At 47.2% G+C, this 121,896-nt stretch overlaps 4 protein-coding genes and 1 non-coding gene across 6 annotated transcripts in view; 2 read left to right on the top strand and 3 right to left on the bottom strand.

The window, feature by feature from the left end:
- Window positions 1–4,025: 4,025 nt before the first annotated feature.
- Window positions 4,026–85,279, bottom strand: AP2B1 (adaptor related protein complex 2 subunit beta 1). 2 transcript variants are annotated; one of them, XM_075720079.1, is made up of 22 exons: window positions 85,243–85,279; window positions 80,966–81,023; window positions 78,760–78,865; window positions 77,353–77,488; window positions 75,348–75,593; window positions 62,688–62,878; window positions 60,311–60,532; window positions 59,289–59,409; window positions 56,972–57,067; window positions 52,226–52,341; window positions 50,614–50,779; window positions 49,996–50,094; window positions 46,733–46,992; window positions 42,177–42,369; window positions 31,907–31,948; window positions 29,874–30,020; window positions 28,440–28,585; window positions 25,743–25,872; window positions 16,573–16,657; window positions 15,769–15,855; window positions 7,365–7,519; window positions 4,026–6,271 (listed from the first exon to the last, which is right to left on the bottom strand). In XM_075720079.1, the coding sequence occupies exons 2-22, from the start codon at window positions 81,000–81,002 to the stop codon at window positions 6,197–6,199; spliced, it is 2,856 nt and encodes a 951-aa protein (XP_075576194.1). In that variant the 5' UTR covers window positions 81,003–81,023; window positions 85,243–85,279; the 3' UTR covers window positions 4,026–6,196. The 2 variants fall into 2 exon arrangements, with proteins under 2 accessions (XP_075576194.1, XP_075576195.1); XM_075720080.1 differs by lacking the exon at window positions 31,907–31,948.
- A 225-nt stretch (window positions 85,280–85,504) lies between these two features.
- Window positions 85,505–88,017, top strand: PEX12 (peroxisomal biogenesis factor 12). Its single transcript, XM_075719995.1, has 3 exons — window positions 85,505–85,630; window positions 85,978–86,522; window positions 87,203–88,017. The coding sequence occupies exons 1-3, from the start codon at window positions 85,505–85,507 to the stop codon at window positions 87,600–87,602; spliced, it is 1,071 nt and encodes a 356-aa protein (XP_075576110.1). The 3' UTR covers window positions 87,603–88,017.
- A 3,204-nt stretch (window positions 88,018–91,221) lies between these two features.
- On the bottom strand, window positions 91,222–91,319 carry LOC142594766 (Z30 small nucleolar RNA). Its single transcript, XR_012831573.1, has one exon. It is a non-coding gene; the product is annotated as a Z30 small nucleolar RNA (small nucleolar RNA).
- Window positions 91,320–99,066: 7,747 nt separating this feature from the next.
- On the bottom strand, window positions 99,067–110,610 carry UNC45B (unc-45 myosin chaperone B). Its single transcript, XM_075719729.1, has 19 exons — window positions 110,449–110,610; window positions 109,618–109,654; window positions 109,105–109,280; window positions 108,456–108,545; window positions 107,789–107,956; window positions 106,478–106,646; window positions 106,031–106,201; window positions 105,024–105,195; window positions 104,383–104,683; window positions 103,911–104,005; window positions 103,102–103,243; window positions 102,521–102,661; window positions 102,200–102,327; window positions 101,682–101,748; window positions 101,196–101,309; window positions 100,973–101,088; window positions 100,505–100,622; window positions 100,242–100,397; window positions 99,067–99,333 (listed from the first exon to the last, which is right to left on the bottom strand). Exons 1-19 carry the CDS (start codon window positions 110,608–110,610, stop codon window positions 99,067–99,069), a joined length of 2,790 nt encoding a protein of 929 aa, XP_075575844.1.
- A 4,013-nt stretch (window positions 110,611–114,623) lies between these two features.
- The window catches only part of RAD51D (RAD51 paralog D), a 7,321-nt gene continuing 48 nt past the window's right edge, over window positions 114,624–121,896 (top strand). The window contains exons 1-10 of the mRNA XM_075720060.1: window positions 114,624–114,705; window positions 117,048–117,109; window positions 117,268–117,386; window positions 118,139–118,220; window positions 118,337–118,471; window positions 118,912–119,007; window positions 119,192–119,282; window positions 120,143–120,213; window positions 121,134–121,301; window positions 121,815–121,896. The exon at window positions 121,815–121,896 is cut by the window's right edge and continues 48 nt beyond it. Of these exons, the coding sequence (XP_075576175.1) occupies window positions 114,624–114,705; window positions 117,048–117,109; window positions 117,268–117,386; window positions 118,139–118,220; window positions 118,337–118,471; window positions 118,912–119,007; window positions 119,192–119,282; window positions 120,143–120,213; window positions 121,134–121,301; window positions 121,815–121,896 (988 nt within the window). The remainder of the gene's footprint in view (window positions 114,706–117,047; window positions 117,110–117,267; window positions 117,387–118,138; window positions 118,221–118,336; window positions 118,472–118,911; window positions 119,008–119,191; window positions 119,283–120,142; window positions 120,214–121,133; window positions 121,302–121,814) is intronic.

Below are 121,896 nucleotides of genomic sequence, written 5' to 3'. Positions count from 1 at the left end.
GAGGAGGTCGGGGGGCGCCGGGGGGGACACACGCACCCCCAGGCCGGCGGGGCGCGGCGGAGCGGGGAGCACCGGCGCTCAACTTTCGCTGGGGACCCCCCCCGGCCCTGCCCAGCGGCAACTTTGCCCCCCGTCCCCCCTCTTCCCGGCGCCCCCCCCCCCCCCTACCTGGCAGCGGCGGCCCGGGCCGGCGGCGCCCCGGCGGGCGGCGGAGCCATGCGGCGAGCCCGGTGCGGGGCGGGCGGCCCCGCTGCAGAGCCCCGGCCCGGCCCGGCCCGGCCCGGCCCCCGCCCGGCGCGGCGCTACCGAGGGGCCGGGCGGCGGCGGGGGGCGCCGGGCGGGGAGCGCGGCCGCCGCTGGGTCGCAAAGCCCGGCCGGGGCACGGCGGGGGGCGGGCGGGGGCCGGGGATGGGGGCAGGCGGGGGCCGGGGAGGCAGCAGCGCCCGGGGGGATGGAGGCAGCGCCCGGGGGGGATGCGGGGAATGCCCAGGCGGGGAGGCAGGCAGCGCCCGGGGAGGGATGGAGGCAGCGCCCGGGGAGGGAGGCAGGCGCTGCCCAGGCGGGGATGCAGGCGCTGGTGCCCGGGAGCGATGCAGGCAGTGCCCGGGGAGGGATGCAGGCAGTGCCCGGGGAGGGATGCAGGCAGTGCCCGGGGAGGGAAGGAGGATCTGCCCAGGCGGGGATGCAGGCGCTGGTGCCCGGGAGCGATGCAGGCAGTGCCCGGGAGCGATGCAGGCAGTGCCCGGGGAGGGATGCAGGCAGTGCCCAGGCGGGGATGCAGGCAGTGCCCGGGAGCGATGCAGGCAGTGCCCGCGGAGGGAAGGAGGCTCTGCCCAGGCGGGGATGCAGGGGATGCCCGGGGAGGGATGCGGGCAGTGCCCAGGCAGGGAAGGAGGCAGCGCCCGGGAAAGGAGGCAGGGAATGCCCAGACCGAGTCGCAGGAAGCCAGGAGAGACACCGGCTTCTCCCGGGGCTCTGGGGAGGTGCCGATGGGAAAAGACCCTCCCATGTCCCCCCTGCAGCGTGTTGGGTGCAACACCGTCACCCCCTCCCTCCCCGGCGCCCGGCAGCATCTGTGCACTCGTGCCCACCCCGTGGGAGCTCCCTGAGGCCGGAGTCCTTTGGGGGAGGTGGGTGGGACCCCTCCCAGGGAGCCTTTCCCTCCTCTGACACTGCTGCTCGGCACACTCTTGGGCACATCGCTTCGGTCCTTGCTGTGCCAGCCCCTGCTCCAGCTGGCAGGGCTGGGGGTTTCTCTGCGCCCGCTGTCACCGAGGGGTGCTCTCAGGCCAGGGTGGTGCCAGGCCCCACCAAGGGAGGGACATTTCTGTTGCAGTGTCTGCATTTTTGGGACACCCTGCACCCAGCATTTACCTGTGCGCTGGATAGCGAGGAAGATGCTGGTCGCACCTCTGGGGAGTGTGGTCCAGGCCCCTGCGACACGCTGCCGACGGACTCCCCGCAATTCACTGCTCCTCGAAGCAGACCCTGAACCCTGCTCCAGCTCACCGTGACACCAGCGAGCACCGGGGTGTCTCTGTGGGTCTGGCTGCGATCACGCAGGCTTGGCTGAGTCCAAACACCAGCCACAGCACGGCCGGGCTCCCCTGAGCCTCGTCAGCACCTTTGGCCAGGAAAAACATCATCTCCAGGGGCTCCTCTCCAGGGTGGGGAGAGGGTATAAGTGGAAACACATTGCCATATCCTTCCTGGGGGAAAAGGGGACAGCAGACACAGCCCCACGGCTTGGGGGGACGAGGGCAGCTGGCAAAATGCGGGACAGCCTTTGTGCCACCTGCGCCAAGGCTGGGGCTGAGATCGGTGCCAGGCAAAGGGAGTCCGAGCCCCTTTCCCGTGTCTCACATCACACCCAGGCTTTCAGAGATTTGGGGCTTATTTCCCTGCAGAGCTGCCTGATGCTGGCAGCTAGGGAAATATTTAGGTGTCCCTGGGGGTTATTACCAGCCCTAGATGCTGCTCTTCATCCACAGCCCCCAGCTCCCCTTCCCTGCATCGCCACAAAGCAGTCCTGAGCCCTGGATTATTTCTGGGAGAGGGCAGGGATCGTGGCTGCACATGAACTCTCCTGCACAATTCAGGCTCCAGCCTCGGGGCTATTTTTAGCAGTTCCCTCTGAGATGCTCTTCACTTGCAGTTTTATTTGTGAAATTTAATATACGAGGGAGGGGGGAGGGGAGCGGGGCTGGATCCTGGCACGTCCCCACTGGCTGGGAGGCTTATCCCAGCCTCAGCAACAGGAGATCGACGCAAACCTAAAATCATCCATCAAAGAGCTCCCGTGTCCTGGCACGCAGGCGGCAGCAGGGGACAGGCAGAGCTGATGGCTCAGGGGGCTGCAGTCAGTCCTCACCTCTGCCATAGCCTCCAAATCCTTGGGCGAGCCCCTGCCTCTCCCCATGCTGCACTACGGGCTCAGGGACCTGCTGTCACCCGATGCTGGCCCTTAGCGCACGCACTGGCACGGAGCAGGATGCATGTGAGGCCGGCAGGAGCAGCAGGGATTTTGGGGAGCCCACCCAGCACAGCAGGACTGGCCCCATCTCCAGCTGGAGCAGCAAGGAGCAACCCAGGAGGTCCCTGCCCCACAGTGCGGGCTTCAGGAATAGGGAAGGCTGTGGGGACCACCCACCCCCGTGGCAGCTCCCAGCCCAGGAAGGAATCTGTGTCCCCTGAGCTCCCAGCAGTGGAGGCTAACGATGCTAATGAAGCAAACCCAGTTTGCAAGGTACAGCATGGCCCGGGGGTGGCGTGTCCCCATTTACAGGGCATGAGTGTGCCTGCAAATCCAGAGCAGCAGGAAAGACCAATCTCTCCCTGAGGAGCCCCTGGCAGAATGGGAGGGAGGGAGAAACCTTTCCCTTTACCATGGGACATGAAAGGGACAGCAGCCGACATGGCAGAGCCCTGAGCGTTTTGCAGCAGCTTTTGTTCCTGTTGGGCCAAATGCTGCACCAGGCTCACCCCCAGCACCACAGCAGGAGCAGAGCCACAGCAGGGAACCACCATCCCATCCTATCCCCAACAGCTGGGCATGGAGCCCATCCCAGGCACACCAGGGATGCATGAAGGCACACAACAGCGACATCACCAACCCCAAACCAGCCTGTCACTGTTGCTACTAGGCACATGCACCAGCTCCTAACACAAAAACATCCCAGTGCAGAGCACCCTGGGCTGATACAGTACCTGCCACCCCAGGTCCTCGGAGTGGCCATTACCTAATCTCCAAGTGCTGCTAAGCCAAGGCTGGGCAGGGGTGAGGGAAAGAGTTGCTCTGCTCGAGAGCAGCACCTCCCTGCTTCTTGTATTGTTGCATTTCTGGCCACTCCAAGGGCTGAGTTTGGGGCTGCCTGAGCTTGGCTCTGGCCCGGTACAGAGGTTTTGCAGCCCAACCCATCCTGCCCGAGACAGGACCAGTGATGGCAAAGCCCTCTTGAAAATTCCAGCACCAGTCCAGAGCAATCCAAATGCATTACTGACTCACACGATTTTATCATTTCACCACAGGGAAAGCAGGTCACATCACACACAGCCCATCTGGGGGCTAGAAAGGGCTAAATGGGTACATCCATCTTCCACTCCTCAGCAGAGGCTGTCCGTGCCAAGGTGCCAGTGACCCCTGCAAGCCAGGGCCCTTCTCCTGCTGCCCTTCGAGATGAGAAGAGAGCAGCAGCCAGAGGACCGAGGAAGCTTGCTACCTCCTCACCCTGCAGCCCCTATTTTGGGGGGGGTGGGGTGGGTGGGGTGTCTCTGCTGTAGAAGTGGCTGGCAAAAAGAGGAGAAAGGCTCCAGGTGAGCAGACAGCCTCCTTCCCACCAAATCCAGCCTTCAGCCTTGCCTGCTCCCATGGGCAGGGCCAAAAGCAGGGGAATCGTATCCTCTCCCCAGCCCCACAGAGCCACGCACAGCCACAGCATCATGGAAATGAGTTTATTGACACAGATGGCAGGTAAAGCCTGAAGAGCAACACAACTACGCGACTCGAACGAGCGGCGCGGCAGGAGAGGAGGGCGAAACGCCACCAACCGAGCCCAGGCTCTACCCTGCAGCGCAGGGACACCCACGCGCCCAAAAAGCTGGGAAGAAATTTGGCAAGAGAAGGGGGTGCTCAGCAACCCCTCCCCACATCGAAGCTACACTGGCTGTTTAGTGGAGGAGGCTTAAGTGTTTGTTCCTGACCCTCTACCATCTCTTCCCTGCCCTGACACAGCATCACATGCAGTGCCACTGCTGCTTCCTTAATTGCTCTATTAATGATTTTTGCAGTGCACCCACAGGGCTTGGAGCAAATCACCTCCCGGCACACGTGGGCAGGGCTCAAGGGCTGGATTGCTCCAGCTCTGCCCCACTTTTTCCCAGCTAGAGCACAGGGGTTCCTACACAGGGACACCACCGTCCTCAGGGTCCTGCAGCTCCTGTGCCCTGCTGGAGTCTCTTCCAGGGCATTGTGACCTTTTCCCAGCACTGGCTTCTTGGTTGCAGACAGTGCCGAAGCCCTGATGAACCATCTCCCACCGTAAAACACTGATTGAATTTGAATGTGGCATCTAAAAAGACAACATGGGGGTTGCTATGCATAAGAGCTTTGCTCGCTGGGGAGGAGATGGCGTCAAAGCATGCTGGGGAGGGCGAAGCCGTTCTGGTTAGTGACTTGGTTTAAGCAGGACAAGCTATGGATGGAGCAAGGACATGCAAGAGGCTTTGCTTTCACTGCTGTTGCTGCAGCACTTAGTGGTTGCAATGTGGCGAGTCCACAGCCACGGACTGGAAAGGAAAGCAGTCCCGGCCCTAAGGACAGGTTGGAAAAAATAGGCCAGGGCATGGGGCTGCTCAGGACAGGGGGTGAGAGCATGAACCCGACTGGCCCTTGTTATCGTGTGCCCCTGGGCACAAAAAGCCAAGCTGCAAATGGAAGAAACACTTCCACGGTCTGCTTGACTTTCAGCCCAGCCGGGACCCGAAGCCCCCAGGCAGGCAGGGTACAAACATGGCCATGCCCAAACCATCTCCCATCACGCCACAGCCTGGGTTTTGGGGGACAGCACAGGAATAGGAACAGCTGCTCCACTCCCCACGGCACCCTGGGACACTGCCAGCAGCAGCCCCTCTCCGTAGGGGCACGGCTGATGCCTGTAGCCCCGGCAGGGAAGCAGCACTGCCACGTTTGGATTTACCACTGCGAGCCTCGGGGATTGCCGGGGGTTAGCGCAGCACCGGGTGAAGGTGGCACAATTCAGGGGATGGCCGAGAAGGCAGTTAGCCCATAGCAGGCACGAAAAGAACAAGAAGAGGGGCTGCGGACAGGTGAGGATGTAGAGACCATACCTGGAGCTCTGGCAAGAGCCTTTTGCTCTAAGAGCAGGCTCGTTTCCTTCATTTCATCCACCGTTGTCCCATTATCAATTTAGGTCTGCAGCTCCTCCCCACGCAAAAGCAGCCTCACTTCTCAAATCAGCAGCTAATGAGCCAGGGAGATGGTTGGAGTGAAAACACACCATCAAAAGCAGAGCTGAGTCTGCCAGCACAAGTGTAATAAAAAACCCCCTCTCTTTAGGGCTCCATCCGCCTCCACGGACCGAACTGATGGCTCTGTTCCTAGTTCCCCGAGGCTGTGCTCACCCTGCTAGAGCCTGACGTCCCTGCAGGGCTCCCAATACTTCCTTGGAATCACCTTCCCTTTAAGCCAATTACAATAGAAAAACTCAAAAAAAATGTATAAAAATATAAAGTGCAGTGTTATGTTTTCAACACTTTTGCCTTGTTTTAATGAGCCGACGTGTGGTTTTTGCTTATTTTTTTCAATGAGCGGTATTTTACAAAATCGTAACTACGCCTAAAGCCATTTAGAAAACACTGAACATTGGCACAAAATGGAGAAGCCCACGAGAACGGACAATGAGTGAGGGGTGAGGGGGACGTGGGAGTAGTCGAAGCAGTGGTTACAAACTCCATGGACGCTAAAAATATCAAAGGGGTTTGTTCCCTATCATCATTAGCACGTGGATACTAATTGCTACCTTGTTTAATCAGTGCCTTTGACTGAAATCCTACACATGAATAGAGCTGCTTCCAGTTAAGAGTGCTTTTCCCTGCGCCAGTGGTGAAGGAGGATCTGGGGACCCCTTTTCTCTTCTCCCCCCTCCTTCTGCAGGGTGAGGCACAGGCTGATCTCCTGTTAGTTTTTCAAGATGGCATCGTAGGCCTGGTAGATGTACTGGGACACTTCAGGAGCTCGGCATTTCAGGGAGAGCTGTGGAGAGGAGAGGAGAGGTTAGCAGTAATGCAAAGGAAGGCAGGAGCTTTCTACCATCTCCATGAAGGCAAATGGAAATGTCTGACCTGCAGCATGGGTTGGACAGATCTCGGACATGGCTGATGACAGTCACCCAGAATATTTCTCCTGGGTACTGCTTTCATCATCACCAACACCAAAGTGCCTTTTCAGAGCTTGCTACAAGCAGGAGGAGGTACATGAAAGCAAACTCCCACTGTGGGGTTCCCAAATTCCTTAACAAGTGTAGGTGCCTCTGCAGGCATGAAGGAAAGGAACACTGCCCCAAACTCTGAGACAAGGGACTTGCTTGCCCTCATGTTGTAAATCACAGCATTAAACCTGGGGGTTTCTAACGATTTGCTGCTCAGTCCTGATGGACACAAACTTGGCTGTCACCTCTCTCTAAAGCATGGATCAGGCCAAGACGAGGCTTACAGCATCAATCATCATCCAAACACTTTAAATCACCTTCCAATGCTCGCTCGCACCCCACGGGTCCCCAGGCCATTTTTCTTGAAACTCCTGGAACAGCTTCCAACAGGAGATAAATCCTCTAATACCAGGATGCTCAGACACACAGGTCCTCAGAAGGGGAGCAAAGTCAAAGAGAACAGCTATAGGAGTGCATGATGCAGGACAAAGCGCACCTTCCCACCAGCCATAGGCTGACGCCAGCACCAGGCCAAAGAGCCTCTGACGTCCAGACAGCCGGTCTCCATTGCAGGAACGCGGCAAGGCATAAATTTCTCCTTGTTTATGAGAGGGGGAAGGGCATCCTGGCAATGCTTTCTCGCTAATGTCTCTTGGCTTTATCTCTGGGTAACCTTGGCAAGTAACCACTCATTGCTGAGTGGGCATTATCCCAGCTCACTGGTAACAGAGCAGTGTAATTCTGCTGTTTCTCACTTTTTTTCCAGTTCAGTGGGCATTCCTAACCCCCCAGTCAAATTAACAGGATCTTCCCCAAAACAAGCACGTTAGGCAAAGCAGGGAGAAATCGCTCTGCATGCGAGGAGAGTTAGAAGGATCCCAGCCTGCGCCACGTGCCCTCCACAGTCCGACACCTCACCGTGTAGTTCGGGTTCCCCGGCTGAATGCGAAGCTCGGCCAAGATCCAGATGCCATTGGTGAGTTTCAGAGACTGGTAGAGCATGTCCTGGCCCTCCACATTCCTCTTGGCAATGGTGTAGACGTTGTTGTTCTGCAGTTTGCTGGAAACGGTGTCTTCAGAGAGAAGGAAGAAAAACACATCTGTTAATTCAGATTCATCATCTGCAGAGACAGCAGAGCCCAGAGGAGCGTTCCCAGGATGCAAGCGCACAAGGAAATGCTGACTTCTGTCCCAAAGTTTTCCCTGGGGACAGGAGCAGACATGACGCAAGAATTAAAAATTCCTATTTGCTTCCATGGAACCACCTCATTCCTTTCAGGCTGTGATCCCTTGCGAAGTATTTGCCCATCTTGCAGGGCTTTCACTTACTGCTCACTGCCCTGGGTCACTCAGTACTTGCTGTCTTTATCAAGGCGAGAGTCTGCAGCTCAGAGGGTAAGAGGACTCTGCTCTGTCTATAACCCCCAACAAGCTAATCTGGAGGCAGCCAAAAGTCAGAAGATGAAGGTGGAAAAGAACAAAGACCTGTGCCCTGAGGCTCACTCGGGTGCCTGGTTCTGAGGTCCCATCCCAACCACGACAGCTCCCTCCTGCTTCCCCCCAACTCACGCACAGACACCTCTGGCCAAACCAATGTCCTACAAGACAGTAAAAATCCTTTTTTTTTTTTTTAAAAAAAAAAAAAAGCAATCACTTAAAAGGGTAAAAACCCACAGGCATCTGTTTCTAGACATCATAGGGCTGTGATACAGTTTCAACACACTGTATGACCTCAGCACTCGCAGAAGATGTGAGATTTCACCTGGAGATCTGTATGGATGTAACCATGACACATGTTATTTCTAAGGGACCTTTCAAAGAAACAAGAACAGAGGCAAACATGCAGAATACAAAGACCCAAAACAGTGGCCTCTGAAAGGGGTTTCTCAGCACAGAGCAGAGCAAACCTCAGTCTTTGGATGCCAGTAAAAGGGGCACATTCACACTTTGGGTGGAAGGCTCAGGGAGGAGGACTCCACACCTGATAAGCATAACTGGCAAATTCCCATTCCTGGTGCCCAACAGGAGAAATCTAACTCCTTCAAGCTCTCTGCCAGGCAGGGTGGAACACCCTGTCTATGCTGGGCCATTATCAGCAGGTTGGGCACTTTCAACAGAAAGCAAGGCAGAGAAGTGGCCTTAAACAGATTTGCACTGAAAGCCAAGAGACTGGAAATGTGGGATCTACTTCAAGGAGCACGAGGAGCAGGACAGCAGCAGAGAAGCAGCCCAAAGTGACTGTACAGCTCTAATCCATCCCTGCACCTACAAACACCAAGATCTGCCGGCATCAGTACTGGATTTGAGAATGGACACAAGTCTGTGCTGGTGGACGGAGGGATTAGAGAGGGGACAGCAGAGTCTGTTCATGCACCAGGGAATGGTAGAAGCAGGAAAGAAAGGGCCCCACAAATCCATACACTGATGATGCAGATACTTGGACCTGCTGCCACTCCCCAGAGCAGCACTGATAACCAGAGCTGTGGAGCAGCTCCACAGGCAGCCTGGACCCTTCAGCCATGGCTGGGCTGAACCCCTTTGCTCCCCAGGCTTCAGAGCGGCTGCGTGCAGGTTGAGGAGGGTTCAAGACATCCAGCTACCCAGACACACTCAGATTTAGGTTTCCTCTCTTCCCCAGTTACTATGGAAACTGGCAGATATAAGTAACTAATGAGATCCTTTCCTTAAAAATCCTCATTCCCTCCATCTCCTCCTCCCACCTCTACTCAACAAACCTCTATACAACAAACTCATCCAGATTAGGGAAATGGGCAATGCAGAGCAGTCCCCTGCTCACAGGGAGCGTGGCTGGGAGAGACCTGCGCTGGAGAGACATCACCCGCTAGGGATGAAGCTCACACTCCCATCTCCTCATGCCATCCCAGCCAGCAAGAGCAGCCTCCAGGGCTTTGCGAAAGCATGGTGTTTGACACAAGTGCCAGCTCAGAGAGCGCATCCTTGTTTGCAAGGGACATTGGTATTAAATGTGATTTTGTTTGCCCAATTTTAACAGGCTGTGGTTAAACCTCACCGGTCTGAAGCCTCTCTGGACATGTATCCTGGATGTGGAACTGCTGGCAAGGGTTTGAGACTCTCTCCAGCAATCTTCATACCTGACAGCAGCAGCCTCCCCCTCTGCCGGGGGATGCTGTCAGAGCAAAGGCACTCCCCTGGCAGTGTAGGTGCAGGGTCAGAAGCAAGGCTGCAGGCAGGAAGCTGTAATTTTGGCAGCTGTGGGGCTGCTATCCCATCACACAGCATGATGGAAGAGGAGGGGAGCACTCCTGCTGCCCGGGAAGCTGTGCTTTGGGAGCACAGTGGACTAGATAGGGCCGCAGAGCAGCTGCTCTTACGCCAAAGCCTTCAACCGTTCGATGGCACCTCTTGCAATTTAAACAGCCACTGCCTCTGCTGGGGGGCAGACTTCCGAGCAGGGACATGCTTGTAGGGGGGTACAGGGAGGGAAACTGAGGCAGAACAACTCCTAGGAAAGCTCATTTTCCACCTCCCTGTCTGACCTCAGTTACCCTCTGAAGGGTGCAAGAAACCCTACCAAAACATACCCTGTCTCAGCCAGACACCCAGAGCAATCGTGAGCAGGCTGGAGTGCTGATGCTTGGCTCGCCTGACTCCTCCTGCCCCCTCTCTCAACACAGATTTGGGGACTGGTGAGAGCCTACTCCCTCTCCCCAGAGGTAGCAGCTCCCATCCCTCCTGTGCTCCCCAGTGTCAGAATTTTGGATTTTGGAGATCGGGCAGAGTTGCTAAGCAACAGTGCCAGGCTGTGGCTGGCTGAAGGCAGGACCACTAATGCCATGTGACAACACAGCCTTTTAAGAAAATAAAAAAAGAAAAAGGCAGATATTTGCTGGGAGCAGAGAGCTGAGCCCAGCTCTGAACAGGGCTGCCAGTTTCTGAGCGAGAGCGCAGCACCCACCGAAGCCCTGGTTAGTGCCCAGCACAGGCAGGAGGAGGGCTGAGCCGTGCTGCCTGGGCACACGTCTCCCTGCACACGTGGGGTCTGGTGACTCTGCAAACCAGAGCCACACAAGTCCTTCTGCAAGACGGCACAGTCTACATCTGACCTTGCTAAGCAACTTTCCGCAGGGCTTTTTCTTTTGGCTCAATGCTTATTCTCAAAACCCTCTTGAAGCACAATGTAAGGATACAGAAAGATTTCCCTATCGCCAAGGCTGGGGACCCATCTTTCAGGGTTAATGTTTTTTATTGTTTGTGGATTTTTTTGTTTGTTTTCCTTTTCTTTTGCTTTTTAAACAGAATTCTTTACCCTACCTCAGTCCAACAACCAAATAGCACACATGGAAAGACAGGCACGCAGGGAGGAACAGCTGGACAAGGTCTCCTCCCTTGCACTGAAGTAATCCAATTGCTTTTCAACAGCACTTTCCTTCTAGGTAAAGCAAAGGACATGCTTAAATCTTCTACCCATACAGCTTAAGAATTTCACTTCCCAACTCAAACAGCCAAGATGAACAATCAGCAACAACGGGAGTTTTCACAAAGGACACGCACAACTCAGAATCAACATCAACAATATTTCTAGCAACACCTGAATGGTTCTGAGCATCCAGCCAAGAACTGCATTCAAATACCAAACGCATCTGCAGACTCTGATCCAGTGGGGAGGCACTTTGGTCCATATGATAATAGTACATTCATTTCCAAGACATGTAATATGCACAAGTTCTGTAATTTATTAAACAATCAGGTTACCAGATTTGCACATACAGGAAAAACACACATACCAGGGAAGCTTGCCTATAATTGTCCCCCAGGTTGTTCCAGGAAGAAAATCCGATTTTTCTTTGTTCTAGCATTAGCAAATTACTCGCAGCGGGGGGGAACGAAGTGACCACTACATACCAATAAAGCCATATTCAACTCCAAAAACTAAAGCTGTTGTTTCACACCAAATTGTGGACCAGTAATAAGCAAGCAAACCCAAAGTTCCTAGAACTGCTGAACAGCACAGCAACTAATTGCCTCCTGTTTACTGGCATTCAATCTCCATGTGCAAGTCAGCTTGTCCTCTTTCACTCTGTGGGTTTTGGTAAGCAGAATTTAAAAAAAGAAAAACATTTAGCTAACCTGATCTGCATATCTTAGCTTAATGTAGTGGTCCTTTAAAATTTAATCAAACTTAGCATGTTGAAAAAACAGTGTAAACAAGGCAAACTGAGCTTTAGCACATGCTCAGTTGCAGAGGAAACCTCGGTAGTTGCACCAACAGCACCCAGATTATCTAAGCTATAACAGTCTAGGAATCTATCTTCACACACTAAATTCTTATATTTTCATTAAAAATCTCAAAAATCAATTAATTTAGCACTGGATTCATAAGAGAAGAGAATGCTGGGGTATAACCATGACTTTGTGTTTTCATTCCAAGTTGTATTTCTGAATATCATAACCTCTTCCTAAGAGGCAGATGCATGAAACAACTCTAATGAATTCAAGATGTGCAGCGCATCCTAAGTACACCTTGGCCCCATGATACAACTCCAGAGGGACTCTCTTCTCCACGGCCATATGGATCCATCCCTAAAGAACAGGCTCAGGCCAGCGCCAGTTCTCACCGCTGGGAACCTGAGCCCCAAATCCCTCATCCAGAGTTTAAGCACTCACCTCTCACCGAGTCACTGGGAACTGTGGGAATACCTTCAAGGGTCCAGGATTTGCTTTTTTTGGAAACAAAGATGCTGGAGACAGGGATCAGAGTGGCAAGCTCTGACCATTTAAGCGTACCTGCTCCTCACCCCACAGCCTGGCACCTTATCCTAGGCTTCAGCTTGTGGTGCTGTGGGCTACCTGCAGCAGCCAAAATTTTCTGGTTGTTCTGTGCCCTGTTATGGAGTGAGCTGCCAGGGACAGGAGCTTTTTCTGCCATCCCCATTGCAAACCATCAAAGCTTGAGTCAATCCTATTTGGCTTGCCTCGTGGGCACAGGATGGATCTTTTACCTACAAAGGCCTGGGAGCACAGACTCACAAAGAAGCATCTCCACTGATGGACTGTGTTTATCTCCTTTTTGTTTGAAGGAGCAAAAATAACCCAGGGAAAAGCCTGCACTTTACACAGGAGGTGGTATAAGGTGACTGTTGCACAGTTACAGAGAGCCAGCCCTGGATGTACAAGAAATGGACAAGCTGCTTTCTTGACAGATAAAATCCCAGCCCCCTAAAAATCCCTGTTCAAAGCCCGTTTCATTTTGGTTTAAAGAAAAAGAAATTAAAATTTCAGTTTTTCCAATGAAGAAAATCAGCATCCCTTGTTTAGCTGCTTGGTAGGGCCTCTTGCATGTCTGCACATAACTTCAGCCCCACTTCTCACGCGCTACAGAAACGGCACAGATCTGAGTGCTCAGGAAAGTGAAGGCTCTTTGCAGCTAGGAGAATAAAAGCCGGGCACCAAGGGTGCAGGGACCATGCTTCTGATCAGCCTTCTGCCCAGCAGCAGCCGTGCACTGTTCGGCACGCTCTGCTCCATCTGTCCGACGCCTGCTGCAGCCGTGTGGCTCTATTTAGGTGGCTGGTAGTGCTGTGATTAGGGCACATCAGCTGGGAGCAGAGGTATTTTTAGCTCACAGCTAAATTCGCGTCACTGGGCTGGAATCAGTTAGACCGAAGCATGAATGGTGCGGTGCGTCCCTGAGCCTCGACAGCAACTCGCCACCAAGTGGGTGGGCTCACTGTAGGCATGAATTACTTACCCGAGCGGATGCGAGAGGAGGGATAACAATTCACACAGCGGCTGCACACCTCTGCGGAGCTGGTGGCGCTTAGAAGCTTTTCGTCTGTGCCGAAGGGTTACAAAAACCCAGCACCTCCTAAGTTTTAGTTAGGAACGGTTGAAATCTGCAGACTTTGTTCTGCACAGCTCTGCCACCACAGCTGTTACATACCTTATTTTATGCAGTGATATGAGAGCTGCAAGCGGCGGTATTTCATCAGTGAACAATAGAACCACTGACAGCCCAAGTTGAAAGCTTTATTCTGGTTAGGCATCTCCTACAAGAAAGTCTTTTGAAAATGAACCAGTCTTTCCTCCACAAGGATCAAGTTCCAAAAGATTTTAAACCCAGAGTTGTTAATTCTTGGAAGAAAGGAGGTGTCTTAAAACAAGGCTATTTTCACTGGATTTAAATGATCAAGATTGTGAGTCTTGGAAGACTATCGCCCTACTGTGGCACATGGCCAGACACGCACCCATGCTCTGGTATAAACTAGTAGCAAGATGGATTCAGCTGTCATCAGAGCACACTCAGTTTATTTCGCCTCTGCCCTGGTGTGCATCACCAGCCACTTGCCACACTGCGAGAAGTCTCCACCCCTGAGGATGCTGGAAGCCCAGCCCTCCATGGGCTGATCCTTGTACAGACAGGTTTGATGCTCTTAGGATGGTCTGTACTAGAGGAGGTTACTGCTTAGATGAAATCAAGGTGAGCAGCAGACTGAGTCAGGGTTGCATTGGTAGTTAAAATACCAGGGACTAAGACAAGCACACAAAATTTCCCTAGTCTTCCCTCCTGCAAGCTATTGGCCTGCTCCTTACCAAAGCCCAGGTGGTCAAGGAAGGAAACGGCCGGTATAATCGCAAGAGGGAGGAGGTGTCGGCAGCGGAAATACAAAACCAGAAGCTTCTGTGGATGGAAGTGTTTGAAATCTGTTTATGAGACATGACCCACTTTCTCCCGTACATAGCCAAAGAGGCTGGCAGATCCTGCACACCCCTGAGCATCCCAAGTGATGGATCATGCTCAGGAGAGGCATTGCGCCCAGGGCTCTTGCTAAAGCACCAAGAGAAGCCTCTTCTTGTCTGAGCCCTGGCAATGGCTGTGGATACCACTGCAGAGAAACCACCCGGCATTCCCATGCTCTCTCTGTGACCTAGTAACATGTGCTCCACTGAGTATCACCAATTCAGGCAGGCCTGGGCAAGCAGTCTGGTCCAAAATGGCAAACCCTTCCTGAATGGAGAGCATTGCCTGTAACTCCACATTTTCTAACATTTTCTTCCAGAGGGAGAAGGAAGCACGGACCACTCTGCAGGATCACGAGTGCTCACCTTCCCGGCCACACACGCCCCCTCTCTCCCTCCCAGCTGCACCCTCTGCTAACCCGCACCGCAACACCCCAGCGCCAAACATGAGAAGTTACCAGTGTTTCTCATTTGAGATGCAAAGAGCTCTGGGCAGCGTGGTTAGGGCACAGCCGGGGCAGACGGCATTACCAGCAGCAGCACTGCAGTGCAGGGGGAGAGGCTATGCCAAGCTCGGTCGGGAGCAGAGGGAGGGCTGGGAGAGACGTAGAGGTTGTTCTCATTTGAAACCCCACAGTGAAATCAAGTAATAAGGTCCAACAGCTGCTATTTTTTCCCCTCTTGTGTGCTCCTTCTTTTATATTCCAAAATAGTAATAATTATGAGTACAAAGAGACCCATGGTTTCTGTCTGCAATTGAAGCAAGAGGGTGTTCATTGTGTAAGAACAGACACAAGAGAATAAAAAGGTTAAAGGGTTTGTAATCAATAGGGACAATTTTTTCCTCTATGAAGCATAGCAGCTTTTGGTAGAATCACTTGGCTCCTGTCCAGAACCTCTTGAACAGGAGCAAAGCTGCTACACTGGCCCCATTCCACTTTTTTTTACATTCCCTCATCCTTCAGCAGTAGTAAGGTCATACATACAAGTAGGATGCTCTCAGAGGCACCTAGATGGCTAAACACAGAGCTGAACGGGACAGAGTATGATCAAAATGCATCAATATAGCAGCTAACAACACCAGACTAAAACTATTCTCACATGGCCTGTCCTCCATAGATGTCAAAACATTTTATAGTGGTATGTAGGGTTACTCTTTCACAACAGAAAGAAAAAAGCAGATGCTGAAGGGTGAAGTGACTGGCCCAGGATTACACAGTACGTTAAAGTCAGGCCTGGAACACCTTGCCTGAAACACACAGTAGCAGGACAGGATTGCTGAACAGCCCCAACACCATATTCAGCTCTATTTAATAGAGCAACTTTGCAGAGAAGTGAAGTATAAGAGAGTAAACAAGAATACAAGGTCCAGAATGAAAGGAAGAAACAGATAGGTAAAATTTAAGATCTGGGATTTTAAATGTGCTTTTATGGGGACCCAGCTAAAGTTTTTTGACTGAAACAAGCCCTAGGATCCAAGACTGTTCTGTCCGTAAGTGCAACACCCATCTATCCGTTAGCCATAGACAATGCTATTAATTAGGTGATGTCTAGTGACCATACATCCAAAGTGCTCTCAGCATGGTAGAATTAAGCTACTCACCAGCATTCAGGTGACAGTCTTTAATTTGGAACTGAAGCTCATTTTCATTTGGAATATCCTTCCATGTTGCAAGGAAGACCTGGCGCTCTAGAAATGAAAAAGACGATCAGCGCTCCTGGATCCTCACAGGACCGTAGCATTAATTAATTCACCACAGAATGATACAAGGTAGACACACAAAATATCTTTTGGTCACATTTTGCCCTGCCGTGGACAGATCCAGGATTTGCTCCTATAACAACCTCAGTCTCACTGTAAAAGCAGCAAAGCTTTGATGGATTTTTGGAACCCCCAAACCAGAGACAGTGTTTACCATATGAGCTGTTTACAAACCAAGAACAGGCAGGATTTGACAAGAAAGAAGGAGATTCACACATTTAGGATTACGTTAGTGAAAGCTGCTTTTCAAGCAACTTCCCAGCCAATTCAAACAACAATTTAATAAAGGTGACCAGGAATACGTTTATTACAGTGAAAATGGTATGAGGGCAAATCCTAGACCCATTTGAGTGAACCAAACCCTCCAAAAAAAACCCCAAAAATGAGCTTCAAAGAAAACAGATCCACCCCTTGTGTGGCAGAGAGAATCAGAGCAGAAGACTTGGGTTCTGGTAACTATTAGAGTTGCGGGACAACAGGGACAGGCTACCAAACCACTACAGATCAATTCAGGCTGCTGAGATGCACTTGCATGAAGATTGTGGCCAAGCCCATGTGAATCTCAGCCAGGGGACAACTGCACCCAGCTGGGTGCTGCGAGGAGTCTGGCTGAGGGAGGCTGACCACAGACCTAAAAGCACTCACCCATTTTGCCATCCTCTACGAAAAGCACGTTGAGAGGAATTAGGCAGCTGAAGTAAAAGACATCAATGTTGTTTTTCACAGCCACCTGTTACAGAAGAAACAGGGGTGGTTAAAGTTTCTCTGTCAGCTGGAAGTCCAAAAGGTGCCCATGCACCCTGGAGTGCTCTCTCCAAGCACAGGTCAGCTCTGAACATGAGACTACCTGGAGAGATGTTGCTGAGCTTCTAGGTAGTTTCAGGCAAGGATCAGTCCCACCCCTCTGTGCTCACTCCATTTTCACTAAAAGCTGCTCTATCTTCTCCTGTGAGCATTTCACCATGCTGCTTCAGAGCCAATTGCACTGATGGGGTCACAGCCAGCATCCTTGCTCTTTTCTGCTCTCATTCAGTCTCTCCCGCCCCTCACTTCTTCCACCTCCAACGTACATTCATCTCTCTTGGCTGCACACAGCTACTATCATGTCTGTCATATTGCACACGAGCTTCTTCATCACCCCTCTTTGCCATCTCACTCTTGTAATTACCCAGCTCCAAACTGCTGCGTATTCTTTATCTTCACCCCCAGCTCTCAGTCATGCCCGAACATGCGGACTCCTTGACTAGTCGTATCTCAGCCCAGACACTTTCTAGAAAGCCTGAAGCTGGTCCACTGCCTGCACCTTCCTTGCAGCATCTCCCAAGTCTCCTGCCTTTACCTTTGTGAAAGCTATATAGTGAACATGTGCTGGGTGTTGATTCTGGAAGAAGAAAGCCCTGCTACAGAGCAATCAGGGCAGGTAATAAAAAAAAAAAAAAAAAGATCACTTGACAAAAGACTTAATTCTCAGTGTCATTAAACTCCGCCAGCCAGGGAGATGCACTGGATTGCCTTTTATCACACATGCTTGCCACATTACCGACTAATCTCTGCTAACACAGACAGCAACCTCACTTTCAGTTTTCCCCAGGCTGAGAGCCGACGGTACAGCAGGAGCAAACTGGAGGTCTGAGAAACTGCACTGTCATAATATAGCACAGAAAAAGGTAGCTCTGGGCTTTATTTCTATGCCTCTCACGCTCTCCTCACATCATCCCACATAGCAATAGCCTGTCACAGGAGTACTGTTCAGCAGGCACCTGCCATTGCTTGCAATGAAGGAAACTTAGCCTGTAAGAGAGACCTAGAATTGAGGTCGTGTGGGGAGCCCTGAATTTCAGGAGCTGTTTGAGCTCCTATTTCCTTTGATAAATCCCAGAAGGAGTTCTCCAATTTGTCACCCAGCTGAAACACAAACCAGACCATGCTAAAAGCTGAGCCAAAGAAATAAATTTGCCGCTACAAAGATTCATGCCAAGACAAACTCCATTCACATTAATAATTACATACATTAGTGTTCTGCTGAGAAAATCTATTGTCCTGTAGTGGCAAGTTTAGAAAGACACCCCCAAATGTCAGTAGAAACAGCTGCAGACAGACAAGGGAGGGGAATAAACCAGAGAATTCAAACACAAGTCAGCTGATTAGACATGCATGCAAGCCCGAGAACAAGTGGTAGGAGATCAGGCTCCCAGATGAACTCTTCTAGCAATCGGGAAGGTCCCAGAAGTGCAAAGAACAGCAGAAAGGTAGATGCGACAGCCTGTGGGGTTTCTACTTTCAGTCATCACTAAAGGTAGCAGCTTATGTTTCATTCCCACAGTGCAAACCGGCTTAAGAAGGGATTAGTTTAAAGCCCACTAAAACCATGTAAATGATGGTGCAACCTAGAAAAAAAATGGAAATGGTCCTCTGTAACAGGAAGCTGTCAGATCGTTTGATTGCCAGCGTCATACTTGGGAGTTGGAGTGTCTAATGTTTGAGCTAGAGGCACCAAAGCCAGAGGGGCAAAAGCAGATTGGTGGATGGACTTAAGTGATTCACCTCTGCAAAATGTGATTGAACAGACAGGGTGAGCAGCCAAAAGCTCCTCTAAATCTGAGAGGGGAGAGCTGGGGAAGGGACAGCAGTGTAGCCATTCCAGATGCTATGCTTGGATATAAGTCATGGAGATGAGCCAAAAGAGGGAAAATTTAGGCTAAACGTCTGGGAAAATTTGATAGTGAGAATTACTAAGCAGCACAAAATTCTCCTGAGGAAAAGAGAAGCTCCAGTGCTTGGAGTATTTAAAATCAGCCTTGACAATGCTCTCAAGAACTGTAGCAAAACAACAAAGCATAGCAGGAACTACACTATGCGACCTAAGATCTTTCCCAACTCTGATTTAATGATTAATTGCCTTGCCTTAGAACAGCAGAGATTACTTAGCTTTTGTAGCTAATTGTTGTTGCCATACAACAGCAGTTTCTTACAAGAAGGGCTGGAAAGCAGTGCCTTCTCTCCAGTCACAGTTCTAGAGGCACACTCCACATTAATATGCTAACCCTGTCCCTGCAGTTATAAGAATGCTATAAAAAGGTATCTGCTGACCTGCTTCTCAACTCTGCAGAAACATACTGAGTAAGCTGCTTTGGCTATACTCTGGAGAGCTACCCAATTAAGATGCTCTGAAGCGCAATTTCTTCCCAGCAAAGAAAAGCAAGCCACATGCCAGCCTTCCTCCTAAACTGCATCACTGGGTTCAGTAATGACATCACATGTCACCTTGCAAGTATCTGTAATGATGCAGAAGCCAGCTGTTACAAATAAGTTTTGCAAACAGGAAAGGGAAAAGCTACGGTCCCCTTAAACCTATAGCACTAAGACAAGACTGGTAAGCTTTTCAAGACTAGCTTCCACCATTCAACACCACATACTTCCCTCAAACAGCCAGGCATGCACTGTTAGTGCTGTGGTCCCCAAGAGCTGGTCCATGGAAAGATACCTGCAGATACCTGGATGGGGAAACTCGCACCAAGAAGAGGCTAAGAGGCTCTACCAGTTGATAACAGCTTTCCAAGGTCATGCTTCAACCTTTGCACTGCCAAATCAGGAGCATCCAATGTCATCTGGCAGGTTACAAAAGCAACTGCAGGCAGAAAGCAGATTCACAGCAGTGCCTGTGAGAAACTGAGTAGCTAATAAGAGCGACTTGCCAAAAAATTCCAGTGCTCTTCAGGTGGGAACATCAGCCTGAGATAATCAATGACATCTGAAGTGATACCAGTAGCAGAGAAGTCTCTCCAGGTTTGACATGCTTGAAAGGCACCTCCACTTGCATTCAATAAATCCTCCAGTCCAGACTAACTTTGCCTGTGGCTCTGCAGCTTTAACCTGCCGACCTGGACATGAACTATTAAATCTTTAATCAGACCTTCAGCTTCAGACATTTGAAGTTGAAACAGAAGCATTTTAAATAAAAATGGCTTTCCATCTACAACCTTTTTGAAAGGCGGAAAAAAAAAAAATATTACTACCTTGTGAATTTAGTCAAGCAGACTACAAAGCTTCTGAGGGATGAAAGTCAAAAGGTGCCAGATTTTCATGTGATGCTTCACTGCTGAAAAGGTGTGAGCCCACTAAAAATTGGCACAGGGTTCCCAATCACTTACATCTTGTTCATGATCTGACTAGAGGAAGCAGAACCTCTAGAAATAACCCCTGGAACATATTCGCTCACCTTGCAGCATGAGCACACTTCTGTTGTCCTTTCTTGCAGTGCAACCCTCCGATAGCCAACACATGGTATTTTCATAGAATCACAGAATGCTTTGGGTTGGAAGGGACCTTTAGAGGTCATCTAGCCCAACCCCCCTGCAGTGAGCAGGGACAGCTTTAACCAGATCAGGTTGCTCACAGCCCCATCCAACCTGACCTTGAATGTTGCCAGGGATGAGGCCTCCACTGCCTCTCTTGGGCAACCTGTTCCAGTGCCTCACCACCCTCATTGTAAAAAAATTTCTTTCTTATGTCTAGTCTAAATCTATTCTTCTTTATTTTAAATCCACTGTTCCTTGTCCTGTCACAACAGGCCTTGCTAAAAAGGTTGTCCCCATCCTTCCTACAGGCCCCCTTTAAGTAGTGAAAGGCCGCAGTAAGGTCTCCCCGCAGCCTTCTCTTCTCCAGGCTGAACGACCCCAGCTCCCTAAGCCTGTCCTCATAGGAGAGGAGAGGTGCTCCAGCCCTCGCATCGTTTTTGTGGCCCTCCTCTGGACCCGCTCCGACGGTTCCATGTCCTTGTGGCGCTGAGGGCTCCAGAGCTGGACGCGGTACTCCAGGTGAGGTGCCACCAGAGCAGAGCAGAGCAGAGGGGCAGAATCCCCTCCCTCGACCTGCTGGCCACGCTGCTTTTGATGCAGCCCAGGATTCAGTTGGCTTTCTGGGCTGCAAGTGCACACTGCCAGCTCGTGTCCAGCTTTTCATCTACCAGTACCCCCAAGTCCTTCTCCGCAGGGCTGCTCTCAATCCCTTAATTTTGGGGAAGAGGTACCTCATAAGAACATGCTAAGTTATTTTCTTCAATAGTGTAGGTTTCTGATGCTTTAAATCCCAGACTTGAGCATAAGAACTGACTTTCAAAGTCAAGTCTGAAAGCAACACAGATGCTTTCCATCAGCAGCAAGTACACAACATACCCACTTGGAATCCCATTAGCACCTACACTAAATTAAGGATTTGCTTCAAGTTGGGTTTTGCTTTAGAGCCTGGTAACAGCCAAACTGTTAAGGCGAGAAGAACTCTCCTCTGCAGAGTCTTTTTTACCTCTGCCAGCACAAGGTCATGGTTTATTCTGTGACAGTCTGCTGCTCTGGCTGTCAGATGCCCCCAGGGAGTGCCAGCTACTTCACTTCATTTTGTTTGACAGGTAGGGTTCTCAGGATCCTACGGGTACTTGACAGCCGCTGCCAGCCGGATGCTCTACCTACAGGCACAAGTCTCAAGCCCGGGCAGCGGAGTTGTGTGCAGACAGCGAGGCTGGGTGCTGCGCCCCTGGCTGCGGCTGTCATCTGCAGGCACGCCACTTACGTCAATGGTCAGGGAACAGCGAGTTACTGGGAGGGTTATGCTCTCATGTGTGCCTGGCTGTACTTGGAAGTTCAAAAACGTACATTTTATCAAATGTGCTGTACCATGTGGCAGACCTGCCCTTAATCGGCAAGCCAACAGCTTTCCACAGCTGAGCTAGGAACTGGCCGCAGATGCCAAGCTGTGATCTGAGTCCTTAATTCAGGGAGCTCCCAGGAGGGTTCTCTTTGCTAGAATAAGACCCTCACTAATAGAGGCTGTTAAAAAAAAATAAGCCAGGCAACAAACCCAAGAAACCACCTTCCACATCGAGACACCCAAACCTCTTCTGTGGTGGTTGGTCCAGTAATTTTGACACAGCTCACACACAGGCAGACATTGTGCCATTTATCAAGCAGGCTCTGAAGGGAGAACATCTGCTGGCTGGACTTGCCGCTCACGCTGATTCTCAGCCTTGTTTTTATGGAGAGTTGAATGTGTGAAATTTGTTTCCAAGTACCAAGAGCTCTGCATTTGTGACCCGAGATACATTAACACTTCTGATGAATGAGCGCTACAGCAGTTCTGCACTGGAAGTGAGACACTGAAGAGTGGAGGAACACAGGTGATGAGTTACAGTAGAACTGAGTGTGGAAGGATAAGTATGATCTAGTGCATTAGCAAGACCAATCTTTTCTCAATGAGGAAGCTGCACCTTCATCTGCCTTTATAGAAATGTTTTGCCAAACTCTTTGGAAGAAACAAAAGTGTTCCGCACCTCACGCTGCTTAGCAGCAAGGAAGAGGTCTGTGTTTCCAAGTGTCACTTTTCAGGAAGAAACGCAGCTGGCAGATCCTTCCTTTTCAATACTCGCCAGATCATTTTACTGTATTTTGGAAAACTCAAGCTATGCTTCTTTCAGTTGCATGCTCAGTAGCTGCACAAACAGCCCTGGCAGTTGACAGCAGGTAACGCTGTGGAATGCAATACACTGATTGTCAATTTTGAATGTGGATCCCAAGAGAATGGCAATGCTCCAGACTCAGGCAGACTCGCTACTGCTCCAGGAGTCCCTGCAGCTTGTTTTCGATTGTATTATTCTCCTGCAAGTGGTTACCGTCTCACAGAAGAGATTATCATATTTGTGCTATGACAAGGCCAGGCCTGAGCTCCAAAACTCTCACAGCAGGCTGGCTCCACTTCACCTCTTTCCAGGGTTAGACGAGCAATTCTCATGCACCCAAATGAAAAAATTGAGTATTCTGATTTCACAGCATTTCATAATTTCATAGGTCTTGAAAGGCCATCTATCAGGAACAGTGGTTCTCTTTAGCATAGAAAGGCTCTCATCCCAGGCATTTTCTTATTTCAAATTTGACTTGAAGCCAAAGACGTATCTTGAAAGACGATTCTTCACCAATGCAAATCCTTATTTCAGAACCTGTTTTCCTCTTTGAGAGCTCAAGGTCTCACACATGGTGGCAAAGATACCCCATCCGCTTGAGCATTTCTAGCAGGTACAACCCTGACAGCCTATGTGTAATCAGAGGGGTTTCACTGCTTTGACTGTGAAAAGGCAGCTACAGGACCCAAAGAAGCCTGTATAACAACTGGAGCCATCTCCCTGGCTGGCAAACAAGCCACGGCTATCAAATACTTGTGAAGCTCAACACAGCCTCTCGCACACCTTTGGGCAAGAGCTTGTTATGTCTTACAAGTGCTGTGTTCTCCACAGGTCAAGAAGATTATCATGACTACTTTTGGATGGGAGGGAGAAGCCTGCTATTCATTATCACAAGATGCAAGGTGACTGGCAAACAGAAGACTCTTCAGTTGGGATCCATAGTTACATTTTACCTAAGTAAGCCTCTGAAAATATTTCAGCCTTCCTCATCTCCTTGTAAAAATGGCTTTTTTGTTAACTTGTCAAAAATTTTAGTTTCTTTCCATGATTATAAATGTTAAGATTAAACCAGCTGTATTGGGCAAAAGATTAGAAACGGTAATAAAAATAACCTGAACAAGACTTGAATTCATTACTTCTGAAATAGTTGCCTAAGGAATGTACAACTATTCTTTGAAGTTTCTAATTAACATGACAAAAAGTTGAAAGCTATCAGTTTGGTTACTCCAGGACTTATTTTTCTTGTTACTAAAACAAAAAAAAACCCCACCAGAACAGGAGATGAACATAAGGTCCTCAGGTTCAAACCAGCTCTGCATCTACTTCAATGTTCTCCAGCTCAGAAAAACCGCATTAAGCAAATTCAACCTGATGAGTGTTTTGGTTCTTCAATGAATACAGGAACATTTGTATTCTCTACTCCTATATTATGCTATAAATTGTTCCCTAAGTAGGTCACCAAAACAATTTCTGAATGTTTCAAGACAGATAATTTCTGCATGAACTCACAAAACAAAACCAGAGCCTTGGCTGTCAGGGCAATGACAGATCTCCATCAAACCCACTGCTGTCAAAAAAGTAAGGGGAGTGCTCTTTTTAACTTGGCATCTGCTACCATGATTCAACTCTTTGCAGAGAAATATACTATTACTCCATATGGCAGCTTCCCCAATTGTGAAAGGGCAGCCAACTTCTACGGCAATGAGAGAGCTAGCAAATTAGCAACTAAGTCTGGCACTAATGAATGCTCCACTGTCTCAATATAAGGTAGCTGGAGGTTTCCTCGCATGTTTTCTCTTTGCTTTATTCTAGCAGAAGATGCTACAAGAATCAAACTGTGTTCCGATTCCTTTAGAGATTTAATAACCCAAATACTTTACTTCCTTCCTGATCAAAGGAAGCAGCAACTTGAGAATGCCTCGTTGAGAGAGTCCTGAAGTGTTATGGAGGCAGATCAGGACCATCACCTCCTAGAGACTTCCAAATTTCCTTCAGAGCAGGAGGTAGATTTTTCCACAGCTGACCCAAATGAAGTGATGCAACCACATCCTCGTGACGTGGACGCAGAGGGAATCCAGCTTTTCCATAAGCTGGAAGGGCCCTCTGTGGAAGACAAGCACATGTAATTCATTCACTGTCCGCATGCTCCCCCATCGCATGACTGAGCTCAGAGCCGGCGTGTAGGACTGCTCGTTTGAGTGCCAGAGAAGCTATTTCGAGCTGTTTGCCCAAAGACTCATCAATAAGTCATAAGCCCCAGAATGGAAGTCAAAAGAAGGGAAAAAACAGTTGCTCAGGCAGAATAAATAGTAACTTCCATTGCATTCTCTTAATCTAAAAAGAGGATGAGCTGCTTCAAAACATTCCCCTCTATGGGCTGCTATGCTACAGGAACCCAATCTAGTTCCATCTCCTGGAGGTGAGACAGACATGCTACAGTGCAAGTTAACTGCACTTTTGGGATACTGGGAAAATCATCCTCAAGGACCCAGCTACACAGAGCAGAGAGGAGTCACTCGCTGAGCTGCGCTCCACAGAGTGGCTGCTCACGGCAACAATAGGGAAGAGCCTCCTTCCAGGGAGAACTGTCTGCCTGATGAGCATTTCAAGACCAGTTCCCCCGAGACACACCAGGACTGATGGAGCCAGTCTCCTGTCCAAGCCATAGGGGAACATCTCCCTGGATCTATCATGCCTTTAATCAGATTGGCAGCCCAATCTGATAAAAACCTCTTCTAGGGAATGCTGTCCCTGACACGCACCAACAGCCTCATTAATGAAACATTGGCTGCTTACGTCACTTCTCCCCTGCCTTTCCTGGAACACGTCTTGTTTGCATTGGATTAAGCTATCTGGGGCAAGGATGTGCCGATGCCTTTGTAAAGCACTCTGGAAGTTAAGAGCACTAGAGAAATATTAATCACTCAGCAGTTGCCATCTTTCCTGCAATTCCTTTAATTGCCTCAATTCTTGCTGACAGCTCTCGCTGCCTGCTCCACCACAGGCATGCACTGTCTCTGTTCAGACCAGCTCCAGCTCATAAGCCCTACCAAACCTTGAGCCCAGTTTACAGAAGAGGGTTACTGGAGCAGCCAAAGACCTTAATCTACACAGATGCAAACAGCAGGTTTGAGGTGTTTGAAGAGGCAAATTCACAAAATTCAGGAAGTGTCTGCTTCAGTCCTCATGGAAGAGACTAGAAAAAGGAAGTTTTGGCCAGACTCATGGCCCACATCCATGAGGTCTGCCTGCTTACCCTATACACACGGTATTTTGTTACTAGAGTCTTACCACATTGTGCTGAGCCAAACAAACTGGGCTGAGCACCTGCTGATCTCCCCACTGCCCAGAACGAGACAATCCTTACCTGGAGGTTGTTCAGAGGCTCCATTTTCATGACTGGTCCCAGAGTGTTGAGGGGCAGGGAGACATCAATACTTTGGTTTGGCATCAGAGGTGTGTGAATGGCCAATGGGGTGCTCGGGATGACCCCAAAGCTGGGCAAGAAAAAAACAGATGTGATGAGAGCAACACTGTATTGCGCAACACCTATTCCCTTTTTACCAAGCACAAGCTGGCTCATCTTCCCATTACTCCTGAGCTGCCCCTGCTCTTACTCTAGGGGAGGAACACAGCTCAAAATGTGCACCACAGAAGACACTCAAAGTAGGACAAGACACAGGAAACAAAAGTAGGACAAGACACAGGAAACAATCAGGTTGGTCTCCCTGACAACATGCACCACCCTGCCCAGAGGACCAGCATCTGGGAACTCCTCCATTACCCTCATGGCACTGGTCTATGTGCTGAGCAGCAGCCTGCCCAGCAAGAAGCGGCACCTGGACTCAGACTCAGGCCTCTCAGGGCTCTCTCTTACAGAGCTGCAGAGCACTAGAAGTAGAGTATATCACACACTGCATGGCTGTTACATCATTGGAAGCCATGGAAGAAGGAACTGGAGCCAACGCAGAACAAACACATAGCCAAGGAGGAGTACGTGGTTTGTAACAGAGCACTGTAGAACAAATGAATCAATGCAGCCAGCTGTCTGGTCCCAAATGACAGCGTCTGGCTCCGTTGCTTGGTTTGAGGCTCCTTCAGCTGGGGATGTATACCACCATAGCAAACCAAATGTTTACTTGCTCCTTCAGTCCAAGATGCATTTAATTCCACAGTCACCTCTACTTAGTGTGGAGAAGAGGAAAAGCAGCTAACATTTAACATAACACTTCTGTACTATGTACCGGCTTCTTTTCGAAAGTAGTTGGAAGTTCAGATGCATAAGACAGTTTTGGTATCCACTTGTGACTGCATTTCTCTTTAGTGCAACTCATATTAGCTCAGAGGCGACAGAGCATTTACAGGAACAAAGACGTATGGTGTGTATTTTTATTTTATGCACTAAAAAACTGATACTGTCTCTGCACAGGGTCAGCCACATGTGTACTGAGTATGTCACTCTTTCAGAAACCAGCGGATGCCCCATTCTTTGTTCTCCATTGACTTCAGCTCTAGGGAGCTGAAATAAGAATATTCTCAGCAAGGGCCTATGCATGTGATTTGCCTTCTGCAGCCATTTCACCTTGGGGAACATAAGCCCTAGTGTTTTCCCTTAGACTCAGAGGGAAAAGAAAGTTGCATTTTGCTACTAAGTGGCTGTGGTATTACAGCACACTAGAGCTCTAGCTTTTTTTTTTTTTTTTTTAATGCTTTATCCCAAGACTGCAGTGAATGCGATTAGTAGCAGCAGGAGAGGGGGAAAGCAATAGAAACTTCCCAATCACAAACCTTAATATTTAAACCTAAAGAGCCAGCCCACTGCAGCTCTTTCCAATGCACCAGCCACAGTGGAAAGCAGTGACAGGAGAATAGTATTTATAGAAGAGTAAATAGTAGTAGATGGTATACAGAGCATGTGCTGATATACTGCAAAAGCAGAAACTGATGTTTTACTGTACAGTATTTAAACTTCTTACATCCTTGACAAGTACCACGTAGGTGTGGCTAGAACACAGCTTGATGTATGGGGAAAAATCACAAGCAAAACGGCTTTTTTTCAGGCCAATTTGCATGAAACATTTGCATATAGCAGATTAGAAAAACTCTCCAGAAAATACAGCAGTCCAGGGAGAACATTTACTAAGACTTACTTAGCATAATGTCTTTTGTAAGTAAATATTATTTGTCCCAAGAAATCCCAAATTTGCAAGGCTAACAGTGATATTAAAGAGATGGTTTCAGTGGATCTTTACTATAGAGAACCCTCTTCCAGTGAAAGGATATTAAGAAATACGGGGAACATTTCAGTCACAAGATATTCTTTACAGTCTTGATAAGAACTAGCCCGGTCCTTGCTCAAGATAACGTACAGCAAACCACACAATAAGCTCTCTGACCAAGAAGGGTATCTGTGGGAAGACACCGTGGCTGTACTGCCATGTCATGTCTTTTGGCTGAGATGGGTTTCTGAGAACAATCTGTATGCTCTAAACATTCAAGTGGCTCCTCCTTCTGAAAAAATTGTTCTGCTGCCAATTACAGGGAAAACATGTGCTGTAGGCTCTTACCTTGCAACTTCTTCATTGACAAATAGCTTTACTAATGAGACCCGTGCTTTCAGACAGTCTGAGGGGCAGCACAGCAATTAAGTCAGGAGGTAGAGGCATTATGGATTGATACTTGTGCAGCTCAAATGCTTGCCTGTTTATGCTCTTGCTTTCCTTGGGGCGCTTACTGGCTATAAAACCACTAACCTGCCTAACAACTCATGAGGCTGCTTTAAAACTCTGCAGAGATTAAACGGAGCAGAAGCTGTTTCAGAGCTAGGAGAACAACAGGACCGTCTGCTGCCTGTTTCCTCCCAGATTTATCAGTCTGTATTTTCAGCCCTTTCACACAACTGTGGTGTGATGGAGAGTTCAGGCTGTATCATCCAGCTATTTCCATGACTGCATTATATGCCTACATAAAAGTCCTCCCTATAGCTACCTGTGTAGGCACAGACTCCTTTTATAGGAGCACGCAATCTTTTTAACATAGTGGACAAAATATATTGATTTCTTACCTGTTCTTATTGAACTGAATGGCAAAGTCGGTCATGTGCTGCAAAGCCTTATTGGTAAAGTTCATCTCCATGTAGATGTGTCCCTGCCTGTGACTGAATGTGCCTGAGATCTCCAATCCTTTAGCCTTCACTGCAGGCAACCAAACCTTGAACACAAGAGATGTCATTCAGCATGAGAAGTCTGGCCTGAAGATAACAAGCACAGTTTTCCAAACAACAGGAAAGTCCTGAGCTCAGAAATGCAGCTACATTGGCACATTAAGCCCACAAATGCTAACGAAACACTACAGGGAAGATACAACATGGGGTGTTGAAAGGATCAGGCTCACCAATAAGAAATAAGCTTGCCACTCCTAATCTGTATTTGTTCACAGCACTCACATAAGCTTTCACTGTTTCTTGTGCGCATTAATGTTACAGTATATTTGAATTCTTGTGTCCATCATGCTAATGTGAGATTTACCAAGTCTGCTGATGGACAGGCTTCCCCAAAGATCTGTTGGGCTATTAGAGGCAGGACAATACTAAAGTTTGAACCAAATAAAGTCACAGGGCTGATACTATTAGCTGTTTGGGTTCTGGATTCCCAAATCATCTTTGTGGGGAAAAACCCAGACTCAAATTTGGAGGGTGCAAAATGAAGTACTTAGCTCAAAATTACTGGGTTCTTTCGTACATGGTCTTATATATGGTGTAATACTTGCAAGCAGCTAAGGACCAAAAGCTTTGAGCATGCTCTGCAGTACCTTGAGATCCCAGATTTCATAGGATGACTTCAGTTTATTCATCCTATTTAATAAGAGTGCTAATCTTTGTTTATTCCCTTTCGGGCATGAAAGGCTAACCCTGAGCTCCCTGTGGCTGCTCCACAGCCGGTTACCAGAACCATATTCTGCATCTCATGAGTCCTTCAGAATAAGCATGCTTCAGTCAGCGTGTCTGTGATCTCTGTCACTAACAGAGCATTTATCCGCATTACATTGCGGCATGCTCATCCCAATCACGTGATTTTATCTTCACTGTCACATTGAATTCCTCCAAATAAACGAATCTTCTATGAAAAAGTTGCAGCAAATTGTATCCTGCCCTCAGTTTTCTGGGGAGACTTGCTAAGAAGTAGGTCTCCAGGAAAGCTGCTCTGACAAAATTGAAATTCTCATATCTTATATAAGCCATTCTTTAGAGAAATATTGTTACAGGCAAAATGAGGGAACTGCTAAAAAACCAGAAGTCTGTAACTAACAACTAACATGGCCTCCAACTTACTGTTACTCTGCCTGGGAAAAACACAGGGCATCCCTAATGGGACTGAGTTGAACTAAGGTGCCCCGATAGCACCAGAGATGAACAACAAAGGGGACAAGTGAGCAATCTCAGACTTCTTGTAGCCTAAGGTAAGGCAACATACTGAGGATGTTCTTTTTCCTTACGTACAGACTTCGGAGCCACATATCCTCCAGGAGCCATGCCTATACCAGATGAGAGCTCGAAGAGATCGTTGAGTCCACTGCTCACCACTGCTGGGGTGGGTGAAGGGGCAAAGGTGGCTGGCACAGAAGAGGGAATGTAGGTCTGCCCCACCTGGAGAAGTTAGAAAGAGCAGGCACTGATTAACATCACGTATGAAGAACACTACTTATTAAATAAAGCATGAACTCGGGCAATATCCTAAATATTTTAAAGCCATTTGCAGCTTCCCCGTTGAATTATCAATAGTACTAAATAATGCATTTGAATTCCAAAGCTCTTGGCAAGTAATCCCCACACTCGGCTGTCACCTCAACCATGCAATAGCTTTCACATCATTTTTTATAGCTCCAGTTATCTATTCCCACTGTAGAGGAATCTTTCTTCTCCATCTCTCCTTCTCATAAAGACTACATGCTTTGTGGATCTACCCTACATAAACCCAGGGAAAAGAAAAAAATGCTTCAAATCTTCCCCCAACTATGACAGCCTTCAGGAATCTGCAAGATTTTGTATATCCAGAGACAGCAAGGGAGTCATGACCTTATTGGGTATTCCCACCCAAAGCCAGAGCTCTGCATTCTCAGCACTGTGGTCCAAAAGGTTCATTACCTGAAGCAGAACTAGTTGTCTCTGTCTGCCCTTCTGCAGGAAGGGCAATCCTTCCCTCTCATGACTTAAATGAGGGCACCAAACCTGGAATATTAACCTTTAGGTGCCCAGCTCCAGGTGGGACAGTCACACTCAAGTTAGAATCCCAATTTCTTTTCTTTACTGTGAACAGGAAGAATTACATGCTTGAGAATAGGATTCACCAGTCAGCAGCCCAGAAACAGGCAGAATGACTAAGGCAGGCAACAGAAAATACTGATGACAGGTCTGGGTCTGAAGTCTCACTGCTGTTCTGTGTTCAGGAACCCACCTGAGATGTGGCGTTTCAGTCAACCCTTTGGACAGGGAGGACTGGTGGTTTTACAGAACTGCTTGGTGGATTTATGCTGGCCCAGGGAGGCAGAGACTCGGCTTTGTAGGTAGGATCTCTACAGAGTAAGTATCTCCCATGTCCAGCTTGGGGGCTACAGGTATACTGTACTATCAGCTCTCCTCTGCCCTCATGCTGAAGTTAGAAAGGAATGCAAGATTCACAGGGAAAGAAGGAGAGAGAATGACTGCAGCCATAACAAGGGTTTCTGCAAAGCCCTCACTCCAGAACTGAGTATGCTTTCCTCACTGAATTACTGGCTACACAGTCCTGGGAAGAGGGACTGGAGCTTTCTCCAGGAGACTGCTTTTGGTTGTGCGTTGGAGGCACACTCCCTCCTGCCCACCGTGTCTCCAAGTCATCTTGCATCCTTTTCCCATGCTTTCCTGGAAGAAGCTGGTATGCATTTGAAGCCAAGGGTGCTTTGGAAGCAGCCTGAAAGTCTCTCATGTCCAGGCAAGCGCTCTAGGCAGTAGGACACTCACAAAGCACAGGCACAGAGAAGGAGGCTGGTGGCAGGCAGAGTTCAGCACTGACCACATGTAGTAGGAAAGCTCAGAGCACTTGACCCTGATGTCCAGGAAAAAGTCTTACATGGCATCTGGGAGGAGAAAAGCACTGAGTTCAGCCTGTGGTGATGCTGGGTTAGGGTTACAACAAAACAGGCTTTCCAAGTACAAAGGTAAGCATCCTTGGCCTTTTGGCTGCCAAAGCAGTTGCACGAGGACTGGGGTACTGCCAACATTAATGCTGGTGCTCGAACTAAAAGCTCTGAGAAAGAAGAGCTAAGCAGATCAAGTCAACAGCTCCGGCCCTGGCTGCTCTTAGGAAAGCCCAGGTGACAGCTGGACTCAAAGCAACATAGGTGGGGACCTGTGTGTTTCAGCTGCAGTTGTCCATTTTCAAACATCTTCAGGGATTTAAGCATCTTCCAGCACATAATAGGTGAGGCTGTATTTAAAAATCCTGAGCTTTGAGCAGCTTTTTAAATTGGGGAAAAAAATGGAATGGCACTTACTGCCGGGCTTCCTCCAATGCCCCCGCCAAGGTCACTGCCAAGCTGAAAGAGAGAAGGAGAAAGAGGAGAGAAAGACCGAGTTCATTTAAGCCAAGTGTCAGATAGCCGGAGTGGAGCTCAGTTGACCACACTGCTGCGAGCATGTCTCGCTTGCTGTGTACAGGACAGACAGAAACGCAATGACGGGAAAGCACAGGGAACAGAGGGGCTTTTTTGCTGTTGTATGAGCAGAGCTATTCAGAGAACTACCCCACACACCTACTGCAGACAGGAGCATTTTGCAGGTTAATTAAGAGCAAAAACTCATCCCCTCTTGCTCCTGTCATCTTTACCACAAACTGCGCAATTCTTCATGTTTCATGCATCAGTGCTTTCCCTTCAACCCACCACGCTGGCTGCCAGCAGTCCTGAGCAGCTCTACAAAACCCAGTGGGGTAACTGTGAAATGGAATAAAAATAAAACTGACAGGAAGCTCACTTCCTGAAAGCTTTAGTTTTCTAGGGAACAGCTACGAACTATGAGAAAACACAATGCATCTTGGCTACATTCCTGACATGCGGCTCTCTTCAATAACCAGGAAGAAAGAGGACGGGATGTGTGCCGGCTATTATAACAGCTCAGATAGGTGGGCTTTGTCCTCCCTTTCAGGATGCTCCCCTCCCTTAGAAAGGACAAAACCAGCTTCATGATCTAATGGGCCACTCAAATAGTAAAGAGACCTTATGGTGCACTGGAATATTTCAGTAATGATCTCTGCCAAGCTACACATCTACAGTTTGAAGTGACCGAAATAGCCATGGTACACCACCCGTACAACCTTCCATAAACATGAAATCCTCCCTGGAGCCCTTCTGCCAAACAATCCTGCAGCCCACCTAGAAGCTGTCCTACCATGCATTCCCTTTACAAAGCATCCAGACCACTTTCTCTGTGATAAAGCCCATTTTTTAAACATCCACACCATTCTACATGCTTGAGAGAATTCAGCAATCAGGACAAACTCCAAAGCTGGCTACAAGTGCTGTTGGTGAGTACATCACTCCTGTGAATATTTATAAAGCACTCGACAGATGACTGATATCCAGGAGGAAACAAGCACAGATCTGCAGTGGTTATTCACTACAGAGACATCTCTAGGCTTATCCGTGTCCTAGGCTTCTGTTCAGAAGACCATGGTAGTTTTTTTGTGTAGTACAGGGTTTTTGTGTGTCCCATTCAGACAAGGATCATGCCCTGACAACGTGCATGGAGGATGAAGCAAGTGCAGGGGCAAGGTAGGAGCTAGCCCTATGGGGTGGCTGGACTGGCAGACCAGAACAGCAGAGCTTGCCTCATAGATGGCTTTGCTCTTCCATTTGATCAGAGTTTGGGGGTTTGGTTTGCTTTAAAAAGAGCATTTGACAAACTGGGTCAACAAAGGTTCTAGGTATGTTATTCAAATATATGCTGATGTGATAACGTATTGAAAAAACACACCATATAGCTAAAGCAGAAGCTTCTGGGAATGCACGTGCTTAAAGCCAAAAAGGCTCCAAGCCTTTCCCTCTGCACAAAAGACCTGGAAATTCAACTTTGTTCTGGTCCCCGCTAGCCTGCTCCCTGGGACATCTCAAGGCAAATATATTTTACACTGGTCAAGAGACACCATAAAGCTTCATACTTCTCTCCCTCAGAGCACAGATAAAAAGGATAAAATGCCTTGAAAACAGCAGCAAAGTTGCAAGACAGCGACTTACTAGATGATAGCTAGCCTCCAAAAAAACCTGTAAAATTTGACAGATCCGTGTGCTGTTCTGGATCCCCCTTCTATCCCCTGGCATCTCTCCTTCCCCTAGTCCCCACAGGAGCCAGCTGATGCTATATTAGCTACTATAAGTAGGTGTTAGATGAGTACAAATCACACACAATTTGCCTTTTGTTAAGAAGCCTTACGAGCTTTTTTTCCTGTGTGAGCCTCAGTTTATCCCTACTTGAAGTCATGGTAGAAATTCACAGGAGGTCCCTTGTCTTCTGCAACAGCCACCTTGTCATACAGCAACCATCCTCTTGCTGCCCATGGCAGTGCAGTGCACTAGTCCAGTTTTTCTTAGCTTACTTAAGAGATAATAGATAAGAGTGAGTGATTCCAAAGTCAAAAGAAGGATCAGTCACAGACCAAAGTAAGCCAGCCAGAGGATGCAAATCCAATTAATATTGAGCTTATAAAATCAGGCTTATTACACTGTCAGGTCTCCCCCACTGAAACAGCCTGGCAGAGCAGAGGTTTGTTCTACAGACTGCTCTTTAAGCCAAGCCATGTTTTAGATTAGTATATCAGATCATTTACAACTTGTTACTGGCTCGCTGAGGAGGAATAAATGCAACTATTACACCCCATCCCTATTCATAGTCTTGCATGGAGATGAACTTCACACTCTATACTGACAGGCAGCAAAGTCCAGAGGAAAAGAAAAAAGGTAAAGAATCCACTTCATTTCCAGATATTATTGTATGCATGGAGGATTTCCAGTACTGTTGTCTGAAGCAGGAGAAAGACTGGTTTATCAAGCAGCAAGCATTTTACAAAGGGTATTATGGAAATGACTGAATAATTCTGCATAATCAAGCCAGACGTTCAGCTATTCTACCATTTTCTACTACTCATCATAAGAAGCTGCAGGCTAGGAATCCAACCTCGAAGAAACCCGTACACTGGTATCTGCATGCACTCACTGTGAAGGAGGAAAGGAATGACATACTGGGGTTCCTCAAGCTATTCACAAGTCTTCCATTTTCCCTAGCTGTCATGCCTTGAGGGAAAAGTAGTATTGGATTTATTGCTTGTCTTAAGTCGAGACTCCAGCTCTCACCCCCTACAAGGCAGAAAAAACAAACCTCACTGGCTCGGAGAATTTACCATGAGCCTCCTTGCATTTCTAGATTGCACCCAACATCTCTGCTTTAGGGTAGAAAAGATCTCGTTCCAATACCCAAAGGCTCTGACCTGCTCCTCCTGAAGCCCCACTTTATGCATAGGAGGGGTCTGCACACAGCAGCCGGCCACTCTCTTGACTCTTACGCTTGGGACCAAGCACTGCAGATGTGTACTAGCACAAAGCTACAGAGCAAGCTCCAAGGAGCTGGCAGCTTCACCAACTCCCTACAGGCAGAGCAGGCTCTACCCATATAGTGAAAAGAGAAGTGGCAACATATGTACTTCAACAGAAATTAAAGGTGAGAAAAGTTAACAAAGAACTAATACAATCAATTCCACATCAGATCCGCAGTGCACTACCCATTGTAGCAGCACAAAAGTCCCTTTCTCTGTTTTTCTTGCTTGTCACCCTCCCATATCACCAACGCTTTCCCCATTCAGAAACTACAGGTCTGGTTTACCCAATCCTCCTGCGAGATGCCCAAAATCTAACTTTATTCCAAACTCAAATGATGGAAGAGACCGTAACAGCGACGTGTGTGAGTAAGAGGGAAGGAGGAAGACAGAGGGAACAGGAACCAATTACCCACGGAGTGTCCTCTCCCATCTGGAGTGACAGGCAGAGTGCAGAAGGAAAGAAGCAGATATTAGTCAGGCATGAAGTGCTGCTTAACCAATTCCCCAGGGCTGGCAGCTCTAGTTAACCGTTTCCATTCAACTCACGGGCGGGAAGACACTCCTGTCAGAAGGACAACATGAACCTGCCTTACATGGGAGCAGGCAACAGCCCCGCGGAGGAGAGGACCACGTTAACACAGCTTCCAGCCCTACCCAGGCTGAAACACTCACTATGAAGGTGGGGTGGATGAGGGCTGCCACTTGGTCTCAGGATGGCCAAGGGGAACTTTTGCCTGGGAACTTGCAGCACTGCAAAGCCCTGATCCTGAGCCCAAAGTTGGCAGGCTTGCCTCTTGCTGAAGAGCACAAAGCCTCTGTCCAGGTTGAAGAGCTGCCAGCTTCAGGAGATGAGCAGGGGATAAACAGGGAGCCTTGGCCACCAAATGCACAAAGTTCTTCAAGCAGGAATTCTCTTTATTCTCTCCAAACCCATCCTGCCACAACAGCACTCAAGCAGCCACATGGGTTTAAAGAAGAGGCTGGACTCGACCCTCTGTCAACAAAAACAGTACTTGCACCTCTTCCCAAACTGCATCGGCATCTTTACTTTGTATTAGTTGGTTCGGATGGCATTGCAGCTGCTCTGCAGTTGAAGAGCATTTGTACTGTAATTTCAGCTCCGTGTAAGCAGTTATGCTGACTTACGAAGTGCAGCAGTGCTGGAGTTACTGCATTAGGAGGGTTTATTTGCATCTTAACGGCAGCTTGTAATGAAGTGACTCTGCTGAAGTGTTCATGTGATCTGGAGGGGTTACAATCACTTCTGCAACATGACGTGAGGCATTTGGAGCTCCAAAAAATAACAGGGAGGGTGGAGCCAGGGACAGAAGCTGCAACAACCACTGCTCAGCAACTGCTTTGCCTTGCATCCATAGCACAGCCAGGGCTTTCAGAGCAGGTATGCATTTCATGGAGCTGTAATTCATGGGTTAACAGAGGACAATTGCTGACTCCTCCCTCCCTTGCACCCCAAACCAAGAATTAAGCATCACAGCTCACAGAGCTAGGTGAGAGCATGCACTCAGTAACACAGCAGCAAGGAACACAAGGCATTTACCTAACAAGAATCAGGTGATGGGGCCAACAGAAAAGCTGAGAGCAGTTGCTAGCAGGCCACTTGATCTGGGCTAATCCTGTTAGAGACATCTGAACTGCAGGACAGACCACATATGGTCTGCATCTTCTGACCTCCTGATGGGCTGTAGATATCTCATTGCAGACTCTGCTGTGGCTCATACAGAGGCATTTTCAGTACCTCATTTGCTGCTATTTTATGTGTCTGTTTTCATGCTGCCAAGCCAGGTTTGCAGAGCAGAAGGGCTACTGTCCAAACCAAGGACAGCTGTGTCAAAGGCGGTGGAGGACAGGTCATGCTGCCAATACCACAGCCACCAGTTTCAGTAGCATTTACTGCTAATGTTTTACTTTGCTGAATGATTTCCATCGGCAAATGAAACTAAGTACTAACCATTTTCATTTTCTAAAGCGTAAAAAAAGCAGCTCTACGAAGCTCTAGCAGTCCTATTACTGTTACAGCAACAAGAGCCTTAAATCAGACATGAACGAGTGACCCACCAAAAGAGCTCCTTTTCCATATCAGCACTGCTCCAGCAATGCACACACGCCCTTTGTCAGAAATCCTAACAGACATGCTTTGTAGCTCATCAAACCAGAGCAGTCTAGATGAAAGGAGATGCTCAGCTCCTTGTTGGAGGCTGGAGGAGCACCCTGGGGAAGCATCACATCTACTGCATAAATGGATGTTGGGGCTGACCTAGCATAGCCACTCTCACACTGCAGAGTTCCAGGAAAAGGTAAATGAAGTAGCCTTTTGGATCAGGCAGGCACTCAGGACTGCTGGAGCAGGCGTTTCTTCCCAGGCTGCCAAGCCTAGAGGTGCCCAGAGCCCAGGACACCCCGCAGGTGTGCCAGAGGGTGTGCCAGTGCTCAGGTCCCAGCCCTCCATCCCACTTCAGAGCAAGCACAGTGGGGGGACACAGCCCTGAACCACGCAGAAGAGACCCCTGCAGACAGACCCCCCCTATATCCAACCTGATTACATAGAGGGGCACAGCTCTACCTGGAACAACCCAAACCAGTCCAGATTATTACAGAAAACTGTGGATAGCCACTGATTATCAAACAACTTTACAATTCAGGACATAAATCAGTCTGACCAGCTGCCAGCCTTGAATCAATAATATTCTTGTAGATGAGAGGCTAGAGTATTAAATAAAATCCTTACATAACAGACAATCCAAGCCTGTCCATTCCTACAGATTTACTGCTCTGCCCCGGGGTTTAAAGCCAGCCTCCTTGGCTCCCGGCCACAGTGCCCTGCTCCCGTTAAACGCATGGGCTCACAGTGAGCTGCACAATGAGCCAGGCAACATGGAGCTCTCATGCCCAATGGATTTTCAGAGCAAATGAACACACAAAAAGGTTTAAAGGCAAAATGACCCTGGCTCATTACAGCACAGAGTTGGAGGGCTGCCTATAATCTGCATGAAGTTTAGACACTTAAGAGCTGGCTTTAAGGGGATAAAGCATCAAACTCCAGCTCTCAGCATGCACAACTCTTCATCCAGCAATCTGCTGTCCAAGCAAGTTTTGCTTCTCCCACATTAGTGACTGGTATCACTACTTTACCCTGTGGAGCTGGAGATCTCAAACAGCTTTGTAACAGTGGCCTTGGTCACCATTTTACAGAAAGGAAAGGAAAGCAAAGCAAAGAAGAACAAGATCTGCCCAGGGTGGCAGAGGCACAACCTGGAACAGACTCAGTGCTGGCTCTGTTCACTAGAGAACAGCTCTCCGTAAGTCTTATAGCGAGTCTGCTCTGGTTATAAGCAAAGCATATCTTGTTCTTGTACTAAAGGCCCTTTTTCTCCTTTTTTTTTTTTAAATTGTTAACACATGCTCAGCATCTGTGCACGCACAATATGCATGTTACATTTAATACCAATTACAGGACTCACTATGGAGATAAGAGTTACTCACTAAAGAAATTAACCTATCAAGCAGCTGGAGTCTCACTGGTCATGGGGATAAGTATCTAGCAAGGCTGAGGAAAATTCAAATGAACAATATTAATTTGGTGTTTATCCAGTTTTACACCATGCAGTCTCTACTTAAATGCCTGGAAGAAAAAAAACCCCACAGTTTAAGAAATGGAAATGCAGAATGACATTTGCCATGGAAGTTAATGCTGCTGTTGATCTTTCTGGGTTAGTCCTGTTGGGACTTGCCCTGCAAGAGCATCCCTCTGAAGACAGACATCCCCTCCAAAGAAAAGGAGGCATTATCAAATCCACAAAAGCTGCAACAAGTATCCGAGGGGAATCAATGCATGACACTCAGTGAATGTGACAAACTGGCTGAGATCCTGTCAGCAGCCTCTTCCAGACCTTCAGCTGCCTTTGAGACACTCACAGTACTGACACAATCTCACCATCACAGTAACAGACCATGATTTCATGCATCAGCTCAAGCACATCCCAAACCATTTTCTTCCACTATTACAGAGAGGCTTATTTAGGCTTTTTTTACATATCAAACAGTTCCTTGGAAAATGGAAGCGGGGCTTGGGGTTGCTCTACTCTGGCAGTACAGCAACTTATGCCCCTGCTCAGGCTGACATAATGCCAGACGCACAATGCAGAGAATATATTGCATTTGAATACCTCATGTTCCCCTGTCTCCTCTCAGGTGACCTGAGATCCAAAAGGGATCTGCTAGTGATGAACAGAAAACAGCAATCAACAGTAGAGGTGGTACAAACTCCATCACTGGGAGCCTTAAAAAAATTCCACTAGACAAATTTCTGTTGGAAAAAACACATTTCAATCCTTCCTTAGATCAGACTCCAACCATGCTTGGCTCCAGTACTCTTACTTAGACTCTTAAGACAACGGGAGGGATGGGGAAAGAAAGACCAAAGCGGCGCACACAGAGAAAGACAGTTACCTTGGCATTCACAACCAAACAGGGTTACTTTCTGGTAGCACAGGGGCCCAAAGTGAAGTAAACTCTGTCTGGTTTGAGGAGGAGAGACTGCTCACACCTATCCATGCTTCATGCAAGGGTATGGGAGCCTCAGTCTTCCCAACAAAGCAGGGGAAAAAATGCATTAAAAAAGACTTTAGGAGTAATGGAGCGGGAAGCTTCAAAGTGGAACGAATCAGGCAGCAATATAACATAAAGAAAGTGTGTGTACAAGGTATCTGGAGGACAAAGAGGAAGAGATTGCTACACTTACAGCCAGAATGCCTACTGAAACACCGATAGGCAGAACACTGATAAGGACAGAGGAAGAAGATTTTATTTCAGTCTCCAAACCCACTGACTGCACAAGCAGCCCAAGTGACCACCATCCCTGGCTCCCAGCCATTTTTGATCCCTGGTGAAGGGTGAACAGCTCAGCCCTTCTTCAAGGGGGCACCTTGGGACGTATCTCACCCCCTCACCACATAGAGAAATCAGGCATGTGTGTACCTGCAGTTTGAGACTGTGTTTTTGGCACTGCACAAATGTGGCTTAATATTAGCCTAAGATCCAAATGCCAATCCCCTTGGCTAGCCACGCAGCCAAGAGACACTGCCTAGCAATTTAGCTAATACCAGGTTAGGGTTAACTCAGCTTGATACTTGTTAAACACACGCCCACAACAATAAACAAAGACACAGACCACATTTACTCACATACTAATTACACTTACTAGGGAAGGAAAAGCCAGAGAAATATAGAGATTTACCAGGAAAAGATTCACTTATACATGTGAGGGATCAGGAAAAGATAGGACATTTGATGCAACAGGACTTTAATAGAAAGCATTCCAGGGGGAAAAAATACCACCACCATTCAGGTTTTTTTTTGTTTTGTTTTTTTTTTTTTTTTTTAGTGCTCACCCCATCTAGTAACTTAGCTGAGACAGTGCTGGCCTGAGGCACAGCTACTCCCTGTCCAGACGTGATCACTTTGTTAGATCACACTCTGCAGCCCCATGGATTTACTTAAGGCTTGAGAAAAATATTAAGTAAAAGCCTAGCACCATATCAACTAACAGCTCTACTGCCAAAGTGGGTCACTAAATTAAGCCCATTAATGCCAAATGAAAGACAATTCTTTTCCCAAAACCAAGTTTTAGTCCTCCTGCTGTGTCCATTTATTTGTCTCTGACACTAATGAGAAACAAAGGGTTACTACAGATGGCCTGGAAGACAGTATAGACAGAGGAATTTAACCATTTTGAGCCACCATGGATAGCACAATTTTCTGCAATGCCTTAACACAATTAAAAATCCCAGTTTCTTAGTGGCACATCTTGCAATGCAGGGCAAAGGCTGCAAAGGTCACTGCTCTGGGCTCACCGTCTGCTTTCCCATCAACTCCAGCTTAAACCATTTCCCTAATCCCCTATCTCCCCAGCATAAAAGCAGTCTCCCTGCTAAATAAGCAAACTGCTGTTTAGATAGCACAGAGGCTAAAGCACATCTGACCTCTGTGAATAACAATGCCATTAAGGGTTAGATTGTTTCCAGTTCATTAGCTCATGAAGCACTGGAGTTGGAAATGTGTTTAATGTCTCCTTTAATAAGATTATGGCATCTTAGGAAAAAAAAAAAGTCTTTGATAAATAAGGATTTGTTGCATTGGGGTTCATCCAGCCGCCTCCTACCTCTATTATTCAGAGCTTGACTCAGAACCGAAAGCACACCTAAACCAGGCACACAGATAACCCAACCCAGCTCACTACAAGCCAAACCTCAAACCAAAGCAAGACAAATCTACTGTAGGTCTGAAAACCACCCAACTATGTTCACTGAGGTATTCTTACTCAGGTTACATGGTGCAAATATACCTAGACTGCTTCTTACCCCCATAGGAAAGTCACCAGGGTGTTAGGGATCTGTGCGCTGGGCTCCACCCCATGGGAACAACTCCCAGGCTCATGATTACATTCCCCGCTTCTCAATGCCTGGCTGCCACCAGTGTTAAGACCACAGCACCGAGCTCCTCTCCACTGCCACAGTCTCCTTTGCTAAGTGAATCTCTCATTACAGCTCATGCCCAGCTCACACCCCAGAGCAGAAGCAATGTGTGATTACTGATACACAGGAGCCTGACCCTGTTAAGTACTAGAATACCTCCTTGTCAGCAGCTGCGGCATGGAGAGGACTACGCAGAATGCTTCCCTCTTGACCTAACTGCAATTAAAATGTCACCGATATTAAACTGTGACATATTCTGGAAAATATACAAATAGGATGACACGGGGCTACAGCCTGCAGTCCTGAGAGTTTTGCACTGAAATTCAGTAGGGTTGGGAACCAGGTGGAACAAATGTCTTCTTGAAAGGGAGCCTGAATCAATTACAAAACAGTGGGACACTTCACATCCTTAAAACAACTTTTTGTTTTTCTTCTACAGACAGAAAAAGCATGGAACAAATATATCTGCTGACCATGGGGATTCTACAGCGTGCATTCATTTTATGGCAGGAAAAACCTGCTGAAAGTTGGTACAATAGCACTGGTTAAATCCTCTTTGAGTTTTAGGGCTCAGCACTGTGAGCTCAGTGATCCAAGCATTATAAGCACAAATGATCAAGGCTTTGCAGAGATAAGCACAGCTCCAATGATTTCTCATCAGCTGAAGCTAAAGAGGATGTCACTTACCAAGCTGTCCAGCCCTCCTCCCAGGAGGTCCACAGCACCCATCTGCATGGAGGACACTTGGGGAACATTCACTGGGGGTCCCAGGTCCAGGTTGAGAAGGTCACCCAGAAGGTCACCCTGTGATGGGATGACCTGCGGCTGCTCCAGGTTTGTAGTGGCTGTTGTGCCCACGGGGCTATCGCCTGCATCAGTGCTATAGGGGGGAGGAACAAGAAGCAGAAGAGAGAAACATAAGCCACCTTCGATCTTCAGATTCCCAGCATGGGGAAACACAGCAAGAGGTGGCTCATGAGCAGAAGCTAGGTAAAAGCTTATCCTAGCAGCTGATCTGACCACTGCCAGGTGCAAGGCAGTGTGTTATGGCAAGTGGTTCTTCAACACATGATTTTCAGTTCGGAAAAGGGAATCTTCGGGTGTGAAATCTGCCCACCTTGAGAACTGCAGATCCCTCCAAAACCATAAGCCGTGAGTACTACATGGACTACAGCACTGAAAATAACTGTTTCCCAGCTCAGAAGAAACCTATAGAGATGATTTTCAGCCCACTGGGCCTGGAGAACTACATGTAGACATGGGGGAGGGCGGGAGACCTAACACTGATAAACCCCTTGAGCCCTCACTCTAACCAATGCAAACTCAACCACCCCCTACAGATCTGGATTAACCACCTTCTACTGACCAGAGCCAAGCTCTAATTAAAGACCTCAATCTAAAATTGATTCCTCCCTTCCATCAGTAATTTCCTTTTCTCTGAGTTAGCAGGCATGCTAATTACTAGTCTAGAAATGCTCATTATACAGCTTCCAAAATTTCTCATCATATGCAGTCTGGCTACCTTTTATACTCATTTGCCACTGAATTTTAGAACAAGGAGGGCGGGGGGTGGCGGGGAGAAGTAAGACTGACTGTAGCTCCTGGAAATCTCATTACAATGTATTTATTCTTTAAATCCAGAGATGCTAATATTTAGTTAACTTAAAATCTATTTTGTATCCTGTTGCCAGCAGTAACTGACAAAATTATTTCTAGCTCATATTACTGCAGATACAGCCAACAGGTAATTGCACACAAATGCCATGGGAATTAGCGTCCTGACAAGGTGTTTAACACTGGGGCTCTTTCATAAGGATTGCGGCTTCTGACTTCCATGACTCTTCCTTATCCTTTTTCTGTTACTGAGAGGAAAGCTTCAGCAACAGAGTATAAGCTGCTCCCAACTTCAGCACCAAGAGGAAAAGATGTCGGACTGCAGAGTGAATTAGTTACTAGGCAGCGACAGAAAGGGTTGAAAGCTTCTTTGCATTAAAATCTTTAGACCCCTAATAGTACTAACATTAGTTGTCCTTTCTGCTTCTGCCTTCCGCAGGAAGACTTCTGAGTATGCTGAACAGTTAACTAAAACATTTTTGAAGAGCAAGTGGTTACTGTGATCCACTCCCACCCCCAGCCTGAGAACAGGGAAGAACAGCATGTATGAGCAGAGGCACATTACAAGCCAGTAGTGCACACAGTTGGTTCATTCCCAGTATACAATCCCTTTAACACTACACCTCTTCAGCACTTACTCATCCTTCTTCTGATAGAGATAAAGCAATCCTTCAAGGTCTTGTGTAACTGCAGTTGTCCCAAAGTCCAAGAAGAAATTAGGAAAAGACAAAGCTAAGTCAGCTTGTATCAAGAGACAAAACACCAGGCCTTCCGTTTCCTGTACAGAATGGGCCTCTTTAAAGAGATTTGTATAAACAACTTTGCACTTTCTTTGAAATAAAAAAATGAATAAAGAATATGTGTGTGATAAAGGGCAAAAAGACTTGATATAAGCTTTCTCCCTTATACTCTTGGGCAGTGGCTAGCAGCTGGGTATGTGAATTGGAGATTTGGCCCTCCTGAGTTCAGCCTCCAGTGGTTCCCAGATGTTGGGTGTCATAAGGGATGCACAGCCCGAAACAGAATCAAAAATTTCCTGCAGCCACCTGTGTGGGAATGGGGACTCCTGCCAGAGTCTAACCAGACTCCTCCTCTCCCAGGAGCCCTGTAAACATCTCCTCAAATTTCCCATCTGCATTACAGCTGAGCAGGGGTGGTGGGAGCCACCACATAAGGAAACACTGCCAAGCAATCAGGAGATTTCTCCCCCACCTTTAGGATTCATCTGCAACTCTATGACACTTGGACTCACTGAAGAGGCAGGAACATCTCACCATCTGTGAGCTGTTCAATGGGTCTTCCCATCAGCTGACAGCTGAAAGGAACCTGTCCTACACTGCTTGGAATGAAAATTAAATGAATCAAAATGCAGTGTAGTGTATTCTGCCAACCAGAGCTAACTCCTCCTTGGTTTATACCCAGAAAAGCACCACTCATCTAGCTACTTCTGCCCATCTACTCAAGGCAATGCTATCTTGACTCTCTTAAGCCACATTCATTGTGGACATCTCTACACTTCCGTGTTTCCACCTCTATCTCACTGTGCATGCAATCTGAAGGAAAACCTCAGTCTCTAGTGGATAGGTCAGCCACCAGAATGGTCATCACCAGAGTGCAGAAGTAATGAAGATAACTCCAAATAGCTAGGTGAGGAGGTTATCTTTCACTGGACACCCTTAACTTGCCTTAAACTGACAGATTTTCATTTATCTTTTCATGTACACTTAGCACTAGAAAGAGGGAAACCAATTTCTTAGTAATCAGTAATATCACACTGGATGCACAAATTCAGGCTCCCCACAACCCTGCTCCTGTGGAGCTGCTCACTGTAATTCTTGTGGCTGAAACTGGCAATTTGGTATGCTGTGACATGGTACAAGGAGGCCTTGGCATCAGCTTGTAAGGTTTTACTGTCCTTTTGCTAACAGTAAAGTAGAAAACTGCAATAACGGGGCCTCTTAATGCGGTGAGCTCACATTGGAGAGGCCTGGTATGCCATTAAGTAACACCACTCATTTTTTTAATTTACCAAATGGGTTAGAGCACTGCGTCAGTATGCAGCATGCTCTGCTGAGCACCCTTCAGACCTTCCCCCAGCTCTGGCTTCCTCTGCTTGCCACTGCTGATTGAGGCCTGAAGGTTTTACATTGAAGTAATGGGTAATTTAGTAGTAAACACCACCAGGGCAATGTACAATACTGCTATAGTCAGAAAAGATTTGAGGTCAGCAGACTGTCTGAGCATAAGCCACAAGACTCAAGATGTACACCGTATATGCAAGAAGCTAGTAAAAAGACCGTTCCTTGCAAAAGCTGAATTTCTTGAGCTGACTAAAACCCCCTAAAATGTTAGTTTCTGTAGTGACGTGAAACAACATTGTACAGGAAAGCTGGTAATACTGGAGACCAAACCTATCTCCACTCCAACTCATTTTGCTATTAAGGCAAATTTTTGACTAGGAGAGGTGGCTGCAGAAAGCAGCCACTGCTTTTCTTGTTGGACTGGTAGACTTGTGCTTGCTGGTCCTGGGTCAATGCAGCCAGACTTGATTTCATTGGCAGGGAGAAAACAACTCAGTTTCCAAAAGCTAGTCATTACAGAAATAGCTTTAGTTGCTAAGAATAGCAGAGAAGTGGTGTCAGAAAATAGAAAAGGAGCAGCACTGCACACTGATTTACCAGTGCAACAGCAAAAAGATAGCACTCCAAATGTCACTTTGGGAGTATTATTAAGAGGTAAGCCTGGATACTCTGCCTCCTGCTGTAAAGCACACTTACATTTGTAATTAATACCATTAGTGCAAATAGCACTGCTTACCTGAATGAGGAACCATGGGAACAGGCTCAACACAACACCGCCGCAGCCCAGGACTACTGTACTGCCTGCTCTTGCAGATCTAACCCATTTCCAGGACTGTGATGACGGGGAAGCATTAAAGCTCCAGACGATAAGCCAAAGCATTTTCCCCCCACTCCCCAAAGTTTAGACAGAACCATATCAGTCTAACTATCTAAAAAAGATTTAAGCCCAAACAGTTTTCAGCAATGGGGCTTAGATGGCTTTTACACTCCCCTTGCTTTATAGGCACCACATGAGAAAGGTAGTTTTACCAGTACTTCCCCATTTCATATTCAAACAGCAAAGGATCCCTGTACTTGCCAGTTCCAGGAAGCTGGTATTATTCTACACAAATGAGGCTTGTAAAGCTGCACTGTTGCTGAAGCAAAAGCTCTTAAAAATCAAAGAAATGTATCCTTCTGTAAAATGCTTGTTTTTACCACAGTTCTCCTCCTCCTGGGAGTATGCCCTTGCACCAGTTACCCAAAGCTTCTGCTTTTTTATTCAAACTCTTACATCAAGAGGGCTTATAGCCAGTATCTTTCCAAAAAACATTATAGCTTCTCCTCACACAAGAGCTTTGGTACTTCCTCTGTCTTCTGACTCAGGAACTCAGAAACTACATACCCAGGATTAAATCCTACAATGAAATGGCTCCTTGAATGACCTGCAAGCCCCTACACAATCGATAAAAAAACCACTAGAGATAGAAGATTCTTGCATCTTTTGGACTGTTTGCTAGAAAGAAACAACCAATCCTGTCCATTGTCACCACAGTTGCCCCAGCTTACCTTCCATGGTGAATTGGCAAGTGTTTGCGGTGGATCCCATGGCTCCCCTCCACAAAAGCGTTGGGTGGTTTGTGGTACACAGAAGCCAGAGACCCAATATGGCAGATCAACTCATCTAGTAGAGTCGGTTCAATCAGATCAGTCTCTTCAGAAATAAGTGGCTTTTCTGAGAGGACCACTTCTTTGGCAGTCACCGGATCCGTGGAAAGAAGGCGCCAGTAGATGTAGCCACGATCCCGCAGGTCTGGGTTGTCAGAATCCTGAGACAAAGCAATACATCAGTCACAGGTTTGAAGGGGACTAACACCTGTAATCACTTAATTTTTCTAGCAGTGATTCTGCCGGATTAAAAGACCCCAACCATCCAGTAGCGACACAGTCACCAATTTCAGAATGGTGTTACAAACTGCTTGTTGTGATGAACATCCCAAAATTAAAAATGAGAACCAAAGTATTAATGCCTAGCTTCCTGCTCAGCTGGTCAGGGAGCAAAAAGCCCAGGATTTACATCCCACAATTGCCCCAACCCACAGAGATATCAACTACTGTCCAAACTCTCCTGCCACTTAACAGTAAGTATTAGGAGAACTCCAAGGGGGCGTAGACAGGGGAAAAGAATATGAGTTGAAATGACTCTGTTGCATACTAAGAGCAGACGTGCAATACCGCATATCGTAACAGAATGATCCAAGATTCCTGGAAATATATGACCTACCCAAGGGCACTGCTGGACAAAAAGACCCCGCAGAGCTACAGGATGGATCTCAATAAGCTATATTCTTCATACCAAGAGATACCTTATTTATCCTCCCTTTTAGTTACCTAATGAAGTATGGAAAGATGCTAATGATACACAGTTAGGATACTTCATCAGTTCTCCAGCTGTCAATAATACCCTTGTTTTACTGCAGATACTTCTGCTTCTGCATGAAGCGCTAATTATTTCTCTCCTTTTTGAACAGCTCTGCCCAGAGGAGCGAAGTGAGTGGTGATAGTTTGCAGCTAATGTTCTAGGTAGAGAGAGGTGGTGAGGTTTTATGTTGTAGTGCAACATGTTTGAACTGTTCATGGAAACAAGAGCTGAGATTTTTAATCCCCGTATCAGCAGAACAACACGGTGCACATTTCTGAGTTTTTTTCCCCATAAAATTCTGGCAACATACTGTACGCCTCATTAGCCTTCCTCCTTGGCATTTCTTTTCTTCTTCTGTGATCTCATTCATGCTGCTGCTGACCTGCTATAACCTACCTCTCTGCCCTCTGACTCAAGACATTCTCAGGCACACAGCAAAATGTCTATTTGTAATGAGACTGAGCATGCGAAGCTCATTTTACTCGTAAGAACCTAGATACAATGTCTGGGTCAACTGATAGATTTCTCTGCAACGCTGTTTTTCAGTTTGATGGTGAAGTCGTGGACTCTTTACACCCTTCACCCTTAACAATTCCTACAAGAATCTCTGCATCCTGCCTGCAGCAGGCAGTTCAAGATCAGGCAGGGCTTCTGCAAGGGCAGACATGAAAGACCACATGCTCCTATCTACTTGCAGGCACATACACATTCCAGACTGACTGTTCCTTCTCACAGCCAGATAAACAGACTTGAAACTTTAGTAAATCTACTGGAACAAGAGGCTCGGATCTTCCCTTTCCACATTTCTCCCAATTCTCCACTCTCCAGGGTCTGCATGCACCCCTGTGGTGCATACCAACAAATCCATGCTAGCTTAGCTACCCACCATGACAGACAGACAACAGCAATGGAGATGTAGAGGCTCTGTGCCATCCATTAGGTTACAGGCTTGCCAGGGACCTTGATCACTGCTACACATCTGTGTCCCTCCCATCCCCAGCTGCTTCACTGCTATTTTTACCAGTGTTGGCTGGATTAAGCTGGCTTCTGCTACAATCACACCTGCTGTTTGCTTGTGCAGACATACCCTAAGAGACACTCAAAGTGCAACAATACTTAAGCTGGGGAAAGAAACACACGTGTAATTACTCTCCCACTCAAGTGAAAAACAGTGTCTCTACCTAGAAATGAGACCTTGAAGCATAAGGCTTTTTAGTGTTTTACAGCCAGTTATCCTACATTGACTTATTATTCATATAAAATACAAGAAGCCAGACTGAATCAACATTTGTGACAAACAGAGAAAAAACAGACGCCTATTATATTCCTAGGGTGCCATTAAGTGTTTTGTGACTCAGCATAGTGGGTTTTAACACTTAGTACCTTTCTTCTGTTGGCTTAGACAAATGATATAGTGTGCCCTTGGCCCACCCCTCTCTAAAGAGGAGCTGAGAGCCTACCTAATAGCAGGTTTTGAAGCAAGAAAAGCAGGCCACAGATTTCTTGCCACTGACCAATGCAACACCCCCAAAGGGATGACTAAAAGTTTTAAGTACTAATAAGTCCACAGCCATGACTTCTTGCAGCAAAGAGGACCAAAAAGACCAGCTGATGATTGACTCCAGGTTTTCTGCTCAGAAACAATCGCAGCCCATTCAGAAGAGCTGGGAGACTATTTTCATCACTTGACACAGCAGGTCTGGAGAGGAGCTGCTCTTTTTGGACTATGCCATCACATATTCACCCCAGTCATTACAGCCAAGGAGCGTAGGAGGATCGGCTGAGGTCTTACCCACTCCTGCCACCAGGACATCTCCACTTCTGTCCTGCAGAACTACAGCACTTCTTTCTGCCAGCTGAAGCCCAGCCCCGCCTGCAGTGATCCGAGCTCATAACTCAGCACCTAATGCATAATGAATCCAGGATCTTAACCCACTGTTACAGCCTCCAGCAAAGCTGCCACATTGGCTGACAGCATCCAAGTACAAAGGAAAAAAACCCAAACCTCAGTTCAGCCTTTTTCATAGCACTGCTTAAACTTTGCTGTTCACAAAACAAAGTCTTTGCCAGGCCCTTTTCCTCTGTCATAGCTCCAGATGTTTTAACTGCAAGCTACCTTCAAGGAGAAAGCATTTTTAGTTTCTTCATAACTCTACCCTGTCCCTAACTTTTCATTTGGTGGGAAACAGGGAAGGAATTAGGATGAAGCGAGAGCTAAGGAGAGAGCAGATGCCAGATGGCATGGTAACAGGCACAGAGCAGCTATTAAATGGAGTCTTTTTGGGAGAGAGTGGAACACGCTTGAATCCTATGTACTGCAAAGCCGATTGGCCTGGCAGATGGGAGACACCACACAGCAGGCCAGCACAGCATCTGAAGGGCTCTGGTTCAACTGGATATCTTGGCTTACCTGCGTGGCCAGGCTGAGGACCTGTTGAACCAGCTCCTGTGTCTCGGAAGGCTTTTTTAAGAACAGCTTCACTATAGCAGTCAGTAGGGTGAGCTGTACCTAAGAGAAAGGGACACAGTAAAGATTAGAAAATTCATCCATGCTTTAGCAATATCTCCCAAGTCTCAACATCCTTTACCAATACAAAACTCAAGTCCTATGCTTTATAACACCATTACACTATTCTTTGCCAGTGAAACCCAGTACAATGAGACTCAGAGTCTTGCCTGTTGCAAAACACTTTGACAGACAAGTCCCTGATCAGCACACTGAGATTTATGTCATACTTTTATGCATCTCATCCCTATTCTTCTGTATGTTCTGGTCCCTAGTAGGGCTATTCCCCACGAAATATGCAACGTCTAGAAACCCCTCTTGTTCTGCCTTATTGTTCCAAGAAGAGAAGTTTGGGAGACACAGACAACAAAGCAAGTCTACAGACTCCCAAGAGTTTTATTTTAGCCAAATGCTGAAGTTTTCGTTGGGAGGTATTTTCTGACCACTGCAATAATATTTACCATCCTTCCCGCACATACACTGCATGAAACACTACAGATAAGATGCACAACACAATTTTACCTGAGTACTTTCATCATGGAAGCCCTCCAGAAAACTCTCCAACAGCTCATCTGCATTGTCAATTCTTTCTGCATATTCACCCACTATCCAGATCATGGCAGCTCTGGCATCTGGTTCATCCAGGGAATCTAGGTTCTCGCACAGCGTGGCAATGATGCTTTCATACCTGATTTGTCAGAGTACAGGTGGATTACTGGGGTGAATTCAACTTGTGTTTCTCCATCTCTGCCCACATCATTCTGCAGAGAATCCTGCACCGAATTACAATGTCTTGTATTTCTATGCAACAAGCAGCATTTTCACTGAACTACAGAATATACTCCTAGGCTTTTTCTTTTTCCAAGCTGAGCGCTAAGATCTCACAGGGTCCTCAAGAGCTTTGCAGTTTTGTTAATCAGCAAGACCACCCAGATGTGGAATTCAAGACAAAGCTGCCTCCCTCTCTGTTTTGCTAAAGGGAATATTTGATCCAACAGTTCAAACCATGAGTCTGTATCAGATCCTGCAGCCTCGCTGGCATCTTCAGACTGGTAGTTCTAAACTGGATATTACACGTCCCGAAAGGCTTTGCTGTAAAACAGACAATACCCCACACTAATTATTTAGCTTCCCCTATTCCCATGCGTGGGTATCCCTGTCATAAGCAGGCAATCTATCTTGTAACTGACAGCGGAAATTGCCAGAGAGGCCTGCAGATGTCCCATATTACTTTTTAGGTGATCATGAAGTCTCTGCTGAAAGACGTTGCTGCTGTTCTGTAGCTGAAGAGACAAAACCTTATTGCAGAAACAGCTTAGAAGAAGCTGAGTACTGCCCAAGCCAGAGAGAACACTCGATGGAGAAAGCCAGCAGCATTTTGGTCTCTTCTCCCAAGTAGCTAGCGATAGGACAAGAGGAAATGGGCTTAAGCTGCGCCAGGGGAGGTTTAGACTGGAAATTAGGAAAAATTTCTTTACGGAAAGGGTGGTCAGGCATTGGAACAGGCTGCCCAGAGAGGTGGTGGAGTCACCATCCCTGGAGGCGTTTAAAAAACGGGTAGATGTGGCACTTCGGGATATGGTTTAGTCTGGTCTACCCTTGATTAGTCTAGAGTGGGCTTGGTAGTGTAGGTTAATGGTTGGACTGGATGATCTTAAAGGTCTTTTCCAACCTAGATGATTCTATGATTCTATGATTTTGTTCAGCACAATCTGACTGGGATCTCAGACCATGAGAGCCATGAACTTTCATGGCCTTGTATATAAGCCTTCTAGAGGAGATGAGCAAAACCAGAAGCCTGATACTGTAAAACTTGGTCAAATTTTCCTTCTGGCATTCTCTGCAAGAGCTTTACTAGCTTTTGATTAAGGCCTATACTTAGCATCAATATGGAGCGGTGGGGAAGGAAAAGCTTTCAATTCAAACTAATAATGTGTCAGGCTGATACCCCATCTAGAGCCAACATCTGAATCCTACTGTACTATGAGCCAGAAACAGAACAGGCACCGCTTTTCAGAAAGACAGCCACCTTCGTTTCAGAGCCCTGGTAAGCTATGCTGAGTGAGTTTTACATTGCTGTACTCTGATGCTAGCAGACAAGGGCTTCCAAAAACTTTATACTACTTTCACGTACTTGTTGGGGTACTTGCGGAAGATGTCTCTGATGACAACAATGGCCTCCTGGACAACATAGTTGACCTTGGTCTGGATGAGGTCTAGCAGTGTGCTCACACAGCGCTCTGCAGATTGCTAGAGAGAAGAACAGACCAATACAATTAAAACAAGCCAAAGAAACACTCCTTCCCAGCCCACAGCACACGTTGAGGATCAAGGCATGCGTATGAGTAAAGGCTCAGAGGGGGAAAACAAAAGGATGACAGCTACCAACTCAATATGCACGTCCAGAAAAAAACTACAGGTTGACAAGTGCTTGTGTATTACCGTGGAGATACCAGCTGACTCCACCTCCTGCAAAAAGTAATGGTTAAAGCAACCATGCCAGTAGATAGCTGAATCACCACACAAGAGACCTTAAGAACATTGCCTGCATTACTACTTATATCACTCTCTTGCTGGCTAGCAGTTGAAACAGGCTACCGAGTGAGGTCTCTTGGACTTGCCCAAGCTGTGGCAACCAGAGTTGGGAGGGTTTTGACAGGGAGTGCTGGAAGGTGTCTGGGAAGGCTAGAAGGCAGGAGAAAACCATGCTGTCAATCACGCTGCAAGAACAGCAGCAAAAAGCAGCTCACACCAGCAAGAGTTCAGTATTTTTGGGGTGAGCTCACTAGCAACATGCGAAGATACAGCTATAAACAGAAATCCAGCTGTTGCTAATGCTGCTTTCACATTAATCAGTTCAAAGTTCCCAGCCACAGGCACTGTAAGACAACAAGGACTGGATACTGGCGTGCTCTAGAAACCAGAACTGGAGTTAGAGGCAAATAGTTCAGGGAGGTCTATTCCCAAATAGCACAGTGAGGCAGGACATCACAGGAGCAACCAACTCCAGCACTGGAGAGTCTCAAATAAGGACAGCGATTTGGCTATTAGCAGAGCACATATGAAGCCTCATTACACAGCTGGTGATTAATGTGAGAAGCAGACTGCTCACAACACTGCCTAGGCAGTCCCCATCAGAACATTCATAAAGCACTCAGGATCGAGACAAACATCGTAGGGCATAAACAACAGCAATGTAGGTGGATCTTTCAATTCAAGTGAGCTAATAGTCCCCTTCGCTTTCAGAGCACTTGAAGGCTGGGCAAGAGGAGGAGGAGGAGGACTGAAATGGCATTTAAGTCACAGGAACCAGGTTTTTGAGAATGGGCAAAAATCTCAAGGACAAACCTCAAGACTTATAGAGCTGAATTTGGGACAAGCAGAGACCAAAACATCTTGGTGATTTCTTGCCCTCATGACTCTAGCTGTGGTATCTTACAAACACAGCCTACAAGCGCAAACAGTGACAATGCTGGCATGGGGATCAGCCAAGAGAGGAAACACTATAAACCAGCATTTGCTCTGTCTTTGCAAACTGGCACTAAAGACTGTAAGACTCTCCCCTAAAATTCACACCAAACAGAAAAAAATCCAATACAATCAGTATCAGACTAAGGAGAGGTATCATAAAATTGTATGATTGGTATAATATTTTTTTATGATACCTCTCCCTCCTTAGCACAGCTTTACAGGCACTAAGCCACTACAGAGGCAGTGAAATGGCAATCTGACAGTGACCTACTCTGATCTGTTCTCCTGCTCAAGAAGAGATTTGAGACCTGTGACCTGGAAGACTCTTCCATTTCATGGAGACTAACCACCAACCTGGCTCCACATAGATGGACGCTGCTCACAGTGGAAACCCCACTCAAAGTCCTTGCAAGATAGATGCTTCGGAGCTTGCAATTTCATTTTTTACCGGTTTCTCAACAACCTTCCCTAGATGTTTTAACAAGTGGCCTTAAGGGGCACTTGGGATAAATCTGTCCTAAGCCAACTCTACAGAACGTACAGCACCAGTCACTGTTTGCAACAAGCAGCCCAGCCCTGTCAGAGCCTACAAATAGAAAAGCTTTAGGAGCTGCAGAATTCAAGGAAAAGCAAATTAAGGTTTATTTTTCTTTTCTTTAGACTCTTCGAAGCGTGATTTTTCCAGGAAGAGCACAACATCCACTTTGAAATATGCAGTATTGATTTTTAGCCCAAGAGTCTCTTGGAAAGTAAGCAGTCACGTGGGCACATGCACAGTAGAGCAGTCCCTCTAACAAAATTTCCCTGTAACAAAATACATCTCAGCTCACCCCATCCCTTGTAAACACATTGCTATTTGAAGGTGGACATCCCTGGGGACTGCAGTGCTCTGCAAACTGATGAAAGAGTGCCCCAACCAGAACAGCTCTCTCAAGTTGGAGTGAGGAAGGACAACCAACTAATGTCAAAATTGCTTTGTTTTTCTGTAGAAACCAAATGAAAGCCCACAAGATTACTAAGTAGCACATACCATGCTCACAGCCATAAGCCTCAATGATTTCTAAGAATGGGGCTGCTGGCAGAATCTCCTGGAACCGAGACAAATCCCCCTCTAATATGGCTCCTTCTGTTTCTCCTTTGCTCCAGAGGAATCACTATTCTTACTGCATCCACTTAACTTCCTTTTCCTATAGGAGTGGTGCTTTGTTTCCTTACAATCAAAGCATCAGATGACTTCATCTAGTGCTGTCAAGTGGAGCAAACTGATGCACAGGCCAGATACCTCCACCTCATGCTGTCAAATCTAGCTACACCACACCATTTGCTGTAGACACACTCAAGTTAACTCTGAGCCCAGCTAGTCTATCCATGCAAAATTATGTTGTTCTGACATCCCCCAAACCAAAACGACTACTTAAGCCTGGGCAAAATCCATCAGCCTTGCTATTCAGCACGGGTATTGCTTACATTTCCAAAACGAGCACTACCTCTGCTGTTAGCACCATGCACTGCTCCGCAGCAAAGGTAATGCCACACTTGCTCTACGGCGCACATCACAGTACACAAATTTATTTACTGTCTTACTCTTCTAGGAGAGACAATCAGACAAAACATAGGATCTTTGAAGGCAGAGCTGAGGTTCCCCATGAATACTCATTCATCAACAGCTCCTGCCAGCTGTGCCCTATGTCAAAAAGCAGATTTCTAAGCCTTAGGAACTTGGAACACTGATGGCTGAGAGAATGCTCTTCCATTAGTCATAACCCACAGTGCAAACAGCCTCTAGTAAACACAGATGCACTGGGGACAGGGATTAACCTAGAGATGAGGACACTGTAATGAGTTGTTCTATATTTGCCCTCTTTAAATCTTGCTCTCATCAGAGCAGTAAACAGACTTCATCTTTAGCAGCAGTGTCTTCAAAGGAGTGTTGCTAAAAAATCAAGGTTAACACTACTTATTGAGAAAGACAACTACACTGTTAGAGGGTCATTGCAAATTTGCTGGGACATTATTATTAGTCCCTTGCATACTGAATATGACTGTCATGGTATCAGGGATGGGAAGAAAGAATATAGGGGATGAGGGCAGGAAAGGGTAAAAACTTCTAAAAACACCTTGATACTGCAGGAATACACCACCTTTCATGTGAAACTAGGACAGACACGTGGCCAAATTCTAGTTAAAAAGTCCCTACTGAGAACTAAAGCAAACTTCCACCCCCAGCACAAACACCACTACAAAAAGGGCTGCCACCAGCTTCTTTTAACTTCTCAGTAGCCCTCTTCCATGCTCAAGAGCATTTTTTACTGTCACTGCTGTGGCTCCATCCAGACAGCCTCCTGCCTGCAGGCAACATGGAAGGAGCATTCTGGTATTTTGAACTGCAGACATGAAATAGAGGCAGCGATCGCTGGCTCTATTGGGCCAAGCTTAAAAGAAAGCCCATGGGAGTGATAAGCCTTTAAGAGCTGAAGAAAGGAAGAGAAGGCTGCATAGGCAGTCAATTCTCTCAAGAGGACAGAAGTTGGTGTCCTCTTTACACAGACTTACAGTAGTTTAGCTGAAGCAAGGGAAACCTGTGCACTGACACTATACTCAGCCAGGCGTGATTAGGTTTTTATTTAAATCTGCTGTCAGGCAATGCTCATGGGAACACACTTTAGCAAAAGCTAAATGAGCTCAGCTGAAATTAGACTACTTATGTGACATTTTGCACTTGGTTATCAGTTTACTGGAAAGTACCACTACCACAGCATAAGTCTTCTCTCTCTTCATAGGCTTTTTGAGCTCCTGTCAGGCATACCAGATTCATTTACAGGGATATTAACAGGGACATCACTAAAAAAAAAAAAAAAAAAAAATATTCTGTTATGAGCATTTTGGTGGATGTTCAACTGGCAGAGGACATTTCAAGACTGTTGTTTTGGATAACTGCAGGCGTTCTTCGGAACTTATTTGCATAAGCATCTAGGCTAAAGAGAGCACACTCCAAATGAAGCTACAGGCTATACAGACCTTTAACACCAGATAAGCAGATAGGGTCACTCTATGCTCTCTTCCTCCCCCTTCAAAAGGTCAGGCCACAGCTATTAAAGAAGGTCCTCATGGATAAGTGGTCATTGTTCCATTGAAGCCAGTACAGTAAAATACTCCATCAAGGAAGATTCAGCTGCCTTGCTCTGCCTGCAAGCTGAGGTCTGAGAGGAGCACACAGCCTCCTGTGACGTACACACCTGCAGCTCACAAGCCCTACTGTTCAGCTGGGGCTTTGCCCATGAGTATCCAGGTCACTTGATTGCCAACAAAGGAGCAAAGAAAATTTGTGTAACATGGGAACAAGATGGGAAGCCCATCGTTGTTTTTGAAAATAGAGAGCCACAGAAACCCTCAAGTTTCAGATACTTGCCTCAACCTTGATGGCACAGCGACCTATTGCTCGGACAGCCTTGCGCACAAAGTCAACGTCCACCTCAGTAGCGTATTCCTTGAGCTCTGCCAGGACCTGCAGAGAAAGCGCACCAATGTGAGTCCCTGGGGTCACATAGAGAGAACATCCCACTCTGACAAGTGATGCTACTTGAATACCAGAACACGATCAGGATGTATTCTTCTACAGCTAGCCACACACATTCAAAGCTAACACAGTCAAACTCTGCAATCAGTCTCTATCTCTGAAACCCACTGGCTTGGATTAGGCAGCAAGACTTCATTTAAGCTGGCCAAAGAAAAAGATGGCTTGGTCTAGATTATTTTCAAATTCCCCTGAACAAAAGCTGGGGGCAAAGTAAGCCCTGCCAAACTTAAATCCTGCTATTCCTTCTTACACTGAAAATACAGTGAAGTAGGGGTCACATACATGCACATAAATTTTATGTACAGTTTATTGTACTTATTGTTCTACATTCACTGTATGCAAAGCTCTCAGCAACAACCATTTTTGGTCTGTCCTTTTCTGCGCTGAGACGAACCTCTGGATCCCTACTGGATCCAAAAGGAGGACGTAGATGAGATCTGAGGACACCTTGGAACACCTATACAGAGATTAACAACAGTGTGAAGATATTGCCTCTCTTAGGAATAGGATTTACTGTTTTGTCTCAGGTTTTTTGCTAATGGAAACTGAACAAGTGCTTAAACCAGGACCTGCTGGGATCTTGCAGACCACTAACTAAAAAGCTACTTTGTCTTAAATGAATCACTTAGCTTACAAAAAATGTTTTTAAAAAAAGACCCTACACAATTGATATTCCATCAAACTCTCATTTGTTTCGGTTTTTCATGTCAAACATGACATCAGGGATTTCATTGTGATGTCACAAATAGATTGCAAGGGAGAGGTGAACAGCACAAAGCGAGACAGTTGTTTGAAAAATCTCTAGTTGATGCCAATTGCTCAGAAAAATGACAAGATAAAGAGGCCCTGAAGGGCCAGACTGCAGACAAATAAATCTGCAAGGAGTAGACAGAACATGTGTTTTGAAGTTTTAGTATTTCCTTGGATGATCTATGTTGCACAGTACTTAGAGCACCCTGGTTTAGTAGCTTATGCTTTTCAAATACTGCCCGAGTCCAAGTGCCTTGTATTCAACTAGTCTGCTGACTTGGTCTAGAACAGGCATGGAGGTGAAGAATCTCAACAAGCTGCACAGGGAGGATGTGGGTAAAGCCTGCTCTCCTTGGGTCTCATTTCAGGGAGTATTTCTGATGAAGCTTGGGTTGTTTTTAGGAATGCCTCTTTAGAACCAGGAAGAGATTCATTCATTAGTCTGCAGATCCCAGTCCCAGACTCTGCCCTCCAGACAGCACTGCCTTTCATCCAAACAACCTGCATTGTCTAAAGATTATGCATTAAAATTGGCATGGAGCCTATCAAGAGTAAATAGAAAATTCTGAATACATTCTCATGGAAACTGATTTTTAAAATGTTTTCTGTGTTCCCAGCACAAAAGGGGCATGAATTACCTTGCTCTGCTCCAAAAAAAGCATCAGAGGAGAGAGCTGAAGAGAGCTGCTTAAAAATGTCACATTAAATGGAATTGCTTTGTAACAATTAGGATAGGACAATAATAGCACTAACCAGAGGCATTAATCATTCTGCATTAGTGTCAGGACTTGTGGCCAGGGTGGCACTCAAGAACACTTCCTTTAAGAAAGGAATTTGGATTAAAACTACATCAAATCCAAGGAGAATCTACACTGTAAAGCAATCTCAATTCAGTTTAGCTTTGGCTTTGTGCAATTTCCACTGTGGAAGCAAGATAAGCAAAATAAAGGTTATTTTAGCTCTGAAGAGTGCCTGTGCAAGGGTTTAGCAATCTAACTAATACACTTGAAATTCACACTTCAGTAATGTTTGGCCTTTCTGAATGCCTCCATTACAGGCACACCTCTCTCACTTGAAACAAGCCTCTCATTCGAACCTCAGCACTAGCAGTGACTCATTTGACAGGAGACATCAGCTCTCCTCCTGGAATTGTAATCTGTAAAACAAGATCTACCTAACGGTCACGATGCAAGACATACCATGCTATTAACATTTAAATTATAGAGAAAACTCCAACACCTCCCATTAAGTAGCTGCAAAGAGCACTATACCAGGGACAGCGATGCCTAAAAGCCAGGACAACACTAGCAGTAGTTGCATACATCCTCATGCAAGGACCATGAGAGGGTTTTCCATCCCCAGAACACATGCAGAACACATCAGAAGTTCCTCAGCTGACCTGGGCAATGTTTGCTTGAGAAGCTAGGCGGATCATGATGTCCAGCTTCTCCAGTTTGACATAGATGGGGTCGTTGTACTTCACAAAAAACACCTTGATTTCCTGCTTCAGGATTTCAGGCCTGGAGGGAACATAATGATGTTTCACTCAAGACTAGTAAAAACAATGGGCTCTATCCTAACCAAAGATATCTTTTGTTTAGAAATCTACCCAAACATTCACTGAGAAACAGAATGGTGTCATTTTGTGTCCAGAACATGCAAACAAACATATAAGAACAACAATTTTAAGAAAGTTAGAAGGCTGGAGAAAAAGATTGTTTAACTACAAAATGCAGAATTCAAGTCTCTCTACCTATGCCTACATCTCTGCCTCCTCCATTTGAACTGCTGAGCCAACCACTGCAGACAGTCAGTGGACATCAGTGTTTTCAGTGAAAGAATAACATCCTCATCTCAATGCAAAACCCACCTACAAACTCATTTTCTGCTTTCACTTGCAAGATGCCAGTGCACAGTAACTCTGCCCTGAGTACGATCACAAACTGCTATCCAACCTACCCCACCTTTCCAGCAAGGAACAGTATTTAAATACGCACGTGGGAGTAAACTGGTGAAAAAAAACCACCCACTGTACATCAGTATGGCACCAGCCTGGTTCTTCTGTGCTGAAGATAATAGCATAGGCACACTGAGTTTCTACAGGTCACTATGAACTGTACAGTTACACCCTCCTTCCTATTTGCAATCTGATTTATAGTCTAATGAGAAGGCAGTTCTTACTGCTCTTGAAAAGGCAGTGAAGAGAGAGGCAGGTAAAGAGATACTGTATGATACTGGTATCACAAGTATGCTGTAAAGAAAATTAATTCAGGCTACCAGAGTCATGATTCTGTTTAATCCATCCCTTGAGGGATCTGAACCTGGATTAAATGAAGTTCTGTGCATGTGGAAGTATCTGAAGGTCTGAGACAGCCAGATGCTCTTCGACAACCCAGGAATAACAACCCCCTGAAGCTTTACCTTTTCTGCACAATCAAGTTGATGTTCCTCAGGGCAACATACTGAACCTCGGGCTCTCCAGACAGCAAGGTCACCAGTGGAGGGGCAAGTTTCTTCAGCAGCATGTTGTAATAGTCAGAGTCCTTGGGAAGAAGTTCCAGGAACTTCATCAAGACCTTCACCGCTGACAGCACCACTGCCGAGTTGGCATGAGACAGCCGAGGGGTCACCCGTTCACAAATACTGGAGAGAGAGGAGCAAGAAAGGGTTCACATTTATTTTGGAATGTCAAATATTTCAGATCTTATCTGACTGAATTTAGGAGATTTAGCTGAGAACAGCTTCCTCGGACACTCCTTCGATTTGTTTTTTTCACAAAGAACAGGCAAAGTCCTGCTTTCCCGAACACAGCAGGAAGCAAACAAGAACAACTTCTTTCACAGCTTCCAGTTTCTCTCCTGCCACAGTCAGCTCAGGAACTCTTCCAGCTTTCAGCATTACAGTCCCAACGCGTGTTCACTTATTAGCTTTTTCTGCCTTTGCCCGGTGGTATTCTCTATTTTTGTAATCTCGTCTGTCACTTACAAACACAACTTTAACAAAACAGCTATCAGAAAAACACTTTAGCCCCCATATAATCATTTGGAGGTGATACATGCTTCTGCCTTGCTTGGGGGGTTTGCTGCCATTGCCACCATTTGCTTCTGCAAAAAAAGGCTTCTGCTACTCTGAAGATATAGGGAAAGAGTGACCTAAATACCCTCCCAAGTCTCAGCTTCACCACTTGCCTCAGTGGATCCTATAATCAACAGCATCCTAAACAACCCATCCCAAGCAGAAAGGAAGTCTGGGTTCATACGTTCGTTCTTACAGCATCTGTCAAGTTTCTTCCCACCCCCTCCTGCATATTGCTAACCCAGAACAATCTTATTCCCATCTGTGCCTCAAAGTTTCTTTCCCTGAAAGATTTGCTTTCAGCCACCCTGGAAGGGAAGCAGCATGGCTAAGTGAAGAGCAGAAGAGTCTGTAAGTCAAAGCCGGGGGCAGTCCCCACCTGCTGCTGCCCAAGGTCATCTGGTGTGCCAAAGCTGCTTCATCTCTCTGTGCCTCAGTTTCTCCCTGCACAGGGGTAATGGCACCAGCCTTGCTGTGAAGGAGGACGCTATAAAGAACTAGGTGCTGTCATGCTCCTATCTGAAATAAGGCAGGCTCCAAGAGTTAAACTCCATACAAAAGAGTAGAAGTAGTTACTGCCCATCCAGTTTTATACACCACTCTTAAGAGGAATTACGGACAAGGAACTGGGACATGTTCACAGTTGTTCAAACTAGCGATCCCTTTCTGACAAAGCTAGGATAATACTGGCCTGACACCCTGGAGATCTCTGCAGGTTTCTAGCACTCATTAATAGCTGTTTCTGGCACAGAAACAGAGCACAAGGGGGAAGGAGGTGGACAAAAAAGAAAATAAATCAGCAAGACTACTGGCAGGCTTTTTTAAAAAAGTGGAATATGTGTTGTGCCTCAAAACGTTCAATAAAGAAACCCATCAAATTCGAAAAGGCCTGCCTAGGATTTTGCATGTGGGCTTGTGCCCCTTCCTCCCGCTCCACCCTCCACATCATCTACATGAAACATATCAAGCCTGAGAATTCCCCTGTCCAAGTAATTTTCCTTGCTGGTTCCTTGTTCTCTTGGGTACAAAATCTGATTTTTTGTGATTCTGGACACAGATGAGGAGGAGGCTTGAAGTGCACAAATTAACATTCCACGAGCTAAACCCTAATGTCTTTGTATTTAGGTTTAGTCATTGCAGCTAAAGGTAAAAGCACAAGGGTGAATTTGGAATGATAAGAAAAAGAATTTATTACCTTTATTTTCAGATCTATCATATCACAGACTAGTTTTTAGTCGGAAAAAATATTCCGGTGTCAGACCTGCAGTACTTTGAAAGCCCCCAAACCTGTAAGGGCTTCTTGCCTCTCAAAGTAGCAAACCCAGATTTGAAAACTCTGCTTTAAAACAGAAAATCCTCCAAACAATGCTTCCAGATGGGTCAACCATTGTTATAGGTTTGGTCTTGGGTTGATCCCTTCTCAGCAGTGCCAGTTCCTGTAAGAACTAGCCTTTTAAATTGGGGGGGGGGGGAGCGAACTATAAACAGAGAAAGTGGTTCTGCAAAGGGAAGGGGCAGGTTTCCAGCATCAGCCCAAACCACCAAAAGTTGCTTCCCTTTCAAAGTTCTTTTACTTCAAGGCTTATTTGTGCTGTTACAGACCTGAACAGAGACCCCTGTTATTACAAGCCCTTTTCAGAGTTGCAACCCTGCCAGAAGCCTGCAAGTGCGCTGCTACCTAATAACCTTAAATGGCCCGTGCAAGGAGCAGGAACAAGCATACCTCTGAGCTTCACGATCATCCTTGGGGTTGTAGTTGGACAGACAGTCAAGTATGAAGATCTGGCCCCACTCCGTGCACTCATTTAAAGCTGTCAGCAGCTTGTTAATGTTCTGAGGGTTCAAATCCAGCAGGTTGCTATTGGGGTGCGATTCACTGATTTCCGACAAGGCAGCCACAGCATTCGCTACCACCTGGGAGAAGAGACAAGAAGATGCATTCTTTGCTAGCATGCCATCAGTGGCTTGGCAGGGATTAACTTGGGTGTAGCATAGGTTACACATGGGAAACAAACACGGAGATCCTGGTGCATGCTATCAGCTGCTCAGCAGCAGCCGCCATGTCTGTCATCCGAGCGTTCATGGACCTAATACAACCTCACAAACAACCTGGAGAGCCCAAAGTTTGACTGTAACCTTGCTCTTTGCCAAAATTGGAAGAGTCTCTTGGGGAGGAAGCAGCACAGCAAGAGGGGTCTGCTGACACACACAGGAAACATGAAAAGCCAGCATGGGTGCAACAAGCATTTTGCTAGAGAAATTACAACTCGAAAGTATTTTTTTTGAAGATAAACAAAAGTTAAAGTCGGCTCTGGATAGAAGGACCGCACAAGAGACTTTACTCTGGAGGGATCTAGAAATGGCATCAGAGAGTGTCCACATAGAACAAGGAATCTCACCTTCCTGCAGGCTCCAGACTTCCACCCTGGCTTGCTTCAAGTAGGCATCATCCCCCGCTACTTCCAGGAGATGCTCAACTGATATAGTCAAGGTCTCAAAACCTCTAATTGCCCTACTCATTCAGGAATGGATGCCTCTTGCCTAATTTCCCCTTGGCAATCCCATGGCACACTGCTTAACGCAATCCAAGAAATGAGAAGAACCTCTCTTCAGGAAGAGGAGTTGTGAGGTGCCAGGCAGCCTTCAGCTCTGTAGCAATTCTGTCAGGTCACCCAGTTTGAAAGCAAACACACAATTTCCCTAAAATGTACAACTCCTACTAAATTTTTAATAACACATATTTCAATTCCAAATAGTCTCCATAGCATCCATTTGTCTGCTTTACAGAGTCCTCTTAAAGCAAGCACTCCAGCACAACTCATCACTGAAAATATTCTTGCTACATTTAAGCCTATATAAGGTCTTCTCTTTTTTAAGCATGGATGAAAGGAAACAGAGAAGAGGTCCAGGGTCCAGCTTGACAAGAGTGAGAAGTGGGAGTGCAACACAAATTTCTAATTCTTAGCTCCATACTCAAGTTCAACAGTTATTCTAACAGATGCCATGTGAAGATTTTTAAAATAGAAGAGTTGCAGAATATATAGACAAAAATAGAAAATTTGCAGACGAAAGTATTTTATTTTTTTAACTAACTAGAAAAGGGATTTAAGCCTGAGTTTGACACACAAAACTGATATACCCTATGAAAACTCATCTTCGGGATACTTTATGATGTGTATCATGTCCAGCCCAACTCACAATTCGTACTTGCTAAAATGAAGATTTATAGTATTATTTTCTACGGGATTAAGGCAAAGAAACATCTTATCTAAGATCATCTGATTCTTTGGATGACTAAAGATGCTTTTGATGCAGTATACTGAAAACAAGAACAGCGCGACCAGAAAATTCTCTGCATTGTTCCCATCACTGCTTGTCATTAGACAGATATATTCCAAAGTCATTGCGCAAGCACAGTAATGTTGATTGTTTTGCATTTCACACCTAGAGGTCAGAGATAGGATTTTGATCCAAGATTTTATGAATTTCATTAGTTGAATGAGCCTTCTGTCACCAAAATCATTAGCAATCAGAACTGTTGTCTTCTTGTACTGTTTCAATGAGTAACTTATTAAGATATGCTGCTTATTCTTCCCATTATTTAATTTGCCTAATTCCTGAATGGTTAATGTGACACAGCATAAAACTGAAGTAAAATACAGTTTTAATTTTATTATATTTTGGAAGTTTACAAGTGAAGACAAATCATAAAAGCAACTGAAAAGTTCAAAACCATTATGAAAAAGCACTTATAAAATGAAATAAGGACTTTGGAAAAAAAAAAAAAACAAAACCCATGGAGTAATAAAAAAAACATGACAGAGCCAAAGCATCGCAGAAAAGTACCTGTCAGTTGTACTAAGAAATAGGGCTGAGCTTTGGCAAATGCACTCACACTGCCAGGCACTACCTTCATTGCAGTAATTGGGCCATGTGGATATCCTAAACCCTAGGGCAAGTACAAGTCAAAGCAGCTACACTTAAGCTTCTTTCCTTGCAGAGTAAGCGAAGTCTATCACTTTGAGTTTGCCACAGGCAAAGGATGCACAGAAATGCTGTTATCATGGGCTGCCTGGTACACAGTAGCTCCAACCCAGAGACCTGACTGTGAACGAGGTCTTGCTTTTAGAATCTTTTTGTGCTCTTTTCAGGAACTAGCATGGCAGCATACATGCAAGTGTCCAGATCAAAGCTGAGGATGGGACACTGTATGGCAACCCACTAGATGTCAGATTTCCATTAAAAGCATCCATGAGAAAGAGTGTCAGATGCACTTAGGAGTATGGGCTGTGGTCTCCTTGGGTGTTACAATAAAAAAAAAAAAAAAAAGGATGGAAGGGGCTGTGAAACATTTGGTGGCAGCTCAGTTCCGCAGTCTCATAGTCCACAATTACAGCTGGTCCTCACCTTCTACCTTAGCAGAACAGTGCTGCTGTCAACTTGGTGACAAGAAGATAAATGAAGCAAAAGGGAATAAGGGAAGGGATGGGGAACATCTTCAAACTTTAAGCAACGTTTATTAAAAAAAAAAAAGTACTTGCTGGTGATTTGCACTGAACATATTGATATGTTATGGTATGCCAACAAAAATAATTAGCATCTTCAAGGCTTTTTACACAGCCGCAGCACAGCTGAAATGAAAACAGATTTCAGGAACCAGTCCAACATAAACACTGGTTCAAGTATGCATGCTCACCTCTCCTCATTGGCACTGCCATTGGCTTCATTACAAGACAGGAACATAGAGCAATGCAAGCTGGCACTGCATGGTTTCATTCCAGTACACAACGACTCCTACTTTGCTGACAGCTTTCACGAAGTCATGGCTCAGGCAACATGTAAACAAAGATTGAAGCATTGTCCACAGACTGGGATACTAACAGTTATCACTCAGGTACAGGGAAAAAAGTCCATTAAGAACCAGTCAACACCGATTCATGTATTACATCATCTGGAAACCTAGTATATACTTTGGCAGTCACATAAGTGTCACTGGAAACATTTAGAAAGATGTTTTGGCCAAAGAAAATCTACAACATCAAAGCTGAACCTCAAGCTTTCAACTCAGTTGATACTTCTTCCTTAACAGAGCAACACAAGGTAGTGAAGTCCAACTGCACTGAACAGCAAGTACAAGGTACAAAATGATAAAATAAGTTACACAACAGGTTGGGGTTTTTACCTTGAAAATAAATAGCACTGATGATGTACTTGCTGGGGGACATATTAAAAGTAAAGCTAAAGCTTTACAAGTGGCATAGGACAAAGTCCTCCATGGAACTGGAGAAGTTTCACAGCTAATGCCATACCTTGGCTGAGGAAAAAGAGCCATAAGCTTCTTTAGCAAAGTATTCTCTGCTTTTCAAAACATGCAACAAGTTCATTCTGATGAGAAACCAACCAGAAGTTGGATAACTTATTTCACAGATTGGAAGGAGGAGACTAAAAGGACAAGAAACTAACACCTAGTATAGTCCTAAGTTCTGAAAAACAATGGAAAAAAACCCAAGGTCAACCCACTAACCAAAGATATGAGAGCCCGCTTAAACTTCTAAGCTAACTCCATGGCAAAATGCCTTATTTGACTCACAATTAAGAATACTGTCTTTAAGCTAACAGCTCCCAAACAATGAGAATCAACCTAAAAACACACCTAGAAAGTACAAATGCAGAGCAGATTGAAGATTTAATAATAATAATAGGTCCCTGGCTTGCTGATTTAAATTAGTTCACCCTGGACACACTTCAACATTATTCAAATGCAGTCACAGCAACATCCTGTTAGAGCACAGTTGAGCCGAATGACAATAAACCTGCTTTTTGGCTGGAATTTCCCAACAGATTTAGACTCTTGGAGAAGTGTCATTGGGATGAAGATAACTAAATCTCACAGGCTTTTATTTAAAAAAAAAAAAAAAAAAAAAAAAAAAACCAAACCAAACACTGCACTTAAAACTACATTACAGATTTAAGAACCCAACATTTTTAAACCCACCTACAGACAAACCCCCTCTGCAGCCAGAGAGACCAGATCCGACCTCACAGAGAGCTGCAGAGGTAGGAACACTGATTTGCCAGTTATTCCTTCTGTCAGCTCAAACCTTTAGCTCAGAGCAAATGGTATAAAATACATCAACAAGGAGGAAAGGGGGTGGGTGAAAACCTGAGTGTCTGCCTGCCAACCCACATGTAAAAGCTTTGCAGGGGGTGGGGGGATAGGAGGGAAGCTAGGCAGATCTAGAAAGCCAAACAGTCAAAGCAATCAGATTATTTTGCTAGCATCCCAGGCTGTTTGGAAATTAAACCCAGTGTGTAATGGAGTTAATGAAATACAATGTTCTGCTGCTTAAAACAGGAACCTCTGGCTTACCATCCCATTAAAATGAGGAGCAAATGAAGAAAACGAGGAAAAATCAAGAGGCTCTGAAAAGATGCTGAGGAGAAGCAGCCTTCCCCACATAGCTGGAGGCTCCTACCCTCAAGAGAGCCAGGCACCACGTGATGTTTTTGAAAACAGAGAGGTGCTGACATTTTCAAAGAGCATGCTGAGCTTGCATGGTACATTCATGTCATTAAGCACAGACTCCCAGATGGGAGCATCCGCATGAACGCGCGTTTCAGAGGGCCTCTGGTTTTCACAGCCACAGACGATGGTGTGTGCCTGAAAGGTCCCTAACAAGTACCAACACAGACAAGCTCTCTCTCCTGAGTACAGGACCCCTACTTCTGCTCACGTTAATTACATCTTTCATCTACAAGCCCCCCTTTACTTTGCTTCCCTAGAAATGGTCTATGAACTATTAAAATGGTCCAAGCAGGCAAGCCAGAGAGCCTACATGAATCTCTCACTCCGTTAATGCATGTTACATAGAATCATAGAATCATTTAGGTTGTATGGCTTTAAATTAAAACCCTGGGAGACTAACACATGTCCAGTCTTTGAATAGTCTTGGAAAGTAACAGCTCACCTGTTCAGCCTTAATTGTGACAGATTTCCAGGGCTCTGGGTAAGTCATTCATTTTCCTAAAAGCCTGGAACCACACCCCTGGATACATGACCAGTTCTTGACCACGTCCGGAAAACTGCCTGGGTGGGGAAGACCTCCTGCTTGCTTTTTGCAAGTGGGATGAATTTTTCTGGAGGTGGCAATGAAAGGGAAGTCAAAGCGTTATGCCTCCCACAGCACGCTTGCCGTAACTGGTTTTTGCACTTCCCTGCTTCTACTGTGCACTGCAGAAAAATGCCGCTTTGTGGCAGACTAAAACACCACTCCTGCTCTCATGTCCTTGCAACACCAGAATGTGTTAGTTGTAAGACAGGAAGCCATACTTCCCCCAACTGTTGAACCTCTTGTGGTAGGTAGGCAAGAAGCTGTTCAGGGATGGGTCCAACAGAAAGGGTTTCTCCTTGGTACAGCTGAGCCCCCCAGTGCAGGAAACTAAGCTCTGTAGGAAACCACTGAGGGTGTGCAACCCCCTATGCTTCTTCCAGAAAGCACCGTGGTCTGATCCCAGCCTGGATTAGGCACCTAACACACACCAGGAAGGTTTCTTTTGCAGGTTTTTTTGTAAGGCCGTTTGCAGTTTTCCTTGCAGAGGTTCTCACTGGCACCATCCAGTGGCACACAGGGCTGTCTCTCATCCAAGCAGCTCTTTAGAAGAGAGGCACCAGCTAAGCATCAACAAAAACCTTATGTAGCCCTAAAACAGGGGGTGCGGAATTACAAAACATCATAGCCACAGCGTTTTGTGACAAATGGTGCTTGTCAACAGCTAGAAGTGTCTATTCCTATTGAAAATGTAACATCTAGACACATGTCAACAAAATTCCCCCGCACTCTGACTGATGTTAGAGATCCTGGAATGATCTATTCAGCAAGACTAACGTTTTGGAAATTATGCACATACTTGTGGCAGTAATTGGAAGGAGACAGGTCTCCAATGGATGAATTTGTCAATTAAGCTTTATAAATGAGGGGTCTGGGACGACAGACTCTGCAGAGTCATGGAAATTCATGCATTATCATACAAACTCATTGCATCTCTCTGCCAGAGTGCCAATATTCAAAAGGCAGGGAAAAGCACGGCTTCTATAGAAAGTGCTCAAGACAAGGATCACTCATCCACAAGCCTACCAAAACAACAACAAGCAGGTCCCACATACAGGCTTGAAATTACCTCAGCCCTGTTTAGGATGACAACCTGGAGAAAAAACTAGCCACTCAGTCAGTCAGACTGCAGCCTTCCTCTGGAGAAGCAGTTGCAGGAGCTCAGCCAAAGCCTAAACTGGGTTTCCACAGGCAGAGCAAGCAGAGTCAGAGTGGCTAACCAGAAGCTGTACCATTGATTACAGACAGCAGCTCTCCCCCAGTTTAAAATTTTGCAGCCTGACTGATGCCACACAGACACACAAGCTGGCTTCTGAACTCCCCTGGTAATCACCCACATTACCTCTTTCAAGCATCCCACCACATACATTAACATAGCCACTGTTTTATAAGCTCTCCTCTGCAGCCTCTACCTATTTAACTTCCAGCTTGCTACGGCTGACTGTCTGCTGGCTTTGCAAAAAGTGTTGCTCTCCCTCCTGGGCAGCCTCATGTAAACAGCAGGAATTCCCTGTAAGGAGCCCGAAAGCAAAGCCACCACTTTTCATCAGCCCCTAAGCAACAGTCTCCTTCATTGTAACATATCCAACACTGAGTAAACAAATTCCACCTACTGATGCCTACAAATGCCATCAGGTGTCTCCCAAAAGGAAATATTATCTCCACCTGCAGCACAAACAGATGAAAAAAACCCAAACCACACACAGGACCAACACAGACATAGTTGGGAGACTTCAAGATCCAGCCTTCATTCTGCAACACCTAGGTTGAAAAGAAGAAGGACATTTTATGGCTGTTGAGGCAGCCAGGGTATCTTGGAGACATCCCCCAACATGCTACAGAGGCACAGCCCACAGGTCCCAGCAATATTCAGCTCCATACTAGGGTGTGAATTTTCAAATCCTTACAACCTTCATGAACAGGAATCATGAACTCATCCAGCAGTAGTGGTTCACTCCTTGTACTAGATGAAACATCAGCTGCAGAGGGGAAAAAACACAGCTGTGAAAAGTCCAAGTTTCCCCAGGAGGAACAAGTGCTTTCCTGTGCCTATGAAGAAGGTGATGCTCCACTCCCTGTTGTATAAGAGAAGTCCCGCATCCCAGACTGCCTCCCACAAAGTCCTTTTGGGACTCGGAGGACCACCAACAGTTTCTCAGCAAGGGGCTCATTTCTCAGCTTTATTACACAAACAAAGAGGGATAAAATTCCTGCAAAGTATGCAGCAGAGGACAGCCCAGGAGGCAAAAGCTCCTTCTGTTTCTAAACAGGCTCATTTCTCAGGACATGGTCTCAGAAAGACACACTCTTGCCAGCTAGTAGGAAAAAGAACAAAATGAGGACCTTCTTCCTCCATAAGATCATCCAGGAAGCCCAAATGTACACCCTGAAGTTCTGGCTGGCAGAGAAGGAACCTACATGGCTTGCTGTCACAGCAGGAGACACAAGAAAGCACTGTGATTGATATCAATAGGTTTTTAGTCTAGTCTGTGAACTACAGAAACTCAATACCGCTAGAGGGAATTCTGATTAGATCAAGATGGACCTCACCACCTCTAGTTGTTAGAGCTCAATAGATTCCCTTCTTAGTGCACGTTATTAAATGCTAAAGGAAAAAAAAAAAAAAAATCCAGGCACAACAAAAGAGTTATGAGTATATTCCACACACTTAGTGTATTTACTCATCAGCTTGTTATGTGATCTCAGTTCACTCCGTATTGATTCTCAATAGTGTTTCTCCCAGTAAACTGTGACGTGTAGCTGGTGTAAAACATGACATATTATTGGATAACACATAAGCACTATGTCTATGCAGCCCACGAAAACACAGGAGCAGAACAGCCACACCTATGAAAGCTTTGATCCAGCGCATCACAGTGACAACGCAGAATATGAGGAATTAAAAACCCAATAGCACCTAGAAAAGAACTGGGAGAAGGTGACATGAACCTAACTTAATCCATGTGGATAACAGGTAGATTGACAAGAAAAATATTCCATGGGTTAAGTTACTCTAGAAGGTCGATGATTGAAAATATTTGAAGAGAAAGGTTGTTCCATTCAAATATTAAAAGACCAGTAAGGCTTAAGATGGATTTCCTCTTATGTTTTTCTACTAATATTTACATTCCTGAAGAAAACCAAGAAGTGTGGTGATAAAAGCCAGGAGGGAACTAGGCACAAAATCAGGTGTCAAGCACCAGCTTTGGTTCTGCTTTAAGTTGCTGCCATCTCGTGGCCTTGCTCTGCATCACCAGGGCTCAGCAGCTGCTCCAACGATGAGCAGTCATTAGGTCTGATTCACAAATGTCAGAAGGAGACAGTATCAGGAAAAATAAAAAAAAAGTTTGTCCGAGATTTCAGAGAGCCTCTGGCCATCAGTAGGTGTATAACAGACCTACCCCTCTCACCCCACTATTACCTACTGCTCTTGCTGGGTGTGAATGGTGTTCTGCAGTAACCTGCCATCCTGTGTATGAGGAGTACACAAAAATCCTGGGATGTCATACTGAAACTGTACTTTCTTAGAACAACATTATGGGAGGACATGCTTTCTGAGTTGTGCTGTACCAAAGTTACCAGCAAGAAAGGCCCTTAGGACTGAATAAGTCCAGCAGCACGCTGACAGCCCAAAGCAGCCAAGTCCTAGCTTATGTTCATCCAGACCTCGTTCTGCTGAGCTTCACGCAAGGAAATGCACAGCAAAAAAGAAGGGTTTGCCTTAAGACAGCTCTGGGAAGAAATGAGGCTTCCCTCTATGGAGGGAAGCTCTTCAGCAGGATCCCAATAGACAATGGGCAGCCACAAGCATGTTAGGCCCATCTGTAAAACAAGATTAAAGACTCCATCCACAATCAAGCTCCTGCAGCGAAACCACCCAGTAACTGAACCATGCCCTTGAATGCATTATTGGCCCACTGCCCGCACAAGGTAAAAAAATCAGAGATAACTCAGCTGCAATGCAGTAAGCCACCAACCCATCTGGTAACTTGCCATATATATCCATATCAATATATATGCAATTAGAAGTTTGAATTAATTAATCCAGGAGAAATTATTTTTCAGAAAAAGCTAGTGAACTACCAGACTCAGGTATCAGTCCTTTAAACACAACTACAGCCAGCTCATCTGGAAGGGTGCAATCCTACATCTGTTCAAAAGGTCACTGTGTTACCGTATTTGAACAAAGGCCAGATCCTGATAACAAAAAGCCCAGATAAAGGGGGAAAGCACCTTGGCTGTGCACCTCCAGCATCACAATAGGACTTCAAAGCAATGCACTAAACATCCCCAGTCTCCGTTTACATGATTCTATGATAATAAACTATTAGTCCAAAAATATGAACACCCACCCCCCCACCCCCAAAACCGCCAAAGTCAAAACATCTCTGACCAGGTCACCTCCAACTTAGTCAGACATCATTATGATGAGGACGACTGGAGCTGACAGAAACACTCACTCTGATCTCTGCACAAGGCAATCAGCAAGCCACAGATGGAGTTGTTACTCTACCCAGCACCCAGCTAGAATGCTTAGTGCTTGCTCATATGCTAGAGGCAGCCAATTACAAAATCGTAATAAAACCCTTCTTGAAGACTATTTTTCAACAGGATTTTTCTTAGCTGCTGCTCAAAATCCTCATTTCTCAGATGAGAGAACAAGTGTGGATTTCCTGTCTACAAAATTCTGCTTCATTAAGTGTCTAATGTTGCCTATTTCCACAAGTCATCAAAAGTGGAGAAACATTTATAATATAAATATGAATGAGCTGAGCTCAGAAAACAGGTTGCAATGATTGAGATGCACCATTCACAGAGGAACAGGCCATAAGGATAGATCCATCTGTACCATTCTTTTCAGTAATCTTTCTTTTGATAGCTGATACTGATACATGCATTTTACTTAAAAAAAGCTTCCAGGCAGGGCTGCATTCCACCTGATCATGGAGAAATACCTTAATAAATATCAGCTTGCACACAAATACAAGTCATCCGGCAAACACAACTCCTGGCCATCAGGAACCCCCACTGGAGTTTCACATGGAGAAAGCAGCAATGAGCTGGATGGTTTGGCTAGGAAGATGAACCTTAATTAGGGGTGGATAGCTCCTGTACTTTTGAGGGAATCACTGTGCCACAAAGGCATGAATTTCAAAGGACCAAAGCAATAAGTTTAACTAGAAGGAATGTCTGTATCTACTAAAAATTGTAGCCTGATTAAATATTGTATTAAGTCAGCAGCTCTAAGAGCCCCAAACCTGATAAAAATCTCTCCCCATGCACCTTAAAAAGCAAGAATATAATGCCCCATCTACAGTAAAATCTGTGAAACCAGTACACCAAACACCAGCCACATGATCCTCTCAAAGTCTGCAGATCTGAAAACACACCACAGGCCTCTCCTCTTCATCACTATCACTCCTCCAAATTACATTCTCCTGCTGGGAATCCTCAGCTTCAGGAAGAGCAGGTGAGCATGACATGAGGCAGGTACTATGATTCTGCACAGCTTCAGCAGCTGTAGAGCTGCAATCAATAGCAGCAGCTGCAAAGGTTTTGCTGTCCCAGCCCATCCTCATTACCACCAAGGAGCTCATTAGTTGTACTGATGTTTTATTAGGAATCCCTGTGCTACTTTTGGTGGTTTATTTAGCAAATGGAGCATACACTGTCCTTTGGTATTTCTTCTCTTCCCTCCATTCATTTAAGACAATATTAAGTTAATGTACTTTTGAAATAGGTATCGGTGCTCTTATAACAGCCAATGGTTCATTTACCAAAAGTTAGTTCCATAGAGATCAATAAGCAGAAAGGGCAAGTAAAACCTTATTAATTTCTCCTGAAGTACCACATCTTTTCAGCCTGAGCTCCTTAAATCACATCCATGTGGCTGTAATTGGCAGAAGAAAATTAAAGGGTTGGAACCAAGGCTAGGAGAAGAGTAGGTTATATCCCTTTCCACAGCACACTCCATTGCTGCCTGTGAGCTAGTGAATGCCAGGGGCCAGTATTTAAGTGGAACTAAAGCAGCCCAATCAAGTACTTTCAGAGGCTGCAAGGCACAACCTCAACATTAAATTAAAAAAAGCAGGTGTTCCCCTATATGCCTCAAAATTGCCTAGACAGAGAGAACATCTTCAAGTAGTCATCAATATTCATGCAGAAGCCTGGCATAAAAAAAAAAAAAAAGAATCAGGGAGGTATACAAAAAGAACAGCTTGTAAAAGAGCCAGATATGGGAGGCAATAGGTGCCTCTCTCTTCTGGTAGGCACCACCACTCACAGCCTTGTGCCTGTGAAAGCCAGACACCTTTAGTTTTACTGTCTTTAGAAAGCCATAAGAAATGCAATCAGCAGCCTGCACTCTCCTACTAAAGGGGTAGCAACTTACCACCCGCACTTGAGTTATCCAGAGCTGCCCAAAGACAGCTGCAACAGGACAGCAATTTGCTTTATGTAGTTTGATTCACACACCATAGAAAGAGCTGTTAGACCTGCCCTTACAATGTGAAATTATGTCTTTAAGCAGAGTCAATCAGATTTGTGCTCTAAGAGAGCTAAAAGAGTAGCAGTCACATCCTTAAACTGAGTTAAATCAAGGTGCAGAAGTTTTCTTCCCTGATAGGAATTACAATTATATCAGTATGCTCACTGGATTCTGGTAGATCACAGGAAAAAGTATTAAATGAAAGGACTATGCTGTGGGGCACTTCAATCCATTGTCCACCATATTTTCATTACAAAATAATAGTGGAAAATGCCTGGTGTGGAAATGGACCCTTCATCAACCACGATGACATACTGGTTTAGTAGGTAATTTACTCCTGTGAAATTCTTGGTCTCGATCTCCACCTCTGCTCTGACGACTCATTTAACTATATTAAAAACATAAGCACTGATTTTCCCCGCTCATTACAGATCAGTGGATTTATCTGCATTAGTGAATCAATTCATGTAACCTCTTACTCCAAGAGCAGCCAAAGCTTGCAGGAAGGCAACAGCTACAAGCTGTCAGCAAGGTAGTGGCATTGAGTATTTCTTGCTCTTCTGACTCATCTGACCAGAAAGTTAAACTTTTGCTGCAGCACTCACGACAGGCAAGACAGGCAAAAGCACAAACAGATCTAAGACTAGAAGGTACTTCCTATTTTCTGAGGCAACAAGTGTTCTCTAACCAATGCATTCATCACAGCGCATCAATTGCAATTAAAAAGCCTTCACATTTCTGATTATCTGCCAAGTCAAGCAATGTGCTGGAAGGACGTATACATTACCATGGGATTGGAGTCTGCAATCAGGTCACGCAGAGAATCCAGAAATCCTTGGTCCTCCACCATCTGGGCATTGATGTCATGCAGCTTCGCCACACAAACAGCTGCAGTCTTTCGTACATAAGGGTCTTCATCCTTCAGACACTTGCGAAGAGGCTCACACAAATACTCCGTGATCTTGTCCACCCTGATGCATCCCATTGTACGGACAGCCAGAGCACGGATGAGAGGGTTTGGGTCTTCACAGTCCTGCAACCGGACAGAATATGTAATAAAAAATCTGCATCTCTAGCCACTGATATCTTCAGGCTGTTCTTATTTCAAACAAAAAGCATTCTCTCTGATTACATGCTAAAAAAAGGCAATTGTTTCAGATCAGGGATAAAAGGTGGAACTTACTGGTTCACAGAAACATTCTACACCATCTCAAGATGTTTTCAGGCTATGACAGCTTGTAAAATAGTAAAACTGTGAAGCCAATGTCCCCTGGTTCTCCCCAGGCAAAACTTCTTTCAACATGACCTAGCAGCCAAATCCAAAGTACAGCTAAGCTAGAGAGGCAGCTCTCACCACCCAAAAGCTAGCCACAGGCAACTTTCAGACAGAATAAAATACAGTTTTCCAGCCTTACTGGTTTAAAGGAGAAAGGGAATATAATGGGAAAAGTCAACAATTAAACACAATGCAAAAGTCATCAAGGTCTATTCCTCAAAGGCCATCAGTTCTAGACACAAGCATACCTTAAGTTTGCAACATATGAAGCACTAGGGAAAGGCTACCCTAGAGGTGTGTTTCTGATGGGGGGCTGGGGCCATGAAATCACAGCAGGGAATCTAACACTTTATACTTCAAGCCTATGTAATTTCCCCATACTTCCAATCCATCTATGTCTCTGAGCAACACTCCTCCAAAATCAGCCTATAGAAGGATGGATGCAGGATGACCTACAAAAGCATAAGGTACATTTACCTTTCACTGTTTAAATTTCCTACAGCTGAAAAAACACCTGAATGCATCACTTTTAACACACACAAGAGAAGTGACATTTCTTACCAGTGCATTCAACACCTTGAACTGTGAACTGCTTGTGAAGTGCTGAGCTAGTGCAAACTAGTGTCAACACTTTCTCTTTACTAACACTTGTACCTCAAGTTGCCAAAAGGGACATCAGACATTTCTTTGCACGGAAAAGCACAGAGCTGGAAAATAGCATGTTTGTTTGTTAGGCCATTCTAACAGAATTACACTTTACAGACATGACGGACAATATTCTTTCCAGAGAGGGAGGTAGACACATCTCTGGCCACAAGAGCAGACCTGCTCTCAGCCTAGGTCCTCTCACCTCTTTCACCCTCAGGCACCATGCTAGAAACTTAAAACATGATCAGATTCCCCAGTGTCTCGGATTTTATAGTGCTCTAGGAGGAATCTCAAACTTTAAGCACCAGGTTTTAACTTAGATAACATGGGACTGAAATAACATCTCCTAGGTAAGGAGAGGCAACTTGACAACAGAATTAAAGGCAATACAGCAATCAGGCTCTTATTTTTCCAGTGAACCATCTTCCAGTTTCACGAGAGATAAAGGTTTTCCACATGGAGCACAGCTGAAACATTCAAACAAGAACTAGATACCCGTATGACAGAGATACTACAAAGGCTGGAGGATGAAAAACGTAACTTCTGTTATCCAGTACCAGAAGTTGGTCTTTAACGATGATTAGTAAAATGATACAAGCAGCTCTTCCTGGAGCAGGCTCTCTCATAACCACTTACAGGGTCATCTCCTCTGCAATAACTAACAGCAGCAAGTGAGAGAGGGGACCCAAACCCATTGGAATTAGCATGCCAACTCTTTATCTTCTGCTCCTCCACAAGCACCCCCAGCCCAGAGACTCAAGTACAAAAGCAGAGATAAACAACAGCTCAGAAAGGCTAATGGACAAAGGAGACATGGTGACAGCCACTGCGCTGAACTATTTTTCGATGGGCCATGGGAGTGAGTTACCTTCACAAAGCTGTTGACAGCCATAATGGCCATGTCTGGCTGACTTTTGGCATAGTTCATCAGGTACAGGTAGACCAGCTTCTTCAACTCCAAGTTGTCAGTCTGCATGCAGTTCACAACATCAGGGAAGAGTGAGCTGGATAGACAACAGTAAGCAAGAACAGAGAAAAAGCAGTGAGCCTACATGGTGTGCAAAGGGGATAGTAACAATATCAAGGAAGCCAGGAAAACTGGAGTTCCACTTTAAGTACCCTGCTGTCTAATGAGAGGTCAACTTCCCTCCCAAAATAGTTTACAATGGCTTTTTTAATAGCTTTATCATTTAAACTCTTCTAGGGCTTTAACATTGGTTGGTTCTGAAACAGGTGAAAGCTAATGCAATTTCCTAAAAGTGTTTTAATTGGGGATTTCACCAAACAAGAAATTTGTTCATTTCCAGGCCTGGAAATGAACCCACAAGAAAAAAATCTGCTTAAAAATGTTTTGGTAATGCAGGACATTTACAAAGAACCTGCCAAATTTCAGACTAGTAAATTCTAGAGTCTTTAGAAGCTTAAATGCTGACAAGCTGAGTTTCACTCAAGTATCAAGCAGCAATCTGTAAACAGCACTGCAGAAGAACACAGGAAGTTACACAAGGGTATCTGCAGCTCTCAGGTATGCTGTAGAGATCTAAAGGTGAAGGGCAAATGCTGTTGGCCAAAAAGATTGGTTTTTCTTCCTTCCAGTTTATCTGTTCCTTCATTCTACAATGAAGTCATGATGCTAAATTTGCAACCTGATATTAATTTCCGTGGCAACAGACCACACTGCCATGAATCCAGGACTATTACAACTTCATGGTAGACTCCAGTAACAGGAAAAGCTGGAAGGGAGAAAGCATTCACTCAAGCAAGTTTTCCTGGTTGCCTCAAAGACACAAAAAAGTATTGGGGACGGTGTTGCAGAAGGTAAATGCCTGTGTCCTTTAGCCACTATGAGGCAAAGGTTCAGTTTAAAAACCACTCATATTAAAGTGTACCTTAAATTTAAACTATGACAAGTAAGGCTAAGAAAAACACTTGGAATTACCTTCATAACACTAAAACCTGGGCTAGCCAGCAGTGAGAAAGCATTATCTAAATTGACATATTAAATGCTTGAATTCTGGATGGGTTTTTAAATAAAAAGGGCTAATAGGCACCTAGCTAAACCAGCACTGAAAACGGTTGTTTCTTTTGCTTTCAGTAACAGGAAGGAGCTTGAGAAACCTGTGACTCAGGCATAGGATAGGCAAGGACACAGCCAGCCTCACTACCCAGCCGATACGACAAACTCGGAGCTGTTCCATGGAGATGACTGTCACTACACCCAACAGAGTCCCAGGAGAACCAGAGCTCCTACAGGTACAAGAAAAGTTGCTTTTACCTGACATCCTTCCCCACAGTCATGGCTGCAATAACCTTCTTTACAGCTTCTTTCCTCTTCTCTTTCTTTTCATTATTGAGTTCAGCCTTCAGTTCAAAAATCTCTCCTGGCAGAAGACAAAACAGATTGAGCCTCTTGGGAGAAGAAAAGGGTTTAGGGATAGTTTAAAAGTGATGTTTTACTTCCTCGGCCTGTTGTTCCCATAAAACTGGTACAGCAACATGTGGAAGCTGTCAGACCTTATGGAGAACATGGTTCAATGAGAAGCAAAGCTGTGACACTCAGAGAATGATATGGGCTATAACTTGCTAACGAAAAAGCAGTTAAGAAGAACCACGCTGCATGTTGCAGCTCTCCCACTTCTAGAACATTAAACCATACCACTGTAGCGTCTGTTTCTCAGAGGCAGCTATTACATAACCAGGATGAAAAGAAACTTGGAGACGCCAGATTAGTGCCTGCAAGAAAAAACTAACTTAGCTAGGAATTTTGCCCAGACTTTTTAACTTTTGCTCATCATCGCCTGCTTCCTGTGAATGCAATGAGAAAACAGCAGACCGCAGCGTAGCCGAAATGCTGTGAAACACAGTGGCAGAAACAGTAAAGCACAAATTTAGTCCAGTGGAACAAATTCCTTCCAAGCTAGAAAGACAGAGCTACTACTAACAGAAGCAGCAAGTAACACAGCTCGCCTGGATTCTGAAGTTGCCAAAGTAGTCTTTTCCATGACACTAATTCTTCCAGATATTACTGCATGGAAAGTTGGTTCAGGCTGGATCACGAAGGTGGCAAAGCAAGTTTGCAAAATAAAGCAACGTGTGCAAAAGACAGCTTATCAGACCTGCTCCAGACAGAGCAAGTGGTCCGAGAAGGATAACACTTCCAACTGACAGACAGCTTCCCCAGGAAGGACAACAAGCAATATTCCCACTGGAAGCCACAGGCTGAGGACACATTACAAATATCAAAATATCTCTGACAAAATACATTCTAGCCCCTAACCTTCGATTCCTGTACACCAATGCCACTTTGTCAGATCAGCAGCACTAATTACTGAAGAGCCTGGCACATAAAGACTAACAGGTGCTTCAAAAAAAGAAGAGAAGTTACTGTTCTGAAGAATGCAGTGCAGTGACCACTTGTAACACCTCCTGCCTGAGAAAGAGATGCTCACATTGCTCACACTGAGATGGTGCCCCGGAGCAGAGCTGAGCCAGCAGCAGCAGCAGCGTGCTCACTAGAGCCCAGACAGCGCAGGCTGGCCTCCTGCAGCCATCCCAGAAAAATCTGCCTGATGCTTTAGGATGTAACTTCCAGATAAGAGTTGTTCATTAGAAAGATGTGAACTGCATTTGCTTAATTTATGAGCTCATTCTGAAGCTTAATGAAACATGAATAGATCAACACTTCGTTTTTTCACTGGCAAGCATTCATCCGAAACAGTCAGCCATTCTGAAAAGGAGAGGTTAATGCGAACTATTTTCCACATCTACTGGAGAAAGATGAGCAGTATCAGGCTTAAATTGCAGCCAGCAAGAGTTGGGATAAACACTGTTTTGTTTCAGAACAGGTTAGGAAAAAAAAAAAATCTGCCTGGGACAGTTTCAGCAGAACAAGTCCTCCGCTGAAACAGGTGAATGGGTAAAATGTCCCCAAATATCGTTTTCCATCTTCCCATTTTTAATGGCAGCAGTTTGTTCTGAGGTGAGATGACCAACACACCTATGGTAAAGCCAAGGGAAAGTCAAATGGAGCACTGTAGCTTTGAAAGAAGTGGCAATAGGAAACCCCATTATCTTTGCAACAGCTTGCTGTAGAGATATACGTTTATACTTTAAATACTAAATGTCTCTCAACCAACTTAATCCTGTGATGCCCAATGGAACAACCATCCTCAGTCTTGAACTTGTTTGTCCATTAAAACTTTGTCTCTGACCAGATCTGCACTCAAATCCCAATGTTTTGTTCTCTGATCCTTGAAAAAGCAGCAATTTGGATCGTTTTGTGCATCACAAAACCGTATAATACATCAGTTTTGTCTTTTGTCACCATGTGACCTACTTTAGAAGTTTCTCCCTGGATGATTAAGACAAGAAACAGGGACAGAGCTAACAGAAAAGCACAAGTTCTTCTGCATGCAGTTAAAAAAGCTGTGTAAAAATAGCCACCCACCACCTCCAATCCACTGCACCAGCTTAACACTAACCTTTTTTATTGGTTGTGAAGTATTTAGAGTCCGTCATGGTTCCAGTTCCTTAAAGCACCTGAGAATAATAATAAAAAAAGAACAAGCAGTCAAACAGCATTCAGAGCTGACAACACCCAGTTTGCAAGGCAGGAACTCAGAGAAAGGACAGTTGGTGAGTGCATAATATAAGAGAAGAAGCAAATGCTTTACATCCACAGGCACAAGTTTCACAATCTTCATTCTGCACCTGCTGCTGATATTACTTGGCAAACCCAGGGATTTAAAGGGCTCAGATGAACAATGTTAGCAAAAACACAACAGCCTGAGGCGGACAGGCTAGGAAAGCAGCAGTGCTCAGCACAGCTTAAACCCTCAATCTCAGAAGAGAAAAGGCAGTTTTTAACTCCTTATAATCAGCAGATCTTGACATGTTCTGCAGCTGTCTTTCCCCTGGGTACACAATTTCGTTTTCCAAAAAAAGCACTGCACATTTAATATCTCGACTGGAAGCAAGAAGTCCATGTTTCAGACAAAGGAAACTGTCAACTCCCCCTAACGATACTTTGCTGTGTTGCATCTTGATGGAAGGAACAATTAACCCTACTTGCAATACCCACCCCGAGGCCCATTCATTTCTTTCCCTTCTTTTGTTCCAGGGAGACGCAAAGCAGTTTTTTGAAAAGAAAGCCATGACTTTTCAGTTCTCTCAAGCTTGATACCGAAATCTTTCTCTGCCAAGATCTGACACGCCACCTCTGACACATACACAAGCTCTATTTCAGCACTACACTGCATTTTTACGGACAGGACCAAAAAATGCTGCTGGGCCAGCAAGTGCTTAGCGAAGCCGAGAGAATGGTCTCCCCAGCACTTTTCTTGCTCTGCGGAACCAAGTTATTAATACCTTTGAATATAGGGATTGCCCAAACGTATGTAGATATCCATCATTTTATTCTTACAATTGCCAGCTCTGTGACAAACATGACTCAAACAATTTTCAAGTACTGGCTTAAAAATGAGCATGAGAGCAGGCAGTTTTACTGGTTTTGATTAAACAGTCTGCATCAGTGCTAAGAACCTATGACCCTAAAACCATCCCAAAAAAGGCTTTTCCTACCTCTTTCCTCCTTTTTTCTATTTTTTTCCCCAATTCCCCTTCTCTTGTACATACTTCCATGACCTTAAAGCAAAGCACCACGTCATCAGTTCCCTAAATGCTGCCTGTCTTGCCCCTAAACCTCGCAGGTCTTGCTGGCTCAGCAACAAAAGGACAAGCTTAGCTTTGAACTCCAAGACACTGTCCAGCAGTGCAACCAGCTTGCTGTTTCTTAAGACTTTACTTCCTCATCCCTTAACCAACCCCAACACCACTACCACTCTTTTTTTTTTCCCCCATCCACCTTGATGAGTTTAATACCTCAGCTGTTAAATTCCCATCAGCAGCAGCTGAGGGGTAATGCCACAATTTCTCCCACCTTCAATGTGCTCTACAGCACGGCAACGCAGAGCAGTTGTAAGCTTGTCCAACTGCCAAACAACCAGATGAGAAACAACCTGTTGCTTAGCCCAGTTCTCCGGAGCTCCTGCCTGCCCTGTGCTGTGTGGTTACCGCCTCATCCCAATTAGGCGGTGTTACTGGGTTTGGTTTGATTTTTCTCCCTTTCTGCTCCTGCCAAGCTAGAGCACAGACCGTGCCTGGGGACAGCTCCAGAATTGCGTTTCTCCTTCAGCAGAGGTTTGCCCTCCTTACAAAACAGAGGCTGGGCTGGGAAAGCTGCATGAGCCACAACATTGCAATCTTTCTAGCAAAAAAATCACAGCATCACAAAAGAAGCAGATGTTGTTGGTATTGTTTTATAATTAAAAACACAACCCATGTTCAATTGCAATGTTAATGCTGACACAGTCCTTCGGATTTGAGCCCAGCTTAAAAGATGACTTAAATGTTTTCCTCTGAGAGTATTTGGCATGGTGCCATGCAAAAGGCATTGAACACAGCCTTGCTCTTCTTTGTTTGCATTATATGTGGATTTATCAACCTGGGTCATACCTCCCAGCTGACCTAGTCCGATATTGTTTTAACAGTGGCCAGAGCAGCAGATTATAGAGAAAATCCAGGAGAAAGAAACCCACCATACACATCATCCCTGTTGCGTAAAGCTACACAGAGGAAGAAACCTTGCTGAATTTCAGAGATGATCTTTAAACACAAAACCAGGACATTTCACTGTTTTTCTAACTTCAGATCACATAGTTGGAAACATGAAAAATCCCAGAAACACTCAGACTCTTATAGCGCTAAGCACAGCACATGTATTTAGAACGTGTTTTGATAGATGTAAACAAGTTCTGACTTACATCAAAAAACAAACTACCGTATTCGAAGTACAACACAGGAGAAAGCTCTTTTTCTCATGAGCACGCAGATTTTTGCTTCATGTATGTCGGAGCTTGCTTTGCACATTGTTCAGAGACAGCCTACTAGCAGCACTGAGTATTATCTCATCCGCTAAGCAAACTCAGCATGGTTTACAGCAAGTCCCAGATGAAGGCCAAAAACAAAATAGCCCAGATACACAAATAGCAATGGTTTAAATAACTCAAGAAAATGCCGGCTTCTTGTACACAAACCTAAATTGAGGAGAGCCAAGATAAATTACAACATCATGAACAACCTTGCAATTTTAGGAGAAAATCTACATCAGATTGCACCTTCCTTACTATCGTTCTGTGTTCAGCACTTGCTAAGGTGGAAACAGGTAAGAGGTGTTCAAGCTGACAGCAAAAGGCTCCTGTTCCAACCCCAGAAAACAAGAAGAGATGAAATACAGGAACTTCTCCAGAAGCTCTGGCAATGCTTAATGCTATAAGCATTAGCTTGACATTTAAATGTAGACTGAACCAAAAATATGATTAAATGAAAAGACTAAGGAACCATCATAACCAGAAAGATAAGCCTTCTCAGCCCAAAACCACACAGAAAACTGGATCCTGTGTCTGACCAACACCTGCTTTGCCCCATGCACAATGCCAACGACAGCCTGACCAGCTCCCCACCACTGATTTCACACAGGTGTAAACAGGAAGGTGGCAGGTTTAAGGCCTCAGTGTTGATCCAAGCTCCCTAGCATTGAAACAATCCAATGTTGCACCCCTAAATCTCTGAAGGAATCCCCAGTTTAACCTGGCTTACACTCCAACTGGTGCCACCACCTCTTATCTGCACCCATTTCACCTGCAAAGCCTCTTGAGTAGCTGCACAATAGCCCAAGTGTGGCTCAGGGCCACTGGAGCATCAGGGAACTAAATGCAGCAGCCAAACACAGATGGCAAAGGGAAAGCAACTTCAGAAACTTGCAGACCTAACAGCATGTGCTAGGGGCAGGTAATTCTTTTCCATCTTGGGGAGCAAGATGGTGCTTCCCCACCCCATTCTCAAACACCCTGTGTTTCCTATCACCTTCTCACTCCTCGGACCTGCAGTCCCAGCTTTGCCACCAGCCCCCGACACGCCGCAAGCCTCCAGCCTCAGCCCACAGCAGGACTCACAGCCCCTCCACCACCCGCAGCACCCACCCCCTCCCCTCCCAGGCATCCCCAGCCCCCTCAAACCCCCTGCCCACCAGCCTTCCGCCCTCAGCAGATCCTCTAGCCCTCTCCCAGTATCCCCCAGTTGCAGGAGCATCCCCCACCAATCCCAGCTCCCCTCCCCAGTGCTCCCAGCTCCAACGGCTTCCCCCCAGTGCCTGCCCAGTCCCCCTCAGTGCCCGCCCAGTCCCCATCCCTGCCCAGTCCCGCCAGTATCCCGGTAGCTTGCTCTGCTCATTCCCATCCCACCTCCCTTCCCCAGTCCCACTGAGCCCCAGCCCAGCCCACCCACCTCCAGCACCTGCCCTCCCACCGCACCCCCGACCAGCACCCCCTGCCAGGGCCCAGCGCTCACCCCCGCCCCTGCCCAGTGCCCCCACGGCCCAGTCCCCACTCCCAGCCCTCGCCCCCCCAGGGCCCCTCCCAGCGCCTCCGCACCACCTGCCCAGCCCTCCCAGTGACTCTCCAGCCCCTCCCAGTACCTCACCCGCGACCCTCTCCCCCCTGCCTCAGCACCCCACCAGTGCTCCTCACCCCCTCCCAGTGCCCCACCAGGACCCTCCCCACCCTACCCCAGTCCCCCCTCCCAGTGCCTCTCACCTCCTCCCAGGGTCCCTCCCCACCCTATCCCAGTTCCCCCTCCCAGTGCCCCACCAGTGCCGCCCCCCACTCCCAGTGACCCCTCCCGGACCCCCGGCCCCACTCACGGCGGCGGGACGGACACACCGCTGTGGGGGCGGCGGCGGCGGAACCGGAAGCCGGGCGGCGGGGCCAGGAGGACTCGCGAGAATCAACCCCCCCACCCCGCCTAGAGCGGCTGCGCCCCTGCCACCATAGAGGGGAGCGGGAGGAGACAGAGCGCCGCCCGCGCCGCGCTTCCGGGGGGCGGTGCTCCGCTGCGCCAGGCGCGTGCCCTCAGCCGCGGGGGCTCCCCCTGGCGACGGGGCGGGGCGCGGCGCAGCCGGCGCCATGGCGGAGCTCGGCGCCCACCTCACGGCCGCCTCGGCCGGCGACGACCGGCCCTCCATTTTCGAGGCGGTGGCCCAGGACAGCCTGATGGCCGCCGTGAAACCCGCCCTGCAGCACCTGGTCAAGGTAAGGGCGAGGCGGGCCGCAGGCCTGGGGCGAGGGGAGGGGCCGGTGGCGCACTCCTCCCCGCAGGCCTGGGGGCGCGGCGCTGTGGGGAGCAGGACTGTTGTCACGGTGTGTTGAGGGTGAGATGTCTGTGGGGAAACTGCTGCAGAGAGGGGCCCTGGAGAGGGTGCACAGCTCTGTGCTGAGCCATTCATCACCAGGGTTTAGCCCTGGCCATGCTCACAAGCTAGCATCACAGTTTTGACCCACCCAGCTCGCTTTATGAACTGGAGGCATAATTTGTAGCTACTATAATTTAGCACATTACTCCACTTCCACTTCCTTCCGTTTTGTGTCCCTTTCAATAGGTGCTTGCTGAGTCTAATCCTGGCCGATACGGCTTCCTCTGGCACTGGTTTGATGAGATCTACCTCCTTCTGGATTTGCTGCTCCAGCAGCACTATCTGGCCAGGTGCAGTGCCTCCTTTTCTGAAAACTTCTATAGTTTAAAGAGGATACCAATAGGAGATCCCAGGCAGCAACTTCTGGCCACTGCTGGCCTGCCAAAGAGGCAGCACTGGAAGTCTCTCCTCTTGCTGGTTCTTGTTCCTTACCTAAAAGGAAAGCTAGAGAAACTGGTGTCCAGCCTGAGGGAAGAGGATGAGTATTCCATCCACCCTCCATCATCATCCTGGAAGCGCTTTTACAGAGCCTTTCTAGCTGCCTACCCCTTTGTAAACATGACCTGGGAGGGCTGGTTTCTTATCCAGCAACTGTGCTATATCCTTGGGAAAGCTCAGCATCATTCACCCATGCTGCGGCTGGCGGGTGTTCGCCTGGTCAGACTGACTGCGGAGGATATCCAGGCCCTGGAGAAGAAATTGGCTGGAGCCACCTCAAGTCAAACACACAGGTATGTCCGAACATGGCTTAGCTGCTGCTCTCTAGGGGGTTCTGGGGGCGTGTTAATTTAGAGGTGATGCTGCAAGTAAAACTGTCTTGTTCTCCAGAAATTCTTCAAGATGAAGTTTACCTCTGGCAAAATGTGCTCCAAAAGGGTATATTGTTAGTGTAAATAAGGAACTGTAAGTAGCAGGGACTAGCTTCACAAGATTTTGTGGTAATAAAATGTGAATGTTTGGGGGTCTTTTTTGGCACTCCAGCCTTTATCCTGTTCAGTCTTCACCTGCACTTTTCTAACAAGGGAATTAGACTGCAACAATATTGCTAAAAGGACTGAAACTTAGCTCTTTGATTTTTCTGAGCAGCAGCTAGTCATGACCACATTTCATGTCCAGTAAAATGATGATCCATGAGTGAAACGCTCTGTGGTCCAAGTCCCCTCAATCCAAACTCTTCCAATTTAGACTTCTGAACAAAACAGGACTTGAAGCTTTGTTAAAATACAGAGAATCTGGGAGAAACATCCTAGCAGATGCCTCATTACAAACATGGGATATGTTGACTAACTTCCTTAGCATTAAGAAGCTGTATAAAGCAGTGACTTACTCCTCAAGTCCTTTTTGCCATCGTTTGCAGATGGACAAATGTGCAGTAGTAACAATTTCTCCATGCCTTCTCTCTCTGCTACAGCATTAAAACACAAGTGCAGTCAGCAGCAAGGAAGGCGTTGGGTGGCATTGCCTTCTCCCTGTCCACCGGGCTGTCCGTCAGTGTGTTCTTCCTCCAGTTCCTGGACTGGTGGTACTCCTCAGAAAACCAAGAGACGATCAAATCTCTGACAGCGCTCCCAACTCCTCCACCCCCTGTGCACCTCGACCACGGGGCCGGCTCAGCTCTCTTACCCAAACTGAAGACCGTGTGCCCTCTGTGCCGCAAAATTCGTGTCAATGCCACAGCCCTGTCCACATCCGGCTTTGTGTTTTGCTACCGCTGTGTGTACAGTTATGTGAAGACTCACCAGCGCTGCCCGATCACAGGCTACGCCACAGAGCTGCAGCATCTTGTCAAACTGTACTCTCCTGAGAGCTGAAAGGCCTGCCCTCTGCCTTCAGAGAGGTACATTTCTGACGCTAGCAGCTGGGTAGCAGTAAGCTTAAATTCACCCCTTCTTATGCCCCATAGAAGACTTTTGACCACGACAGCTCATCAGTGAGCTCTAAAGCTCCTTTGAACTTGGTGGTACATCAGAGCTTTGCTGCCTTTGTGAATTCTGGTAAGGCTCTCCCCTTTGTTTATTAGCTGTTGGAACATCCTGTGAGTTTCAGAGGGATTGGACAGCCACAATCTGTCAGCCGGCACAGAAACGCCTTCAAAGACCAACTGAAAGGGAAGAAACGTTGATTTGGATTAGAAGAATGCAGGTGTGAGGATCAAAGAGCACCCCTGGTAAAAGTCCTGCTCGAGGGCATGAGCCAGCAAATTAAAGAGGTAGGGAAAATCCTCTAGGCGAGTTATTCCTCCCTTAGCAGCTTCCCAGGCGCTCGTGCTGCCTGGGGCGAGCTCTGGCACCAGTGCTTGTCAAAGAAGTAGAGACAGGCTTAAGCCTCTGCTCTGATCATCCTCTTCTTGAAGAGTCTCCCTGCATTTTCAGGCTGCTCAGCTTTGAATTGACAACATCACACCCCTAATTCCCATCAACAGTTCTAGATTAAGGCTTTTGACTCTGTAAAGGAACAAGGGGTGATGTGTACAAACAAGGATACAAGAGGGAGATGACACTTTCTGCACAAGGGAGAAAAATGACAAACCAGATTAAAGCAGCAACTGTGACAATTGATGAGAGTTGGTTTTTATTAAACAAGTCTCTGTTATTATCTGCTTTTATAAAGCAAAAGTCTTTCTTGATTGAGAACCTAACTTATTTCCTTTCTGAGATTTGGAAAAACAGAGCTTGCTCCTCTAGGGTCTCTATTTACATAAGGGAGACTAAACCTGCTTTCATCTTTGCAGGAGACAATGGATATAAGATCAGTATTTTGTAGGCTGGGAATCTTTAATGTCTATGTTTGATTTAAGTATTACATTGCAATTATTCCAGTCCCAACCATGTAGCACATTCATATCATAAGAAAGCATCCTTTCATTGAACAGAGGAGAAAAAAGAAAATGTGACATTATGGCTGGCTCTTGCTTGACACCTGGTTTTTCACGATGGAGGGTTTTTTCCTGACTCAACTCTAGGGAGCAGCAGTTAGCTACTCCAGACATCACGGTGACTTTGCTTATAGAATATGAAGAGTGATGTTTGCTGCACAAAGCACAAGGTCTCTCCAGATTAAGAGATATGTTCTAACACTTAATCCACTGAACCAGTCATCTCATTTTCTCCCCACTTTAGCTCTGCTTCGAAGATAAAAATCTCCAATATCCTCCCTCACCTGTAAGCAAGATAGCAAGGTTATTGAATAATGTGGAAAAATACAGTAATTTGCATCATCCCAAAGATGCTGTGGAAAACACCTATTGTAACAAATGAGATTTGTCCCCAACACTTGTCTTACTATCTCTATACAACTTCCAGACTCTTCTACCTGTGCCACTATGGAATAACAATAAAAACTGTCTCCTTTTGCCAGTAGTCATGGGATCCATAGACACCTCTCTTCCTTTAGAAAGCCAGTAAAAGCACACACATCTTACTGGAAAAGAAATAACATATGGGTGCAAGATTTTTCTGAGATTTCAAATCAGTTTTAACATAGCTGGCTTTGGGCTGGATATTAATTCACATCACTTGCTACATCAGTTTTGCTTCACACAGGTAGATCATCATCTCTGTGAAAAGCCAGCATCCAAGACGCTCCACTGCTGCTGCACGATCTTACAATAACCTGTCTGATTAGACAGACGTGGGCCTGACTGTCCCATTGACTCTAGTGCAACTGCTCATTTAAATAAGGCCTGAAGGATTTGACTGAGGATTCAGTTTCAGGATAGGTTTATTTTCCTTTTATCCTTCCTATACTTTTCAAATTTTCTGTCTGCTGCTTAGTGAGAAGCTGGGCAGACCTGGGACAGAAGGCCGATCGATGCTGACTCGCCTACCAGCACTGCAGAGCTCTTGGGCAAGTTCCGCGCCACCCTCCCCTCTGATGCAGGATTCACTGACTGCTGAACAGCCCAACCACGCTGCCTGCACACACGCTGCTCCAGGGCCTCACGCCTCCTTCTCCCAGAGTTAACCTCTCTTCCTCTCCCCAGAACGGCCACCAGATGCCTGCCTTTTGGGCCCTGACTGCCTTCCACTCCGCCTCCCCCCACACCACGCTGCACAACACCCGTCGCTGCCAAACTTAGATCTGGCCAGCTCCACGGGCAGCTCCGAGACCTGCACAGAACCACCCACACCTAAGCCTCACAGCTCTGAACGGCTGTAATTACTCTTTTGAATGTTAAATTGCTCTTTAATGCCTAGCTGACTAACAGGCTTTAAGCCCACAATGGTGACAGGCTCAGCAGTTACCTGCCAGGTTCTATCGGTGTTCCTGCAGGTGGCTGCAGAACACCAACTTGGATTTGACTGTTTCTTCTAACCCTCCTGTCCTTAGTAGCCAAATACATACCCATTTATCAGGTTTATTGTCTAAAACAAAAGCTATGAAACCGATTTGGGTTATACAAACATTCCATTTATCTGCTTTTTGACTGTAATAGTGTTGTTAAAGCCATGATAGTCTAAAGATAGACAAGGAAAGATTTATTAAACCAACCTTTGGAATTGCATACAAATTTGTGACTTCTATACAGTCACGTATCATACATGCATTCAGGATGCTTTGTTCTGTTGCTTAATACAATTACATCAACATTAACAGCAGCACTGGAGTTGCCCAGTACATTACCATCAGAACTTGACTTTGCAAGTGTTTTAAAAAATGCTTAGTGAATCTAAGCCACATTCAGGGCTCATCTAGATACCCTTAAAAGATTAATGTATTAGCAACTGAGTTGCTTTCCCTACTTCCTTAACAGAAACCGCGTGGCTTCTCCTGTTAAGAGACAACCACCACTGCCATACTCCTAGGTACATATTCCCTGTAGATGCTTCCTTTTCCACAGGAAGAGAGAAATGAAGGTAAAGCTGCCACCAAGACCTGGAAGAGAATAAGAACTAGATTAGATAATAGCTCTGTATCTTTTCCTGTACTTGCTTGATTAGCCCAGCCTTCCCACCCAAACAGGCTGCACTTCATCCAGAGCAGAGCACCAAAGCCAGGCCCAACACCACAACTTGCTTCCAAAAATACTCCTGCCCCAGTGCTGGCAATCACTAGATGATAATACGGCTGAACCAACTGCTAATGAGGTGTCTACAGGACACACAGCTCAAACTGTTTTATGGAGCCTGCGCTGCATTTACAAACAGAGAAGATACAGTGGCAGAATATATGGAGTTTTGTAAGCCATGTTGCACATAGGAGGAAAAACAAAACCCCTCTCACTGCAAGCTCAGTACTAAACCCAGCACTGCTGCAAGATACGCGAATCCAAACAAGTATTTGCACTACTCACTTTTCAAATCAAGATTTTGTTTTTCTGCCAATAAAAGAAATGGCTAAAAAATCTTAATATTTTTTCAATATTTTTTAGGGTGTGTCAAAAAGTTTCAAGAAGCAAAGCTGTTTACTCTAGATGAGCTTAGCCTAAATAAGCTCAGAGAGAAGATTACATGATCATGCCCTGGTCAGAGCAAAGACACAAAGTCTCAGCAATACCAGTTCAGAGTATACTTCGCTCATCATTGCTTTGGGCAAATTTATTTCCATTCAGTAGAGAGCTTGCTCGAAGGTCAGGAACTAGAATAGAAAAGGTTTTTTTCTAGAGGAAAAAGCAAACAAACACACACCTCCCCACCCCCAACAAACACAGATTAACTTGGGTTCTGGGTTAATTCTTTTCAGGGTCACATGGCTTTCTACAGGACAGTTTGCAGTAAGTTAACGCTGACCCTTGGGAGATGAGACAGGAATGGCTGTTACAAGCCTAAAAACTGAGCCCCGAGTTGCTGTTTCTACCTTCCTGTACCCACCTCAGTACCCACCTCTCTCACACAGCAGCACGGAGGAGGTGGTACTTTGTACCATCAGTATAGATGTAGCTTCTCCACAGAGAGTGTGTTTGTTCAGCTGTGTGCATGATAAAGCCATGTTGGTAAAGTAACACAGGCAAAAGCTTTCCATTTCCCCTTCCCAAACACCACTGGCTAAGCCAGCAGAACCCCTCTTTCCTCCTGACACACCTATACACATTGGTCCCTTTTACTGCCACCCCACAAGGCAGAAGACTCCAAATAGGCATTAATTAAAGCTTTGGCGGATCTGCAAGCATGCAACAGATAAAAGGAGTTAATTTAAGTTCTATGCTCATCCACGAATTAAGAGTTTGATTTTTTTTCTCCTCATCACCTCCCACTGTTAGAGATAACAGGGCGATGAAGCACATTTAGCAGGGGAGCAAAGGAAGGGAGAAGGGTGATGTGTCTGATAGAACCAAGCTGGAGCTACGGAAGATAGGTCACAAGTTGGGATTCCAAGCTCAAGGAGAGCAAACCAGACAAAAGAGGAAAAAAACTTTCATACCTTAAATGTTGCTGAAGTCAGTGCCTCTCCAAGGGTTCAGAGGCCTATTTTTATCTAGCCCTTCCCTCATGCCGCCTATTTGCACCCTACTTCCCATCTCCCTCCCTGCATTCCCCCCCAGGCCCCTTGCAGCTCTTCAGTCCCCAGATCCTCCGCCCCTGTCCACCCAATGCCCCTCAGCCCCCAATGCCCTACCCCTGCCCTGCTCAGCCCCCAGATACCCTCCCCCCGTCCTGCTCATCACCCCCACACCCATTCAGCCCCAGATGCGCTATCTCGGTCGGGCTCACCCCCCCCCCCCAACCAGTCTCCCCAGCCTCTGTGGCCCCGGACCCCGCACCCTCAGCTGCCCTACCCTGCTCCCCTCAGCCCCTCCTCACCCCCCAGGCACCTCAGGGCCCACATTCACCAGCCCACTGGGAGCCCAGCGCGCTCCCGCTCACGCAGGCCCAGCCAGGCCGAGGCGGAGCTGCCCGCCTTTGCTCCACCCCCCGGTGGCCGACAGCCAATGGAAGCGCGCGGCACTGCCGGCGAGGCCGGGTGGGCGCCAATAGGAAGGCGCGTTAGCGGCGCTCGGCGCGGCGCGAGCGGTTCCCGCCCTGAGGAGGCCTGAGGGGGTGGGAAGGCCCGGCCCTGAGGAGGCCCGGCTCGGGGCGGCGCGGCGCGGCCGGCGGTTCCCTTGCGGCAGCCGCCCCTGGAGCTGCTTCGCTTTCTCTCTTCCGGTTCCTCAGCGACGCGACTTGCGGAGCCGAGGCAGAAGCTGGTGATAAGTCACTGCCTCAAACGGCGTCCAGTCCTGAGGGCCCGGCTCTCCCGGCTGCGTGTTGTGTAGCAACGGCTCCACGACAAGGGGCAGCGTGATGAGTGTGGTATCGCCGTGAAACCGACTAATTAAAAAAAAAAAAAAAGAGGGAAGAAATAAAAATTGTGGGAGCGATAAAAATATTCCAACAATTGAACAGAAGGTGCTTTGGAAGCAAAAGTATTATGATTTAATATAGAAGATAAATGCTTGCTTGTTTAAGGCCGGATGGGTAAATTCATCCTGTTGTTTTAAAGCAGTAACTTGGTTCCTCCTGATGGGCAGCAGCTTGCAAGAAATTCCTGCGTAACACACATGGCTGTTCAGGAGATGAATTTCACGTGGTTTTCCTGGGGAGGGGGGTTCTGACCCTGCCTTTCTGTGCGGGATCAAGAGGAGGATCCAACCTGAGGGGCAAAGGCAGCCCCACGACGTAGTATGTGGGGAGACTTGGAGTTCAAGAAATAAAAGCTTTTTAACCCACCTGTGCACCTGTGGGTTTCATTCTGACTCTGTGCAGCCCACAGAGGAGAAATCTGCAAGGAAGGCAGGGAAGTCTTCAGTAACTGGTGGTGGGCACCATGAAAAATTCAACTGGGAAAAATTTTGTAACTGTGGCAGGTGCACCCACCCTGATGAAGACCGGGGCTTTCTCACTGCTGAAACACAGCGGCTGCTGATTCTTTTTGCACCCTTATTTTTCATGCCCTGACACCCTTACTGTGGCTGTTGTCACGTACACAGTCACTATGACCACAGGTCAGATTCGACTAGGGTATAAACAGAGTCCTGCTGGGGAGCAAATGGAGTCGGTCCTCCTCGGAGCAGGGGGTCTGCAGTTGGGGACTCTCCCCTTGGGTGGGGATGCCTCCTTGAGGTTGAGAGCCCTTGCCTTATCAGGTGGGAGACTGCACATCTTGAGTCATCGTTCTAAAGCTTAAGTTGGTTGTGTAGTATTAAGTCCAGTTGGCATCCTGGACCTGTGTTTTACTGATGTTTGTCCGAGTACCAAAACACTTCTGATTAGAATAAATCTTATTTTGGGTTACATCACCTGCCTAATTTGACTTTGTGCACCTCTGCAATATTTAAATTGGCGTAGTCAGCAGGATGTCAATAGAGGAATTATTACAGAGGCATGGCTGTACCCCTTCTTCCCCAGGCATGCAATGGGTGAAGGAGAAGTGGTCCGACCCGGTGATGGTCACAGATAGATAGCACAATGCTGTGGAGATAGTAAGGATGGCAAGAATAAAGGACCCGTGTGTGCCATCCTAGGCACCTGTTTAATTCGAGCTCAAGATCATCACAGTGGGTGTGAAAGGCAAGCCAAAGATAACTTACTGAAAAGACAACAAGAGCATATGCATTTCTTAGAACAAAGAATTGAAATTATGGTAGCACAAGCAAAAAAGCCCCCCAGTATTGTCCAAATCTGAAAGTTAATCATGGACGCAGATCCCAAGGATTGGGATGGGGACATCTGGGGAGACCTGGATGAAAATAGCTCCAAGGAAGTAGAGGAACTGGAGGAAAGGGTCATGCAACCCCTTATTAAGACAGAAAGGTCCACAGGCCTGTGAGATGGTAACCCCCAAACCACTGTGCGCACAACCCCATGGACAGGACCTGAACTCGGTGACCTCCAAGTGACGGGCTGGCAGGCAACCAGTTGATAACGTCCTGAGTGGCTTTCTGGGCTGGGGCTGTGGATCCCAAAGAACGAGGAGAACCTGGTACTGTCAAGGTGGCGGGACTGAGTCTAACAAAGGGCCACAAAGATGATTAAGGGACTGGAGCATCCCTCATGTGAGGAAAGGCTGGGACTGTTTAGCCTAGAGAAGAGAAGGCTGCGGGATATAATCAATGTATATAAATACATGAAGGGAGGATGCAAAGAGGACAGAGCCAGGCTTTTTTTCAGTGGTGCCTAGTGACAGGACAAGAGGCAATGGGCACAAACTGAAACACAGGAGGTTCCATGTGAGTATGAGGAAACACTTTCCTACTGTGAGGGTAACCAAGCGCTGGCACAGATTGCCCAGGGAGGTTGTGGAGTCTCCCTCCTTGGAGATACTCAAAAGCCACCTGGACATAGCCCTGGGCAACTGGCCTGAGGTGGCCTTGCTTGAGCAGGGGGGTTGGACCAGATGACCTCCAGAGGTCCCTTCCAACCTCAACCATTCTGTGATTCTGTGTAACTAGCAGCAGGAGCACTAAAGGCCACTGGCGTCCAGGCGATGTATGAAAGAGGGCAGCACAGTGTACCAATGGCTGCAGCAGAGGACCCCAGCCACCTTAGACATCTCATCAGGGGGCTACCAGATGCTTTAAAAATACATGTCCAGTCTCTCAGAGAAAGGATTCAGAGGGCCAAAGAACACAATCAGCAAACCCCTCAGAACCAGCCTGTGCACGTGCTGACTTGACATTACACAGTATAGTCACTTACGGGCACAAGATGGGACAGACCGATCCAGCTGGTGACACGGACTAGGACAGGAGGGTCAGTGAGCTGGGAGGCTGAGCCTTCCTGAGGTAAACCGGATGAAACCTACAATCCAGGAAGGAACGACCTTTGGGAAAGGTGCTAGTGCTGTGAGTGCCCCAGGCAATGTTGCACGGGCAATCCGCCAACCATACCCAGAGGCTGGTGGAATTGTTAGAAAGAAAACCCAGGGGCCAGGGAGATATGAGGCCAGCTCAGCATGATAGCACCATTAACCCCTTCGCGCCCTGGCAAGAGGAACTGAAAGGGTTAAAAAACTAGAAGTTGCAGCTGGGGTTCTGGCTGCCCACTCTGCATGGTGAATTTCTGCCGATGGTCTGCTGACAAGGAGGCTTATATGCACATTCCCCTGGGCCCAAGGCAAATGAGTTTAGAATTCCTAATCGAGATAGGGGCCCAAATTAGTGTTCTAAATAAACAAGCAGCTGATGAGTTAGGAATTAAACCATCAAGAAAAGCCATAAACATAATAGGAGTAACTGATGAAGCAGAAAGATGTCCCTTAGCTTGAACCCAGCTTTGGCTACCTGGGGAAGAGCAGATGATGGCCATGGAAGTGGCTCTAAGCCCTCATTAGGGGAATATATTGGGATTCGATGTGCTGGCAGGCAAACGATGGTATATACCTGACAGCAGGGTGTGGAGTTTTGGAGGCAGAGGGGCAGAGGCCATCCATGTGGGGACCTTGCAAGTCACCCCTGCTGCGCTACTGCAATCTAGAGTAACCCATGTCCCTCAGTATCTGCTACCAACCGCTGCCAAACAGGGCATTTCAGTCCCCAGATCCTCCGCCCCTGTCCACCCAATGATGTTCTTGGGAAGCCTCTACAGTCTGTTTTAAATCAAATGTAAGGTTGCAGTAATACAGAGAAAAAGAGATACTTGGAACGTCAGTAGAATTATATCATTCCCTGAAGGCTCCTTTCAAGGACTTGCAAAACCTGACGCTTAGCCTTTGACTGCATGCAGGTGCATTGCCAAGTGAAAGCCACTATGCCAAGACAGAAAATTGGAAGACTTTCTAGCTTTCACTAGTTCACTCCCATGCTCATGGTACTGCTCAGAAAAGTTATCAAACAGCATAGGCATTCTGTGTTAGAAGCCATTTTTTTAAAAGACAGTCTCTATTCAGATATCTAGGAAAGTAAAAATGAGTCCTTCTGTGTATGTTTTAGCTAAGAAATACAAACAAATGGCTTTTACAGAAGTAGTTTCCCCACTCAATTTCAGCAACAGTCAGTATGGGTTAGAAGAACCCAGTTGCTTCAGAGAGGAGCTTTAGTGGGAGAAGGAAAACTTTGCATAACTGCCCTTAGATACCAATGGCATTTTTTGTCTTGGTTTCAGACATGCTGGTTAAATAAAACTCTCTGTATAGAGTTAGATGCAAAGTACTTCCGAAAGACAGATCCAAAATTCCTGAAACTGGGTATCCAAAATCAAAGGCTGGCCAAAAACAAACCATATTGTTTTCCACCACAGAATGACCTGTGGTTCATAGAATCATAGAATTGTTTAGGTTGGAAAAGACCTTTAAGATCAAGTCCAACCATTAACCTACACTACCAAGTCCACCACTAAACCAATTAAGGGTAGAGTAACAATTTCATGTTTCCTGGCTTGGTGGCTGGATTATTTAGAATGAAAGTAAAAACTAGGAATCATTAAGATTGGAAAGGACCTCTAAGGTCATCAGTCCAATCATCAAGCCAACACCACCATGCCCACTAAACCATGTACCAGAGTGCCACATTTACCTGTTTTTTGAACACTTCCAGGGATGGTGACTCCACCACCTCTCTGGGCAGCCTGTTCCAATGCTTGACTACCCTTTCTGTGAAGAAATTTTTCCTAATATCCAACCTAAACCTCCCCTGGCGCAGCTTGAGCCCATTTCCTCTCGTCCTATCACTAACTACTTGGGAGAAGAGACCAACACCCACCTCACTACAACCTCCTGTCAGGTAGCTGCAGAGAGCGATAAGGTCTCCCTCCCCTCAGCCTCCTCTTCTCCAGGCTAAACAACCCCGGTTCCCTCAGCCGCTCCTCACAAGGCCTGTGCTCCAGACCCTTCTCCAGCTCTGTTGCCCTTGTCTGGACACGTTCCAGCACCTCGATGTCTTTCTTGTATTGAGAGGCCCAAAACTGGACACAGTATTCCAGGCGCGGCCTCACCAGTGCCGAGTACAGGGGCACAATCACCTCCCTGCTCCTGCTGGCCACGCTATTCCTGATACAAGCCAGGATACTGTTGGCCTTCCTGGCCACTTCAGTCTGATATCCTCCTAGTGTGATTATAAAGCACCAGTGATTTAACTGAATGTGGTTACAATAAGACAACAGCTGAAATCACCCTCCAAATAAATTTGCCTTTTAGCTTAAAAATTCTTGCTTTTCTAACTTTAGGAAGCTAGAGGCACTTCCCCACACACACACTTAATCAACATACAAGGAAAGACTATCACCATGGTTCCTCTCATAACCCCCAAACCTCAGCACTTAATCATGCTATGCCTATCATGTGAGAATCACTGATGTTTAGTATCATCAGAAATATGTTAATGCACTTGAATTCACATTTAAATAATTGCTGAGTAAGATTATATTTACTATATGCTTAGATTTTCTTCCCCTGGGGACTAAAGCAACGGTCTGTGATTTTTTTTTTTTGTGTTGTCCATAGCATGTGTAAAGAGTCTGTGCTTGAATGTAAACATTTAAATAATATAACAAAGATTAATGTGAATACTGACTAGTGTGTTTGCTTCTTATTCCATTTCTTCCATAAATGAGATATGTACAGCATTCCCTGTTGAACCAAACACTGTGCCCTGGTGTGAACCTCAGCTTAACCCATTAGTGCCACCTCCTCGTACAGCCTTTCATGGTGACTTTGCATGTTCATTTGAGCAGCACTAGATAGTTTGCAAGTGGTGAAAATTCAGCCTGTGCTACCATTAACTCCAGCTTCCTGGGTACAATGCAAGGCTGCAAGTGGGAGTTGTCTGAGATTCTCCATTTGCTTAATAAAAGCAGAACAGGAATTCCACATGGAACAAAGTAGTGAATTTATTAAGAGTTCATCCACCATCCTTACACTTTGACACACCACTTAAGGCTGTTTAAAAATACCATAAATGAACAAAAAAAGCACACAGCTAAAACCTAACCTATTTTTGACTACAGGATAGAAGGCATTTAACCATCCCTGTTCCACCATTGCTAGAAATTCCAGAAGTACTAGGAGCTGTAGATGGTTGCAGAACAGATTTCGGCTCAACTGAGTTTTCTTCCAACAGCCCCCTAGCACATTTCCAACACAACCGACTCTTTCACAGCTGGGCCTTGAAGCTTCCATCATTACCAGCTGAATGGGGGCAAAGAAAGGATTTACACCATCTGAGAATTACTCAGATGGACACTTCCCAAATTTCCCAGGCAAATGTCCCCCTTTTCCTCATACAGTTTCTGATCCTCCAAAATTGTCCCCAAACTATTCTGTGCCTTGACAATGGCACTAGATTTTCCTCATGGCTCACTTTTCCACATTTTTCAGTAGCTTTTCCCCACACACATTCAGCCTTTTTTGGTGCTTTTCTTTTCCTCATGCCTGAGAGAGAGGTTTGATCAGCCCATAATCCATGCACCTTGTGAGGCAATCACGTGCTACATTAATGATGTGCTGCTTCTTGGGGTCATCTTCTTGCTTGCCGATGTATGTCAGGATCTCTAGGAGCTCCGTCTCCACCAGCTTCTTTGCGAGCTCTTTCTCAGCACTGAGTAAGTTGAAAGCAATGACCAGTCCTCGATGCTGCACTTCCATGTTATCATGCAAGCAGAGCCTCTGCAGGATTTCAAGCCACTGGGTGGTCTTCAGGGGAGAGAGAGGTCATTAATATTGATCTAAAGAATACTTCAACCAAGAATGTGAGTTTGGCAAGGCATTTCTCAGCAGAAGGAAGTGCAGGCACTCACCTTTTCATACTCATGTCAGGTATGGTTATTTGACTCTTTAACTAAGGAAACCCGACTCAAAACTTTTGAACCCAATATTTGTTATGCTAAAGTCAGAAGCTTTCATGGCACTAGCACCACATGAAACACGTTTCATGTTTAGGCTGCTGCATAATCTCTGTGCAAAGAATCACAGAGATTCTCAGACACAGCTGAGATGACCAGGAGCAGACCACCCACTCCCTGCACTGATTTTCCTGAGCCCCTCCTTTGGCTTGATTAATCATTTTTATACTAACAAGCCCCAGTGTCCAACATCAGCACGTGTGCAACACAACAGGGTTCATGAGTTCTCAACCACAGCTCTTCACAGATATTCAGCTATGCAGGATCCGAGTTCTCAGCATCTACAGGTCTGTGCAGGGGATGGAGATGTTTTGGGATCTGTAAAGCTCAATAGGTTATCTATTAAGCCCTTCTCATTTCTGACTGAAAAAAAGGTTTGGATTTCAGGTTATTTATCAAAAGCTTTAAGGCCCTATAGAGTTTTGCATTCCTAACCTTGCTTGACCGTTAACATTCTGGACTTAGCTTGAGGAATGGCTATATAAAAATGTTCCAGCCCTGAGATGAAGTCTAGTATAAGGCAGGCTGGTTTACCTTGTGCAGGGATGAACTAGGAACGTGCACACCCAGGTCTCAGCTTCACCGCTAAGTTCCTCAAACTGGTGGACTACATTTTCCTTTTGAGAGGCATTTTTATGACTGAGCAAGGCCCCTTCAAGGGTATGTCTACACTGCCAATAATCAGACTTCTGGTCTTACCACTTCAGTCATCTTAGAGCAGAGTTTCTTTTGTGCTGCTGTAAGCATGGCCAGGGCTCCTGCTGCTGCAACCTGGACTTTCTCATCATCCTCACCACACAGTAAGACCACCAGCTTCAGCCGGTCATTTCCATCAGCCACAAACCGCTCTTGAACCTAAAAAAAACCCCATGATATCCAGAGGTATCACATTCAGGAATGCCTCATCGCAGTGGCTCATGAACTGGTGCACGCAGTCAAGTCTGAGATGCCCAGTGAGTTACCTCCTTGTTGACCACCAAGTTGCACATGCATTCTGTGGCTGCCTGTCGAAGTTGGTCATGATTCTCAAACATATAGTTTTCAATATCTGGCAGGGCTCTCTCTTTGACTATCTTCATCCTGTGTTGAAAAGCAGTCAAAATACATTATGGGACAAGCAATAAACAACTTATATTAACTGCAGATGGGGAAGGCCTTGAAACAAATCAGTGTCCGCAGCACTGGAACTCATGACGTGGTTCATTCCCTATCTAATGCAGATTAGGTTCATGTCTTTCCTCTTTGTAGAGGAAAATGTGCCACTCTACTCTTCCTGGCTATTTTATTAATCTTTTAGTTCCGAGACCTTTGTAGCTCTGCCAAAGGTAGCTCAAAGTGACCAGTCTTTATAGTCCTACAAGAAAAGCGTTGAACTGAAATTCACGTTCACTCCTGGGGAAGAAAGAAGGTCAAAAAGCAGTTAAACTCACCTAAGTTTATCACTTCTTCCTGAAAAGTTAGTGAGACCTAACAGAGCCTCGTAATTCTGGAGGCCATCTCTCTCTGTGTTCAGCAGACTGACAAGGGGCCTCACCACCTCATACACCTAAGAAGAGAAGGAATGTCACTGCTTTTCTAGTTCACAGATCTTGGCAATTTTCATTTGCTAAAGGCATCATCAAGATTTGGGGGTTTTATTCTTTTTATGCTTACCCTCTCCCCTGGGAACGCTATGTCTGGATTGGAGATAGCAGCAATTTTTGCCAGAGCATGAGAAGCCTTTATCTTGCCAACTTCTGTGCCTTCCATAGCCAGAGGTATCAGGGCCTAGTGACACACAGAAAAGCATTCAATGCCTCTGAGAAGATATACAGAATGCCTTAATATACTAAAATAAGTTAAAAATATCCTAAAGATGTGTCTGTTGAAGAAGTGGGTCTGGACTGTAGCCCACCATGATGTCTTGCTTTTGTTGTCAAATAGGCACCACACCAGAGCTTGTAGCTCACACACAGTTGTTTCGAGAAGATTGCTTCACTGGAGGCTTGCAGACATAGGACTGGAGTGTCAGTGTTGGCCCCAGGGCCTACCAAGAAAGCTCATGCTTTTCTGCCACATTCCCTCACTGTAGACACGTTGCAGGCTCCCAACAGACATTAACTGCACATCAGGTTGGCCTGCTAACATAAAAGTAATCACCTTTCCACCACCTTGAGCGACAATGGTCCCACGGTCCTTGGGGTCTTCACACAAGGCAAGAAACACCCTGCAGAAGCACAGCATCACTTAGTGAAACAGCCACATGGGAAGGCAATAACCCATGTCCCTCATGGAAAGGGAGCTAAAGCTTTGCAGGGGTGCCAGATGCACCAGGTAAATTCCAGTGCCCACAGCACTCTAGGAGAAGCAACAAATGTCACAGTAAGACGTTTCCAGGCCTGTAAGAGGAACCCTATTCCAGCCAAAACCAGTATGGAGGACTAGAAATTCAAAATGCATCCTAGCAAGACAGCCCTGTAAGCCAGCTTCAAGGTCAGACCGTGGATTTTTATGACACTGCTTAAGAAAAACTTTGGTTTCAAATCTTTTCTCCCTTTCATCTCACCCCCATAGGCAGAATGCAGCACCCCACAAAACAAGGAGCCAGCCCAGGCACCCATCTCAGTGGCACATGGGGTGGCCAGCACTCCCAGCTCCCATGACAGCAATGAAGGCACCTTGCGATGAGCTCCTTGCTCTGGTCCGTCAGTATGGCACTGTCCGCCTTCACCATGCAGGCCAAGGCAGAGACAACACCAGCTTTCAGCAACCGCTTCACCCGCTTCACCACAAAATCCTTCTTGTCCTGAGGGGGGACATTGGAAAGGGATTAGTCCCTCAGCAGTTGCCACCCTGCTGCCTACAGCTGAGCCTGGTTGGAGAGCAAAGCAATTTCAGCCTCAGAGACAGGAGACCTGAGGTCTGTGACAATAGATACACCAAAAAAAGTCTTCAGATCCAAGCATCTCCTCGCAGCTGCCTGGCTGTAGACAACCTACCTTTGGATGCTCCTCAGGCACGTGCTGCTTGGAGAATTTTGCCAGTTGCACCAGCTCTGGGACCAGCTCCTTGGTATCATAGCTGTTGGTACAGTTCACCAGCGCAGAAGCCACAGAATACAAGATAGTCTTGTCGCTTGTCTGCACAGAAAAAGAAAAGCTTATGTGAGGGTGAGGAGGACACAGCCAGGAAACAGGTCCCTTAGGACTGCCATTGCAGTGGTTTGCACTAGCTGAAGTGTTCTTAGGCTCATCCCCAGGCTTTATGGCCCAGGGCAGGGAAAAACAAAACTCTTTATAGTCAGACAGGCTGTTAGACATCATCAGATGCCATCAACACCTTGATGCCTTTGGTTTTCATGCAGTTGCTGACAGTAAATGTAAGAGCAACCTTCCTCAGCCTTGGGAGAAGAGCAGGATAACAACAACCTTGAGGCGTCTCCATGGCACAGGCAAAACTGATGTTTTGCTAAACTAGAGGTGAGGGGTTGGGGTTACAGCTCCTCCTGCCTAGGAGGACAGTGTTGGGCTGGAGACCTGGGAGAACTTGAGGAATGAGGGAACAAGGTAAGGAGATAGACCTTGGCTAATTCAAACATAGCTTGCAGGGCTGGCTCATCTTCAACAAAGTCATCTTTCACATCTGCATCGAGGGTTAAATATGCCAACCCTTCCACAGCCCATTTCCTGGTGCGGGCATCAATGCTGGTGTTACACAACCATCTGGAAGAGAGAAAAACATCCACATTTCTGTCTTGGGAGCCAAGACTAATTTCTCTGGGAAAAGAGGGAAGAAAAACAAATATTGAGATAGTTTCAGGCCCAAACATGCACTGAGGTTCTGCTGCAGCTCCTAAAGACTGTGGATGCTTTCCTTGAGACATGACCTTCCTCCCATGACTCAACTTGAGGGATCCAAATGCCGCAGGGAAAGTTAGACCAGGACAGCTACTCAGCACTGCTTTGCCTTCACCATCACATGAAACACGATGCCCTGCTATCCAGTGATCACCCATTCAGTCACTTCCTAACTTCATCCCATCTCCTTGGTTAGTCCACCTGGTAAATTCACCTTCAAAAGGTACTTGTACATATTCTAGATAGCACTTGATTAGGCTGTACCATTCTGGCAAAGAGGGAGGCACCACATCTGGTGTCTCACATGGGAAGTGAGGGAGAAACCTTATCTGGATATTGAAGCAGGAGGAACATATGGTTGCTTGAGGCACAGAAGACCTCCAGGTCCTAGTGCAATAGCTCTGAGGGCACTGTCAGCTGTCAGGCAGCAACAGTAAATGAAGGCAATATGTGGGCAGGACCTATGCAGAAAGGAGCATATTGTATCTTGCAAAGTATGGAACAAAAGAAGAAAAAAAAAAAAATCACTCACTTTCGGCACTGCTTGGCTAACTTCTCAGTGGACCCCTCAGCAAACTGCCGCAGTCCGTAATCTGTACCTCCTGCTGAGCCCAGCTTGCAGAGACCCTGAGGAGGATGAAGATGATACACCAGTGAAACAGGTTCATTAATCCTAGCAGTGCTGCCCCAAATCAGCCTAATCCAATATCTAAAGTTTGAAGTCAGTTCTAACAAAGAGGAAGCATTCTAATACCCAGTAGATCATTCAGCTTGTAGCACAAAATAAGGTTCTGTGCTCTTATTGGATGTCTTTAATGGACATAATAATCCATGCGCTCTCCTGATCTGCCATCTCCCCCTTCCCTGTAGGGGGAAGCACCATAAACCATTCCCTGGCTGAGGTCAGTGAACCCAACATGTTTCCAGGACCTCCCCCCTCTCCCAAGTCTGGGGTTAAGCTGGTGAGTGTGGCAAGCGATAGAGGCAGGGGCTGCCATCCTTACCACCAGGGCTCGGATTTTGATCTTCTCATTCTTGGTCTTCTTGTAGATCTCCTTCAGAAGCGTCACCCCATTGGAGATGATGAAGGTGGCCCGGCTCAGCTTGGTGGAGGCATGGATGAGGGCTTCCACAGCCACCAGCTGGTCAATCTCCCTCTCAGACCCACACAGGGCAACCATCATCTCCATGACTCCCTTCATGCCAAGCAGCTTGTTGCCTAAGTCAAACGGCCCTTGCAGAACTCCAGACACCATCTGGATGGCATGGAGTGTCTTATCCATGTCCTGTGGGTCAATTTTGCTCCTGCATGGGATAGAGGGAGTCAGCACGTGGAACATGTTCATGCTGTTGCTTACAGTTCTCATTCCCTTGGGCAGGGAACGTCCTCCCTCAGATTGGAAACTGAGCTCCACTGCTGAAATATATAGCTATTTGGGACACAGCTGAGCCCAAATTCACACAAAGGCCACGATCCAGCAGGTAGGAGTATAATGCAAGGATCTGAGGATCACAGCTGAAGGATCCAGCAGGACCTCAAGCAAATCATTATCTCCCAGGGCCTCAATTTGGCATCTAAGTGGATTGCAAGTGCCTCATCTCATTCTTAAGACTCCTGTGCCTCAGTACACCAGCCCCAACTCACTTGATGTACTCCTCACAGATCACCCGGTAGTTGTCACGCTCCGGGTCACAGCGCAGGTCATCATAGAGTTTATTTAGGAGGACGGAGGCAGTCAGCTGGGTGTTCTCTGTCAGTGGCAGGCAGTCAGGCATCTCAGGAATCTGGCCCACCACTTTCAGTATCTTTTTTAAGCCTGGAAACAATGGAGAGATATGGCTGTTAGAGGGGAGAGGGTCAGTACAAAACTCAAGATACTATTTGTTGGTTTCTTGCAGTGGAATAGCTAGTTTGGACAGTTTTCAATTACTTTGCAACCTAATCACATAAACCTTAAACAAAGGCGGCACTCAGATATTTACTGGGGAGGAGCTTCTGCTGGTGAGATTACAGGTTTGCAGCGTCAGGCTTTTATCCAGCTCTCAGAGTGAGATAAGCAAAACTGTGCATTTGGTCCCTGGCTGGACCAGTTATTTTTGGCATTAAACCTACTGACCTCCAAGGCTGGAGGCTTTGACTGATGAAAAGTCAGCAACTTTCAAGTGATTCTGGATGCCTTAACCCTCCTTTTGCTAAAGTGTTCTATTAAATAACTTCCACCAAAATGGTAACACACATATGCATTGGAATTAGTACAAAAACACACCCCACACAGATTCCTCACCCCCTTCCCGTTTTAGAAATGACCAGTTTCTGCAAGGTCAGCAGGTGCTCATCTCATCCTAAGCTAGGCAATTTATCCAAGCCAAATCCTCCTAACATTAGCAAATATATTGGAATAAACTAACCAGAGAAGTTAAGTCAGTCCTTTAGAAACTGAAAAAAATCTTGTTCTCATATGCAGTTTTTTTTCCTCTTAATCTTAATACTGTTTCCTGCTAATAAGTTAACTTTGTTCCAGGCTTTGGTGCTGCATGCACCAAAAAAACCCAGAGAGGATTTATTTTATAGAGAGGATCAGTTCTGCAGGTATTCAGGCAAGAATACACAGCTCCACCCAAACCAGAACAGGATGGAGGGGAAGGACTCACCATTGTCGATGACAAAGATGGTCCTGCTGTTGTCATGGTCTTTCAGGTCCTTCCTCGGTATATTCTTGTTGAGGAGGTTGAGAGCTCGGTCTCGCCCTTGCCCGGATACTTTCTTACTGACCAGCATATCCAGTAAACGCATTGTGATCATCCTCAAATCTTTTTTAGTATCTACACCCAAGCAAGACAGTAGCAGCCAGTTACAAGAAATTGTCTTTGAAAGCAGGTGAACCCAGTGAAAACCATTGAAAGCCATTGCGTGCCTGGAATGTAAGTATTTAAGTTAACACCATGAGGATAAGAGCTGTGTGATCAGGTTGTGATCCTGGACAGCTGAAGGGTAAAGTCCCCACTTCACCAAGGAACAAGGGGAACATTCCAGGAGCCCCCTCTGCTCACCCTGCTTCTCCAGCAAGACTGAAGGACCATCAGGTCATGCACCATTACCTAGCACTACAGCCTCCTCCTTCCCGTGATGCTCCTCTTTCCCCTGGCCCAGCAAGCAGTCGGTGATGGCCTGCAGGAGGTTGCAGACAGCCAGGGAGATTTCTTCATTGTCTATGGACATCCACATACAAATGTTGTCAATGCCCAGGTAATGGAGAATGGCGGTGGCCTGGCCCCAGAAAGGAGAGAGCAGGGCAGCTGTTAGCGAAGGGTATGAGCCTTTCCTTCCTGCATGCTTTAGAAAGGTCAGGCTCAGCTCATACAAAGAAAGTATTTACCTGGGTGAATCCCAAGTCAATACAGGGCAGAGTTTTGCTTTTCATCCTTATTTTCATTTGTAATAAGACAACTCCTAGAATCTAGAGTTCCCAGTAATGCAACGGACTATTTCTAACGAGGACATTGAGATGAGCATGGCTGGGTTTGGAAGAGGCCCTCACACAAGGTTGTTAGCAAAAAGCCTGTTTGGTGCACAAACCCCATCCTGCCTGTGAGCAAACCCAGCATCATCATGCAGCATGACGGCACGTCAGCATTTCACGGGAGGCACGTTCAGAAACACACTGACCTAGTGAGCTTTGCAGAACAGCCTTTTTGCATATGACAACAGTTAATGTTTCAGAAAGAAAATAGGTCTCCACTCCACTGGATTTTTATCCAGTAGATTTTATTTTTGATGTGCTGTAGTTCCCCCACTCCTTTGTGCCATTATACTGACATGCATATTCATTTTGTACATGTCTGTCTCCTGCTTCCAACCATGTAACATAGGCAGGGCTTCTTATAAGCTTTTTTACACTATATAAAAACTGTCTTGGTGTAGAGTAAGGTATTAGCTGGCTCAGAGACCCCTGGGACTTGCCTCGGGACCCTTCCCAGGAATCTTAACGTTCTTATAGGTCCTCCCTGCTTCCCTTCATCTAAGCCTCGGACAGGACTTTCCCGAAGTTATTTGTTATTTGTTGCTTTTCTGAGACCTGTGTTAAAGGATATGGATTTGACCCAGCCATGCTCACCACAACTTACATGGTAACAACTCATCATAAGTTTTACTTCACCAGCACACATGAAGACACCATAGGGAACACGTACAGCTTTGACCCCAGAGATGAGGAGCACAGTAACAGGGGCAGTTTCAACAGTCTGTGTTAACCCCACTTGCTTATTTGTATTTTTCCCCCCAGAATTAAAAATTTTATTTGTAGGATTTAATTTTTCCCACTGCTCACAAACATTGTGAACTATTGCAATTTTCTATTCCCCCAGGTGCAAGGCAATAGCAGTGAAAGTCTCGAGCACCCCGTTACTTACCCGAGCCTTATGTCCCGTGCACATGCCTGAAAGCGTCCTCACAGCTGCCAGGACCAGCTCAGCATTTTTGGTTTCTATCAGCTGCAGCAGCAAGCTAACCCCGTTGTTCTGGAAAATCCTTTCAGCACCCGCTTCTTCCCGCCCCAGGACTATGAGGTTGTTTGCAGCCTGGGTGGGAGACGGAGGAACCAGGGGTCAGTGGCATGGCCCTGCCAGCAGCCTCTAAAAACCTCCATGCAGCTCTGGGATGTCCAGGTGGGAGCTGTGGGGTGGCCATCTCCTGACGGATGCAGTGGACCAGCTCCAACCCCACACCAGGCAGTTTCTCCAGGTGCATCTGGGGATTGGGTTCACTCTGCCCAAGAAAAGTGGGTCACTGCTTGGAGGGAAACATGCAGAAGGTGGCAGAGATGGGCCTGAGCAGAAGTCCAATCTGATCCCACCTTTGGATTTTTGGGAGGTTGGTCCACCTTCCCACAGCCAAGGGTGATGCCTCTTTGGGGCATTTCCCCTCTTGGTTGTCTCTGAGTGCAGTTCATCTCCCAGCTCCTTACCTTATCCTGAATCTGGGGGAGGTGGGGAAGGGAACACAGCCTTCTGCTCCTCGGTGCAGCCTCTGACATTAAACAACGGCAGTTTGTCCTGTCAAGTCCAGGACAGTTCTCACCTTTTCTCGCTTTTCTTTCTCGCTATTCTCATCCAGCAGGATTTCAAACATCTTCTGCACCCTCGAGTCCGTGGAGAACTGGATGCGCAGCTGTGCCAACAAAGAGTGCATGGAGCATCAGAGGGAGAAAATCAAGGAGCAATTTTCCTTTATCGCTTCAAGGACACCACAGACCCTCAAACCACAGACAATCTAAGCTGAATTACAAGAGGTGTCACTTCTCTGAGAGCATCAATTACCCATCTCAGACTCATTGGCATGGGCAGAGCCAGCCCTAGGCCACCATCTCTGAGACCTCACAGTACCCAGTGATGCAAGGACTTCTTCACAGCACCCGTGTAGAGGTAACTAAGACAACATGGTGACTGCCAGACTGAGTCCATAGCTGGTCCAGTTCTTTGCCAGGACCTTACCAAGACATTCAGGACCAGGCCAGCCTCAGGACTGAGCTACCACTCTTTTTAATTTAACCATTCAATCTGATCCTCAAATATACATGCATCAAGTATGAACTTCCAGTTAATGGAGCTTATTTATCCCCCTACATTGTTATGAGTTTCCAGTATGACCAACAATCCATCTGTGTAACCCAGAGCAAGGTCTTCCCACACCTGGTCTGTGAACCTGGGACCGCTCCCCCAGCATTTACCTTCTCCTGGATGTTGGCCCCCAGTCGCCTCAGGGTCTCCTGGAAGTTTTTGTTGCGGGGTTCAATGGTGGCACATTTCTGAGCATCTTTGAATGCTTGGTCCAATTTCCCCAATTTTTCCAGAGCTTGGCTGCGCCGGTACAAGGCTTTGATATCTGAAGCATTGATGTCAATAGCTGGGAAAGTGATCCAAAACACCAGGCATCAGAGTTTGCTTCTTGGAAATCCTCCGTGTAAACTGTGCTTTGCTTCACAGTGACTACAGCTCCTTGAGACGTTGTTAACATTGTGAGTGAACTGGTACCTGATCAGCATCAATTGTGCTGACAAACCAAATCAGTGCATCTTTTGTACCTTCTCCACTAATTCCCTTGTGGCCTCAGCACTTGAGTGTTAGTGGGCATCAAGGAATAAGACCAAGACCACAGTGCCCCAAAAGCAGATGTGAGAGCACACTGGAGCAGGCACACCCAACAACGCAGCTCTCCTTTCTCAAAACAGCCCCCTCCTTACCTCTAGATGCATCCGAGGCTGCCTTGGCATATTCCTCCTGTTAAACCAGAAGGGAGTGATTTGTTAGCAGTGGAACAGCAGGGCACATCCCCATGATGCACGCTGTGACCTCTCTGTTCCCACTTACTAACAGGACAGCCCAGTGAAACCAGCAGCCTACCAAAGGAAAGATGGGGGCTTAGGTACCTTTTAATCACTGACAGAGAAGAGAGGAAATGGTCCGTGTTGCAGGTGAGACCACATACACTGCTGATGATGCAGCAACAGACTGGGGCAGCGATGGGAGAGGGGATACTCACGACAGCCTATCTGCATTTTGTTCTGGGTTGGTGTCGCTTCTGGATTAATGAAAATTCAGGAACATGCAAGCAAGCTGCTAAAATCCCACAGCAGGTCGTTACAAGCTGACTGCAGGGAGCTGAGACAATTTCGGTACAGATACTAAGAACCTTCTCTTTTGCTAAATATCTACATCTACTTCTCTTGTGCTGTGACAGACAGCAGGAGCGATGCCTCTGCACCCCAACCCATGGCTTGCAGAGCTCTCCTGTAAGCGTGGAGCAGGCTGGCTACTAAAAGCTTTTGCTTCAAAGTGATTAAGTGGGACAGTCCCTGAGCTGAATCGGTGCGCTCAGCCCCATCAGGATTGAAGCAGGGAGGCAGCTTTACAGCTCCAGGACAAGCCCAGAACAAATAATTTCAGACCAGTTTGCAAACACCCTATTCAATAAAAGGACAAACCACACAGTCTGCAGCTGGTGAGCACCCCTGGCTGCCTCCTTGCTCTTCTCCCCTTGAGCACTGCCCAGACAAGCCCGGAACTTTTCTCACCTTTTTGAGGAAACATGCTGCCCTGTTCCTGTACAGCACCGCCTGCAGCGCCTTGTCCTTGTTGAGCTTTATGGCTTGAGTGTAGCTTTGCACAGCTTTCTCATAGTCACTGGCCTGAAAATATTTATTGCCCTCCTCTTTCAGCTGGATGGGATCCTCCATCTGGAGAACTTTAAGGAAAAACATCAATTTATGTCCCATTTTTGGCTGCCTATTTCACCGGGTCGCCTGCCTACTCCACCAAGCTGAGCTTTGCCATGAGACTGACATATAATTAACACACACATTAATAAAAGCAACTTACCAGGCTGAAGAGTTTGGAAAATGAAGACCTAAATTACTCTTCAAGGCTGTGGCTTCCCAGAAACTTTTCCCACAGCTGTAGATCCTTAGGAGTCAATCAATAAAAGAAAGAAAAACAACAAAAAAAGAAGAATTAAAGAAGTTCGTCAGCACCACGGAGGGTCTGTGTGGCTCAGGAAAGAGCTTGCCTCCCACTCCAAGTTTGGGCAGGACCTGGCAGCTCCTGCTGCCTGTCAGCGTCACCTGTCACCACAGCCTGTCCCCCTCCTTGTCCTCCCCCATGCTATATAGTGCCTGGGGAGGGCTGCGAGCCAGGGCCCCGGCAGCCAGCCCAGCTCGGGGGGGGGGGGGGGGGGCGGCATCTGTGTGCAAGTGAGCAGCACCTCTCTGCAGCAAGAGGGGATCCTCTCCCACCCACTGGGGCAAATCCCAGCTTCTCTCTACCTGCAGAGCTGCACAGGGTGCTGGAAGCAGGAATGAGGGAGTTTCATGCCAAAAAAGCCCACGGGTGGGATGGCTGACCCCCATCGCAGTGCTCAGACCCTTTTCCCTTTCTATTTAGGGAAGCATGAGACAGCTGAGCCTTAGGGACAAGCGGTCCCATGCCAGCAGCTGCAGCAGTGCCCAGCACCTTCCAGAATGTCCTGGACAGAAAGCCGACTCACACCCAGTGCTGCCTCCTTGCAGGGCCTTTGGGAGCCCACCCTGCTGGACAGCCCACCCATGTCCAGCACTGCCACCTCCCCTTATCTGGCACCCCACCGACACACACTAACACAGATGTCTGTACCGGAGCATACTGGCCCACTGCTGTGAGGAGTCTCAGGTCTTGATTCAAGAGACCCTGGTAGACAGAGCAGCGCCAAGCTCCCAAAAAGCTGAGCCTTTCACAACCCCCTGTTTCCCAGGGGTCACAGTCAATCAGGAATTCTGCTTTGAAACTTATCTCCCCCAAAACACAGGCCTTGCCTTCCTGAGTGTACCCATGAGCATCCCAGCTATAAAGCAAATGGGGGAACTGGCAGTAGGGATGGGGAAATGACAGAGGAGAGCATGAGCTGACCGCTGTCAGCTCAGTTGCTCCAATCAGGCTTATGCTGCAGAGCTGAGCTACAGCAAACGCACTTCCACACTGAGACACCACCAAGAAAAAAAATCAGTTCTCTAATACTTGTTCATTTTACACAGCAAGAATTAGCACAAGACCACCCTGTTCAGGTCTCCTATTTTATTCACCCTGCACCAACAGCACTGCTCAGTCCCTGGTACCTGGGCAGGAGGTGGTTGCAAAGCAATTTGGAGGCCCCCTTGCAGCACATCACCTGCACAGCAGTTGCAGGCAGCTCCATCAAGGGCAGCTCAAACACCTTCACCTGTTTGGGGCAGGTCCAAGGCACAAGGACCACATCTGTGGAGGGTGTAAGAGGCCATCTGTGCCTTGGGCAGACTCACTACAGTGGCTTTTCTAGGACTCACATGGACTAACACACCAGAAAACCCTTCTCACATTGCTTAAAGCAATGTACATGTACACAGGAAGGGTCAGCTTGCTTCATTTCAGTACTCATGGTGTACATAGCACAGCCTTTCTCAAGTTGCCCCGAATAAAGGCTTCAGTTTCACAACCACTGCAGGTACTTCAAATAAACTAAGTTACAAAATAAAATTGTGTTTGATGCTGCTAATGTTAAGGCAGAGCTAAGAGTGGCCTGAGCTCCCCTTGGTCTGTGTGTTTTTGGGATGGGGTGTCGGTGATCACACCGCAGCGGCAGGGAAGAGCAGCAGCTGCCCGGGACGGGGGTGCCGGCCCTGGGAGTCACCTTCTCCCTGTGCCTTCCTGCAGCTGGAGCAGATGTGTTAATGCGCTGTCATAGGGGCTGGCAGGGCAGGCAATCTCAGCAGCGAGTGCGGGGGGCCCTCTTGAGGCCTCAGCTGAGAAAGCCAAAAAAAAAAGAAAAACCCCAACCTTTTCCTGGTGAAATTCAAGTCCCAGGCGGCCAGGGAGGGGGACAGCCCCCGAGCTTCCCCTGCAGCAAGTCCCTTTCGGGAACAGAGCTTTCCCTGCCTGCAGGGCAGCAAACACCCTCACCCCACCCCACCCCACCCCAAGCTCGTTCATTTTCCACCCTACAACCCCAGCTGCAAGCCCTGGCTGATGAGTCTAGCCAAACCCATTCCTGGGATACCACCTTACCTTGTGGCTCTAAGCCACCTTCTAATCCAGAACCTTGCAGGGAGCTGTCAAGGTCCATGGTGAAATTACTCTCCAGAAAATCCCAGGAGGAGCTCCAGCATCTCTAAAAAAACAGCAGGGCTGCAGATACAGCTGTGCTGGGCACCCAGGGCTTGAGCTTTTCTCCAACACAGCATTAGAAACCTTCTCCTTGGGGTAAAGCTGCATACAATCTTTTTTAGAGCTGCCCCCCCAACCCTCTAATGCAAGTTTAGGGCAGCTAAAGTAGGTGCACAGAGCTCATGTTCATCTCTGAAATAATTTCAGAAATTAAAGTTTTTTTCCTATTCACATCAGCTGCTCTCCCAGCAAGCACTCAGCCCCCACCAGCTCTGCAGGGGACCAGGGGTCTGCCCAGCCACACCAGCAGCAGGCAGCCCAGCTCTGAACACAAGCCATGCTTTTGAAAGGGAAACAATCCCTACTCAGAAACACGCACAGCTCTGCAAGAAAAGGCTGGAGTAGCCTCACCTCCCCTTCTTTCTGCCTCAATTTTTAAACTAGGTTGCTTGATTCTCCCCAGCCTTTCCCAACAGCAGCATTAACCCCCTAAAACCAACCAGCCCAGGCTCTAGTGTTGTTATTTATAGAGCCCGGGAGCTGCGGCATTGCTGGCACCTGTGCTACGTCATTTAAACACAGCTGGTGGCTGGGGAATTGCTATAGATAAGGGGGAAACTCCCATTTCTCTTTCCTTTGCTCCAGCTTTGCTGCAGCTCCTGAGCAGGCTCTGGTGCTCCCCAGTGTCCCCGTTGGTATTGAGCTGTGCTGCGAGCTGAAAACCCCCATTTTGTCTGTATGTGCTTCCAGAAGCACCCCGGGTGTCGGCAGCGGGAGAGGTTTTTCCTTGCTGGGGCAGCGAGGAGGGGAGAGGCTCGGGGGTGTGTGTGTCTGTCTGTCTGTCTGTCTTTGCAGGCAGAGGCTGGCAGGACCGGGAGCCCCCTTTGCTTGCAGGGCCTTTGCTGGCCCGGGGGAGGACCCGGGAAGGAAAACCCTGGGCAGCAAAACCCCGGGCAGCCCCTCGCTGGAGGCTGCGGGGGCCGGAGGGGCCGGGGCTGCGCAGGGTTTGGGAGGGGGCGAGCCCCGGCTGTGCCGCCGCTACATGGGAGTGGGGTGCGCGGCCGGGCCGGCTCTTCCGCTGCCGGCAGGAAGGGGAGCGGGCGGGAAGCAGGAAGGGGAGCGGGCAGGAAGCAGGAAGGGGAGCGGGCCGGGGCCCCGGGCGGGGCAGCCCCCCTTGGGGTGCCCGGGGGAGCAGGAGGTGCATTTGGGGTGTAGCGGGAGGGCAGGGCAGTGAGGATGGGGTTCGCACAGGCCCGTCCGCCCCGGAGGGCCCTGCGGAGGACAGCCGGGGTGGGGGTGCCCGCTGTGCCATGGCCGTGCCCCCGGGCCGGCCTGCCTGCGGGATTTGGGGCCGTTTGGCTCTCGAGGGAGGCGAAACGCTCCCCGTAACCACCCATCCCCGACACAGCCTGGCTGGTGTCTCCCCAGCGTCCGCAGCTCCAGGGACAGGCTGTGGCTTTGCGTACGTAGGGTGCGATCCGTGTTAGGACGGTGCCAAATCCACCTCTCCCATCTCCTCCCGCAGGTCTCCTCTCTTCTCCCGGCCCCGTGGTGCGCTGTCCTGGGGGTGGCCAGGGACATGGTGGTCCTGCGGGCTGGGCTCTGCCCTGGTCTCACAGAAGAGATGATCCAGCTTCTCAGGGCGAACGGCATCAGGACGGGTAATGGGGCGGCAGCAGAGTTTCGGGTTGGGGAATGTCATTCCCTGCACATTTGGGGTGGCACCGTGCCCTCCTCCCATCCAGCACCTATCTGCCAGGCTGGGTGGTCTGGGCTGTGGGGCAGCCCCTGGAAAACATCTCCTGCCTCTGTGGCTTTGGCTTGCAGCCCAGAAGCTGCAGCGGGGGGGTTTCTTAGAACCCTATAGAGAAAAGGAGGGTAGGGGCAGCTTGTCTGCCATGAGCACGCTGGGCGTTGCCTGCAGGAGCATAGGGGGCTGCAGCTCCGGTCCCTGTGCCCGCTTGGACGGGCATAGTCTTCACTGGGTAAAAAACTGGTTGGGTGGCCGAGCCCAGAGAGTTGTGGTGAATGGAGTTAAGTCCAGTTGGCAGCCGGTCACGAGTGGTGTTCCCCAGGGCTCAGTTTTGGGGCCAGCCTTGTTTAATATCTTTATCGATGATCTGGATGAGGGGATTGAGTGCACCCTCAGTAAGTTTGCAGATGACACCAAACTGGGTGGGAGTGTCGATCTGCTCGAGGGTGGGATGGCCCTGCAGAGGGACCTGGACAGGCTGGACCCATGGACCGAGGCCAGCTGCTTGAGGTTTAACAAGGCCAGGTGCTGGCTCCTGCACTTTGGTCACAATAACCCCATGCAACGCTACGGCCTTGGGGAAGAGTGGCTGGAAAGCTGCCCAAGGACCTGGGTGTGTTGGTAGACAGCCGGCTGAACATGAGCCAGCAGTGTGCCCAGGTGGCCAAGGTGGCCAACAGCATCCTGGCTTGGATCAGGAATAGTGTGGCCAGCAGGAGCAGGGAGGTGATTGTGCCCCTGTACTCGGCACTGGTGAGGCTGCGCCTGGAATACTGTGTCCAGTTTTGGGCCTCTCAATACAAGAAAGACATCGAGGTGCTGGAACGTGTCCAGACAAGGGCAACGAAGCTGGGGAAGGGTCTGGAGCACAGGCCTTGTGAGGAGCGGCTGAGGGAACCGGGGTTGTTTAGCCTGGAGAAGAGGAGGCTGAGGGGAGGGAGACCTTATTGCTCTCTGCAGCTACCTGACAGGAGGGTGTAGTGAGGTGGGCGTTGGTCTCTTCTCCCAAGTAGTTAGTGATAGGACGAGAGGAAATGGGCTCAAGCTGCGCCAGGGGAGGTTTAGGTTGGATATTAGGAAAAAATTCTTCACGGAAAGGGTGGTCAAGCATTGGAACAGGCTGCCCAGAGAGGTGGTGGAGTCACCATCCCTGGAAGTGTTCAAAAAATGGGTAGATGTGGCACTTCAGGACATCGTTTAGTCTAGTCTACCCTTGATTGGCTTAGAGTAGACTTGGTAGTGTAGGTTAATGGTTGGACTGGATGATCTTAAAGGTCTTTTCCAACCTAAACGATTCTATGATTCTATCATCCCGCACCCTTGAAGGGTGACGGTGCAATATCCCTCCCATGTCCTCCTTGCTGGATGTGTTCTGGGTCCCCCTGGGTGGATATGATGAGTCAAGACTTTTCATAGGAGCAGGAGAGCGTTAGGACGTGGTAGGGTCTCTGCAGAGCCTCTCTGAGGGAGGATCAATTACTGCTTTTAGGATATATTTCAGGAGAGTTTGTGTATTTCTCCCTCTGAAAAATGCCCAAGCTCCTGGCAGACTGCACCCTGGGAAAGACCTGCCCTTAGGGGGGAAGGACAAGACTTCAGGTGAATTCTTTACTTGCTCTGAGAAACTGGATTAGAAGTGAGAAAAACCACCATTTTATTCTTATTAAATGGGATAAGTGAGATCCTGTGCGTGCTGGAGCCACAGATGTTGTAATCCTTGTTTTCCCTATAAGAATTGCTTTTTACTGTTGTTTTTTATTATATACACATTTATCTGAAAAAAATGAGTCTTGGAGTGGTTCCTGGGAACAGAGATGGGGCCACTAGTTCTTCTAATTTCTGTGGCTTTAACCCTTCCTGGCATGCCCAGGGTTGGCACTTTGGGTCAGTCACTAGCCCCTTGAGACTGGTACACTGGCAGAAGGGGACTCTCTTGGCTGGGCCCAGCTATCCAGTGGCCCTGGGCAGCTCTTGAGCAAAACAGGGAGAATTTTTACCAGCTTCTCTCCCTGATCTGTTTTGTAAGAAACAATTTGTTTTGGAATGGGCAGTGGGGCCATCTCAGAGGAAAAACTCCAATACTCCATTTTGTGGGGCATCCTGCTCACCCACTGGAGGTGTCGGCAGAGGGGACGGACATTTTGCCTGTTGGTGCCCACAGGCAGGTTTTGTCGAAGCTGGTCATCTCTTTGGTGTTCATGGTCTGTCCAGGTTTGGCTTCCAAATTCTTGTCCCTTGTGTTATTCGCAGTGGTGGACTTGGTGTCATCAGACCTGGAGGATGTTGCCCAGAAGTGTTCCCTGTCTTACAAGGTAAAGGATGACTCCAGAATCCTGATACGCTAATCAGGGGGCTCAGAAGCTGTTCAGCTCACAGCTTGGATGGGCTTGTCTGGGGGGGCCTTCTGCAGTGGACATTGTTGGCCCTGGACTTCCTCAGTCCCATTTCCAGATGTGTCTCTGCCCGCCAGGCACTCGTTGCAGTGAGACGTGTGCTCCTGGCCCAGTTCTCTGCCTTCCCTGCCAATGGAGCAGACCTCTACGAGGAGCTCAAGAGCTCCACGGCCATCCTGCCCACTGGGAGCCCAAGGTGGGTATGTTGCCCAGCAAGCCCAGGGCTGGACTTGCTGCAAAAGGCCATGGTTGCCCAACGCAGGCTTTGGGTTTCAATGTGGTGATGCCCTGAGCAGGCTCAGTGGTATCCAAACCATCCCCAGCAACTGTTTTAAAAAATTCCAGCCACAGCCTGTCTCTGCCTTTTAGGAGCAGAGGTAATTATTCTTCATGTCCTGTGGCTGTAAAGCCAGCTGGTCTGTGTCCCTTGAGGGAATGACATTGCCGTTGTCCTTGCAAGAGCCTGCACACCTTTTGGAGAGTGGTTGTGTGTCTCACTTCTAGACTAGACAACGTGCTGCCTTCAGCCTTTCCCTTGAGGGCTTCAGAGGAGGGGGTTATGGATCTGGGAGAACTGTTGAGTGATGATGGTCCAAACGGTCTAGATCAGGCATGGAAATGAGTTACTCTATTGCGTGTCCTTATTTCTTCTTTTCCCCTGTATCCTCGCTGGGTTGTTACAGTGACTATGCAGAGAAACCCTGGGTATTTGAACCTTGCTCCCAGGACCACAGCTCTTCTCCAGCTCAGGACTGTCCTCTTGTAGCCCCCACACTGCAGATCTGCTGTTGCCCACAATGTGGAGAGGGAAGGAGCAGAGCCTGAGGCACTTGTCTGTATTTGGGAAGGGGACTCTAGGGACAAATTTCTGGGGATGGCTGCTTCCTGATGCCCCTGCCATTCTGGCTGAGGGGGTGTTGATAATCCCACCTTGTGTTCAACCCATAGCCTGGACCAGCTGCTGGACTCTGGGCTGTACACAGGGGAAGTGACGGAGCTCATGGGAGCACCGGGCAGTGGGAAGACGCAGGTGAGTGGGACAGAGGAGAAGGGAGAGGACAGGTAGGGAAGGAAGATGATGTCTTCAGGCACATGAAGCAGAGGGACCTGGGAGGTCTGGCTGACGCCTGGTCCCTGCCTCTCCAGGTGTGCCTGGGCATTGCGGCCAGCGTGTCTCTCAGCCTCAAGCAGCACGTCCTGTTTCTCGACTCCACAGCGGGGTTCACTGCCTCCCGTCTCTACCAGATGCTTCGAGCCCAGACAGGGGACGAGGAAGAGCAGGCAAGTTCCCCTGGACTGGTCCTTCCACTCACACTAAAGCTGCCTGGGCTCCTGCCTGCAGACAGCTCTCAGAGATGGTTTGTTTGTCCAGCTCTGCCTTCATCCCCATGGGCTTTTTTAGGTGCAAACTCTTCCTCCCATGGCTGGGTGGGTGCTGTGCTCAGGGATGCACACTGCACTTTGGGTTTTTTTTCTTGGAGAAAAGAGGAGGGCTTGCTGCAGTTGCTCATGCTTTCACTCCCTGAGCTCAACCCACATTGCTGCTTCCATCAGTGCAATGGGGATAACTGTTCATGGGGTGGAGGCAAACATGGAAGAAATAAGGGTGTCTGGCTCCATGGTATGGTATACATGTAAAGAGTTGGTAGCAGCTGGGGCAGGAGGAATATAACAAGTCCTGGAGGGGGTGAGGCTGTTGGTGATTCCACTTTGTGCTGCAGCTGGAGGCTCTGCAGCGGATCCAGGTGGTCCGTGTGTTTGACATCTATGAAATGCTGAGTGCCTTGCAGGAGCTGCGGGATCGCCTCTCCCAGCAGGTAGGAGCGAGTGTCTGGGCCCCTCTCCCTTCCCCAGAGCTGCAAGGAGGGCAGCAGGGCTTGTGTGCCTGACGAGTGACACCAGATCAACCCATCCTGGGGACATTTGAGCCTATGTGCAGCTCAACCTCTGAAACTGCTGGATTTGTTATTCCACATTGAACATGGTGTCTCCTCCTTTCAGGTCGTGAGCTCTGTGGGACCTCTCAAGATCGTGGTGATCGACTCTGTCTCGGCTGTGATTTACCCGCTGCTGGGTGGCAAGCAGTCAGAGGGTGAGCTGCTTCGTTAGGATGTGCAATGAGGTTGCAGACCTCTGCTTGTCCTGAAGAGCATCTTCCTCCCACGTGTGCTGTGCCTGGAGCTGGAGCAGGACAGACGTGGGTGTGACTGCTCCCAGCTTTTTCTTTCCAACTGGATAAAAGGGGAGTCTGTTTGCAGTGTTACTGGCCAATGTTCAAGCTGGCTGTGGCCATGCAAGCTCATGCCGGTGGTCTGAAACCTGGCCAGGGGACAGAGGAGGCACTGAACTGTTTGCCCACAGGGTAAAACCTCTGCTTACAGTGTCACAGATACATCGTGGCTGCTGGCACAGATTGCAAAGCTCTCCTGAGGCTCTTTCTGCCAGAAAGGAACATAAATCAGGAGTGAGGGGCTTTCTGCTGGCTGAGATGCCAAGGAAGCCCCTCAAACACCTTCCAGAGGGTCTTGCGTACCTGGGTGGCAGCCAGTGCTATCACAGGAGGTCCCCTTGCAGCTATGAGCTGTAGGAAATGAAGCTGTGAGCTGGAGAGAGGGGTCTTGCACCTGTTAAATCAACCTGGCCAGCTTTGTCTGGAGCTCCTGGTGCTTTTGTAGGCTTTTTTGCCCTCAGGGCTTCTAAGATGGGAAAGGAGGGGGTGGGACAACTTGGGGATTGGTCTGTCCATGCCACATCCATTTGGCCGAGGTGCCCTGGAGTGTGCAGATACAATGGGTACATTGGGGTGCTGGTAATGTAAATGGGTTGAAGGTGTCTATGAACACCAGTACTGGCACTAAATCTAGTGCTCATGCAAATCTAGATGTCACCTGCCTCCAAGATGCACTTTGGGTGTCGGTCCCCAAACAGTGGCACTGCTTTGTCCTCCTCTAGGTTTGGCCATCATGATGCAGCTAGCCAGGGAGCTAAAGACGCTGGCCAGGGAGTTCAGCCTTGCCATTGTGGTGAGTGTTGCTGCATGTTATCCTTTGTGTGCTGGTGTGTGCCATGGTGAGGAGCCCTGGCGAGGCTTTGGAGCTCCTGGGAAGGGGGACCCCGCTCCCAGCTAAGCAGGAGCAAGAGGCCTGTATCCCACAGTGCTCTGCTCCCTGACATAGCTCTGCTTCTCTGCAGCCTGCAGATGTCTTGTTCCAGCGAGTGTGGAGCAAGAACAGGGCTGAATTGCTGCCTGCTTTTATTGGTGTCCTCAGCCAACAAGGCATTCACTCAGTTAAGCAAGGCAGAGTTAAGTACAGATTGAAAAGTTGTTTATATTTATTTTTGATATAACACCAAGGGGCTGGCCAGCTTACTAAGTAACCTCTTGCTTAGTCACCTTGGAGGAACTGCAGGGCATTGCATCATCCAGAAGGAGCTGGGGACTGGAAGGGGCCCTGCTCTAGCCTTTCCCAGCTCTTGGCCACGTGATGGTATTTGCTTCAATGCACCCAGACAGGTTCCTGGGACCACAATTAATGTGTTTGAATTGGGAAGGCCACAACAGAAAATGGTGGTCTGCTGAACCTGGCCCTGGAAGGTGTCAAGACCGTCCTGCCCTTTGCTCTGATTAGCGATACAGTGACAAGGACGCGGTGCCTGGAGGGATGCTTGGAGGCTCCAAGTTAAACTCTGCAGGTGGCTTCAGCACCAGGAGTTACTGCAGCTTGCAGATGCGAGCAAGCTCCTACCTGGGTACATGGGACAATTGCATGGGCTACGTTTAGAGTGGATGGCATGGTTGTGCCAAGAAGGAAAGCTCAGGATGGAGAAGACAAGACTTCACAGATGTAGCAGATTGGCCATTATCTCCTGGTGATTTCTGGTGTTTCATTACACTGAGTGGCACTGCTTTTCCTGGGCACTGATAAGCCTGTTTGTGCTGCAGGTGACTAACCAGGTGACAAGGGACAGCAGCACTGGTCCACTGAAGCCAGCCCTTGGCCGCTCATGGAGTTTCGTGCCCAGCACCCGGGTGCTGCTGGAGAGCAAAGAAGCCATCTGGGAGAAAGCCACCACGCAGCGCGTTGCTTCCTTGGTGAAGTCACCCCGGCAGGTGAGGCTCCCTGGACCAGTCTCTCTGGTAAGGGAGAAGCAGCTACGTGATGTGGACCTGGCTTTGGAGCAGAGGAAGGCTCCTCCTGGGACTAGGGCCGGATCAGGCCTCACTGGGTGACCCATGTCACCTGCAGAGGTGACTTTGGCTTGAATCCTGCCTACATACGGGGCAGCGCTGCCTGGGCCTCCTGGCTCTGAGCCCACTCTGCAGCCTGATCCAAATGGGTTTGGATGTGGTGACATGCTGGGCAGTGAAACGCATCCTGGATGTGCTAAATAATAGTGTGCCTGGAGATATCTTGGAGCAAGATGTTCTTTCTTTACTAAATTGCATTCTCTATTTGTGTCTGTGTTCAGCAGACCCAGTTAAAATGAGGGCACCAGCAGAAAGAAATTCTCAAGGGGACATAATTGGAGATTTTTGGCTCTGGGGCAGGTGGAGCGATGTGCAGGTTTGCCCTTAAGAGTCCCAGCAGTGTGAAGTTAAGCTCCTCTTTGTTTCTCCTTGCAGCCGACAGGGATACAGGTGGAGCTGGATACTGGAAATGGTGATGTGCAGGAGCCAAGCCCAGCAACACCCACACAGGGGCTCT

Source organism: Pelecanus crispus, chromosome 12 (assembly GCF_030463565.1).
Source record: "Pelecanus crispus isolate bPelCri1 chromosome 12, bPelCri1.pri, whole genome shotgun sequence".
NCBI lineage: Eukaryota > Metazoa > Chordata > Aves > Pelecaniformes > Pelecanidae > Pelecanus > Pelecanus crispus.
Note: the sequence above shows the minus strand (reverse complement) of the source record. Positions and strands in the feature narration are given on the sequence as shown.

Excerpts from the sequence above, each read along its gene's own strand:
- AP2B1 (XM_075720079.1), bottom strand. The coding sequence starts at position 81,002 with ATGACGGACTCTAAATACTTCACAACCAATAAAAAAG. Across the intron at positions 50,095-50,613 it reads TCCATGATGAAAGTACTCAG|GTACAGCTCACCCTACTGAC; the intron begins GTAAAATTGTGT and ends CCTTTCTCTTAG. Across the intron at positions 15,856-16,572 it reads CGTAGAGGATGGCAAAATGG|AGCGCCAGGTCTTCCTTGCA; the intron begins GTGAGTGCTTTT and ends TTTCATTTCTAG.
- PEX12 (XM_075719995.1), top strand. The coding sequence starts at position 85,505 with ATGGCGGAGCTCGGCGCCCACCTCACGGCCGCCTCGGCCGGCGACGAC. Across the intron at positions 85,631-85,977 it reads CCCTGCAGCACCTGGTCAAG|GTGCTTGCTGAGTCTAATCC; the intron begins GTAAGGGCGAGG and ends CCCTTTCAATAG. Across the intron at positions 86,523-87,202 it reads ACCTCAAGTCAAACACACAG|CATTAAAACACAAGTGCAGT; the intron begins GTATGTCCGAAC and ends TCTCTGCTACAG.
- UNC45B (XM_075719729.1), bottom strand. The coding sequence starts at position 110,610 with ATGGAGGATCCCATCCAGCTGAAAGAGGAGGGCAATAAATATTTTCAG. Across the intron at positions 106,647-107,788 it reads GCACGGGACATAAGGCTCGG|GCCACCGCCATTCTCCATTA; the intron begins GTAAGTAACGGG and ends TTCTGGGGCCAG. Across the intron at positions 102,328-102,520 it reads TGCCTGAGGAGCATCCAAAG|GACAAGAAGGATTTTGTGGT; the intron begins GTAGGTTGTCTA and ends GTCCCCCCTCAG.